This window comes from Staurois parvus, unplaced genomic scaffold (assembly GCF_062004578.1).
Source record: "Staurois parvus isolate SC_StPar_1 unplaced genomic scaffold, SC_StPar_1.0 ptg000114l, whole genome shotgun sequence".
Classification (NCBI taxonomy): domain Eukaryota; kingdom Metazoa; phylum Chordata; class Amphibia; order Anura; family Ranidae; genus Staurois; species Staurois parvus.
Window position 1 is genome coordinate 1,816,136 of NW_028317910.1, and position 144,179 is coordinate 1,960,314.

The 144,179-nt window shown below is 40.9% G+C and overlaps 1 protein-coding gene and 2 long non-coding RNA genes across 3 annotated transcripts; 2 read left to right on the plus strand and 1 right to left on the minus strand.

The window, feature by feature from the left end:
* Window positions 1–20,830: 20,830 nt before the first annotated feature.
* SYT10 (synaptotagmin 10) lies at window positions 20,831–120,744 on the minus strand. The gene is made up of 7 exons (XM_089671703.1): window positions 119,359–120,744; window positions 90,421–90,778; window positions 72,540–73,104; window positions 32,482–32,602; window positions 27,473–27,644; window positions 24,657–24,786; window positions 20,831–22,938 (listed from the first exon to the last, which is right to left on the minus strand). The coding sequence occupies exons 1-7, from the start codon at window positions 119,498–119,500 to the stop codon at window positions 22,867–22,869; spliced, it is 1,560 nt and encodes a 519-aa protein (XP_089527829.1). The 5' UTR covers window positions 119,501–120,744; the 3' UTR covers window positions 20,831–22,866.
* Window positions 120,745–124,761: 4,017 nt separating this feature from the next.
* On the plus strand, window positions 124,762–139,150 carry LOC149467359 (uncharacterized). Its single transcript, XR_016311933.1, has 3 exons — window positions 124,762–125,546; window positions 126,775–126,845; window positions 136,630–139,150. It is a non-coding gene; the product is annotated as an uncharacterized LOC149467359 (long non-coding RNA).
* A 59-nt stretch (window positions 139,151–139,209) lies between these two features.
* Window positions 139,210–141,809, plus strand: LOC149467360 (uncharacterized). Its single transcript, XR_016311934.1, has 2 exons — window positions 139,210–140,450; window positions 141,609–141,809. It is a non-coding gene; the product is annotated as an uncharacterized LOC149467360 (long non-coding RNA).
* The last annotated feature ends 2,370 nt before the right edge of the window (window positions 141,810–144,179 follow it).

Below are 144,179 nucleotides of genomic sequence, written 5' to 3' on the forward strand. Positions count from 1 at the left end.
TCATCTTATTTTCAACTTTCGGTGTAATGTGCCATCTTATCTAACACTTATAATTTACTTCAACCTCTCGCATACTAATATTTTCGTGGGTTAATCTATATATTTTTTTCTGCATCTCTTCATCTATTTCCATCTCCAAATCTCTTTCCCATTTTTCTATATACCTCGGTTTAGTGCTATTATCTATATCGCATCAATGGTATTTAACCCCAGTTCGTCTATCCAAATTGTATTCTACCTGCTCTTCGCAGTGCTGGAGGCACTGTGGAGAGATAGGTTCTCTTTTCCACATAATTTGGTCTTGTAAATCAATTACATCATTTTAGAATAGTGTATTTTAAGTGATCTCTGAAATAACAGGTAATATAGTGAGACCAGAACCAGCATCAGCCTTATTTCATATAAGTCTGGACGAGTTCCCTCCTGGGCCACCTGGGACAGAACGGCTGAGGAGTGCTGGGGAAGGGCTGGGGAAGGGCTGAGCAGGAGAGCCAGGACTGGAGGAGAAAAAAAACACATGGGATTGCATGTGGTGTGAACTGGCCCAAAGGCAGGACTATTTTCGACAACTAACCAGACGCTGACCTTTTGTGTTCCCAGTGCATTATGGGAGGATGAGAAATCTGTTACGTTGCCATCTCTTAGATATCTGTGCTCACGAAGCTCTTCTCTGCAGCCTAGGAGTATCCTTGTTCTTACCCTCTGGGGGAGATCTCTGAATTTTTAGACACACTACTCCAGGAGAGATCTCCATATCTGCAGTGGATACCTACAAATCCAGGGAGCATTACCAGGCACCTTAAAGGGGAACTCTGAAGGATGAGGATCACCTGTAAATATTCCTTAAAAGGATCCTGTCTGATGACCCACCACCCTTTAGAGGGAAGACATCATAGTTCCTGACCCCTCACCGTGCTGATGACATCTGGAATAATTATATAAGACACATTTAAAATGCGCATCCAGTGAGTTTGCATTACTTTCATTATTGCACCTATACCGGATCCAGAATTACCAGAGCACAAGAGTCACTTTTACTTATTTTATCTTATTTTTATTCGGACTATTTATATCATTAATTATAATTATCATAAATTGATTCCCTGTTATTGTCATTTTTAGCGCTGCACCTTTCAATATATTATTTATGATTCAAGGTGATATTGGTTACCTGTTTGTGCATTGCAGCTTTTATATACATTTATTTCTAGTTTTAAGGCGCTCGCATTTCTTGTTTACATATTCTTTGTGACATCTAGTGTTTACTCAACTCCTGAGATAAAGATTATAGCTTCTTTTCAGCCCCCGCACAATACTTACAGCAGGCTAGACTACAATTTCATCTTCCCTAATCTACTCAACTGTTCCCCTCAGCAAAATTGGACCTCATTCTCCTGTTTGACCATGGCCTAGTCTATATTTTGGTTGATATTCTTGATAGGCCTCACTGCTTTGGCTTGTGGCGCTTAAACGATAAACTCTTGAATGGTCTTACTTGCTTCAAGGACATCACACAGTTGATCACACTTTCGTGACAACACACTCACGGGACAATATGTCCCTGCCTTTCAATGAGAAGCTTTGAAATGTGTCTTGAGAGGAGTCTTCATATCTCACAGTTCCTATCTCAAGCAAGAGTCCACTAAGGTAATGGTTTCCTTACATCACCTCCTTTCTACTTTGGAAACAGAACGCAAGAACTCTGGCTCCAAAGAAACTCTCCTTTGTCTCTCCAACACAAGGACACAATTATGAACTCCAAGACCACTTGACGCCTACTCTATTTAAAGTTTTCATTTTTCAAAACTGTTTCCCTGAATTATACATTCCCTTCTCAAACACTCAAGACTCAGATCACTCTCATCCCTAAACCTGGTAGACTCCTGCCAACTGTGGGAGCTATCGGCTAATTTCGCTAATCGACATTCTAACATTTTTGCCAAACTGATAGAAACCGCCAACAACCAACACATTCCCAACACCTCCCTCTATGTCTTTTAATCATTGACACAGAGAAGCCATTTGACAGGGTCACTTGGCCATTTCTAGAAGTCTCTCTGTATCAGATTGGTCTCGGTGATACCCTAGTGCATAAGATAAAAGCCCTTTACTGGGCAGCCAGAATATGACTAAACAGCATTTTATCAGAAACCTTCCCTATACATAACGGAACCCTACAGAGTTCGCCCCTTTCTACTCTGCTATATGTTCTTGTCACGGAACACTTGGCTGTGGCTCTCAGAGCCAATGATTTCATCAAGGGTGTCCAGGTGGATGATAGCTCACACAAGCAATCTTCTCCTGTTAATCACACAACCCTCTATCAGCTTACCCAATGTCATGTTAGAATTTGAGTGTTTCAGCAATCTTAACTTTAACATTAATGCCTTCAAATCTGAAATACTAAATATTACCTCCACTCCATTGTTAAGGACTCAACAGCAATAGGAGTTTCCCTTTAAGATCAAAAGCGATTTCATAGCTTACCCTGGGGCATGTATTCCCTCTGATTTTTCAGCTCTTTATCATCCTAATTATCACAGAATTTTCACGGACATATTTAAGATTTGACGTGCTGGAAATCTAAAAATATTTCATGGGCGATTCTTGACTTATGCTCTACTATGGGGACCTAACTATCACTGTCTGAAATTGGCTGTTCTCACAAAACCTAAATCAGTGAAGGCCTAGGCCTTCCAACTTTTACCTTCATCATAAAGTGACTTTATTGAACAGAGTGTCTGACTGGTTTCATCATGGGTCACCTAAGCAGGTGGTCCAACATGAACAGGATCTCTCTCTATTAGATCTTCTGGTTCTCCTCTGGATACCCCCTTCTCATTGACCCCCTCATTTCTCCCTTCCCTTTTTGATTCAGCCTCTCCTTTATTTTTGGGACATATTTGTATTACCACATGGGATGTCTCATAGGCCAGGCCCTTTGACACCTATTTTTGATAATCTTCTTTGGACCTGGAATACAAATCATCGCAATAGCAAATATGTCCTGAAAAGACTGGCCTCAACTGTGTCATTTCAATTTTGACTATATGGAGTAAGTAATAATGCTACTCTAGGTAGTAAAGGCTATTTGCTAATAAATAAATCTGGATCTATGTAAAAAAAACTTTACAATGCCTTAGAAAGTATTATAAAATGTATAAAGGATCTCTAAAACTACACATCTTTACAGAGAAATAAAACATTGGATCTATGAACCCCCCCCCCCAAAAAAATAATACAGTATAATGGATGGTACATGTGTAGATAACGCATGTATGTTAGTGTACTACAATGGATTGATGCATGAGAGTTACACATATAAGTGAATAAGAAGTTTACAAGTAAATAAGGCAACTCTATGTAGTAAAGGCAAATTGCTAATAAACACATGTGAATCCATGTAAAAAAGTAAGAATCCCTCAGAGAGTTGTATAAAATGTATAAAGGATCTCCCATACCACGCATCTTTACTGGGAGTTAAAACATTGGATCTATAAACCCCCTCCCCCAAAAAGAGATATATTATATAAGGGGGGGTACATGCGTAGATAATGCATGGATGTTAGTGCACTCCAATGGACTGGGGCATGAAATCTAAAAATACAAGTAAAGTGAAGTTAAATACAAATAAATCTACAAGTAAATAAGGCCATTCTAATTAGTAAAGGCTAACTGTTAATAAACAAATGTGAATCTATGTAAAGAAAATAGAATGCCTCAGAGAGTAGTGTAAAATGTATAATGGATCTTCCAAACCACCCATGTTTGCAGGGAAATAAGACACTGGATTATAGAACTCATCCCCCAAAAAGAAAAGTAACTGGGGGGTACGTGCGCAGTTAGCGCATGTATATGAGTATACTAAATGAACCATACATGGATTGAGGCCTAAGAGCTACATATTTAAATAAAATAAAATTCAAATAATCCGTGAGATATAATGTCTTCATAGTAAAGCTCCACTGGGTCTCTTTTTGTGAAATGCTTTTCACTCTATTCACTTCTTTCCAGTGGGTCTAACACACTCAACAACCCAAACTTGTAGTAAACTTGCACCCTTATTATGCATTTTCCTGTAATGTAATGAAATAGTATGGGTTTTATAACCTATTTCAATATTATGTATGTGTGTTTCTAAATCCATTTACCAAGAGGCATTTCCATGTGACCTATATTTTGTAGCCCACATGGGCACTGTAGGACATTTACAACATAAGTGATATCACATGTGATAAAATCCTGAATGTTATGTTTTACTTGTCTGTGTAGATGAAAATACTTTCCTTCTTCTACAGTTAGATTTACCAGTCTGGCATCCTTTACAGCTACCTCAAGAAAAGAACCTCTTTTGATCCAAAAAGGTATAAACCCTTTTGGCTGGTCCAGAATATTCTTAACTACCCTACTCCCAAGACTGGGAACCTCTGTATAAATAAACTTTGGCACCCTTGGTAGAAGTGGATCTAAAACCTGGTTATTAAGAAGGATAGACCAATACATTCTATATACAATGCTCAGCATAAATGAGTACACCCCAACAGATTTGTCAGAAAACCTTTACTTTCCTTTCAGAATCAACATTTTCTTTGAGACACTATACTACAAAACACTCCCACAAATACGGGCCATTGATTGCAAACAAGATTTGTTAATTTGCACACACAAACAAGTATTTTTCCTAATAAATTCATTCAAGACCATGTTCCAAAAATGAATACACCCCAATGAAAGTCTTAGGAGCAAAGCTAAATGTAATCCTAATTAACAAGAATTAAACTACAGGTTAATTTACTTATTCAATAAACAGGTGTACAGCAGACAGTTGATTATAAAAGGATGTTACTTAACAAAGGAAAACTCCCTCCCATTTCATGCTGTCAGCAATGGCACCACATGGAAGAGAAATGTCACAATTCCTGAGAAAGAAATAATTTCTTTACACAAGTGAGGTGAAGGCTACATGAAGATCAGCAAAGCTATACTTGTCAGTCAGAATACTGTAGCAAACGTGATACAAACATTTAACAAAGTTGGAACTGCAACCATCTCACAAAGATGTCCAGACCGTCAACAGAAGTTAACAGCTCGACAGGTGCATCTTCTGATGAGAAGGGTTGTTCACAGTAGTTAACTAAAGAAGTAGAAAGCCAACTAGGGTGATTATTTCCCATGACACAATATGGTGTACACTGCAGAGGAATGGCATGTATGGGTGTCGTCCACGAAGGAAGCCTCTTCTAAAGCCCATGCACAAAAAAGTCTGCCTAGAATTTGCCAGGGCCCATGCTGAAAAAGAAGAAGACTACTGGGGCTCTGTACTCTGGAGTGATAAGACCAAGATAAATGTTTTTGGAACTGATGGCTTCAAAACTGTATGGTGTCACAAAAGGTGAGGAGTACAAAGAAAAATGCATGGTGCCTACAGTGAAACATGGTGGTGGCAGTGTCCTTCTGTAGGGCTGCATGAGTGCTGCTGATGTCGAGTAGCTGCATTTCATTGATAGTATCATAAATTCACAGATGTACTGCTCTATATTGAAAGAGAAGATGCTACCATCACTCCGTGCCCTTGGTCCTTTTCCAATATGACAATGATCCAAAACACACTTCTAAGGCCACTGTTGCATTTCCAAAGAGGAACAGGGTGAAAGTGATTCAGTGGCCAAGTATTTCTCCTGACCTGAACCCAATGGAACACCTATGGGGAATTCTGAAGAGACAGTTGGACATCACTCTCCATCCAGCATCCAGGCCCTAAAAGAGGTTGTTCTTGAAGAATGAAAAAAGATAGATGTTGCAATATGTCACCAACTTGTTCATTCCATGCCTAGAAGATTTGGTGTTGTCCTTACAAATCATGGAGGTCATATAAAATACTAGATGTATTAGTATTGTTTGTGGAGTGTATTAATTTTTGGATCAATTAATTTGAGTAAAACTGAAGATTTTGTAATCTAAGTTATATTATTAACCTTACTTTCATGCAATGAAAACAAATGTTCTATAAAACTCAGTTTTGTCAAAATTTGGAAATTGTTCTTGTTCACTGAGATATTGATTAAAATCTTACTTTTCAAAAGGGGTGTACTCATTTATGCTGAGCGCTGTATATTTTCCACTACCTTATACTGTGTGTTAAAACCAGTGATCACACTACACTGATGTAGATCATTGTTATTTTCCATCTTCACCTCTATATGCAATTAAATGTTCTCTTGGGATTTGTAAGACATCCTTATCTATCTTATCTAGCTTTTGGGAGAATAACCTTTTTGTATAAACCTTTCTTTTAACACACTGTCCTGATAAAAAAAAAAATCTTCATCTTTGGTACAATTGCAATATACTTATATCATTTGCCATTTTAGGGATGTTCTTCAGTCAAATCGGATGATGGCCACAATTCAGAAATGGTTTACTATCCCTATCTGTCTCCTTGAAATAGACCACCATATTCAAATCATTACCCTGATTTTACCATCAAGAAGTTAACTGTTTCTTGGCTGTAAGAATTAGTAAGCTTAATGTTCTTATTGTTCTGATTTAATTTCTCTAGAAGGGAACATAGAGTTTCTTCACACAAAAAAGTCTGGATGGCTGCACTCTCAGACAATAATCCAAAGAATAACCTTGATTGTGTAACTACATTTTTGAAAAAGCACTTTTAAAGTGTGAAATGCGTTAACCATCTTCTCTCCCCTGTCTGCACATTTGTCGTGCTTTTAATGTATTTACACAATAAAGTCGATTCTTTGGATTATTGTCTGGGAGTAAAACTATCCAGGCTTTTTTACAGTTACGACTGGGCTTGAACCCGACACAATACAGCTGTGCCGCGTCACCTTAGAGCAGTATAATCATAGATTTTCCTCTGCTCCCTTCCAGATAATAATGCCATCAATAAATTGTTTGAAAAACACCAATTCTGGCCTTCTGTTTTGAAATACTTGGGGACCTTTATACATGCATGTGCAGATTCTAGCCCTCTTCCAATCTGTAGATACTGAGACAGATTAATGTACTAATTTCCGCAAAGAAAATGGATGTGTCTGCTGAAATTAAAAAATTAGCTTCAATTTTGTAATAAATGATAATACATTTGTAATAAAACAGAATGATTGCACAGAATGCCCTAGAGATTAAGGGTTTTTTTTATTTTGTTTTTATGTTGTTATTTTTTTTTAAAGAGGAGCAGTACTTTCATTTTTCAAAGTCCTGGGTAAACAAAATAATAATAACATAATGTCAATAATGAGCATCTTGCAGTATTCCTTCTCTTGCAAAACTGCTACTACTAACATTAAATATGTAGTACAGGTTCACGTTAAGTATGCATATTCAGTGCATTAAAGGGCATTTTACTATAAAAAGGCAGGACTAAGTCATCAGTTCGGAGTACCTTTATACTTTATTTAAAATACATATGAAACAAATTTAAATTAGAATTAAATATTTCATTTTTTATTTTAGAAAAATTATCACAAACTGTACACTCCATGACAAATAATTTTGAGGTTTGGCTGTTACAGTACTCATTTGTAATGACAAACATTTTTGTACACTTTCCAGAGCAGACATATTTTTATTTTTTTAAATACTGAAATGCAATATACTGTATATTTTTTTCAGGCCAGTGCAAGTACATAAAATAAAAACATGAACCATTTATAGTACAATAAATATATATATATATCCTTCATAGCTCAAAATTCACAAACATTTGTGTCAGCGCATACAAAAAGCCAGATACACAATTTTCAAAAATGTTTTTATTCAAATAGTACAGAAGCTGGAGATACTGACTTTAACAATAGGCAAGTATCAAATCACAAACTCCATTAAAAATTCACATTATTCTGGACACAAGGAAAATTATACAAAACGCTCAAGTATTTTGTTCAATTTGCCAACAACATTTAGCACAGACAATCAACAGCCCGCTTGTGTTTTTTTTTTTTTTTGTTTTTGTTTTTGCTTTTGTTTTTTGTGGCTTTCCCTAAGGATGTCTTCAATACATAAGATTTGAATGCTACAAATTCCACTGCCCACATATCATTAGGGAAAAATTGTCCTTACTGTTTTCTTGCCAAAATATAGGTATTGCAGCAGTGTAACCTGGCAAGTCTAATTGAACTTATAGAAGGCCTTTAAAAACCTCAAGCAAAACTTAAATATACAAACACTGCATCAAGCCCACATAGATCTTGAGGTCTAAAATAACTATTTTTTTCCTTTCAAGTGGTTTTACATAGCTTGCATAAATTAGTGATAAATTGTTTTGCATAATTCAACAAAAAATATGTTTTTTTTGGATTGCATATTGTTCAAGGCAGCTTTCATAACATGTTTTAAACCCTGAAAAGAAACTTGAAACATTTTTATTTTTAATTGCTGACCTGAATTACCTTAACATATCCTATTGCAAGCTAGATTAAAAATTCACAGTATTTTTCAACGTGGAGTTTCTAAAGTTTTATTTAATGTAAATATTAGTTTAAAACATTTTTTAGTCCATGTACAAAAATGGTTTTAAAATAAAACATATACACAGATCTAGTTCTTGATTTTGCATGTTTAGGAAAAAATATATTCTGTGCTATTTCCACAGTCTATCTCACTGCAGTTTTTTATATTTATTTGTTTTTTTATTATTATTTATTCTACTGAAGAAAATAAGAGATTTTATGCCTTCAAAAGGGCAATGTATTACAAGGCATTTGTCTACAAATGTTTGTTATATATTATCATTTCCGTAATAATTCTGTAACAACAGCATATATAATTGAAAAAAATATATAAATGAATAAAAGAACTGGCCAGATTACATGGCTGCATGCACCTAAAAGTCTTTTTCCTTGCCTTTTCCATATTACTGTTGTTAATATAGATCTCACCATTTACCTATGTACACCAACAAATATATACAATCTCATCGGTACACTAATTAGTTAGGAAAAAAAATGTAACACTACATTTGGAAGAAAAGGAAATACCTTAAAAAATAATTTGACTTCCTAAATTCTAAATATTGGAGATATGTTTTGCTGGATATGGAATTGAAAAAAATGTAAAGTTCTACTGTTGTCATGGGTGGACAACAGGGCTACATCATGTGGCACCCCTGAAAGGGAAATTGAGGCACTGAAAAAGGATACCTGTTGCCAACACACAAGGGTGGTGTCCATTTTGTTTTTTGAGACAATATTCATGAAGCTGTGGTCTACAAATATTCATAGGAACAACAGGCCTCTAGACCACCAAATCAGGAGGTAAACCCTGCTCCTTGGCAGATGTTCCAACTGAAAGGTTAAATTCATTTTGGTCTACAAAATGTCTACCTTTACTGTATGAAGTCAACAGATACACTTTAATAAACACAATAATTCCCCATTACCGCATGGCCACGTCAAGCCTCAAGGCATTTTTTTTAGTTAATGAAAACATTCAAGTTTTGTGCATTCTTTTAAAGGTATTTTATATACGTACAGTATATATAAAATAAAATGCAGGTTTACCCCAGTGAATAAAAATAGATACAGTGAATTAGCAAGCCAAAGCTTTATGAATATTTATAATATTTATAAAAAATAGGAGCAAATAATACACTAAGAAAATTTCAGCTGTTTAAGCTAGGAAGCATAAAATGTTTTGTACTGATTTTTCAATTATTATTTTTTTTTTTTACTTAACTACATCATTTGTCAAGTGTAGATTAGAAAATTAAAGCTTATGGTAAATAAAGGCTTTAGCAGTCACCTCTATCTGCTCTGTCTGCTCTATATGGGTAAACTGGCTAAATTCTGATTGATTGGGTGATATACATCTTTTTTAAAATTTTCATTAACATGAACCTGGAGTGAACTCCAGCAAGGAATTTTGACAGAACAAACATAGAGGTAGGAAATCCTTGGCTCTCCACTAGCAGAGGGAAGGTGATCCACAATTGAAAAACAAAAGGCATGTTTGGAATTCTCATTTTGACAAGATTGGCCAGTAGAGGGTGCCACTGACAGGCAGAAATTGTAATGAGAGCAGGGAGTGGCAGCACCAGAGCACCAGAGCTTACCATGACCTTCACGTCAAATAAGAATTTCTAGATGCTCTAAACACATGGTAGGTCACTTCAAAATTTTCCTTCACGTTAGCCTTCATTTGGCTAGATAATCTGCCAATCCCCACAACACATTATGTGTAGATGGGCTAGCACAAAGATGATTCATACCAGATTGGGTGGATCTGCAGATTGCTGATCTACCAAGCAAACCAATCAGCTCAATTGAAGTAATAAGTTGATACTTTTTACCCTTTACCAATCACTTTCATTTTAGGAGAGTCTTATCTTTCCATAGCCTGTCCTACAAGTGTGCTCTGCCATCATGAACTAGTTACTTTCATCTTTAATGTGTCCTTATTTGAGATACTATGTCAAGATGTTTCAGTTATAAGGCCATGTGGCAAGCCATTTCTATATCTTAGGAGAACTCCTATTAGTCCGTTCACTCACTGGGAACTGGACTGATGTTTCAAATGCCTTCAACACCAGTGGATCTATAAATAATTTGAAAAAATGGATCATGGTGTTCAGTTGTGGTGGATCTCAAGTAGAGTGTAGCTGGATAAGGTTTTTGTGATCCAAATCTAAATAGTATTTGCTCATAATGGTATACAAACACTAATCAAAAAATATGTAAGCATTTGCAACTATTGAGCTGTTAATGGCTGTATAAAAGCATGCAAGCTAATCCTGCACTGTAAAGGGTGTACTGAAATTAAAAACTAGCTTCCATTCTTACAATACTGGTTTGATGTTGTCCTACAGATCCTTCTTGATTTTATTCATTGTACTTTTATTAAACTGTCACTTTGAATAATAATCAAGGCATATCAGGTTGCTTATGATTTGCTTAACCCAATTATGCGCCTGATCCTTAAGACGCTATGTCAACTGCTAAATGTAGCGAGTTAATTAAAGATCCTTGGCATGTTGACTTCATAGTAATTATTCTGTATTATTGCATTTTATTTATTGAATGGGGAAATACATCCCAAAGTAATAAAAAGTTATACATCACGCAGACCAACAAAGTTTCAGCTTACAATTTGGGACATCTTAAAACATCCGTGTAAGTGAATCCATGATCACTCAGATAAAACAATATTTCTAAAAGTTATGTCTAGGTAAGAGGTGTGTTAATGGCATTACATTGAAAACATAACGGGAGATTCCTTTTTCAGTCAAAAAGTTACAGTTTACGGCTTCTTTTTGCCAATGGTGGGATCCCTTGGCTTGGACTTTTTTTTTACAGTGAGCTTTTGGGGGTTCATTTGTATGTATGCAGGCAGATGGAGTAGGCATTAAACATTAAATAAAAGTTGCCAGTTTCACCAGGTCTAGGCCTTCTTATTTATTCTATCCTATAACACCCACTTTCCCACTGCATGCCAACCTAATATGCTCACTAACCTCAAAAGGACAAACTGGAGGAGCTTCAGAGGTGTCCATATGCAAATCTAGCAGGACTCACTGGGCAGGTTTGGGCAGCTATAAATAGCAATGCAAATGAAGAATGTCAAAAAAACTTTTTTCTTGAGGCATACTACCACAGTCTGACTCTCCAGGCAGTTGGAGTAGTGAGTAAACTACCCTTAACCTTTAAATTCCATTTTTTGAAGTGCTGTCTATCTGTCATTTTTTTCCAGATGAAAAATAATATTTCTCAAGACAATTCCTTGCCTGGGAATGGGGCAACCTCTTCTATGGAGTCACACACTTGGCAAACCATCTAGAGTAGAAAAACATTCTATTTTATTGCATGGATCAGCTTGTGTCAGGGTGGATGACATTAGCTTTGTAATAATAAAACCCCAATCATGAAACAGAGGAGTGCAACCTGCAAAATAAAAGGAACCAAATGTAGGTATAAATAAAACAGCAAATTAAAAGAGAAATTTTAGTAAAAAGCAGGTGATTTTAGTGAAATATGACCAATTTTGCAAAATGTATGGGCATCAAAAAGACTGTTGGTTTTTAAGGGTACAGTACACTTTAAATAGCATCTGAGTTTATGGAAGATGCCTTCAGCTATTCAGGGTCTGTTCTTGTAGCAGACAACTGCCCCTCATTATTTATTTATTTTTACAAAAATCACAATTAGGTACATAAAAATAAAAAAAACCCATGAACACAAGGAACACTGCAATAAAATAAACTTAAATCCTCCACCCCAACCAAAGAAAAAAAAAGAAAGAAAACACCACACCTTCTAAATGAAGAAAATTTTCACCTAATCTCTTTGCTCATCTCTAGTAAACTGGCAATACACTACTGTATTAGAATTTCATCGGACATTTTTAGTATTAAGGATGTACATTCGATTTTCTAATTGTCAGTGAAACTTTCTCAAACAAATACAATTCTTATAGTAAGTGTGATTTTTATTCAGGAAAGTCCATATGTTCCAAAATCAAATGTTAAACGCAAACAAAATGTTGAAGTGCTTTTCGGACACCATGGGGTTTATTTACTAAAGCTGGAGAGTGCAAAATCAGACTCACTTCTACATAGAAACCAATCAGCTTCCAGGTTTCATTGCCAAAGCTTCATTGAACAAGCTGAGGTTAGAAGCTGATTGGTTTCTATGCAGAAGGGAGTCTGATTTTGCACTCTCCAGCTTTAGTAAATAAACCCCCATTTGTCAAGTCACAAAATGTACTGGGAATTTTCGTACATTCATTTGAAAATCTACTAGTGTATGGCCAGCTTTTTGAAAGGTTTCATCTTTTTTTATGGAGATTTCTTTTGAGTAATAAAACTGTTGTTATTTAAAGGGGTGATCCACATATGTCAAACAAAAAATACATATTCTATTCTGAGTAATTTTACCCATCAAAGTGCACTCATTTTAAAGACATTTGTAAAAGTAGGTTGAGCAAGAAACATACTGAAATTTATTAGCTTAAAAGCAGTTACAACAATGAGCTCACAAGTCTAATTTTACATAAAAGCCACTAACATCAATATTCACAAATGCAAAGGTGTCCATAAGAGCACGTTATTTGGGAGGTCTGGCATTGTGTTCATGTTTGCAGAGCACCTAAATGTATCTGATTGTAATTACCCTCCCAGGCTACATAAAGGCTGAAAGATAGGAAAAATATATTTTTTGAAAATATTGAACTTCTTTTCAGGTTTGAAACAACTAAAGTGTTTTTTTTAAATGCAAACACTCCAAAAAAGCCTAAAGTTAAAAACAGTGCATGCATACAAGCATGTTTGTAAAACTAGGTTTCTTGTGGCTTTTCTAGGAGGTTTCAGAGTTGTGTAGACTGAATGCAAGACCTGGAATTTTCTATGACATCTTGGCTTCAGCTGAAACAGCTGAACAACTCTGAGGCCATAGATTTAAGAAAGTTAATATAGATTTGCAAGTATGCACGTATGCACAATTTTAAAATTGCAATTTCAGAGGTTTTGCATTTAAAAAATACATTAGTTCTACTTTAATAAACTCCTAAACTGTTTGTTTTATTGAATGTTTAGTTATTTTCAAGGTTCAACGGCTCATTGAGTTAATCCATATTTTAATTATAGAACCTAGGTTCTTCTCTAGCATCTGTCATTAAGTTTGTCTGCTTCGCAAACATCTTTTAAAACATATAAAAAATTTGTTAAAAAATTGTAGCAAAAGATCTTAGGCTAAAAGTACATTTCAATATGCCTAAAACACCTAACACAAACATCCACAGATACTGAAGGGAAAATTAAAAATTGGAATTGTGCTTGCTTTGTCAATAAAATTGCCTTGCAGTAATTAAACATCATATTTCATTTTATGTCAAACTATTGAAAGGAAAACTTGTATTGGTAAATTCCATTTTTTTCATGGAATTAATAACAGTCTCAAGATATTGCTACTAGAATGTATTGTGGTGTTTAAAGCAGTCCACGATACAAATGCTGTACAAGGTTACATTCACATAAAGTGTCGTGGGCAGGAACACAGAAGTGCTGAATCCTCTTCATATTTTATTATCTAATATCATGTTCAGGTTTTATTATAGTTTTTTTCTTTGCTGGATAAAAATAAATCTTTATCAAATAGATATCGTTACACAACCATTACAGATTTCAATAATTTGGCACTAGGTATAGGAACAGTAAAAAATGCACTTACGTTTGTGGAGGATTCAAGTAATTAATGGCTTTTTCATATTTGCCAAAATTTATAGGACAAAAAAAGGCCTTGCCCTGGCCTGCATAAACCCTACCCTCAAGTACTCTAACTCAACCTAGAAACCGTAACCTCATCCACATGGTAAACAGCCTAACACATACATGACCTTTTTAACAAGCAAGGATTCCTTGTAACTTTCAAACATTAGAAACATAGCTGATTGCCACCAAACTGGTATTATAGCAAATGTGTTGATGAACAATTGGTCATAATGACTATAAATTCAATATCACTACTGGATGTAGGCTGTTATAAGAATCGAGGAATCAGTATTTAAGTAAAATTTGTAGAACATGAATAAAAACAACTGAAGCTGAATCTGATTGCCCATTCTGGGTCCACCAGGATTAAAATCTTAAAATGAATTAATCCTCAAAATTAAGATTGGATGTATGGATGGTTACAACTGGTAGGCCTTTTTTTATAGCCAAAGTAAGGTTGATATGTATAATGATAAAGAATATAGAATAAAACTTTTGTGACAAAAATAAAAAAAAACAAAAAACAGTTAAGTCAGCAGTCTTAATTGGAAGCCTGAACAAAAAGAACTGCGCCAAAGAGGAAGAGGGACACAAATGAAATATTTTCCACTGTTGTATGCAACAAAACATTCTTGACATAAGTTTAGATATTCAGTACATGCCCTTTGCTTATTCTGTCCAGAAAATTCTGAACTAACCTGGAAATCATGAGGATTAAAAAGGTCACTAGGTAAGTTTTCTTTGAAAAAAATCACTAGGCAAAGAGCAATGTGTCTACAGAAAATGTTATCAAGAAATAGGTGGAAATCTAATGTGGCTGCAGCTTCGTAAATCCAAGTTACGCTCACAATGGACAGCAAAAGAAAGAAAAAAGGATAGAGTTAATATTTGTAAACTTGCTTGACCTGCCTAGGTATATTAAATGAATTAATGTTCACATCATTTAAATAAAGTTATACAATTACTTACATTGATAGTTTAAAAGAAACATTCATTGATCCAGGTCAGATGGACCAATTCTTAAAGAAAATTGGCAGCTCTTGCTGAGAAACATAAAAAAAAAAGGCTTTACAGATAACCTAATCTGTAAGTAACTTTCTTTTTAAAGATCTATCATTACTTTGGTATTTTTACTTTGAGAAATAATTAATCTTTATATTTCTTTGCTAAAAGCATCAAAGCTCAACTCTGGGCTATTTTTTAAACTGGGTTATAAAATGGTAGAATGAAGCTCAGAGGCTGCAACACTCATCATCTGTGGAGCTGTACCCCACAATACTTCTTCATCATTAGATGTCCTCAGCCTTCTAGAATGAATGATGTCCAGCTTCATTCAATCCTAATGAAAGAGGGCATCCTGTGATTGCAAGGCATCATAGTCCTGCCCCTTAGGGAGTGTCATCACTACTGGTGCAATGAAGCAGAGGGTGGCGCTGGCACTTTCAGCATCGTTGAGGACAACTCACTGCCCCTACGTCTTATGTGACCAGCCTAAAGACTTCAGGAAAAGTATTTCAAAAAGCATAACGTACATACTGGGAACTCTAAGGGAAAAAATATGCTGATAACAGCTTCTAGGAGCTTAAAAAAACACTAGTGTGCATGGAGAACTCCAAGCAGATATAAAAGACATAAGCGAATGTAGTTCTTGGTATCAGCCTCTTGCAATCCCCGTTACAATAAAGCACAGAATAAGAGAGGCTGATGCAGCACAAGGAGCTAATCAGGTATGTTGCATTTCTTGTAGGCTAACAAACAGCATGCTGATAGCAGGAGAGGGCAGAGGCAGAGCGACAGAGAGTTTAGCTCATCACTGGCTGAGGGAAGGACAAGACCTACATTAGCTGTATTTTTTTAACATATGGAATGCAGGTATATTTCTCTGCCAGGCAGGGCTGTGCTGTGTAGCAGAGCTATGTAAATCTCAGGACCAGGGGCGGACTGACCATTCGAGGACTCGGGCACTGCCCGAGGGCCCGGGGTCAGTAGGGAAATGCCCCGGGTACCTTTTTTATAGGCTTTTTTGAGTGTGGGCAAGGACACAGGGGCCTCATGATCCCCTATTGCCCGGGGGCCCCATGAGTTGTCAGTCTGCCCCTGCTCAGGACTGAATGAATTTTTTTTAACAGGTCAAAAATCCCCCATATCTGTTTATTTAACCATCTGGAATTCAGTTTTAAGTTAAAATTTTTTTGTTTTTTCAAAAAGGAATATTAATTTTGGATGTATTCCCAAAATACATTTTAACAATTATTTTTTTATATTTTACTGTTATCTTTGTCTTCATATTTGTACAGATTTTTAATAAATGGAATGAACTATGGTTCACTTATTACCTATTCACTTTTGCATATTATAGTACATTCCAGAGATGATACACTTGAACATAGGTTGGCTTGTTGGGATGAAGGTACGGGTGAGCACCATCGTCTATTGGCAGTGGGTAGTGCCCAATGCTCACCTGGGAGCTCACCTTTGGTAGCACAGGCCTTTAATGTACTAATGTGTGTACTGCACCAGTGTGACAAACTGTGCCGAGACTGAGAGGTCCGTGTCATAGCAACAGACTGTCCTTGTACTAATTGGCTCTTTCAACAACATTATAATAGACGCTAGCTCTAATGTACTGTCTTGAAAGTGCCATTAAAATGGAAGGTCAGCAGCTCCAAAAATAGCACTCGGTGAACCCCCTGGGCCCCAGACACCTTTCTATTTAAGATGCAGCACAAACAACCTAATGCACTACAAAAACGGGGACCGATGAATTTGCCACTGTTAAGGAAGCAAAGCTATGTGTTGTAGGAAAAGGAATTCAATTAAATGAATTAAGAAAAAGAAAAGACACTTGTCCATGTGTAGTGCGTATTAGTAAGGCACTCTGAAAGCCGGTGTTAGTAGAATTCGACCTGCTTATAATTCCCTGTTAGGATATCTAATAGAACAAAATGAAATGTAATGCAGCATACACTTAAATGTGGTGGCCAAGTTAGTTTGCTTTCTGCACCTACAGAAAAATACTTGTTGATCCTGTAAGATACCATGGGTTTGTTCTCTAGACATAACTGAAGTCTCAAACAATGTTACCAGTCTTTAGGAAAGCACGGGGTGACAACACTGTTCCTTTATAGTGAATTGAGCGAGTGTTGCCACTCTAAGGCAGGAAGCCTGAAAAAATATATTATATTTTTGCCTCTGGGTTTAGATATGCTTTAACTCGACTTGCAAAAAAATTTTGTAGTGTTTATTACAAAATTGGTATGTCATAGAACCTCACATCCACACAAAGAGCAGTGTAAAAGGTAGGACCTGCTGTGATTGCAAGTCTATCTGTGGAATGATAAGCTTTATTGAACAAATTACCGAATGGTAACAATGATGACTGGCATTGGTCAGGATTAGGCACCAATGAATGGAGGAAAAATTACAGTTAAGAAATGAGAGAACAAAGTAAGTTTAGTAGGTCAAGCTGGTTTTTGTTTTCTAGAGTGAGTGTCACAGGGGTTACCAACGCGTTTCAGGGGCTCATTAGTCTATCTTCTTCAGGGCTAAAGGATTTAAAACACACACACACACACACACACACACACACACACACACACATATATATATATATATATATATATATATATACACACATACGCACATATATATATAGTGGGAGAGCTAGAGACCCCCCAGGATGTGTTGGCTACTCCTGTAACTCTCACTTACAAGTTAACCGAACCTATTACACTTGGTTAATGTGCTAACTTCTTGACCTTTATTTTTTTTAATCACTACTACAGTGGCTTACACTGGCTTTACAGAGAACTGCCCGCATTACATACCTCAATCAAAACACAAAAAATGCTGTACAATAGACCCTAAAAAACTATGTATAGTCCAAAACCCACAAGTCCAATCTTTAAATCAACTTCTTCTTGTGTTCAAAAATTCCTCCATTAATGTACCTCAAACAGAAAAAAATATTCACATAGTGCATTATCCTTTTAAATGTATCCAAATAATAGTGACTTTATTAAAGTGAATACCCAATCACATAAATCAGTGAAAAAAGTGAACAAAATGAAAAAAATGAGAAAACTGTGAAGCCAAAAAAATTGAAGTGAAAAGCCACGTGAATGTGAATCACTCTTCAGTGCTTTCATCCAACCAGCACTGTGACACTTCTAAATAAAAGAATGCATACCCTTACCAATATTCAAAAAAAAGAGAAGCTTTTTTCATATATCTTTTCCCCAAGGGGAGGTGGGAGACAGTCCTCCTATTGATCTTTACTCCATATAGCCTTCATATCACCACCAAGATTCATCAGCCTTGAAGCTCGATATATCCAAAATATAAGCATACAGGAAACACAAATAGCATAATACCGCCAGAACCAATCTTAAAAGGTAACTTTAATTAAGGTGCTCACATTTTGACAATATAAAAACCGCTTTAAAAGTATTAAATGTTTAGCAGCAAACCAGGAAGTGTCCAAAGGAAAATCAGACGATCCACCCTCATCAAAAATGGCCGCCGGTCAACTTCCGGTTCTCGTGTGCGCGTTGACGTCAACTCCCCTCCAACGCGCACACGAGAACCGGAAGTTGACCGGCGGCCATTTTTGATGAGGGTGGATCGTCTGATTTTCCTTTGGACACTTCCTGGTTTGCTGCTAAACATTTAATACTTTTAAAGCGGTTTTTATATTGTCAAAATGTGAGCACCTTAATTAAAGTTACCTTTTAAGATTGGTTCTGGCGGTATTATGCTATTTGTGTTTCCTGTATGCTTATATTTTGGATATATCGAGCTTCAAGGCTGATGAATCTTGGTGGTGATATGAAGGCTATATGGAGTAAAGATCAATAGGAGGACTGTCTCCCACCTCCCCTTGGGGAAAAGATATATGAAAAAAGCTTCTCTTATTTTTGAATATTGGTAAGGCCATTAACCATGCGCATGTCAGCCATTTTCTGCATGCACCAGGTTACTCCTGCACTCAACAAAACAATGAAAATTAAAATGAAATGAATGAAATCTTACTACACATTTTTTTTCTGAATGTAATAAGCCAGTGAAACTGATTGTGACCTGTAACAATCACTGTGTGTACATATGAAAAAACTAAAATGAAAATTTGAAATCAACTTGTTTGTTGTTTGGAATGAATATCAAGGGATGGAGGGTGCTGCATATTGCTAGCACTACCACTCTGGCCAAGTAAATTAAGGCTGGCCATACATGGCTCAAGTTTTCTTGTTTAGTCCCATGGGCCGAATGATAAAAGTCAATCATGTCCCCTATTCATGCTAATAGTGTGGATGGAGGACTCTCTACAGCTGGCTATTGTATTCAGACAGTGGTAGCAACAGCGGCTGCTTGAATACCCAAACAGTGACTGCATCTGATGGGATGCAGTCACTGTTCAGCTGACATTTTTTTTCGAGTTTTCTTGAGGCAGGTGATACTTGCACAGCGACAAGCTAAAGCTATTGGCAGCTTGAAGTTCAGTTGATTCCTGCTGAATTTGAGCTAGCTTTATAGCCTGTCATCGCATAGTAGGTGCCATAAGGTGATTGTTCTTATCTTTCCTCAACTACTGTGTTGCTGTTAAGTGCTGAAAGCTTTCTCAGGATTTCGAAAACTAGCCCGCCCCTTTGGGCAGCTTTGTTCATGCATAGGCCTATAAATCAGAGTGAAACCTTTGCCGCAAGCTTATTAGGAAGAAGAAATTTCCAAACTGCTATTTTCCTTGGTCGGCGCCTCTGAAGGGAACTCATAAGCATTGGAACTATATAATACCATGATAAGGGATCAAATGCTGTTTAGCATGTGAAAGTCTTCCACCAACATGAAAAGCAGTTGGCGAAAAAAAGAGACTTTGTCATCCTGTTCTAACTTTACAAGTAACAAACAAATCCACCGATTTTCTAGGGGAGGTATAGCTTATTTTCATTTTTCGTTTTTGTGCTTTCAACAAGCATCAAGCTGCCAGGAAAACAACACCAAAAACTCACAAAAAGACAAAATGAGATGGACATTTAAAGGTCAGTCTTCCCAGAACACAAATGGCAGGGTGAATATTTAATTGACTTCTTATATGGGGGCCTCAGCAATTACACCTCTGCACAGCAGTACCCTTTATTGGGGAGGAGGGAGGGTGTCTCATGTTCCCTGTGTTTTTTGTTATTCTTACTTTAAATTGTGGAGGATGCTATAGAAAAGGATGATTTTTTTTGGCAGCATAAAGAATGAAACTGCTATACATGTGGAAAGAGTGAAAAAACTCTAACGGGAGATTTGGCATGTGCAGTCCCAGAACCATGAATGCAACCACTGGAAAAGTCAATCCAAGAGAGTCTACATACAACCAAAAGTTTTGAGTTGCACCTACCATTTAACATACCAGCTTACACAGTTAAAGGGCAACTGTAAAGAAAAATAAAATAAAAATAAAATTTACAAGGGAATGGTAAAATATTATAATCACATACAGAAGGCAAATTGGAAACTGAAATGGGTAGCAGATAATGGAAAGTGGTGAAATGGGGAAGCATTTTGCTTTATGCATGTGTATTTCTTTCTGTATTAAATAAACCAGTTCTTGTTTTGGAATGAAATAATCTGATTTACAAAAACTGTAACCAACTGGAGCATTGGCCCAGGTGACCATATTAAATTAACTGTGTCCTTTAAACATTGTAACCTGGTTGGTTGATGTAGTCAATTTTTCCAATTTTCCTCCAATTTTCTGTGCTTTGGATTTTGTTAAATTGATTTTATATTTTTTTTCCTGATATCCCAAGTTGCATAATATATATATTAATCAGTATCAGACACTTTTTTGGCTTTTTTAGCATTTATACCTATTTTTTGTAAAGAGGAACTCCAAGCATTCAGTCGTAAATACAGTTAGTATACATATCTGATTAGATGATTTGCATTAACTACATCTAATCTATAGAACAGCAAGGTTGGGAAGTCACATGTGCCAGTCAAACTGTATTGAAATGCAATAAGTCAATGTCCTGAATTTAACACTGGTATCTGATTGGGTGGAAAAGAGTTAAGTAGTTACTGCTTCAGCTTGGGGATGTTTGCTGCAATGTCCAATCATTAGACACGTGCATTTCATTTCAATTCATTTTTCGGATGAAATGTAATTTTTGGAGATCCGGATATATGCAAAACTCCAAATGAACATAATAATGAATGTCAACGAATTTGAAAAAAACTTATGAAATTAAAGAATGCATTTGTTATATTCGGATTATATCACATGATGTGATAATAGTTTGGGCACATGGGGAAATTAATTTAATTTTTGAATTTGCTCAATAATTTGGATAAGGAATTGATCCGAATTTCATTCCATTCATTAATTAGGATGCACATGATGCCAGTCAATATTGTCCAAGCAGCTCATGTCATTTCTCTTGGTGGGTTGGACTAGCGTCCAAAACTATAGAATACTTCCAATTTGAATCCGTCCGATTTGATAATATATCGAGTATATAGCAATCTTCCAGATGAATTACAAAATTTTTCAAATCTATCCGGACCAACAAAGGTACGAAACTAATTCTGAAAATGAATCAGTTCAAAAAAACGAATATAAAAAAACACAATTCTTCAATGAATGACTGCATCCAAAATGAAATGAAATGAAAATTTACAGCGTGCACATGTCTACCAATCATTAGGCTCAGTGACCAATCTATGTTGCTTAACTGCAGTAGACAAAAATGAAGTCACCAACCTGGCTGTGCTGTGCCTGGATCACAAGACTGGCTGAACAGAAAGACACTGTTTTGGTGGGTTAATCCATTCACCTAAATGCGCTTAACCTCTTTATTTAGCTGTTTGCCTGGAATTCAGCTTTAATAATATACATCAAATAATCAATGCAGAATGACTTCTAAACAACATTGTAGTCCTCTTCCCTTGATGTAAATACGAAGATTTTTTTTATCAGCTGTAAATAAAATATTTCTACAGCTGGAAAACTACTTTTAAGTAACCAAAATACAGACATTCTATAGGGAGTTGTTAAATAAGAACACCAAATAAATACTTCTCTACACCCAGCCCTTGTATATTGAAACACCAAATGGAAATGTACAAAAAATATGTAAATAGCAATATAAATATGTAAATGTTTTGATTTGTAAGATCACTCTTTTTTTTAGGCATAATTACTCTGCATACGTATTTAATAACTTTTTTTGTGTGTGTAACTCATTCACTGCTGTTTAACTGCTGGTTCGAAGTAAGCCCCGTGAGATTTGGGTAGAGGTGTATAAGGGGTCAAGTAGGGCAGGGCCAGATACCCACAATGCACTGCTTCATTGTCAGGTGTCCCTTTCCCCTGCCCTGTTGGGTGGCACCTGCGTTTTATAAGATTACATAGAAATGTTACTCCTGAGTGCGTCTGTGTTATATATCACGCGTCTGGGTTAACCCCTCATGAAGAGTAGGGTAGGCATTTTGTGTGAGCCTCAGACTCATCTTCTGCTTGTGCATCTAGGAAGCTGCGTAACCCAAGTGAGCGTTGTCACACCATTTTCTGATTGGCTGCTGTACAGACTGTGATAAGGACACTCACGTCATAGGTAAGCATTTGCCGCATTTACAGGTGAAAAGATCCACGTCGGCAATGTTTAAGGTGTTAGAGGAGGCTTCGGTGAAGAGCAAGAACCTTGACTATCAAAACTGGTAGCCCGACCCGGAAGCTGCATTTCAGAAGAGAAAAATAAACAAATATATCACACATTTCAACTGTTACTTTAACAAACAAAATATATTGTTTCCAACCTATTAATGATATTAGCTTGCATGCAATATTATATTTTTTATTAAACATAGATTTTAGGGGGACCTACCTATGACCCATTATAAGCAAACCCTTTCTCCATAATATATTGGGATAATGAAAGGGAGAATTTGGTTGGTTGAACCAGGCAATAGGGAAAGTGTAGGACTAGATTTGATCCTGACTTTCAAATGACAGTCAACAGATTCCAATGGGTAAATCTGAATCTGAACTGGAGTGTTATTTTGGTGGTTCGGATTTCCATAATGATCTCCAAGAAAGAGACCAGAGGCCACTCCAAAGACTGTTTTTGCCTTATATGTTTTCCTGCCTTCATTTGAGTACCCTGAAGGTGATTATCAGTACTCTTTTTTCTTAGTATCCCTTGTAGAATTTTTTAAAAAAGGAGCGAAAGTACAGTAGAATATTTTGCCTGGTTCACAAACTGGTTCTGTCAAACCACAACTTTTCACCTCAGTATGAGACAGATTCACAGGAACATACTCACAAACTAATTAAGCAAGGACAAAGATGGCATTATAGACACCAACCACAGCACTAGAAGCCCCAGTGAAGGAAGATTTCTTTTGAAGCTCCCAAAATACATTAGTTATTGGTATTGAATAACAAATCTTTTTTTTTTTTACCACACCTGGTCATAGTCCTGTTGTGCTTCCATTTCTTCTATATCCAAAATATTCACTCAAGGTTCCCCAGTGGTTGGTGGGTATCTGTGGCCTTAGGAACAACTTAACGACTATACCTACTTCATAAGACTGGCCTCCAATCCACCATTACATCTGTAAGCTAAACCACTTCAGATTCAGCACAACTCTTATCCCACAATAGAAAATATATGAAAGGGGTAGGAACCTTTCTGGATACAATTAATTGGTTCAATGAGCAAGTTAATCTAAATGTCATTGATGGAGTCCAGAACGGAATTTTACCACACTCTATTGATAAACTGGAAGTTGACCAATTGGTGTTAAGTTTTGCCTTCTTAATGATCAATACTGATCCAAGGCCTACCTGTGTCATTTTTTTGAGACATTGAAACTTCAATATAATGGATTGAATTTGGCATTCAAAGAATGCTTAAATGTTAGGAGAGCCGATTTCGTATTTAATAAACGCTCATAAAAGGAGCAGACATGCGTTACTATGTTGTGTTTTTTTTTTTTTTTTTTTTTTTTTTTTTTTTTTAAGTCCGCAAACGTGCAACTATAACGAAAAACCCGTAAGTGTTCACAAAAAATGTGCAAGTGCAAAACACCACACGAAAAAGTGCACTTAGGGGTGTGTTTGTCCTACCCCCGAAAGGGTTGGACCGTTCACCCGATCCCCCGGGACACGAAGCTCCTGACAGGGACAAGGTTCCCATTTGGTCCTCCTGGCCAAAAGGCCTGGTGGACCACCGTTCCTTATGCCCAGCCGAAGCCGGACATCCAGTACTAGGCAAGGGGGTTCTCCCGAAGAGAAAACCCCCTAGGGATCAGGGGAGGAAGGAACCGTATGGCCACACATCCTCCCCCTAGAGTTACTATGTTGTGTTAGCTCATCTCTAAAAATGGTGCACTTTTTGGGTGACAATGCTGCTGTTTCTGTCTTTGCCTTAGTGAGTTGAGAGGGATTTACCTCGGTTAGGGCATGCCAATGTGTGATCGGTTTTCTGGGATAAGCCAACATCTCATTCCAGTGGTCCCTGCCAAGTCCCTCAGCATCAATGCCAGTTCTGCACACTCCAATCACCTCGTTGTGGCCCACCCTGTGAAAAGAAGATCATTTACTTTAGCTTCCACATAAATATCTGGCAAGCAGAAGGAAATTGCAAAAGATTATTCAGGAAAAATTAGATTAAAATTAATGTTTAATCTGCTTATATTTGTCTTCTTCCTCTTGTAATCACTAGATGCCCATGCTGCTCTAAGCAATGCAGGTAGATCATGGCTGGTGGCCTGAAAACACAACAGCACCCTGCCTCGGTACTCCTCTCAAGAGCCCTCACCCCTGATGGGAGCTGAGTGTTGGCTTTTGGGAGGAGTTATTCATGAGAATGCCTTGATGGGTGGATGTCAGTTTGGAGAAGTGGGCATTCCTATGCAGGCTTCATTTGCATGTAGACCATCCTAGATAATACCCAATCGGTGAAAGGGGCAGGCCAGGGGCAGCCATGCTGGAGGGGGGCTAGATGATGATGGACACCCTCCAGATAGGAGATGAGGCAGGCTCTATCTGACTTACCAATTCTTAGACGTGGTAGCTGCATTAGTTTTCGTTTTTAAGGCTAAGAACATTTTCAGGAAGTACAGGAAATACCTGTTAATGTTTCAATAAATACAGTGTCCTTGTCACTTGAACTGAAGTAACAAATAATGTTATCTTTCTTCCAAGCTATCTTCTGTAAGACAGCAAGTTCACAAGCTGAAAATATAGGAAAAAAGTCTGGCAAAAAGAAAGCAAATGCCGCCACCACATCTAAATAATTCCAAGCTGTCATATATTACATTTTTGTCTTTGAGTTTACATACACTTTAATCAAATGTTTTGGTGGCATTTCCTTTTTGTTCAGGAATCTGTGCCCATTGCAGCAAGCAGTGGCTTCTGCATTGCTGCTTACAGTCTGCAGTCGGTGATTAAAAGACCTGACACTTTCATACACTACTCTGTAGGTTGAGATGTTTAGTGGGTTTTGTAGAATTTAGCATTCCCAGCATCTCTCTTTAAAACGCAGCTGCTAATGTCCATTGGAGCTTGTGTTGCGAATACTGTAAAGCAATCAGTTATTCATTTCAGCAGATATAACGTGAGTTATTGTAAAGCTGTACCCAATTAATGCAACTAAAGTATTTAGATACTCCAAAAAAACAGCAAAAGGACTATAAGGCTACACGAACACTGGAACTGTCGTAGACGTTAACTCTACTGGCAAAAGAACGCGGCGAAACCGCATGTAAACACAGTATCACATTTAGCCGCTTTTAGCACTTGGACGTTTATTCATTTCATAGGCCAGAGTACTTGTCATTGAATCATTAAAATGAATAAACCACCAAGCGCTAAATGCATTTACGCGCATCTTTGCCACTTTTGACGTATTTTCGCCAAACTTTTCCTCTCCTGAATGTGATTCATTCACGATAGGGACATTTAACTGCCTCTAAACTCTGCTGCTGCTAAACTCTGATAAAACCTTATGTGTGAATGGACACATAGGCTTTTACTGAGCTGAGTTCAGGGGCTTTGGCAAAAAAACACCAAAAGCTCCTATACTCATGTTTAGGTGCAGCAGTGTATGTGAAGTGTAAAGCAGGCTGTCATTCGCCTTTGTATCTTTAAGATTTGTGGAGAAATACATTTTCACAATTCAATTTTTTTGAGGGCCAGTTCACACTGTTATTTGCACAGGAACAGTCTGCACATTCCTGTGCGTTTCACATGGAGTTCAGTGCATTGCACCTCACCAAAAGTAGTTTTGGAAACTCACTGCAATTGGATCGCATGGTACTTGTGTACCATGCAATCAGATGCAGGCATACGCACCTGCACTTGGAGTGTCATTAAGTTAACATTGACACCCACTGCAGATCGCAACCCTGGAGCTATCAGTGCTAATCCCTTGTGAAAATAAAGTTATTGGCTGTATCATTGATTCTGTGACTTTAGTACTTTCTGAGTCACCTTTCCTAGATTAAATATGCAGATCAGGAAAGTTGAACATCTTTACCTGTCAGTGAATCAAGGTATTTAGCAAGAGGATCAATATGACAGTCAGTCATAACATTCAGTGCCAGGACAATTTCATCTAGCGCCCACGATGAAGATGCCAAACAGCACCCCCCCAAGGGTCCAAGGGGCAGATGCCAGACAGCGATCCTCCCCCCCAAAATTTATGAGCATTATATGCCAGCAATAATCCCCCCCAAAAAAATTCAAGCACTACAGGGGGAGTATAGAGGGCTATAGGATTGCAGCCTTGTGGCTCCATACTAGAGATGCCACTGGCTGTCAAACTGTCACTGTGAGGTGTTTGTTTACCCACCCCCTACCAACATTCTTTGCTGGAAGGGGGGGGGAGGGTAAACAACGCTTGCACAGTGGCTATCCTGATCCAGGGAAGCTGTGGTGGCAGGAGGAGTAGCTGGCAGAGAAAGAGAGCACAATCTGTCCGTTCTGTTCTCCCAGCTCTCTCCTCCTCTCCAGATCTTCCTTGTCTCCTCAGAGCTACGCTGACAGGAGTAGTAAAGCTGCCATCACTACTCCTGTCAGCTTGTAGGTAGGAACTCCCCATGTTGTGGCTCCGCACCTCGATACCACTGCCCCCAGGGCAGCCGCCCACCCCTTGTCCCAGCCCTGATAATATTTATCAGAAGGAGTTTAGCAAGGGTAGTTACTGTATCAGTCTCAGGACAGTTTCCTATTCAAAGGTCAAACTCAGAGGCCAAGACACTAACCTGTCATAATCCATGACGGCAATAGAGAGGCTGACCTGGTCCATGTTTTCGGGAGGGATGTCAAAGATGATGGCCTCATTGTAGATGGGGTTTAATGTGTTCTTTTTTGTGGTGGTTTTCCGTTTTTTTAGTCTCCGTCCTTCGCACATTAGAGAAACTTTCACATAGGGGTCTAAGAGATAAAAATGTTATCTGTGATGTGTCTGATATACAATCTCCAAACATGAAACAGCAAACACATTGGTCAAGTTTTGCTTTAATTTTACAAAAGTTTTAAACTCCAGGCAAACAGCTAACTACACAAATTAAATATATAGGAATCTGTCTTATCTGCCAAAGAATTTATTCTGCTACCCATCTAGTTCTGAGATTTACACAGTTCTACCTCACAGCACAGCCCTGTCTGGCAGGGGAGGGGACCTCATTTTTTTTTCCTGAAGTTTTACTTCCACTTACTGTGGTTGGACAGTAAAAGAAGAAGAAGTACACTGATAGGCGCATCTCTCTGTTACTCTGATCTCTTCTCCCGAAAAGCATGATCCTTGCACTGCAGCACATTTGATTGGCTCATTTTGCTGCTTCCCCCACTCCCAGTATAAGTCCTGCTATACAGTGATTGCAGGAGGCTGACACCAAGTAACCTTTAGATACCTACACTGCTTGCATTAAACTTTATTGACATATTAATGAAAACATGGCAGCATTATTTTTTGTCTTTTATATCTATTCAACTTTAAGCCTGGGCTCATGCTGATGTGGTGCACAATTTAAAGCAGTTTCTGTGCAAATTCCACACCACATCACAATTGCACCCCGTTCATGCGAACCACTGCGGGCGTGTAAGTTAGCAACACCCCAAAATCAGTTCACAAAATCTGGTGCGATGTGCAGAATCAGATCGCATGGGTGTGAGTACCCATATGATCCAATTCTAGTGTGGTCCAAAAAATGGGCCCTGCACCTTTTTGGTGTGGATGCGGTACGATTTGAGCCATACAGAATGTATGGCTCAAATCGCACCGCACACAATTCACATGTGATTTGCACAGGAATGCGGTGCGGTCAGGGGCGGACTGACAACTCATGGGGCCCCCGGGAAATAGGAGATCATGGGGCCCCTGTGTCTTGCCCAAACTCGAAAAAGCCTATGAAAAAGGTACCAGGGGCATCTCATGGGGCCCCCTACTGACCCCGGGCCCTCGGGCAGTGCCCGAGTTTCCAAATGGTCAGTCCGCCCCTGGGTGCGGTTCCTGTGCGACTCACATATGATATGTTGCACTGCACAAGTGTGAATCCAGGCTAAAGCAGACTTGGAGACTGCCATGAAACAGATTGGTTAACTGCAGCAAAAAAAGTTAGGTCACTGGGTTGGCTTCATCTCAGGACTCGCTGGACAGGTTTATTTACCTACCTTTGGTAGGTAAATAAACTCATAGAAACATAATTCATCTCTATATTTAGCTGTTTTTTCTGGAGGTTAATTTTGAAATCAATTCAAAGACAACATTTTCAGTTTTATTACTTTTGTGCAGATTTTGAGACTTGTGACTGAGCAAGTCTAAAAGTACCATCACTTTTTTTTCTCCTTTTTTTTCTCTGTTAGGTCAGAATTGAAGGGGAGAGAGTGTTTAATTTGAGAATTCCATGTTAAATTACCCAGCGGTGCAAGCCGTCATCCTTGCTGATAGAAAGTCTCCAGGTTCTCCGGTCCTGAATCCTCTGTAATTACCTGTATCATTGATTACGTAAATTGTTCCTGCTCGCACGGACCTTTTCAGAATGATTTAAGTCATTTTTCTCCATGCAGTAGAGACGGTAATTGGATGCAGTGGCATTATGTAATCAGAAATCTATTGTCAATCTTGTCTTGGGCCGAGCAGCCGATGATAAGTTTTCCATCTCTTATTATCTTTTGGGTCCTTTTGCTTTTCGCTAACATTTGCTTGCCATTAGAAAAGGTTTTTCAAGGTTTTTTTTTTTTAATTTTGCTTGTGAAGTTTAAAGAGAACCAGTTACATGACAAAAGAACTGCTCAGGTAGGCTCTGATGTACACAGCCATTCCATGACATATTTACCCATACAAGTTTTTGACTAGTGAAGCTATACCTGTCTACTGAATGGGAATAAATATATGCTGCTCCTAGCCTCACCCAAACTCACTCCTAACCCCACCTACCCTACACAAATACTACAATATTACATGCAGTAAGGCAAATACATAGAGTAAAATGTGCTAAAAATCGCTAAATGTTTATATTTTTAACTTATTATTTTATTACTAATTTAATTTATTTTGTAATTTTATTTCTTTCTTACTTTTTGAATTGCCCATTACAACCTACCAGTTGTTGGTTAAGTGTTTACTTCCAGCATACAGATTCCCATTGAAGGCACACCCTCGGCAATTTGTAAAGAAATTATTCTGTTTCAATATTTTTTATTAGATTTTAACAAGAGAAATATGAAAGTCTAAATCATGCATGTGATCAACTACATAGAAGCGAGAGATAGACACTTAGTACAGACTAAACAATAACAATTCAGTCAAATATTTACAGTATCAAAACAGAAGAAATCTGGGACATTGGGATGGTAATAATGAATGGAATATGGAGAAAAACCAGGTCCCATAATTCTCTTGCGGACACCAAAGGGGAGGTTCTGCACCTGCAGCCAACCCGGTAAGGTGGTGGCTGCGTGAGCATAGTCAAGAAAAGCTAGACAGAGGAAAAAAAAGTAAAGAAGGAAGAATAAGAAAGAGAGTGGAAGAAGGAAGGGGGCTGAGGAAGTAACTTGGACATGGAGGCCCCGGAGAAGACAGTCAGACAAGGCCTAGGCATGATGGGAACTCATGAGATCCAAGGTTCCCACACCTTAAGAAATTTAGCATGGGAGTCAGTCAGGATACTGAACATTTGTTCGTAAAGCATCATAGCAGTCAGTCTTGTTTTAACCTCTTGAAAGGCCACTACCTGAGTCTTCCAGGCTTGCACTACAGTCTGTTTAGCTGAAATAAAAATGTATATGGCCAATTTCTGTTTTGAGACGTAGAGCCCGGGAATAGGGTAGTGTAAAAGGGCCAATTTTGTGTCCAGCAGATGAAAGACGGTCTGGAGTAGGCCATAAACTCTAGACCAAAACCCTACTAGCCTGGGGCAGGACCACCAAATATGTAGAACATCCCCTCGCTGTCCACAGTTACAGAAGCATCGGTCACTACTTCCGGGGTAGGCATGGGCAATTTGAGCAGGGAACCAGTACCATCTGAGTAGAACCTTATATGCTGCCTCAAGTGTGTATGTATTGAAGGAGCATTTGGCAACTCTCTTCCATGCCTTATTCCAATCCTCTAAGTCTAAGGAGGACTGGAGGTCCCATTCCCATTGGGACATGTAAAAGAGGGGTGTTGAGGATTGGCGTCCATTAAGCGATGCATAGATGGCCCAGATGAGACCTGGGGCATGCTGGCATGCATGTTTCAAAAAAGGTCTTGCTATATGATTAGGTATATGTGCAACGCAGGACATCAATCCAATGTTTTAGCTGTAGGTAGCAGAAGTGCTCTCTAGCTGGAGCTTCATGTGTTTCCCTGATGGCCTCCCAGGATGGGAAGGAGCAAGAGGAAAGAACATTCTGTACCCACAGAAAACCCTGGGAAAGCCACCAAGAGAATGCATGAGGTTCCTCCAGACCCGGGGGAAGAGAGGCTTGTGGGAGATTGGAAGTAACAGTAGAAAGGGGAACATCAGGTTGCCTGAGTAGCGGACCGAGTCCCAAATCTGCAGGCTGTGTATCATCAAGGGCCTCAAAGACAAGGGGCGTAATGTATGAGGGAGCCAAAGCAAGGCATGCAGAGAGGTCGGGTCACAGTTGGGAAGTTCAAGCAAAACCCAAAGAGGGACATTCGAGACCACATGAAGCATGGCTAGAGAGGAGATCTGTTCTGCCGCATAAACACTAGAAATAATAGGGACACCCAGGCCCCCTTGTGGTCTATGAGCATAAAGAGTCAATCTCGGAACTCGGAAGTGTTTTTTTTTTTGAGAATCAGAGAATCCAGGTTTGCAATGTGCAGAGAAAAAAATGGGTAAACAAAATTGGTAATGTGAGGAAATAGTAAAGAGCCCTAGGTAAAATCGTCATTTTCACTGAGGAAATCCACCCAAGAAGGTAAAGAAACTATTCAAACCTCTGATCATTACCCTAATGAGATTCCTGCTTAAATTTGCTATTTTATTTTAAAGCACCAGTCCACTTGAAACAGATATTTAGGTTTTTTTGGTAAATACTAGTGTTGAATATCCTGACAGTTTTTTCCCCATACCCGCTGTGCCCATTATGAATAGTTCCGACTCTCTCTGCTTGAATATTTTTTATTTTAAATGGTGAAGAATGTAATAGGAATAGCTGGAGCACACAACAGTGGGTGGAGACACCAAAAACTTCCAAGTGGAGGATAGGAGAGTCTGGAATAATGGCAGGGAGATCTTACTGTTTGCATATAAGGTCCCAGGACTAAGAACACCAGGCTACACCTGTTACTAAAATAGTATCTCTCAGTAGGATTATATCTGCTCTATATGGAAAATACCACCTAGTCCTATAAGGACAAAAAGCGTTATTAGCCACACAATTAGTTTGGCTAATACAGGAGGTGAGCGGACACCTATTATTTCACACTGAGAGTGTATCACGGCACAGTATTTCACATCGCTAAAATTGCAAGCACAGAGTGGACTATTATATTATTTTTGATATGCACTTTACACAGTTTTGCATTGTTTGAAGCACCTTTTCAGCACAGTTTGCTTATTGAGTTTTTATCAATTTTGTATTTAATATTTTGTATATTATATGGTGATATGGTTTAGTTATTCAGATGCACATTGTAGAGCGCGACATATATGATTATATCTCTCAGTAGATTGACTTTTTAACATGATCATTTTTGTTTCTTGTAGGGAATTCTAGAGCAAAGCATTATATGCACTTCATATTACCAACATACCAGATGAGCCTGTGATATCCATTGCCTTCAGATTCCGGCACTTGATAACGGTGAGTGTCATTCTGCCAGCTGTAGGTAAGTAGCAAAGTGAGTACATGATCTCCCCAAGATCTACGCTTTCCTGAAAAATAAAACAAAAACACATATAGATATATAAATATGTGAACAGAAAAATATTTTTTTCCAACTCTTGCAGGTTTACTTCTGCTGCAAGTTGTCTCATGAAACTAATACATAATTATCTCTTCATTACCATCTCAATACCGCAATTGAGAGACTCTCTTACTGTCTCACTGTTGCATGCTTGGCTGACTAAATTTGCTTGTCACCTTTACACACTGCTTGTCTGCAGGATCAAAAGATTTTTCACTTTTTCACTTATTGAACAGTTATAACACATCACGTTTTCTTTTTTAGTATATTTAACAGACCAAGACAGACCAAATAAGAGATGTTATATGTCTGGGTTACATTCCCTTTAAGAGAGTGAGAGTAATTGCACTGAGCATCCAAGAGCTCCAGCTTGTGAAAAAAACTACAGATCTTTATAGTTAATACAATATCCAAAAAATACAAGAATGTAAAAATATGAAAAAAGTGGGTTAAAAATGCTAAATCAATAACAAAAAATGTTTGCTAAGTCTATATCCTTCTTTCTATTTGTAAATTAAAGATTTCCAGCAAAAAAATAATAGGTAACTATAAAGTAAAACAAAAAATCCACATTTTGCTGCAATATTTGCTTCCAACGTAGAAATATTCCCCACAGTAATTTTTTCTGCCACTAGATGTCTACAGTCTGATGGGCAGAATTTATCAATCCACTTATTTTGAGCCCAGATCATCTTGGACCCCCCCACCAGCCTGTGACTGGATAGTGAAATGAGAAGCAGCACAGAGATGAGTTAATTTCTCTATCACTCTGCTCTCTCCACCCATATAGCAGAAAAATATATTCTTGCATGTTGAAATGCGTTTTTTATATATTACAAAATATATGAAAAATATTTAGAAAATATATATTTTTTAAATATATTCTTCAGATTTTTTTAACAAAAAAAGTAATTTTAACATATATTTTTACATATATTTCTAAATGCATTCCAAAAATGTAGATTTGTATTTTTAAAGAAATACAGTATATTTGAAATCTATTTTTTAAAATAGTTTTCATATATTCTGTAATAAAAATGCATTTCATTTCAACATGCAGTATATATATATATATATATATACAGTAATACCTCGGTTTAAGAATTTAATTCGTTCTGCAGGACTTTTCTTATAGCGAAAAATTCTTTAACCGAAATGCCGTTTCCCATAGGAATGCATTGAAAACCAATTAATCTGTTCTGGAGATCAGAAAAAAGTAAACACTAATAAATACGGCATGAGTTATTTTATCAAGTCATGTGGCATTTTAGTAGTGACAACCATGTGTTAATATTTCAGCTGTCAGCGGGGTTCCCCACTGACACCTGAATGTAAAAGAATTTCCGGCAATTAAAAAAATAATTTAAAAAACTGCGTGGGGTCCCCCTTCCCATCCATACAAAGCCCTTCGTGTCTGGTATGAGTTTTGAGGGGAACTCCAACGCCAAAATTTAAAACAAAATAGCATGGAGGTCCTCCCCAAAATCCATACCAGACCCTTTTCAGAGCATGCAGCCTGGCAGGTCAGGAAAGGGGGGTTGAGCAAACAATGTTTCTTTTTAGTTTCTTAAAAGAAACAACATTTCCATTAACTTTGGGGAAAGTTACAGCTAATTCTGTAAGCTATAGTGAAGAAAAAAAAAGAGGCAGCAATTGCATTTAAAAATCAGCACTGACATACACTTTGTATTGCGAAAAAAATTCATACAAAATTTTTTAACCGAGGCATTATTTTCAGTAGATTTTTTCTTAAACCGAGGTATTACTGTATATATATATATAATATATATATATATATATATATATTTTTTTTTCAATATATTGAATATGGCCAAAATTGTAGTACCGTATTTTTCGCTCCATAAGACGCACCTGACCATAAGACGCACCTAGGTTTTAGAGGTGAAAAACAAGAAAAAAAAAATATTCTGAACCAATGGACTGCAGACACAGTACAGGGGATGACCAGAGACTGCGGACACAGTACAGGAGATGACCAGAGACTGCGGACACAGTACAGGAGATGACCAGAGACTGCGGACAGTACAGGAGATGACCAGAGACTGCGGACAGTACAGGAGATGACCAGAGACCGCGGACACAGTGCAGGAGATGACCAGAGACTGCGGACACAGTGCAGGAGATGACCAGAGACTGCGGACACAGTGCAGGAGATGACCATAGACTGCGGACACAGTGCAGGAGATGACCAGAGACTGCAGACAGTGCAGGGAATGACCAGAGACTGCAGACAGTGCAGGGAATGACCAGAGACTGCAGACAGTGAAGGGGATGACCAGAGACTGCAGACAGTGACGGGGATGACCAGAGACTGCAGACAGTGAAGGGGATGACCAGAGACTGCAGACAGTGAAGGGGATGACCAGAGACTGCAGACAGTGAAGGGAATGACCAGAGACTGCAGACAGTGCAGGGAATGACCAGAGACTGCAGACAGTGCAGGGAATGACCAGAGACTGTAGACAGTGCAGGAAATGACCAGAGACTGCGGGGAGTGCAGGGAATGACCAGAGACTGCTGACAGTGCAGGGAATGACCAGAGACTGCAGACAGTGAAGGGAATGACCAGAGACTGCAGACAGTGCAGGGAATGACCAGAGACTGCAGACAGTGCAGGGAATGACCAGAAACTGCAGACAGTGCAGGGAATGACCAGAGACTGCAGACAGTGCAGGGAATGACCAGAGACTGCAGACAGTGCAGGGAATGACCAGAGACTGCAGACAGTGCAAGGAATGACCAGAGACTGCAGACAGTGCAAGGAATGACCAGAGACTGCGGGGAGTGCAGGGAATGACCAGAGACTGCTGACCTTTGGGGAGGGAGGGGGAGCGGGTACCTGAATTTGACAGGTACCCGCTCCCACTTCCGCGGAGTTGTCCTTCCCTCTTCTTCCCGGGCCGGCTTCTGTGACAGCCGGGTGCCCACTGCGCATGTGCGAGAAGCGCTGCGCTTTGTGAATGGCCCGGCGCCTTCTGGGACCTTTCATGTGTCCCAGAAGCCACCAGATCATTCACAATACGCAGCACATGCGCAGTGGGCACCCGGCTGTCACAGAAGCCAGCGCGGGAAGACTGTGCAGCGCTGGAGCGAGGAACAGGTAAGGCCTTGCAGGAGACAACAGATGAGCGGCCGGCCCGGTATTCTGACATGGTGGCCGCAAAAATACCGCTTTATATTCGCTCCATAAGACGCACTGACATTTTCCCCCCTTTTTGGGGGGGAAAAAAGTGCGTCTTATGGAGCGAAAAATACGGTATTTCAAATATATGTCAATATATTTGAGAATAATATTTAAAAAATATATATCAAATATATTTTTCTTAGATGTGAGCAGCAATCAGGATGAGTCTTGTCAGCACATGAACTAATTGGCTACTAGTACTGCTCCTCCCTTCCCTCATTCTAAAGCCCAGTACACAATATAAGAAAATCGGAGGAACGATTATCTGGTGTTTCTTGATGATTGACAGCAGGTCGAAACTGAGGATGGTAATAATTGTATGTAAATTCTCGAACAACAAAGGCTTTTTTTGTTGTTGTTTATTGTTTCTGATCATCTGCAGTTTTTTGTATCTGATTTTTCTCTTACGAAAAATCTTCAAAAACTACACATTAAACAAAAATCATTTTCACATATGAGAACAATTTTGGAGTTTGTCCCTTCGGAAATTTTCATTGGAAAGTCTGAATAGGGTGTTGAAAGTTGTGTATGTACTATACGAAAATGGAACGATTGTTTCTAGTATGGAATGTTTTTTGATTTTCTCATAGTGTGTACCCCACTTAAGCTCTTCTGTACAGAGACTGCAAGAGGCTGATAACAGGTCAAATTCGGTTACTTCCAATACATACACTGCTTGCATTTCAAATAAATGTAATAATGTTCTAATGATCACAGGTTTGTATTTTTCTGTGTCTTTTATATCATCCTGGAGTTCAGCTTTAAAGCGTAATAAAGCGATAGTAAACCTTATCATTTAAAAAAAAAAGACTTTTCCCCTGCAAAGCAATGTCATAATGTGCTAGTATGCATTGCATACCTTAAAACGAAGCCCTCCAGTGGCACGCTGTCACCACTGACAGGGCTTCTATCTTCCCTTGGTCCTTCTTCTGGGTTCGTGGGGTCCGGCGGCTTGAATGGCTGAGCTGCGATGATGTCATTCCTGCACATGTGCGCAGGAGTCATTATTTACGGCACACAGCTCTGAAGGGATGGCACGGGCATGCTGTTCCTTCAGAGTGCATGCACTGGTGCTGCTACACATTATAGGCTGTAGGTACAAGTAAAAAAACAAACTTTACTACCACCGTAGCCTCCCTGGCGGTATTCCTGAGTGTAGCTCGGGGTAAAGTTTCAGTACCACAAGCGGTAACCCCGAGCTACACTCGGGCTTACCATGTGGCACTGCTCCACGATCCCTCGATCACTTACCTTGTTCTGCGCTCCCACGATGTCCCTCCTGCAGTGTCCCCGGTAATGTAATCCGGCGGATGCCGGCATCTATCTTCTGGGTTCCGTCCCCTGCGAGCGTCGGGATGTACGGGGGACAGAACAGCGGGAAATTTGAAAATGACAAAAAGTGACATTCACTAAAATCACTAAAATCACATAGTAAAACATTACTGTACCAAACCATTTCACATACATTTTGTCCCTAGTGCTTTGTCCTGTGCCCTGCCTGCATTTTTACTGTTCTTTCTGCCTGGAAATTGAGAAATGTCCATGGCATCCAAAAAGTGTCCCTTTAGGTCAAAATCGGTTTTAGACCAGCTAGAGAACAGCGATAGTAAATCAGAACCACTTGCAGAATTGAGTGATAATGATTCGTGGGGAAATTCGTCATCAGACACTGAAAACGATTTTGCGACTTTGCTCAGTGATGTGCGAACTTGGCACTCTATTTCAAATTTCAGTGTTTTTGGTTTGATTATTTTATTGAATTAAATGTATGATTATATTATTATTTTTTATGATCATTTATTAAATTATAATTTATGATTTCGTGTTTCAAGTTTTATCATACCCGGGATGTTTACTAGACTCTTGATCGGACAGATTTCAGTGAGTTATTCCTAAAAATTACATGCCTACAATATAAAAAATACATATTTCCATGCAAAAAAATGTACCGCCTTGAGCACAGAAATATGGACATAATCAGATCGCTAGGGAGGTTAAACCCCAACTCTAAAAATGTTATATATTGCAGCTTACCAATCCTTAGACGTGGTGGCTGCATCAGTTTTTTTTTTCTTTATTTTTTTTCTCCCTCTGTTTTTACCTGGTGATCTGGCCAGTAATATACGTCAGGTGTTAGTGAGACACAAATCTGGGTGAAGGAGCACAGGAGGCACAGCAGACAGCAGCATTGTGAGTGTGGAGGGAGGGTAGTGTTAAATGTATTAGCAGATTTAATTACACTAACAACTTAAACTCCAGCTTACACTTTATAATCAGCTACAGCAAACAGCTTTGTCCCTTTTGGGATAAACGTTTTGCATGAATAAATAAAAGCTGATCATTGTAAGCACCCCTGGCAGCAATAGATGGTTTGTTTCGTAAGTGTAAACTGATAGATCTTGTGCTTTTGAAAAAAAACAGACTTTCTGGCTGAATCACCGGATGAAAATATAAGAAAGAAAGCCTAAATAGAAAACGTATGTAATCATCACATCTAAGAATCAGTAAGCTGCAATATGATAAATGTTTGCTTTTGGGTTTAATAATTCTGCATTTTGATTAGCACTCTTATTCTGCAGATATCAACCATCCAATCAACTGGCAGCAGCAATCATGGAAACAAATTATCAGGAAATACCCTCTGTTACCCCTTGCAGGGCTGGTAATTTGACTCTAATGCAAACACAGCCATTGTACTGAGGATCGGCCATAATCTGCACACGGTAAATCGCACATTTATAGAAACAGCTGATGAAAGTCATGAGTATTTCAATGTGGAATTTGCTGAATGGCAGCAGAATAGCAATATTTCTCAGTGCTGTCCCTGAAAACACCCATGCCCCTGAATATCACTTAGCCCTAATGCTGCCTAAAGCTAAACTCCAGCAATGAGTTCTATGAGCAGGGGGCCCCATGAGTTGTCAGTCCGCCCCTGTCTATGAGCATACTTAAATTGGTTTAGTTCAGCATGATGTACACTAAGTATGCATACCTCATACCCAATAGGCTCCTGTGGAAGCTGGCAGCCATTGGATCCGCTCCACTCCTCTCATGAAATCTTGCTCTCTAGCTCCCTTGTCCTCTCCTCCCACGTTCACCTCTAGGACTTCTCCAGTGCCTCTCCCATCTTCTGGAACTCCCTACCCCAGTATGTCCAATCAGCCTCCATTCTGTCTGCCTTTAAGTGATCTTTGAAAACTCACTTATTCAGGGAAGCCTACCCCATCTCCACCTAAGAACTGTACTTGAGCCACCTCCATCAGATCATCCCCTGCAGCTATCATCTTTTGTATCACCTCCCCCTTCCTTTAGATTGTAAGCTCCATGAGCAGGGCCCTCCGATTCCTTCTGTACTGAAATGTAATGCAATTTTACTGTTTCCCTTAATATTGTAAAGCACTGCGCAAACTGTTGGTGTTATATAAATACTGTATAATAATAATAATAATAATTGGACTCGTTATTGATTCCACAGTTATAGCTAAACTCTTCTGGGTCCCACTTGGGTTCTGTGCAATGTATGCAGGGTGTCTTCCCCCCCTGCACAATGACCATGGGAGGAGGAGCTCAATTGACACAGCCACCATTCATATAACGCCTTGTTTTTTTCAGGAATAAAACACATACTCTGACTGGATGAGGTGGAGATTGTGACATCACTTCCCCTCCTCTCCACCTCATCCAATCAGAGAACACCTTGTAAATATAGGGCAGTTTAAGAATGGTGGCAGTTCCAAGCAAGCAACCTCCTAAGTTCTGTGAGCAGAGGTCACTCGCACAGAACCTGGGAAGGACATGGAATGACATTACGCACTGTGTATTATAAACAATTGCCTTTTAACTTTTTTTTTCACTATTTTCACTTTTTTCATCCTTTGTTGTATTTCTGGTCTGTTGGTCCCCTGAAGTTTCTTTGCAGCCATCTCCTGTCTACATCCATTCCACCAATAGCTGCATGGCATTTCTCAGGGTCAGTTTCCTGACGGGACTATTAGGCAGGCTGTATTTGCGTGCAGACCACCCTAGTTAACACCCACATGTGATCCTGAGTCTCCATTATTGAAAGAAATGAATTCCCATACAAGCGGTGGGCCAGGGACCATCAGGCTGAGGAGGAAAGAGCTAGATGATGCTGGATGTCCTCCAGCCATGCAATAAGGTGGGCTCTACTTGACTTGCTGCAGTCTCTAAAGCACATTGTGAGAAGCTCACAATCAGAGTGAAATCAGAGTAAGCAATCTCAATACAGGAGAGGAGCCTGTACAACTGTGCAAGACTAAAGGGAAGGCTGGAGTTAAAATTAGATCCAACCAATTAACCTACCCTGAAAATGTAAACCTAACCCTGAATTTTCCTGTAAAGGGGCTGCAGCACTGAACAGAAAAAGGTTCAAACAAATATTTCCTAAAAATTGTCCTTTTTTATGATAGTGCTTTAGCAAACTAACTGTCATTAAAGTGGTTGTTAACCTCAGACATGAAATATGAACAAATGATATCCCTCTATAGTGTGTACTTGTCTCAATTAAGTGTCATTTCTGTCTGCTGCTTTGTTCCTCTGCTATCAGCATGTGTCACATCTCAAAAGTTTTCCTGACACCAAGAGAAAAATGGTGACAGAGAAGGGAGCTCCTGCAGATCGGCGACCTCAGCTCTGTTCCTGTGTGCTGTGTGGAGGAGGGGTGTGTCCCTTCCCTCCAATCAGCTCACAGAGCTCTCCTCACTGAGCTCTGCAGAGTGTAAATTCAGCTCTCTGCCCCCTTTTTGTATGACAGCTAAGACAGGCTTTATAAATTCTGGACTTTGAATGGCTGTAGAGGACAGAACACTGCAGATAGAGAGGTAGAATTTATGTAGGAGGATTTGTATCATCTCTGTGTATCACCTGAGGCCATTTCACTGGGTTTACAACCACTTTAAGTAAACCCAGCCATGCAAGACATGGACCAAAATTCATCTGGATCGGCAAGGACTGGATGAATTTAGATCCATGTATGGGCAGGGCGGTTGCAAAGAAGTCTGTCTACCGATCAACATCTGTACCCTGTCAAGTTTTCCCCAGTCGATCAGTGCCACCGGCTATAGCCTGCAATGCTGATTAGAGTATTCTGACAGTGGGGAAGTCTCCTCGCTGTCAGAATAGAATAGCTCGGTGGGGAGGATTCCATTCAATGTAGATGGGGGAATAGCTCGGCATTCCATGTGGATGGGGGAATAGCTCGGCATTCCATGTGGATGGGGGAATAGCTCGGCATTCCATGTGGATGGGGGAATCGAATCGTTTTTTTTCATTCGACCCGCTAGCTGAATGAAAAAAACTAGCTCATCTATGGGCTGCCTTAGATTTTACATGCACAGTACATCAACCTAATCCTCTAACTGCTAACCTTACACTTAATATTGAACCCTAACACCAATCAGCACTTACCTTATTGGCACTATAAACCAAGGCACCAATAGGCAGTCCCAAGCAATATTTATCTCTTTTTATTAAAGAAAAAAATGGGGGTGTTAGCATGTTGGGGATTCACCTCTTTAAGGATGCAATGAGAAGGCTCAGAAAAATGTTTTGCATATGTTCCCGATTTTCTCATTTCGCCACTGGCGAGTTAATGAAAATTTAGAGCCATGTAATATTCAGAAGGGAATTGTCTTGCAGCAAGTGACATAATGCTCGGCAATTGTCGCTGCTTACTGTCAAAGCTGTCATTTGTGGCTTGTGTAACACTAATTAAAGTTATTTAAAAATAAAATGACACTTCCAAAAATGGACATCCCCTAGGCTGCGGCACCACGTTTTCATTTACTTTCAGAGCATCTTTTTTATTTTTACTTTTCAAGTATATGAGTGCCATCATTCATTTCGTCTGTACTTTGAAAGTAGAAGATTATTAGAATGGGAACAGATTCCATTATGCAGCTCATTCTGTTTTCAAAAAGTGCCAAAGCCCTCGTATTGTAATGCATTTTTTTTGTTGCTTTAACACAGCTATAATCAGTGTCAGTAGATTTTTCAGCGGTTTCGTCGAATAGACTGAAAACTGACAAAGACCCCAAATTCAAAGTTAATAGTGCCAGAATTGAGGTGAACTGTACACGCTGCTTTCCCACCAATAAATGACAGATTCCCAGCTGTAGTAAAGTTAAATTGCTTCAGCCAGGAAACAGACATTTAGTGGTGGTAGTGCAACATGAACAGATTGCCGGGTGACAGGTCATTGCGCCAGACATGGAAAACCTCAAAAGATGGCTTGACTGATGCATACATCTCTGGATGCCATGATTGATGCTGGATTTACTTCTGGTGATCTGGCCTGTAGCACACCTCCTGTATTAGAGTGACACAACTCTGGATGAAGGAACACAGGGGGCACATTTGGACAGCAGTATTGTCAGTCTGGGGGGAGGGGATTGTTAGATGGACTTGCAGTTTAGATATACTAAAAAAAATTGCATCCAGCTATTACTTTATAAGCAGTTACCGCACAGTTTTTTCCATTTGGGATAAAAGGTTTACACAGCTAAATAAAACCTGATTGTTCTAAGCACCCCTGTCAGAGGTAAATGGTTTGTCTTATCCCTGTAACTGATACATTTGCAAGAGAGCTTGTTCTTTTGAAAAACAGACTTCCTGGCTGTATCACCAGATGAAAATAGAAAGAAGAAAGCCTAAAAATAAAACTAATGCAGTCAACACATCTAATTGCAAGAACTGCAATATAATAAATGTTTACTTTTGGGTGTAATATTGCTTTAATAAACTTTATTTTAAAAGCTGGTAAGGTCTGTATGAGTTTGTGTTTTATGTAATTAAAGGATTTTTAATTTGGTGTTTTCTTTTTTTTACTTTTAACTCTTTGCAGGAAAGGATAAGGAATACTAATGTGCCCCTGTACTCATTACACTGAGAAGGGGTGGTTAATATAAAGGGGGTTTCGGGATTCCACCACAAGTGCTGTCTCATTTTTTTAAGTTATCCCACTTCATGGGGCACATGGAGTTGTGGAAGAGGCCATTGTCCTTCAACATTGGGACAAGGGCAGTGGTGTATTTAGGTTTTGTGCTGCCCTAGGCAACACAAAAATTGGACACCCCTCACCCGAGAGAGCCTTCCACTAACAATCATCCCCTCCTCCCGGCAACTCTGGCCATTCCCAGGAACAACAGCTGGGCTCTGCATACACCATCAAGCAGCCCACAGCCTCTCTTGGATCTCAACTGGTCCCCATGCTGCTTATGTTCCTTCTTCCAGAGGGCAGTGCTGTCCACCGACAAAATGAAGCCCTATGAAAATGCCTTGTGGTAAATACACCCCCGGACAAGGGTACTTTAAAAGGTGGGGGAAGCTTAGCTGCCACCTTGCAAGGTAACAGGGGTGGACTGACCATTTGGAAACTCAGGCACTGCCCGAGGGCCCGGGGTTAGTGGGGGGCCTCATGAGATGCCCCTGGTACCTTTTTCATAGGCTTTTTTGAGTTTGGGCAAGGACACAGGGGCTCCAAGATCCTCTATTGCCCGGGGGCCCCATGAGTTTTCAGTCCGCCCCTGCAAGGTACCCCACAGTAATGCTGAAAGGCACAGTATAGTACTCAGAAGGGGGGCCGCTAGCTGCCTGGATAAAGGTCTGAGTGGAAAATGAAAGGGAAGCCTTCTTTATCATTTTGTTGACAACAGATTGCCAAATTATAAATCAGCCCTGTATTGATTTAAATGAGTAGTAAACTAGTAATGATATAAATAGAACCAAGCTGACCTTAAGTAGCTGTGCGCTTATTTATATGCACATAATTACGGCTATGAGCACGTATATATGCAAGCTGTGCAGCTTTTAGCACATTTTTCTCCCCCCAAATTCACTGTGCATGAACATCGCAGGTGTTTGGTTGTTCAGATGTTCAGACCCAAATCTGTAAAGTTCAGAACAAATTTAGTCTTTTCCTGGAGACAAACAATCCTAGTTATAAAGAACTATTAGCTGAATTATTTACACACCAGCTACCCCTTTTTGTTATCTGGAACCAACTCCAACCAGTTCTGCGCCATGCAGTCACCTCTGTCCAGCATCTTCAGATGTTCTGTTGGGGAAGTCACTCCTGGCCAGCATATCAATCCATGACTGCTCTGTGGCAGGTCATTTCAAAGATGAAATCCGTTCTGTTTGTCTGTACTCAGGCAGCTGGACTTGCAAAGGGAAAGTAGAAGGCAGGTCTCTAAGCAGTCTAATCAGCAATGCGCTGTGGTCAAGTTACCTTCCCACCATGGGCACGAAAATGTTACAGGACAGAGATGGAGGTTTGTGGCTCGTGTATTGCAGGTGGCAGCAGCACATGGGTATAGGTAGAATAGAAAATGCCTTTAAAGTGTTACTAAACCCACAACAGTAAAATCAGTCTGTATATGCAGTAAACATGCTCTGTATACTCACTGTGGAACCTAAGGGGTTAATCCTTTGCTTTGTGTAAAAACGCTGTTTGACCCTGACTTCTCTGATCCTCTAGGGAATGTAATGGGGTAATGAAGTCATCGGTTTGCTTGTTTTTTTCCTTCTTCTGTTATGAGGGCACCCCACACTATCACACTTAAGGGCTTCCCACATCAACATGGGGTTCTGAAGGGACTCAGGGAGTTACAGAAGAGATTCATTAAAGTGTTACTAAACCCACAACAGTAAAATCAGTCTGTATATGCAGTAAAGCATGCTTGTTGTACTCACTGTTGAACCTAAGGGGTTAATCCTCTGCTTTGTGTAAAAACGCTGTTTGATCTTGACTTCTCTGATCCTCTAGGCCAGTGGTCGGCAAGCCGCGGCTCGCGAGCCACATGCGGCTCTTTACACACTTTCATGCGGCTCTTCTGTGTGCCGGGCGCCCGCTCCCCTCCCTCCTCTCGGGCGGCCGCCCCAAAAGTCAGGACTCTGCAGCTAGCCCAGCAATGGGCAAACTACGGCCCGGCGGACCTTTTAATCCGGCCCGCGGAGCGTGGCAAACATTAGCTGTCAGGATGTAGGCGGGGCAGCGTGACGAACTCCTCTTCTCTCACAGTCCGCCCTGAAGACCGGAACGGCGCGGAGCAAAGGTAAGTGAATTGACACAATATGGGGAATGAAGTACTATAGGGGGGATGAATTACTATAGGGGGGATGAATTACTATAGGGGGGATGAATTACTATATGGGGGATGAATTACTATGGGGGATTAATTACTATGGGGGATGAATTACTATATGGGGGATGAATTACTATGGGGGATGAATTACTATATGGGGGATTAATTACTATGGGGGATGAATTACTATATGGGGGATGAATTACTATGGGGGATGAATTACTATATGGGGGATGAATTACTATATGGGGGATGAATTACTATGGGGGATGAATTACTATGGGGGATGAATTACTATATAGGGGATGAATTACTATATGGGGGATGAATTACTATGGGGGATGAATTACTATATGGGGGATGAATTACTATGGGGGATGAATTACTATGGGGGATGAATTACTATATGGGGGATGAATTACTATGTTGGATGAATTACTATATGGGGGATGAATTACTATGGGGGATGAATTACTATGGGGGATGAATTACTATATTGGGGATGTATTTTCAGTTTTAAAAATGTGGCTCTCAAAATAAATTTCAATCGTGGTTTTGGCGAGATTTGGCTCAGTTGAAAAAAAAGGTTGCCCACCACTGCTCTAGGGAATGTAATGGAGTAATGAGGTCATCGGTTTGCTTGTTTTTTTCCTTCTTCTGTTATGAACCTAAATCTAAATTCTAAATCTAAACCTAAATCTAAATGAGGGCACCCCACACTACACACTTAAGGGCTTTCCACATCAACATGGGGTTCTGAAGGGACTCAGGGAGTTACAGAAGAGATTCATTAAAGTGTTACTAAACCCACAACAGTAAAATCAGTCTGTATATGCAGGAAAGCATGCTTGTTCTACTCACTGTGGAACCTAAGGGGTTAATCCTCTACATTGTGTAAAAACACTGATCCTGACTTCTCTGTTCCTCCCCTTCTTCCAGTGTCCCCCTCTTATCCCCTGATAAGACATACTGTGTAGAGTTCCTCTGCACATGCTCAGTTTGATGTGTATTGCTAGAGAGGTTTTTTTTTTTTCTAGAAAGGCGCCAGTAGGAAGAGATACACACAGAGGGCGATTGCCGTGATATGGTGGATTGTAGGAACCATACATGGAAGATTTTGTGACTGACACATAGGAGTTATTGGATTCTAAAAAAGTCCATTGATATTATAAAATTAATGTCCGATTTTGGACTTTGCCTACACCTCCCCTTTTACAGGATTCATTACATATGGATGACATCTGCATGTGGATATATCCGTTATCTGCTTCTTGTGTCAGGTTTCATTTGATTGCAGACAGTTATTGTATTTTACAGTGCACAGTAATACATGCATTTGGTTTCACTGTGCGTTTGTATCACCATTTTCTGTTTTATACTAGTTGCACTCTATATATGTTTGCCACATTTATTTATTGTATTTATATGGTCACTTATTAGTCGTTTTATGTCACATGGCCCTTTGATGCACATTGTGTTATGACTCTTTAGTTGCATGGTCACAATTTTTGGCCTCACTGTGCGTTGTTATTGTCATTCTTCTGTGATAAGTGGTTTATCCACTTTTAATATTTAAGCACTTCATTTTGTATTTTTCACATTTTGCTCCACTTTCTCATCAGTTATATTCATGTTATTTCATTTATGTTGTGATGGACTCATATGTCCCACTATTACTGTGATTTAGTTAATATTTTATTTTTCCTTGATCATTTCCGTGCATTTTGCCCACAGTCACAGTTTATTGTCTGTTACACCTTTTGGTCCTCATTTTTGACCTTTGTTATTTCACCTTTCCCTTCACTCCCATATTCCTTCCATATACTGATTATGTTATGGTGTATTATCTATTGTCTTCTCATCTCATTATTTGTTTGGAATGTCTGTGGCATTATTGTGATTAGCGCGACATCAATTTTCTGTTTGTTGTTTTTTGCTAGTGGTATAGCCAGGTGTGTGCTGCTGTGCCAATAGTCCCATCTTTTCTAGTAGCGGCGCAAAAACGTTTTTTACATAATATTATTCATATACTTACCACATCTGTCTTTAATAAATACTACTCTGAGAGTGATGTGCTCTCTCTTTGTTTTTTGCTTCTTTTCCATGCTCACTGGAGATATTAGAGAGACTTCCCCTGCTGGATATCCCACAGACTATCTATAGCAGCCTTTCCCAACCTTTTCAAGCCAGAGGAACTTTTGAAATAACTTTCTGGTCTCAGGGAACCACTACTAATAATTAGTTTATCTGTAACGCATGATACATTAGTGTGGCGGTCAGTAGGAAGAATGTTCCTTACGCTTGTGGTCATTGGGATGAATTACCCCCTTACAGATAGCTAAAAAGATCAATGGTGTCAGTGGGAACTTATCTGAGAAACAGAACCCCTAGCAACCCCTGAAGGAACCCCAGGATTCCATGGAACCCTAGTTGAGAAACCCTGATCTATACATATGCAGTGAGTGAAAATGAAAAAAATTCTGCTTTCTGGTATCTGCTGGAAAAAGAAGACTTATGGGCGATAGGTAAAACATAATTTCTTTTTTCTTGAGTTAGAGCTTGCCCCCAAATCTCATTCCCACTTAAACAGAAGTCCAGGGACAAAGGTTGCAGGTGGGGAAATAAGGAGACTGTATAAGATTGATAGAGCACGACATATGGGGTTGGGGTCCAGGTAATATTTTTTTAAGGTTGGTAGTGTAGTCTTGGCCAAGGTTCATGGCCTGATGGTGGACAAAAAGTGCCGAAGTGGCATGGCCTACCAGGGCTTTAAAAGTGGGTGTATTCCTCAATTATTCAATAACTGATAAAAACAAAGGTTTTACTCTTTACTCTACATTCCAGGAGCAAGAGTCGGGAACCCTATAGCTGATATCATAGCTAAGGGGTGAGGAGAAGACCTAGGCCTTATTTACACAGAAGTACTACAATGTATGGATGTCAAACTGGGTTATATGGTTATATGGTTTTCAATGTCATAGTTCACATCAGTGCTTGCAGTTCCAGTGAAAAAAAAGAACAAGCTGCATTTTTTCTGCACCGAACTGTACTGTAACGCAGTAAAACGCATGAAAAACGCACCAGAATGCACCAAAAACGCACTGGAACATACATGTCCATAATGGAATTGAAGAAAAAGAGAGGAGAAAAAATGAACTGGAATGCATAAAAAACACACTGGAATGCGTCAAAAAATGCATAAAAAAAGCACCGGAACACGCTAAAAATATGTAAAAAATGTGCATGCAAAAATGCATCCAGAACACATCTAGACTGCGTTTCTATAGTGTGAACTGGCTCTTAGGACTTGTTTACACCATTTTTGGTGCACAACGCATGCATTTTCCTGCACAGCAAAAAAAACGCAATGCCCTTTGCAGATGTGTGCCGGTACCATGAATACTTAATTGCACCTCCACACTTCTAGTAAATACAGATGCCTTTACTGCCACCAAAATGCATGCTACCACACTACTGTATGGTTAGGTGCAACACATTTTTAAAATAATATGCCTGCAGTATTTTTGCATGTTCCCACACATTAGGCAGTCCATTGAAATTAATGGGCTGAGGGAAAAAATTGTCAAAAAAGCCACATTCGCACAGGTCCTCTGGCCTGTACAGTATGAATGAGGGGGTTGTTCATGTGGCTGGAGCCACCTGTTACACTATGGGGGACACAGCAGCTGTATGAACACAGGTTTTAATCTGACAGGTGTGCAGGAGTGGGGAAGTGTTCCTGAATGCTCACTGTCTGTGCTCAGGGCTGTACACCTGCACTCATATGCTTGTCAAATTAGGACCTGCAGCATTTCCATAGTGTAACATAGGTTGCCTGCAAACAGCTCCAAGCGGCTCCAGCCACATAAACAAACCACTGATTCACACTCTACAGGCCACAGCACCTAGGTGAATGAGCCCCAAGACCTCAATTACACACACAGCTTTATTTATGAACAGTACAGTTTTGTCATTTAGATTTAACAGGACTTTTGTTGGGATTTTGTCCATTAATAAAGTTTTTAGTGTATTTTTACCATAAATATAATTTTGATATTTTCTCTCTGGCGATGGGGGGCCCTGTCAGGTAGGCTGTATGGGGCCCCATGATATCTAACAGTGGCCCTGACTGGCAGCACATGTTACAGCCTGTTTGTACAAACTATGCAATCTCCTTTACACTGGTAATACACTATACAATATCATTGTACAGTTTCTGTACAATCTCCTGTAGAATTGTACAGACCAAAGCCACATATTATAAGGACAAACCTAAATGATCCATTTAATTTCTATCAAATCAGGAAGGCTCTTGCACTACATAGTTGAGGGTAGATCTAAAGGAGATTGTCCAGTCAAATTGTATAGTGTATAGTGTATAGTGACATCAAACTATTTACATATCCTTAACCGCTTAAGGACTGCCCTATAGCAGATATACTGCTACAGGGTGGCAGCTGTGCACAGAATCACACACACACACATATATATATATATATATACAGGATTTTGCATTTCCGGATAGGGGGCACGCGCTAGCCGTGCATGTGCCCTACCCACGCCACTGATGCCAGTCACTGGGTCCCGGCCAGTAATTACCCGCTGGCACCTGGTGATTATCGAGCATCTCTGACGGGGAGGAAGATTGTTTTGTTTACAATCTTTCTTCCTGTCAGCTCGAGCGCACTGCTTGGGATGGCTGTGCACAGCCATCCTAATCAATGTTCTTACAGTGAAGCACACACACCCTGCCCCCTAGAAAAACACTCCCAGCACACAGTTAACCCTTTGCTTGCATCTCACATTACCCCTTCCTTCCCAATGCCTTTAGTACAGTGTCAGTGCTTTTTTTTTTAGCACTGATCACTGTATTGGTGTCACTGGGGATGTCAGTGACACCAAGTTAGTTCCCCCCCAGTGTCAGAATGTCCGCTGCAGTCCCACAGTCCCGCTAAAGGTCGCTGGTCGGCGCATTACTAATAGAAAAAAAAACATTATCTATACCGCCATTTGTAAACGCTATACCTTTCACATAAATCAATTAATTTACACGTATTGGGATTTTTTTTAGCAAAGACATGTAGCAGAATACATTTTGGCTTAAATTTATAACGAAATATAATTTTTTAATTTTTTTACTGGATATGTTTAATAGCAAAAAATCCAAAATATTGTTTTTTCTCAAAATTGTCAGTCTTTTCTTGCTTATAGCGCAAAAAAATAAAAAATCACAGGCAATCAAATACCGCTGAAAGAAAGCTCTATTTGTGGGAAGAAAAGGATGTGAATTTCATTTGGGAGCAGCATTACATGACCACGCAATTGTCAGTTAAAGTAACGCAACTCAAAAAATGGCCTGGTCAGGAAGGGGGGTAAATCCTCAGGAGGGCAAGTGGTTAACAAACAGTAAAATGGCTTTTAAACAAGCCATCGCTGACCTCCTTAGCTGCTTGTGCTATGCAGTAGTTAATTCTCAAAGCTCCTCAAAGATCACAACAAAGATTTTAAAGTTGGGTTTCTAATGTCTTAAGCTCCGTTCACACCTATGCAGATGCGCTGGTGTGCATTTTGATGCATCATGTTAAGGACAGCCCATTAATTTAATTGGTCTGCCCGAATTGCAACAATCTCACAAAAAGAAGTCTGGGCACTTGTTTTTAAATTGCATCAGGCTACAACATATGGTGAAAAGTGACCATGTTTTGTGGTACAATGCGGTTGGCTGGTGTGTTTCCGGTGCCAATAAGAATCACGTTTTCATGTTCTGTAGGAACAAGTTTGATATTGCAGATGTTCCCAAATCTCATAGGAACACCTGCTAATTGTTTACATTAGAGGATTGCCAGCCTGCCAAGATTCTTCTCTCATAGAAAAAAGATGTAGTTTCAGCACCTCTATTGTAAAATGTAATATTTCTCCACAACGTCCATAGATACAGAGGTGTCTGAGGACTTGTTTTAAAGTGCTATTACTACTTGCCAAGGAAAAGCATATACATCTGTAAATACTTTAGTGTGTATCGTCTGGGTACAGATTAACTGTAGCTGAGAAAATTCAGGTCTCCCGGTTTGTTGGGAGTCCAGCATTAAGATTTCTCTGGTTCTTGTATGTGGTCTGATGAGTGGCAAGATGCGCTGTTACAAAACATTGCACTGTTTACTTTTTCAACTTTATTAAAATGTCACAAAATGACATTTCCTTCAACTCCATCCTCTTAATTCTGCATGTTTGTGCAGTGCACCTTAATACAGCATTATGAGGTGAACATGGCACATAGAAACAGATGTTTGTATGTGCCCTTGCATTAGGCCTGCATTGACCACTGCAGACCAAGGAAGCTCAACGCAACTGGTGGGAACAAGTCCTTATAGTACAGAATTAAATTTGACTTGTTGTCTGTGCTGACTGATTACAGTCGTGTCGAGGAGCGATCATGTGTGCAAATAACTCTCCTGGTTCCATTGACGACTCCCAGAGGAGAGACCGGTGCTCACATAGAAAATCTGTTGACTGAATCAGGACAATTGGTTTTATGAGAATGAACTTTGCAAGCAGCGCAAGACGAGTTTGATGAAAGCTAACGATGGTGACATTTCGGAATTCGTCCCCAGGGACTATAAAACATAATTAACATTATGCAAGTCTTCCGCAACTCGGTCCTCCACAGATTCTTTGCGACGCAGTGAATGGAGGCTAATTGCTTACATTTTATCAAGTGTTTTACTAGTCAGGATAATTGTTTGCTGTTTGTACTGTATCCTGCTTACTGTTCTTATATTTGTTGATGCAGCAAGTAAATAGGTCATAATGTGGCTAAATAATGTTTCACATGTTCCAGACCAAAGAGCAGTGATGATGTAGATGCGCAATATTCTGACGCAATCAAGGAATAAGTTAGAGATTGGGTATATAATCTGGCCTTGTCTCTTCATGATGTACCTATAGCCAAAACTTTTGCAGTCTTGGATAAAGTAGGTTTTTACTTTTTGCTATCTTTGTTCCACTGGGGTGGTGGCCCTTTCTTTCCTGTTCAGGAGACAAAATGGGGAGTGATAGAAAATCTTTACAAGTAACTCCCCTTTTAGATAAGTGTCCTCATTGGAAGACACCCTCACCTCTTGTTCTGGTGACAACTGTAAAATGTTGGATTTGCAGTCACTTTTTTTTCCATGACAATGGCCATCAGAGCAAAGAGAGAGGCTAACCCTACCTAGTGGGAACATGTGTTACCAGGGGCGGACTGACCATTTGGAAACTCGGGCACTGCCTGAGGGCTCGGGGTCAGTAGGGGGCCCCATGAGATGCCCCTGGTACCTTTTTCATAGGCTTTTTTGAGTTTGGGCAAGGACACAGGGGCCCCATGATCCCCTATTGCCCGGGGGCCCCATGAGTTGTCAGTACGCCCCTGTGTGTTACAGTACAGTATATATATTTATATATATTTAAAAAAGAATAGATATGGTGACTTTTACTCAGGGCAACACCTGGGGATGACAAAAAATCTACACCAGTGGTCTCCAAACTACGGCCCAAGAGCCAGATGTGACCCTTTGCTTGCTTTTGTCTGGCTCTTGGGGCATTATTTCATCCTCTGATACCAACAGTGGGACATAGTTCCCCCCACTGACACCAATGATGGGGCACAATTTCTCCCAATGACACCAACAATGGGGCCAAATGACCCCACGATGGGGCACAATTCCTCTCACTGACACCAACAATAGGGCACAATTCCTCCCACTGACACCAAAGTTGGCGCATTGTTTTTTCCCCACTGACATCGGGACCTTTTTTACTCCCAATAACCACACTCCGGCTCCCCCTAAAGTTTGAAGGACAGGAAACTGGCCCTTTGTCTAGAATGTTTGGAGACCCCTGATCTACATTACAGGAGAAACCAGTTTCCTGCAATTGCTTGAGTAGCCTGGAGCCTAGTTTGTTATGGAAATCACAAACTATAACCCAAGCTAAGTAACTTTTTACTGTACCCCTATCATGTACCCACCATTGTCAATGCTCATTTGCTAGAAAGTCTCGGTCTCTCGGTCTGTCCACCACTTCAAGTAGGACTGAAGTACATCACTGCTTCCTAGAGAAAGAACTACAGGATGGATGTGCCAAGACCAGCGGCTTGGGGAATAGGAGCCATAGCAGCCACCAGTCGTACAAACAGGAAACCAAAGAGAATTTAGGCTACTTTCACACTGATCCACCGCAAAAAGACAGCAAAAACACATAGGTGTTTTTGCTGTGCTTTTGCAGTGCTTTGTGAACTTTTTTAAAGGACATGTGACTTAAAAACTGCACCAAAACTGCTTCTCAGAGGTGTTTTAGAGACGCTTTTTCAGGAGTTTTTCATTCACTTTTCAGGCGTTTTCCATTGATTTCAATGGGAAGAGGTGTTTTTGGGATGTTTTTTAACTCACCAAACATGCCCCAAAGATGCTGCAAGCAGGAGTTTTTACACCAAGCACGCCTCAGTGTGAAAACATACATAGATATACATTCACATACAGAGGAAAGCATTTTTCATAAGCTTTTCAGGTGCTTTTTTTTAACGCAAAAACAGATCAAAAACAGATCAAAAAGTGTGAAAGTAGCCAACAGTTTGATTTGAAAATGAATAGGCTATTTCAGAACAACTACTGAGTGAACCAGAAGATGGATGACATATTCAGCGAAAGTAGGAAATCTGCAACAAGGACATGTAAAGAAGTTTTTGCCCGGAGTTCTGCTTTTAGTAATGACAAAAGAGGCCCATTGTAGAAAAATAAAAAATGCTCTGCTCCATAAGGGGTATACAGGTCTGGGAGTTGAAGTGGTTAAACTGGGGTTCAGTCTCTGTAAAATCAAAGGCATAACATTTGTTTGGCGCATTTAGGAAAAACAACAAGTGGCGGAACTTTCAGCAACAGCTGCCAACTTCGTGCCTGGAAGAACATTCATAATTTCCTAATCAGCTTGAAAATAGAAAAGTCTGGGCATATTTTATCAGCAAACATTGAGGAGTGCGTTTCTCACAGAAACATATGGTCGCCTTCTAATTCAATCTGAGCGCATTTGTATGTAAATCATATTATCTCCTTGCGGAATTTCCCTGACGTTCTCTGGTGGATTGATGCTGAATTACATGCCATGCTCAGATAAATCAACATTTCTTATCCAATTTCATATCTTTTCCAATCCTTCTATTGCCCAGTGGAGGTTGTTTTTCTTAGGCCGGTTCCTGGGGGAGGTATGCTTTTCACTTAAAGAGAACCAGTCATGGAAGAAACTATATACTGTATATAATTTTCAATCAATATGATAATGCAGGCGCTCTTATGAATAATATATATATATATATATATATATATATATATATATACACTGTATATTCCTTTTTAGCTTTTTAAACTAAGTCTTAAAGTTGAACACGCATCAGAAATTGTTTTAGATATGTATAAAGGTGCTTCCATTAACACTGGATTCAGGTGTTCCAATCCCCTCCATGGCCACAGGTGTATAGAATCAAGCCCCTAGCCATGCAGACTGCTTCTACAAACATTTGTAAAAGAATGGGTCGCTCTCAGGTGCTCCATGTATTCAAGCGTGGTACCCTGATAGGTTGCCCCCTGTGCAATAAGTGAATCCGTGAAATTTCCTTGCTACTAAATATTCCACGGTCAACTGTTAGTGGTATTATAACAAAATGGAAGCAACTGGGAACAACAGCAACCCAGCCACAAAGTGGTAGGCCATGTCACATGACAGAGCAGGGTCAGCGCATGCTGAAGCACACAGTGCACAGAAGTCACCAACTGTTTGCAGAGTCAGTAGTTACAAACCTCCAAACTTGGGGTGACCATCAGATTAGCCCAACAACAGTGCGTAGAGAGCTTAATGGAATGGGTTTTCATGGCCGAGCAGCTGCATCCAAGCCTTACATCACCAAGTGTAATGCAAAGGGTCGGATGCACGTCGCCACTGGACTCCAGAGCAGTAGAGACGTTTTCTCTGGACTGACAAATCACGCATCTCTGTCTAGCAATCTGATGGACGTGTCTGGGTTTGGCGGTTGCCAGGAGAACAAAACTTGGTTGACTGCATTGTGCCAAGAGTAAATTTTGGAGGGGGGATTATGGTGTGGTGTTTTTTTTCAGGGGTTGGGCTTGGCCCCTTAGTTCCAGTGAAGGGAACTCTTAAGGCATCTGCATACCAAGACATTTTGGACAATTTCATGCTCCCAACTTTGTGGGAACAGTTTGGGGATGGCCCTTTCCTGTTCCAACATTACTGCACACCAGTGCAAAAAACAAGGTCCGAAAAGACATGGAGGTGGGGGAACTTGACTGGCCTGCACAGAGTCCTGACCTCAACCCGACAGAACACCTTTGGGATGAATTAGAGTGGAGACTGCGAGCCAGGCCTTCTCATCCAAAATCAGTGCCAGACCTCACTAATGTGCTTCTGGAGAATGGTCAAACATTCCCATAGACACACTCCTAAACCTCGAGGACAGCCTTCCCAGAAGAGATGAAGCTGTTATAGCTGCAAAGTGTGGGCCAACTCAATATTGAACCCTACGGACTAAGACTAGACCATTAAAGTTCATGTGTGTGTCAAGACAGGAGTCCCATTACTTTTGGCAATATAGTGTATTTAAAGACCCAGTCTTCTTTACTCTTGGAAAAGTCCCCTATCCCTTTAATGTCAGGTTCATAGTGCTATCCCTCCGGCCACCGATCCTGTACATTCCTCACTGTTGCTCTTTATACAGTATTGGGCAGACCTGGAAGTCTCAGATTCCTGACCTGAACCATTCACTGTAAATACATAGGTTGACATGCTTGCAGTCTTGCCCACATGTCCTCTACACATCCTGTTCCGAAAACTAATTTCCAGGTCATGATGGGATTTGTAGTCTCAGTGAGCGGTGTTGCTTCTGAGATTCCTCCTCCCAGGGCCCCGGGATTGATGAATCTTCCATATGAAGTGATGATGTCACAAGATTCAAAGAAGTGAGTTTTTACAAATGTGTGAAATAAAAAAAAAATGATTTGCTGTATTACCCCCCAGTCACATCAAAGCCGATTTTGAAATCATGCGACTTACAGTGACCTGCTGATTTCATTGTGATTTGCAAGACATCTGACACAGCAGTCTATGCAAATCACAGCAAAAGTAGTACATGTACTACTTTAGAAATCGGTGTGGCTCCGACCAACTTGGAACAGCACCAATATGACTGCTCTAATAGCGGACAATAGGGTGCGACTTAGCATGCGATTTGCAAGTCGCCTGGCATGCAAGTCGCATGCCAAGTCACACCCAATGTGACCGGGGACTAAATCAAAATCAACCATTTTAGAGATTTAAAGTAGGCAAAAATAGTTTTTTAACATTGGATAGAGTAAGCGAGGGTAATAACTCCTGGCCGCTTATCTTTTGCCATCTGTGTCCCATTGGGGAGATTTCGGAGAATCCAACAAATTATGGAAATTCCTTGGGGGACCCCAGGTCACCAGAACTAGAGTCCTCATTGGAAGATTTTCGCTTTAATACTTTTCCAGGGACAACTCAAAATTTGGGATTTTCTTTACTTTCGCTTCCAATGATAATGGTAAACAGGAGAAATAGAGAGGGTGAATCTCCCTACTGGGGACACAGACAGCAATAAAAACTTGACAGTTGTTCTAATCCATCTCCTTTAGTTATACTTTAAGGTTCAGAGTTCAGCTTTAAAGTGGAAGTAAAGGCTAATACTAGTGATGGGCTTCATGTTCGTCATCACAGTATTAAGAACTGTCATCGTGACGCAGCTGTCAGACCTGGCAGAGAGCAAGCGTCGAGAGCAGAGCAGGTTTTTTTTTCTTTGTTTGGGTCAGCGGTGGCAGCGGGCATCGTGATTGACGTCAGATCTACTTCAGGGAACATTTTTTTTATTTTTGCTTTAATTAAATGACTTGTCAAAGACTGTCTCCTGTCATTTTTACACTACACTTTTTTTTGTGAATGGGTAGTGGTACCATGTACCATATATTCATTCACATAGGGGGCTTCCAGATTCCGATAAGCCCCCCCACCCGCAGACCCCCACAACCACCGGCCAGGGTTGTGGGGTAGAGGTCCTTGTCCCCATCAACATGGGGACAATGTGCTTTGGGGGGGAGCCCCCCTTGCCCAAAAGCACCCACCCATGTCGAGGGCATGTGGCCTGGAATAGTACAGGGGGGGTGCTTGCCCATCCCCTTCCCTGACCTGCCGGGCTGCATGCTCAGATAAGGGTCTGGTATGGATTTTGGGGGGGACCCCCACGCCTTTTTGTTTTTACATTTTGGTGTGGGGGTTCCTCTCAAAGTCCATACCAGACCCGAAGGGCTTGGTATGGATGGGAGGGGGGACCCCCCTCAATTTTGAAAGAAAACATTTAATTGTCAGGTAATGCCAACGATTCTTTTGACATCCAGCTGTCAGCGGGGAACCCCGCTGACAGCTGAAACATTAAAGAATTTTTAACTACTATATTCAATACTGCATGACTTAATAATATAATTCATGCAGTATTTTAGTAGCTGAGTGGTATCTTACCACATACTCAGATGCAGCAAGATACCGCTCAGTATATTGTTCCTGTTCGAAGTTTGCGGTCCATCTTTCGGTAGGTTTGAATATTCGACCGTGAATCGAACAGGGGGATGTTCGGCGCATCACTACCTAATACCAACTATTTTTAAAAATCTTCCCTCCCCCCTCCTCCTACCTATCCTGTATGCCCTGTATAAAAATTAAATCTATGTACTTACCTTTTTTAATCCAATCTGGTCTGGTCACATGATTCAGCCTATAAGCTAAAATTTAGATTTGAGTCTAAACCACTGTGTTCAGATTGCTTTTCAGAGGCATTTGACAGGCAGTGAGGAGGCAATGTGATGCCTCCTCTCAGCCTGTTTTAACTCCACAAGTGCTGCACCAATGCACTGCAACCACATGCAGTGCATGCGGTTGCAGGGTGCATGCAGCACTTCCCCATTCACTAGGCTAGGTCATGTCCGGTGGGCTTGCTTGCCTAAAAATTCACAGAACTGATATTTTTTGCCATGGATGCTAAGCATTGTAACCGCGGCATGTGAACACCCCTATTCATTCCCTTTGCAGCAGGCAGGATGGTAACATCATGGTCTCTTTCCCATCCAATCAGAAAATGCGTTGTATTCAATGAAGACAATACCAGGCATGCTGTGAGTGGTGACAGTGCTGAGTGAGCTCCCTCCTGTGGTTACTATGCAGAAAGATAGCCGCTCAGCACAGGGTGCGTAGACAGCGTGGGTCAGTGTAGTGGAGGATCACACCTAAACTTCAGCTTTAATCCCTACACATCATATATTTTCTGAAACCAGGGACCCTGTGGAAAAGTTAATGGTGAATATTGGATGTAGATCAATTGCTCTCACTCAGACATGCACAGCGATACGTAACATGTGACACGCAAGTGCAATAGCTTTTTTTCATATGTAGACGCTCTCAATGCATTTGTGTGTTTATATATGTGTGTGCATGTAAGTGGGGGATCTTTAATTTTTTTTTTGTGTGTGTGTTTTCCTGTTTTTTTTACTTATTACTTTAGTGTTCACTTATATCCTTAAGTGTATATAGTCAAAATGTAAAATGATATATTCATTTCCACATTGTATTTCAATCCTATCCTATATACAGTATGTATCCTACTCCTGTTAATCTTTGTGAAGATCCTCACACATTTACTGTGACACGTATTAACTATGCCCCCGTGTAGGCACTGCTGTGTCACACATTTCACAGATCCTGCTTTCTGAACTACAGAGGTGCTGAGAGGAGGAGTTTCAGGAGGCGGAGTCAGTAGAGTAATGACAGCTTTCAGGCAGCAAGGTAACATGGGATATGTAGTCCTTAGAAATTGAAAGTAAAGGGAGGAGAAGCTGCAAAACATACAGGGAATCCAGGAAGTTGTGGAAAGAAATGGCCAGCAGGCAGGCAGCACTTAGATTTTTTTAAGTGAGCTTATATTGGATTGTCAATAATATCTATTGTTTGTATTGTTATTACAATAATGATGTTATCACATGAAAGTCTATGCTGTGACCACAGAACTCTTTTGATCACTAGCGCCAAATTGTCCGCCACATTATCACAGTCCCACTATAAATTGCTGATTACCACCATTACTAGTATAACGTCAAAGCTGCGGAAATTCCAGTATATACTGTATACCATAGTTTGTAGACGCTATAATTTTCATACCAATCAATCAATATACACGTATTAGGATTTTTTTTTTTTTACCAAAGACATGTAGCACATTACATTTCAGCCTAAACGTATGAAGACATTTTTTTTAGGTTTTTTTTGTAGGATATGTTTTATAACAGAAAGTAGAAAATACTTTTTTTTTTCAAAATTTTCAGTATTTTTTCAGTTATATTCCAAAAAAATAAAGTGGTGATCAAATACCACCAACAGAAATCTCTATTTGTGTGAAAAAAATGATAGAATTTTCATTTGGATACGGTGTTGCATGACCGATCATAAGTTACAATATTGCAGTCAGATCACTGGTGAAGAGGAGACTGAGGAAATGATTCCTCATGCCTGCAGCAGACTGATGACATCGTCTCAGCCTTGGCACAGTCACCAGACTGGAGTACAAAGATAGATATTTAATCATAAAAGTTGAACAAATTGAAGGAAAATATAGATATTGGGATGTAAATATATTAATTTATTGTGACAGTGAAATGTATTCAAGGAGATTCGTTGAAATGTTACCAAAAAGTTCACTTTAAAGTGGAAATGCACTGCATCTGAGCACCACAAACCAATAATGCTATTTAATTCATTGTTAATATTCAAAGCTAACCCACCCATCCATCCATGTCCCTATGCTTTATTTTGCTGAGAAATAATTTTGAAAAATTTCCCTAGCATTGCTGGCAGTGGCCATTTTGAATAAGGGCAGATGATTCATGTAACATTTACTTCCTGGAATCCATCTGCCCTTAGCTCAGGCATTGGCTGAGCTGAGGATCCTCCCTCCCCTCCTGAAGACTCCTGGGATGTATGACATCATTTGCCTAGCAGGAAACCAGGAAGTAACTGAAGAAATGTAAATAAAATTTTCAAAACAAGTAAATATATACTTTCCTATCTATTTACTAGATAGGAAAGTCATACCATACACATGACAGGCACATGCAATAGAGTATCCCTCCCAGCGAAGAGAGCTTCAAACACAGGACTGTTTTTTCTGCCACGCTCCCATGCTAACCACATACATGGATGCAGGCCATAGGCCACTTTCTTCAGCTTATCCTCCTGGTCACAGTTCTTTAACCCCTTCATACCCAGAGCACATCCATGCATGGGCCTATGTTTTACTCATGGTCCACACAAGAGCTCCCAAAGTCAGTCTGAACACTCAGGTGCCAAGAAACATGGGGGACCAAGTCACCTGGTGTGTGTTACCTGAGGTGGGTTGTCTCTCACTGCCAGGAGGGTGATTTTGTTCCTCCTTAACCACTTCCCGTCTGGCCCATGTACATAAACGGCCGGACGGGAGCAGTGGTGGAGCAGATGGCTGTTTATAAACGGCCTCCGCATTCACTGCCTGTGCGCGCTCCCTAGGAGCGTGCGGCACCACAATCCGGTACACCGATCGCTGGACGGGATCTCTGTGTGAGGTCCCGATTCATGTGATCCCTGATTGGCCAATCAGTGATCACAGGAACAGTAGTAAACAAGATGTCACTTCCTGACATCATTGCTTACTACTAGTGAAATCTGTGAATGATCACAGAGGTCACATGGTACAGGGCTATTCACAACAGCCTTGTACCATGTGACAAGCTGTGACCAATCACCGCTCGCAGAGTATTTGTCAATGGCTGCAAGAATGCAGCCAGAGAGAAGGAGAAATGATTGTTTTTACAGCCTTTATGGGTGTAAAAGCAATCAGTGTAAAAAAAAGAAAAAAAAAATCTTCATCACCCCCCACAAGTAGTACAGTGTCACTATGGTGACACTGTACTGCTAGGGTGATGGTATGTTAAAAAAAAAAACAAAAACAGAAAAATACATAAATAATAATATAAATTTTTTTTTATAAAAATGTAAAAACATTCTTGGAAAAATTATCATTTTTGGTTATAAACTAATTTGGGTTATTTTTTTTTTACTAAAAAGATAGATGAATACATTTTGGACAAGATTTGTGAAGAAAGATTATTTATTTGCTAAATTTTATAAGAAAAACACTTTTTTTTTCAAAATGTTTGGATTTTTTCATTTATATACCAAAAAAATAAAAATCCCAGTGGTGAATAAATACCACCAAAATAAAATTTTATCTGTCTCAAACAAATGCTAAAAAATTAATATGGGTACAGTGTTGCATGACCGCACAATTGTCATTTAAAGTGTGATAGCACTGAAAGCTGAAAATTGGCCTGGACAGGAAGGGGGTAAAATTGTCCGGACTTGAAGTGGTTAAATGACTTCAATTCTCCACCTTCAGAAATGCAGTACTTCACTTCACAGAGACCAGGAATTCATTTGGTTTAACTTTACTGAAACTTGTAAAAAGTAGGTTATAAACATTGAATGTGTGATAAACTTTCAATATACAACCCCAATTCCAAAAAGTTGGGACACTGTGTAAAATCTACAGGTCATTTTGAAACTGATGCAGCAACAGGTCTCAAAAAAGTTGGGACAGGACCGTGTTTACCATGGTGTAGCATCCTCTCTGCTTTTACCAACATTCTGTAAATGTCTGAGAAATGAGGAAATCAGTTGCTGGAGTATTTGGAGAGGAATGTTGTCCCATTCTTTTCTCATATAGGAATCTAACTGCTCAACAGTCCTGGGCAGGGGCAGACTGACCATTTGGAAACTCGGGCACTGCCCGAGGGCCCGGGGTCAGTAGGGGGCCCCATGAGATGCCCCTGGTACCTTTTTCATAGGCGTTTTTGAGTTTGGGCAAGGACACAGGGGCCCCATGATCCCCTATTGCCCGGGGACCCCATGAGTTGTCAGTCTGCCCCTAGTCCTGGGTTTCCTTTGTCGTATTTTTCATTTCAAGATGTGCCAAATATTTTCAATTGGTAAAAGGTCTGGACTGCAGGTAAGCCAGTTAAGCACCAAGACTCTTCTATTATGAAGCTATGCTGTTGGAATAGATGCTGTTTTTATGTTGATTTTACAGTGTCCCAACTTTTTGGGAATTGGGGTTGTAAAAAACTAGAACAGTCCAGACATTGGTTATAAAAGAGGCAACGCTTTCTGTGGCATAATTTAGTCCTTGAGTGGTTCTTTAAATTAAAGGTTTACAGTTCCAGGAGGGGTGCTGTGGTATACTGCGTGTTCGGGGCATGCTAAGTCCCAATAAGCCATAGGACTCCACTGCCATAGGACTCCATAGGACACAAGCCATAGGACTCCACTGTGCTGTGGTATACTGCATGTTCGGGGCATGCTAAGTCCCAATAAGCCATAGGACTCCACTGCCATAGGACTCCATAGGACACAAGCCATAGGACTCCACTGTGCTGTGGTATACTGCATGTTCGGGGCATGCTAAGTCCCAGTAAGCCATAGGACTCCACTGCCATAGGACTCTGTAGGACTCAAGCCATAGGACTCCACTGTGCTGTGGTATACTGCGTGTTCGGGGCATGCTAAGTCCCAATAAGCCATAGGACTCCACTGGTCCCTTCTCTGGCATCCCCCAAGTTGCAGGGGCGTCATCGGGCAGTCAGGAATGAACTCTCCTCACGCTGCCAACATTTTCTAAACGGCCCCAGGGAGACGCCTCCCAAACCTTTTATATGTTCCTACCCAGAGAAAGCAACTCATAACACGGAGTGTCCTAACAATTAAAGGTGAACACAGTTCCACCTGCCTACAGACAAAAATTTTAATTCACTAGAAATGTTAAATCTATCCCACTCTATGCTAAACAAAAATAAACCGGATGGGATTAGGCTTTAATGTTTTATCACAAACTTACTTTTTCATCATTAAACATTTATGCCACTTTCAGGATCTGTATCATTTACTGCAAGCATCTCTGGCCTGGGACTTGTGAGATTAATTAGTGACAGCTTCGTATGGGTTTGAACCTAATTACCAGTGCCCTGAGATTCCTGTGAAATGCAGGAAGTAATTATGATATGGTTACCATAGATAGAAAAGGTGTCAAAGGTAGACATGTATTATTCTTTTGAATTTTCCTAACTGTTAATTGTATTATAGGAGTGCAGCTTTGGAAAAATAGTGGGAATGCATTGTTCTAGATCCATTGTTTCTCCCTGGAGGATGTATATTATGCTTCAGCTGTTATGAAAATGGGTAATATATTTTTTTTTAAAAGGCACTGATTCCGTCTTTGTTATCTTGCTTTCCGAGAGTGATGGCAGATTATTGCCTTTTCTGCACTGCTGCATTAATATATGGGGGAGGAGTGGCAAATACAAGTTTGCACCTGTTCAAATCCAACTAATGATACAATAAACCTACCCAAGTTGAAGCAATTAACTATTCCATTGTCACAAAGGCACATCATGCCCCCACTTCCCTATCATGCTCGTTTTATTGTATATCCAGTAAATCTGTTCATTTACATGCTGGGATTAGAAGAGTTTTTGCTGTAATTCTGTGCCGCTTGGGAGTAATCCATGTAGGTCCTATATACCCCAATGCTATGGTCATGTCTCTGCCTCCCTCTCCTGGTGATTCACATAATGAAGCCTGGGGTTGTATTTTTTGTGAATGGTCTGGAGGAGTAGGAGACACAACCACAGCAGGGTCTATGTATGGGTCTAAAACTCCACTGTCTTTAATTGCTTTAGAACCTTCAGGCCGCTTCACATAGTGGGAGTACGCTTTCCTGCAATTTTTTTTTTGAGCGATTCACATGCATTTCTGCGTGTTACACATAGGGCAACTCATTCACTTGAATGGGTTGCCCTATGCACATTTGTTGCTGCAAAACAGCTGAAGGACCAAATTTTGGCCCTGAGCCAGGCGCCTTCCTTCACACGCTTTTTGAATGATTCTCACAAGTTTTGTTGCATGACAAATATGGGGTGAATGGCACCCAAAGTGCCACGATTTTAGCTTAATTTGGAATTGCGGGCAGGATTCCAAATCACTAAATGTGAACAGGGCCATACATCTGACACACTTGCAGATGTGTCTCATCTATGGACATTGACTCAGTGGTTTCTTCTGCCTAGCTCAACTACAATACTTTGGCTTGCAGTCATATAGGGGCCATAAAGCAGAACTAGCAGTGTGAGGGGTTGAATGCTGAAGATGCTGACAGAGGCTGCAGCACTGAAAGACAGTAGAGTTTGAACTCACCATGTGCCAGAGAGGTGTTTTTGGGATTTTTTTCTATTAATGTGAAAAGTCAACAAGAAACGGAAGCTTTGAAACATGTTACTGCCCACTCTACGGAGTGACGTCTCCTTGGTGTCATCACTTCCGGTGCAACTCCATCTTGCGTTCCACACTGGTTCCAGCGGTGTTAGGCCGCTCGTCACTGCTTCCCTCCTGGACTTGGAGTACAGCAGGCCACGAAACAACAGCCGGATCACCCTGGGGAACCTCCTCAGATGTTGTTAATGCCCATTCTATTTGCTCAATAGTGAGTTCCCAATTTGCTATATTTTCATAAATGGAATTGTCCCATACTGCACTTAGTCTGGAGCCCCTCTGTGTTTTCTTAACACGTTATATAAACATCCAATACATGCAGAAGTGTCAGACTGTAGTTATGCAAGAAAGTGAAGATCCAGGGAATGGCCGAATTGGGTGACAACTCTGTCACCCAAAAAGACCAAACATTTTGAAAAAAAATGCGTTTTTCTTTGTTTCTGTTTTAACCTTTTGCAAATAAATAGTCTTTCTATATAAATTTAGACCAAAATCTATTCTGCTACATGTGTTTGGTGAAAATAACCCAAATCAGTGTTTTTTATTTAGTTGGTATGAAAGTTATAGAGTCCACAAACTATGGTATATATCTAAAAATTGATAAACCTTGATGTACTGATGGCTGATCTAATTTCTTGAGGTCCAAAAATGCCAGGACAATATAGATACCCTCAAAATGACTGCTTTTCAGAAAGTAGATAGTCTGAGGTATTTAGTAAGAGGCATGGCAAATTTTTTGAAGTTGTTTTTTTTGTCATAATTTTCTGGTAAATGAAGAAATGAAAAAAACATTTTAACAAATTTTTTTTTTAACCGTTTCAATACCGTGCAATTTTACACCTTCCTGCCCAGGCCAGTTTTCAGGTTTCAGCGCTCTCACACTTTGAATGACAATTACGCGGTCATACAACATTGTACCCAAACTAAAATTTGATCATTTTCTTCACACAACTAGAGCTTTCTTTTGCTGGTATTTAATCACCGCTGGGGTTTTTATTTTTTGCTAAATTAACAAAAAAAGACCAAAAATTTTGAAAAAAAACACATTTTTCTTTGTTTCTGTTATAAAAGTTTACAAATAAATAATTGTTCTTCATAAATTTAGGCCGAGATGTATTCTGCTACATGTCTTTGGTGAAAATAACCCAAATTAGGATGTATTTTTTAGTTTGTAGGACAGTTATAGAGTTCACAAACTATGGTATAGATCTGAATATTGATCAATCCTGAAGTACTGACAGCCAATCTAATATCTTGAGGTCCAAGAATGTCAGAACAGTACATATATCCCCTAAATGACCCCTTTTTGCAGAGTAGACAGTCCGACGTACTTCATAAGAGGCATGGCGAGTTTTTTGAAGTTGTATTTTTTGTCATAATTTTTCGGAAAATTAAAAAATTAAAAAAATTATTTTCACTATTTATTTTTTTTACATACTGTCACCAGTGCAGTACAGCGTCATCATATAACTGGCATGGCGGTGAACAGCGACACTGACTGGTGACAGTATGAAAAAAAAATATATATTTTTTTTTATTTTTTTTAATTTTTTTATTATATTTAATTTTTTATTACATTTTTTTTTATTTTTTTAAGATTTTTTTTCATATTTTACTATGACCAAAATAGTACAATGTTACCATGGTAACACTGTACTACTTTGGGGAAGTGATCAGTATTTTTTTTTTTTTTTTTTTTTTACACAATTTGCTTATAGCAAAGAATTACTTTGCTATAAGCAAGCATTTACCTGAATGAAATCGATTCATTCAGCTTTTTTTTTTTTTTTTGTGCTTAGCTGTGATTTGGTCACAGCTAATCACATGACATGTGCATGTGATTAGCTGTGACCATTCACAGCTAGGCACTAGTATACAATGGATGGCATCATGAATGAAGCCATCCATTGTATACAACTGTCATGTGACCTGCTGTGATTGGTCACAGCAGGTCACATGGTACCTGCAACGGGAGCCGGTACTCGGATCTGTCATCGGCCGTGTCCGAGGTGCACGAGCGGTGACAGATCGCACTGCTGCGTCGCTCTGCAACCGCGCAAACCGCGCATGTGCGGGAGCACGCCAAATGGCGTGCACCCGGAAAGCTGCAGCGCTTTTCAAGCCGCCAAACGGCCATTGGCCGGGCGGCTAATGGTTAAACATACTGTCACCAATACAGTACAGCATCATTGTATAACTGGTGCGGCGGTGATCAGGGACACTGACTGGCAATAGAATATATAATAAAATAATTTTTACATCTTTTTAAAGAATGTAAAAAATTTTTATTACATTTTTTATGATTTTTTTTTCTACTCCTGTGACAAGAGCAATATAATGCTACCATAGTAACATTGTACTACTCTGGGCAAGTGCAAGTGATCAGGATTTTTCTTCTCTTTTTTTGTACACATTATGATTGCTTATACAAATGAATTTCATTGTTATAAGCTATCATTTTTAGTGAATGAAACTGATTCATTCAATAGTTTTGTTGTGATCAGCTGTGATTGGTCATAGCTGATCACATGCTGCAGATGGGCTGTGATTGGTCCAGTCTGTACATGTGACCACTGTGACCAATCACAGCTTGCAGAACAGTTGAAAGCAATGAATGGCATGAAAGGAAGACATTTATTGTTTACAATTGTCATGTGATCTGCTGTGATTGGTCACAGCAGATCACATGACACTGGCAGTGGGCTGGTGTAGTGATCTGTCATTGGCCGTGTCCTGTAGATAGATCATGGGGGGACGTCATATGAGGATAAAAGAGTTCCCGCTTGGCTGTCATTGTACAATAGGCCAGGCTGGAAGGAGTTAAAGTAAACATCCCTTGTGACAGCAATAGTCAGTGAAAGGTACTCTTTATGGAGAGATCTGGACCCCAGATTTGACCCCAGATGTCTCCTCTGCCCTTAAAAGCATCTGATCACACCAAGATCAGTGTGATCAGATGCTTTCCCAATTTAAAAATATTGCTGTTTACATCTGGGAAAACCAAAAGTGACAAAGTACTAGTCGCTTCCGGTTTCCTATACCATAGAGCTCCGGTCCTTGATAAGCTCCCTGGTAAGCCAGCAGAACTGCCGGCTTCAGTTCCAGGTTCTCTGATGGGACGGAGAGCCTGGAGAGGTACCACCTGGAATAAGAAATTCAGCAGCTAATTAGCTGCTAGGATTGCTTTTACAGAAAAGCCGATTACACTGTTCAACAGGTAAAAAGTTTTGGGCATAAAATTAGCTAATCTTACATAATTTTGGGGTGCTGAAAACGAAAATGACCCTAAAAAATGTTGATTGGCTCTAGTTTCCATGATATATTTACCCATCTAATGACGTAAGCCATTCAAAATTATGATGCAACTTCAGCTGCATATTGCGCAATTGATACTGGTGACCAATAGAAAATTGCATGTATACTGAGATGATGCAATATTAGCCTTTAATTGCATCACTTCACTGCATAAAAGCTGCAGTATCTGTAGCTGATTGTAGTTCGACAGCGTCTTTACATTTCGTTTTATGCTTATATAGGCTACTCAGTAATGCCTCGAACTTGTGTGAATAAAGCAGATAATTTCTGCTATATCTGCGGTGAAATAACTTTTATCTCACAAAAAAGGAGGATAACAGGAATGATTAAGAAAGCCTACAACTTGTATTTTGGCTGCAAGATAGGAGACCAGGACAAGAGCTGGGCACCACATATATGCTGCAATTCTTGTGGGACGGCACTGGAGCAATGGTTGAATGGAAAAAAGGCATCTATGCCTTTCGCTGTGCCAATGATTTGGAGAGAGCCAACAGATCATGTTAGTAATTGTTACTTTTGTATGGTGCCTCCAATTGTAAAAGGGCTAAATAAGAAGAAAAAGTTATCTGTGCACTATCCAAATATTCCATCGGCAATACGTCCAGTTCCTCATGGAGAGGGGCTACCAATTCCTAAAGCACCAGAATCCTTCATGGTTGAGTCAAGTGAGGAAGAACCTGAAGCGTGTAGTCACGTGCAGTTGTAAGAGATAGCCCTTTCCTCGAATACAAGAGAAAAGCTAAGAGAAGCAAAACTGACACAAACTGAAGACAAAACTAGTGAGAATCCTAAGTATTAAAATGATTCAACTTGGCTTATGGCTATAATTTTTCTTGGTAATCCTATGCAATATATTATGCCATTTAGGCTTTGTTATGTAGTCAATATCACTTGCTTTATATTTGTGGAAAGACATCTATCTATATAATTATTGTGCATTATGTAGTCATTACGCCTATAGTAGAAAACTTTCCGTTTACAGAAAAACTAGAGCCAATTGACAAATTTCATTGTTATATTTGAACTCAGAATGTGAAATTCATTAAGAAATGGATCCTTTTGTTTCCAAAACTGGCAAAAAATAAAAATTTGTTGAACAGTGTTACCTGCATTAAGAAAAAAAAAAACAATGCCAGAATGATCCCTGTAGCCACAGGCATCATCCCGGGCATAACCACTTGAAGTATCGACATAAAAGTACATATTGCGATCTAGCAACTGTTAAAATTGTTACATAATTTTTGACATGATTAATCCAAGCTGACTCTTAGCAACCTGCTAAGGAAAAGGAACAAATACACACAGAAGATTTAAAGCAGGGGTGTTCAACCTGTGGCCCATGGGCCGCATGTGGCCCATGACTGCTGTGTATGCGGCCCAACACAAAATTATTAACTTATTTTAAAAAAATTTTTTATTTTTTTAAATGCAATAGAACTTAGCGAACCTAAGTGTTCATTGAATAAGTGCTGTCTTTAGCATGTCTTTACACGTTTACCTGCCAGTCCCCCACTGTTTTTCCACTGTCTGTATTGGTTTTATCCTGGCTCAAAAAAGTGGATTGTTTGAAATGCAGCCGATTGGACTTCCTTTGTTCTCAGAGGTGTTCAGTAGTCCTGTCTTTGGGTGACAATGCTACTCCTCTAGAGAGACAGTACAGTAAATGAGCATTGCCATCCTAAGATAGGAAGTGTATTACTGACATGAACACCCAGGGGAAAATACATTTTAAAAAGCCCGAATAAAAAAAACTAGTGAAACCACCTCATTGAAAGAGTGGTAAGTTGCAATACATTAAATTTTAGATTTTGAGTTTAGAAATGCTTTAAAGTAAACCTTTCACAATCCACAGCAAATCCAACTGAATGTACAATGGAAAAAAGGTCTACAGTAGCTATTGCTTATAGTCAATGAAAACCACATGCCAAAACAATCCAAAGATATAGAGGTGAAGGCAGCTGAAGTTTTATGAAGTTCTCCAGTTTTCTGATAATGGTAGAGCTTGGCCCACTCCCTACAGAACCTTTGTTGGTCCTTTAACATGAAATTCCTTATGGCATTGAACTCAAACAGATGTTAATCACAAGCTGTTGGAGTGTCCAAGAGCAATATCTTAGATTATGGATAGTCTGAATTACAATACACTCTACAATTCACTACATTGGTATATACAATATAACATGTTACAATAACTACATAGAATTTATGTAATCTCACAAAATTCTCTTTTCAAATAATTGCAAAGCAGTAGGTGCAATAGATAGGCCTGTGAATGCTCTGACTTATCGAGGTCATGGTAAAGCTAATAATAATCACTAGAAATTATTGAATTTCTGAAATTAACATTTCGGCTGAACTTTATCAAAATTCACAGACCTCTGACATTCAGAATTGTTAAACCAAAAGTCCAACTTAATCTGAGTATTACAGGGAAGCAAATAAAGCAAAATTATGCAGAATGGTTTGGGAAGCTTGAGACACTTCTTTCACAAAGTCTACCAAGGGTACTAATATATGAGAATGGGTGGCACAGGCACTTACAGTCAAGCTAAGGGTGATAAATTAACAGTAGAAACAGTTAAAAGGCAAAAGCAGTCTTTGGAGCAGCCTTTTGTCGTTTTATCTCAGATACTTTTAGGGGTTCTGAATTGCCAAAAAACACTGAAATCCAGGTTTGGGACATCCAAATTCACAATTGTATGATATATTCTACTAACCACTTCCATAACCGGCCAATTTCTCTACTACATGTTAAAATATTTTTTTTTTGCTAGAAAATTACTCATAACCCCCAAAGGTTATATATATTTTTAGCAAAGACCCTAGAGAATAAAATGGCGGTTGTTGCAATTTTTTATCTCACACAGTATTTGTGCAGCAATTTTTCAAATGCAATTTTTTTGGAAAAAAAAACCTTCAATGAATTTTAATGCAAAAAAAAACACAATATATATCCCAATTTTTGATAAAACATAAAAAATGGTGGTATGCCAAATAAATAGATACCAAACATATCACGCTTTAAAATTGCGCACACTGTGGAATGGCACCAAACTACAGTACTTAAAGATCTCCGTAGGCAACACTTTAAACATTTTTACAGATTACCAGTTTGTAGTTACAAAGGAGGCCTAGCCCTAAAATCATTACCTTCTCTATAACGATCGTGGCAATACCTCACATGTGTGGTTCGAACACTGTTTACAGTGACCTACGTATGCATTCACTTTTAAGTGGGGGCACTACAAAATTTGTTTTCATTCTTTTCTTTTTTTTTACACTTGCCCTTAAATTTTTTTTGATCACTTGGAATGTAAACATCACTTTTAATAGGAATAGGACATGACAGGTCCTTTTTATGGAGACCCCACATCTCTCCTCTATGCTGGAAAGCATGAGATTAAAAAAAAAAGCATCGATCTCTTAAAAAAAAAAAATCATCATCATCGATTTAAAAAAAATGGCAGTGTTTACATCCGCCGGAACGGTTCTCTGGTTCCCTGATCACACAGGAGAGCACGGAGAGGCGCCATTGGGCAGTAAGATTGGGGGGGGGGGTAGCGTCCCTCCTGCTGGCTGTAAAAGAAATCCAGTGGCTAATGAGCTGCTAGGATGGTTTTAAATTGCAGAGAATTGAAAAAAAAAAAAGATATATGAATGATGCCTGTAGTTGCAGGCATCATTCATATATCTCCACTGAAACCCGAGCACGTCATATGACACCCTATGGGCGGGAAGTGGTTAATCATATTCAACAGGACTTATTCTGTAATGCTTAAGATGTTTCACTGCCAATACAAGTGGCTTCCTCAGTTCAAGTTAGTGCTAGGAATATACTCCAGGATTTAAAGGCACAGGGGCACCTCAGTCACCTTAAAGGAGAAATACAGCCAAAGCTCTTTTGGCTGTACTTCTCCTGTGGATCACAGGTGTACAGTTCGTTGAGCACTCCTGCAACCAGTTTTTCTTTAAAGTCAGAATCCACCCCAGAGTCTGGAGCAACACTAGATGCAGCCTTTCAGCGAGGCGCTGAGAGCCTGAGCCAGTTGCTCCCTCCCCCTCCAAAGCCCAGCACTCCAGTGAGCTTGGGGGGGCAGAGCAGAGAACAGTGACTGACAGTCCCACTCTTTGCTCAGGGCGGTTGTGAGAACTCAGCGATCATCGGTCATGTTCTCACCCTTAGAGCCGGTAGGGGAGAGAGGCAGCATCGGAGAGAGGCTGCATCCACCTAGTATAAATGGGGAAAAAACACAAACCAAAACTTTTCTTTTAATCCAATCATTGTAGTATTATACATTGACAGATGTTGACTGTCCAAAAATGTATGATACCATTGCAATTGTATTTAAGTTGAACTTAGGTCAGCACCCCCCCACAATAACCCCACCCTCTTTCTAGCTAATTGCCCTAGTTATTTAAAATAATCTAAAGGCCTAAAGGGTACATTTTTGTGATGTGGACATCTCCAATTGGGTCCATCGTTGATGTTCTTACAAGGTCCTGAAGACACTGATAGTAGCGCTAGAAAGGTTAAGGTAAAGATTTTTTTTTTTAAATAGTAAAAGAGAATGAGATGTAAGTGAGTGGGAGGGAGTGGGAGGGCTATCGATTTTGCTTGAAGAAGGTCTTTAAAACGACTGAGTGACCTGTGTGGCTATAAATGCTGGGGTATGCCCTTGATATTAGAACTGATGAATATACTTTGATGAGTGGGGAAATCTCATCTCTTCATCAGAATAAGCTCAGTTAAATGTAACTAACTAGTACTGGCTACAGACACTAGATACATCAGTACAACTATGATAAGGATCTAGAGATGTTGTACTTACAGTTGTGGCACAATAGATGTCTTTCCACACTGTGTCTTCTCTGGAGAGGTCTGACACTTCAAATAAATTATCCAAGATGACCTCCCCAATCATGTCATGTCTAGAGAATCGGTCAAAATCATAAACGCTGAAATGCAGTTTCCTGTTGCTCAGCTGGTCATAGGCCACGGGAAACTGGAAAGTCTCATCAAAGATGGGGTTTAGTGTTTTCCTGTGAACCCTCGTCTGAAACTTCTTCTTCCTGTCTGGGAGAAGATAGATTTTCACGTAGGGGTCTGAGGTACCACACAAGTCCTTGGCTGGCAATTCCAAGGCTTTCACGATTTTCACAAGAAGAAGTTCATTCTCATAGTCATACTGTAAGGTGAAGTTGAGTTTGCCGCATGTTTTAGCATCCTCCTTCTTGTTGTCGTCTGAGTCAAAAGATTTTTGTTTGTAGAGTTCCGGTTTGATTCGGCCAATGCTGGTGGTGGTCTCACCTCTTTGTAATGGTTCCACTCCCATACTGAAGTCCACACTGGATACCTGCATCTGTCGTGGCAAGTGTCTCCGGAAGGAATTGTGTCTGAAGGAGGAACAAACAAGTGGGATGGAAGAAATTTGCTTGTGTTAGAAATTTGTTATGTACTCATAAATCGGTATTTAACCTAAAATCAAAAATGTAATATACTGCAGCTTATCAATCATTAGATATGGCAGCTACATTAGTTTTTTTTTGTAAGCTGGTGATCTGGCCAGTAACGCATCTCCTGTATTCGAATGCCCCCACTCTGGTTGAGCACAGAGGACACCTTTGGACAGCAGCATTGTCAGTCTAATGGGAGGAAAGTGTTAGATGCACTTGCAGGTTTGGATTCAATAACAAGTTAAAGCCAAGCTCCAGCTAACACTTTATAAGCAGTTACAGCAAATTTTTTTTTTTGGGGGGGGATAAATGCTTTATATAAATAAATAAAAGCTTATCATTGTAAGCACCCTTGTCAGTGTAAATGATTTGTCTCATCCCTGTAACTATGACATTTGCAAGAGAGTTTGTTCTTTTGAAAAACAACAGCTTAAAAACCAATCTAATGCAACCACTGGTAAGCTGCAATATAATAGATGTTTGCTTTTAAGTTTTATAGCACTTGACAATTTCCACCCAATGTTAAAGTTTTGATATAATGTGTTTACTTGCACAGCTGTTGTGAATCCCTACCGGCATTCCTAAATCCTTCTAATTGCTAGGGTAACTACAGAGATACATTTTCTTAAAGGATTTTTAATGTATGAAAAAAAATGGGGAGCTGTGAGAAATGGATACCTTTTTCTCCCACTTCTGACAAATCATGCTCAGAAAGAGTGGCATGCTCAGAAAGAGGTGTAGTCAAACATGTGTCCTAATTTTTTAAAGGTTCATACATATGTGGCTGACATTGAAGAACTGGAAGATTGTATCTTCAATGCAATCCTGTTAAAGTCTTTTCACAGAAAAAATTTTGTTCTGGGCTTACGTTTGATATGCAGTGCCTTGCAAGAGTATTCATACCCCTTGAAATTTTCCACATTTTGTCATGTTACAACCAAAAACATAAATGTATTTTATTGGGATTTTATGTGATAGACCAACACAAAGTGGCACATAATTGTGAAGTGGAAGGAAAATGATAAATGGTTTTCAAAACGTTTTAACAACCCATATTTGAAAAGTGTGGCGTGCATTTGTATTCAGCCCCCTTTACTCTGATACCCCTAACTAAAATTTAGTGGAACCAATTGCCTTCAGAAGTCACCTCATTAGTAAACAGAGTCCACCTGTTTGTAATTTAATCTCAGTATAAATACAGCTGTTCTGTGAAGCCCTCAGAGGTTTGTTAGAGAACATTAGTGAACAAACAGCATCATGAAGGCCAAGGAGCCCACCAGACAGGTCAGAGATAAAATGTGGAGAAGTTTACATCTCATGGAGTACTGTTCAATCCATCATCCAATAATGGAAAGAGTATGGCACAACTGAAAACTTTCCAAGACATGGTCGTCCACCTAAACTGACAGGCCCAGCAAGGAGAGCATTAATCAGAGAAGCAGCGAAGAGGCCCATGGTAACTCTGAAGGAGCTGCAGAGATCCACAGCTCACATGGGAGAATCTGTCCACAGGACAACAATTAGTTGTGCACTCCACAAACCTGGCCTTTATGGAAGAGTGGCAAGAAAAAAGCTGTTGTTGAAAGAAAGCCATAAGAAGTCCCATTTGCGGTTTATGAGAAGCCATGTGGAGGGCACAGCAAATATGTGGAAGAAGGTGCTCTGATCAGAAGAGATCAAAATCGAACTTCTTTGGCCTAAAAGCAAAATGCTATGTGTGGCAGAAAACTAACACTGCACATCACCCTGAACACACCATCCCCACCGTGAAACTCGGTGGTGGCAGCATCATGTTGTGGGGATGATTTTCTTCAGCAGGGACAGGGAAGCTGGTCAGAGTTGATGGGAAGATGGATGGAGCCAAATACAGGGCAATCTTAAAAGAAAACCTGTTAGAGTCTGCAAAAGACTGGAGACTGGGGGAGGAGGTTCACCTTCCAGCAGGACAATGAACCTAAACATACAGCCAGAGCTACAATGGAATGGTTTAGATCAGTGGTCGGCAAGCCGCGGCTCGCGAGCCACATGCGGCTCTTTACCCACTCTAATGCGGCTCTTCTGTGTGCCGGGCGCCTGCTCCCCTCCCTCCTCTCGGTCGGCCGCTCCCCTGCCTCCTCTCGGTTGGCAGCCCCAAAAGTCCGCGCGGACCTTTTAATCCGGCCCGCGGATGTGGCTGTCAGGATGTGTGTAGGCGGGGCAGCGTGCCGAACGTGAGGGGAGGGGAGCTAGGCTCCTCTCACAGTCCGCCCTGAAGACCCGAACGGCGCGGGAAGACAGCGAGAGGAACGCAAAAGGTAAGTGAATTGACACGGGGGACTTGGCTTACTAGAAGGGGGGGGGGGATAGTACTGTGGGGGATGAAATACTATATGAGGGATGAATTACTTTATGAGGGATGAATTACTATATGGGGGGATGAAATACTATATGAGGGATGAAATACTATATGAGGGATGAAATACTATATGAGGGATGAATTACTATATGAGGGATGAAATACTATATGGGGGGATGAAATACTATATGAGGGATGAATTACTTTATGAGGGATGAATTACTTTATGAGGGATGAATTACTATATGGGGGATGAAATACTATATGGGGGGATGAAATACTATATGGGGGGATGAAATACTATATGGGGGGATGAAATACTATATGAGGGATGAATTACTATATGGGGGATGAATTACTATATGAGGGATGAAATACTATATGAGGGATGAATTACTATATGGGGGGATGAAATACTATATGAGGGATGAAATACTATATGAGGGATGAATTACTATATGAGGGATGAAATACTATATTGGGGGATGAATTACTATATGAGGGATGAAATACTATATGAGGGATGAAATACTATATGAGGGATGAAATACTATATGGGGGGATGAAATACTATATGAGGGATGAAATACTATATGAGGGATGAATTACTATATGAGGGATGAAATACTATATGAGGGATGAAATACTATATGGGGGGATGAAATACTATATGAGGGATGAAATACTATATGAGGGATGAATTACTATATGAGGGATGAAATACTATATGGGGGGATGAAATACTATATGGGGGGATGAAATACTATATGAGGGATGAAATACTATATGGGGGATGAAATACTATATGGGGGATGAATTACTATATGGGGGATGAAATACTATATGAGGGATGAAATACTATACGAGGGATGAAATACTATACGGGGGATGAAATACTATACGAGGGATGAAATACTATACGGGGGATGAATTGCTATGGGGGATGAATTACTATATGGGGGATGAATTACTATGGGGGATGAATTACTATATGGGGGATGAATTACTATATGGGGGATGAATTACTATGGGGGATGAATTACTATATGGAGGATGAATTACTATGGGGGATGAATTACTATATGGGGGATGAATTACTATGGGGGATGAATTACTATGGGGGATGAATTACGATGGGGGATGAATTACTATATGGGGGATGAATTACTATGGGGGATGAATTACTATATGGGGGATGAATTACTATGGGGGATGAATTACTATATGGGAGATGTATTTTCAGTTTTAAAAATGTGGCTCTCAAAATAAATTTCAATCATGGTTTTGGCGAGATTTGGCTCAGTTGAAAAAAAAGGTTGCCCACCACTGGTTTAGATCAAAGCATATTTGTGTTAGAATGCCCCAAAGTCCAGACCTAAATCTATTTGAGAATCTGTGGCAAGACTTGAAAATGACTGTTCACGGACACTCTCCATCCAATCTGACAGAGCTTGAGCTATTTTGCAAAGAAAAATGGTCAAAAAATATCACTCCCTAGATGTGCAAAGCTGGTAGAAACATCCCCAAAAAGACTTGCAGCTGTAATTGCAGAGAAAGGTGGTTCTACAAAGTATTGACTCAGAGGGGGCTGAATACAAATGTGCGCCACACTTTTCTGATATTTATTTGTAAAAAAATTTTGAAAACCATTTATCAATCTCCTTCCACTTCACAATTATGTGCCACTTTGCGTTGATCTATCACATAAAATCTCAATAGAGTACATTTACGTTTTTGGTTGTAACATGACAAAATGTGGAAAATTTCAAGGGGTATGAATACTTTTTCAAGGCACTGTAGACCCTAGCAGAATAACATTTAGTTTGCCAAAATACTGTGCATTATAAACAACTGCCATTTCTTTTATAAAATTCTTGTTTCCACATATTTTTCATCCACTGTTGACCATGCCAATGTATATTGAAACATCCACCTGTACTCTCCATCATGTGCCAGAGTGACAACTCAGGAGTACAGTTGTGAAACAAGAACAGAATGTTGTCACCCTTTAACAGGAAATGCCTGAACAGGGACCTTCATGGTAGGATCACCAGGTATTATTTAGGGAAAATTGCAGATTTAAAGATACTAAAAATTTTAAATACATTAATGTGTTAAATACATTAATGTATTTAAGAGAAAACTGCAAATTTAAAGACACTAAACTACTTGGGTGCATGGCTAGTTTTGTGTTCCACTGATCATCTGTCACTGACTGCACCAGACAAAACAAAAGTTAAAGATGATTAATTAAAGATACAACAGAGCTCTCATTGTTCATCTCATTTTCATGTTTACCTCCCATGAACCGCATCCCGCTCCTCCAACGAACACGCCACCCTTTGTTTCATGACAGCCAGTTAAAATCATTCAGAAAAGGGAATGCATAAAGCCTGTTATATATGAAATAGTTTTCCAATGCTTATATAGAGGTTGACATGACACTTCTCCCAGATTCAATTAATTTTGTTCTTTTGTCTGCCAAATTTGCATACAGAAATTGTCTGTGTGTTGCATAAATTACCTCACATTGTTATCACACTGTCTGAACTCTTAGCGTTCCAGAGTAATTACTTTTCATAAACGTTTTGTGTCTGTCAGCAGCTTGCCAGAACCTTCTACCCTACCACCCCCCTAGCCTTGTAGATATGGAGACCAGTAAATAAGGCACTAGGACATCAGCAGTGAAAGTGTACACTATTATATGACATTACACAACTCACAGGTGGGTACCAATGAGAAGAGTAATGATGAGCAGTGGGATCTATGGTGTGCTATCCTGTGATCAATTGCATTTTGGTGCCTCAAATGTTAGACCTGTTTCTGGGTATATATGACCCACTGATTCCAAAAATTGCACCATGTTTCCCTATCAGCTCTAGTTTTTGAAATACAGCATAAATGCCATATACCACTCTTCACTCTAGTTGCCTGTCAAAAGTCACAATATTTTAAAGTAGTGTTTTATTTAACCCCCTTTTAGTATGAAAGAAACACATAAAAAGTAGCCATAACCTCTATGGTGCTTGATCTGCAAAAATGAAACAATATGAGTGGCAATATACAACACACCTCCTATATGATCATAACTATTTTAAAAAACTTACACTTTAGAATCCAATATTTCTAATGTAAAATTACAATTGGAAGAATGTAAACATTCTCACTATATCCACCAACTTGTACCTGTACAAACTAGAAAACAGAAGAACAAGTTGATCAGCAAGATCGTTTCAAAAACTGACAAAAAATTAGGGTACATAAATTCTAACATACATAAAAAACTACAGCTGATACAGTCTAGCAAATGCAATTTTCTTAATCAGTACCCCAAATAACACCAAGAACAGGTCTAAAAGTACAGGACCAAGAAAAAAGATTTTGTTTTGTTGGGCTGTGTTACCTTAGGATGGTAAAACTGTGATCATTCCAGCTCTGCTAAGAAACTTAAACACCATATGAATGATATTTATCAAACAGAATAAACTTTCAGCTAAAAAACGTCTGTTTCAATTGTCTTATGTCTATCCTTATGCTGGACAGACACCAGGCAACTATGGAAACTTTTCATCAGCTTTCAACAATGGTAGTCTTCCCCTCTTTTTAAATAATATACTGGTGTTTAGTTAATGGTTGACAAGTATTTGGTTGGATCAATATAAACCAACCAGTGACAAAAGCAGGTACCAAGGAGCAAAGGAGGGATGAGTGGAGTGATTTGGTGGAATTTGTGAAAATACCAGTTTTACTTTCACTTTAATGCCTAATTGACTTTGTTATGCAGACTGATGACATGGTGATACATGCATGATACACAAAGCTAATCCCAACACTAACCTTAATGCTAATCTTAATGCTAACCCCAATCTAAACCCTAATTTTAACCATAACCTAAACTCTAAAGCTAACCCTAATGCCTACCTAAACACTAATCCTAATCTAAACTCGATTGCTAACATTAACCATCATCCAAGCCATAATACTAACCCTGATGCTTACCCCGATGCTAACCCTAATCTAAACACTAATGCTAATCCTAATGATAAACCTACAACTAAACAGTAACCCTAAAAATGATCTAAACCATTATACTAACCCTATTGCTTACCCTAATGCTAAACCTAGTCTAAACCCTAAAGCTAACCCTAAACCTAGTGCTTTCCCTAATGATACCTTAATGCTTTTGCTAAAAAACCTAATGCTCATGCCAATGCTAACACTAATGCATTTGTAATGCTAACACTAATGCTTTAGTAGAGTGTAGATCCTTGAACTTTCCTTGAAAGTCTTGGGGGGGCACGTGGCCTTATGATCAGGTTCTCTCACTCCCAGGGAGTCCCGCCTGGTACTTAGGTGGACCTTGGCTTGGCAGTTCCCCTGAAGAATGAGGTATGCTTGGTTTCTGCTGGGTGGACAGTGACTACCCGAGTGCCCTTTAGGAGTCTTGTGCCCCAGGGGATCAGGGCCAGGGTAACTTTCTCTTTGGAGGAGGATCATGTGTACACTTTTTTGTGGTTCAATTTCATTTTGCACAGCTGTCAGGAATGGACTTGCCAATGGTGGTGGGACTCACCTGCCTTGTGGGCTGCAGTACCAGGGCTGCCCAGCGGGTGCTCTCAGCAACCAGAAGCTCACTCCAGCAGTCAGCCATCACCTGAGGCTGATTGCAGGAGGTGTATTTAAGGAATGGCCAGACCTGCAGTCAGTGCCTTGGTGTATGTTTCCCATGAGCCCCTGTACCTGCATCCTGTCTGCTTCCTGCCTGATTCCTGATTCTGCTTGATCCTGACCCTGAATGAACTCCGTCTGTCCTGACCTCGGCTATTCCTGTCCACTCTCCAGCCTGCTCCTTTGGTACCTTGTCTGCCTGATTGTTCCTGACCCGGCCCGCCCGACCATTCCACCTGGCCAGCCCTGGCTGCTCTTATCTGTGTACATTCCGTTATCAGTTGGAGGTTTGGCTTTGTTATATTGTGCGTTATATTTGTGTATAACCCTTAATAAATTATATTACACCATACTTGAGCCTGCGTTTCCCTGTGTCAGTTCACGCATCTCTGGTCTTACCGGGAGCCCTGACAACAGCTTAAAAAAAAAACATAATGCTTTCCCTAACACCAACCCTAATCTAAACCGGTTATTGTTATTGCTAAGTATATGAAGGCTTCTGCTGTAAGCTAATTTAGTGTTCCTTCTTCATTTGCTTGACTCTGTGGTGCCTACCCACCATGAAAACCTTTCATTATCTACAGGTCTAAAAAGGTCATACGCGGGATAGACTTTGTTTTGTAGAGAAGAGAAGAAGCGACTCTAAGTGCAGTATAGGTAACTTTAATGGGTAACAAATGTAGAACAACTCACATATAGCATGTTTAAAGCAGGCTCAAAAGGATAGGAGAACAGCTGTGTCCATGCTTTGGCAGCCACGTCTGCACTCAGAAGACCGTGGATGTAGGAAAAAAGACAGCTGGCGTGTGGAGTCTCCTAAAGATGGCATCTGGAATACACATTGAGGCACGATGTCAAGCTTGATAAGGGAGCGCGCTTCTGCCCTTAGAGGTCTAGCGCATGCTCAGAAACGCGTTGCTATGCATTCTGGTCCATATACTGTACGTCATCACACTGATGCTGACATCGCGCCTCAATGTGTGTTCCAGACACCATCTTTAGGAGTCTCCACACACCAGCCAGCTTTTTTCCTACATTCACAGTATTCTGAGTACAGACGCGGCTGACAAAGCATGGATACAGCCGTTCTCCCATCCTTTTGACCCTGCTTTAAACATGCTATATGTGAGTTGTTCTACATTTGTTACCCTTTAAAGTTACCTATACTGCACTTAGAGGCACTTCTTCTCTTCTCTATTTTACACAGAGTTCTGCTACTACCAATATATGAGGCTTGCCCTAGTACTATATGGACTTTTGTAGTTCTACATTGGATTTTATGGACACTATCATTATTTTTAATAGCAGGGTGGTAGCACTTTGCGCTGATTGTTCTCTATTTGAGTTTCTTGCTTGTTAGACTTTGTTTTGCTCTAGTCTAAATACTAGCCCTAACCCTATGTTTACTAATGAAGCAATATGATGATCAGTGGCTTTGTTCTGGTTATAAGTGTTTTAGTGCTAGTGATCAATGGCTTTTTTTAATCAACGCAGTCCTTCATCACCATGTCAGTGCTGATAAACAAAGCCATGTCAGTGATTGGCAGCTGCCACCACGTTTCATTGCTGGGAGACCTTGAAATCCACCTAACAAAAAATGTTTATTAAAACTTGTTGTTAAATAAAATAATGATAAACATTTTAAAACATGTTATAATTAAAAATAAATTCAAAGAATCTTTTATAACCCTAATATTAAAAAGTAGCTTAATGATCAAAAAAAATAGTTTCTGCTTTAGCAAAATGGGTAATTTCACAGCAAATTCAATTTCACTGATTTAATTTTGCTCATTCCTAGTTGCGTGTCACTGAAATTTGATGTAGCAGCAACATCTTTCTTCGCAGACAATGTAAAGTCCACCAAAAACACCTGCTGTAGCAGCTGTAGATGCTGTAGCAGCAGCATCTTTTTGTAATGTAAAATCCACCAAAAACACCTTCAAATTCCCCATTTTTCTCATTTCTGAAATACAGCTTATTGAAACAAGACCGTCCAGTTAAAACTGATGAATCAGCCTAAATTAAATAGAGTAAACTACTTCAAATACAGTTGCAAGAAAAAGTATGTGAACCCCTTGGAATTTCGTGGAGTTTTGCATGAATTGGGCATAAAATGTGCTCTGAACGTCATCTAAGTCACAACAATAGAAGAACACAGTCTGCTAAACATAATACTACACAAACATTAGATGTTGCCATGTTTTAATTGCACATAACATGTAAACATTCACAGTGCAGGGAGGAAAAAGTATGTGAGGCCCTAGCTTAATGACTTCTCCCAGAGCTAATTGGAGCCAGGAGTGAGCCAACCTTGACTCCAATCAGTGTGATGATATTGGATGTGTTGCTGACAGCTGTCCTGCCCTTAAAAAACACACACCTGTTTTGGGTTTACTGGTTTCAAGAAGCACTGTCTGATGTGAACCATGCCTCGCAGAAAAGAGCTCTCAGAAGACCTACGATCAAGAATTGTTGACTTGCATGAAGCTGGAAAGGGTTACAAAAGTATCTCCAAAAGCCTTGATGTTCATGTGTCCACGGTAAGACAAACTGTCTACAAATGGAGAAAGTTTAGCACTGTTGCTACTCTCCCTAGGCGTGGTCGTCCTGTAAAAATGACTGCAAGAGCACAGCGCAGAATGCTGCATGAGGTAAAGATGAATCCCAGAGTGTCAGCTAAAGACCTACAGAAATCTCTGGCACATGCTAACATTTTTGTTGACACATCTACAATAAGGAAAACATTAAACAAGAATGGAGTACATGGGAGGACACCATGGAGGAAGCCATTGCTGTCTAAAAAGAATATTGCAGCACGTTTGTAGTTTGCAAAAGAGCACCTGGATGTTCCACAGCACTACTGGCAAAATATACTGTGGACAGATGAAACCGAGATTGAGTTGTTTGGGAAGAACACACAACACTATGTGTGGAGAAAAAGCACACCAACATCAAAACCTCATCCCCACTGTAAAACATGGCGGAGGGAGCATCATGGTTTGGGGCTGCTTTGCCGCCTCAGGGCCTGGACGGATTGTTGTCATTGATGGGAAAATGAATTCCAGAGTTTATCAAGACATTTTGCAGGAAAACGTACGACCATCTGTCCGCCAACTGAAGCTCCGCAGAGGATGGGTGATGCAACAGGACAATGACCCAAAGTATACAAGTAATTCAACAAAACAATGGCTGCAACAGCACAGAATACGCCTTCTGGAGTGGCCCAGTCAGAGTCCTGACCTCAACCTGATTGAAATGCTGTGGCATGACCTTAAGAGAGCGATTCACACCAGACATCCCAAGAATATTGCTACACTGAAACAGTTTTGTGAAGAGGAGTGGTCCAAAATTACTCCAGATCGTTGTGCAGGTCTGATCTGCAACTACAGGAAACGTTTGGTTGAGGTTATTGCTGCAAAGGAGGGTCAACCAGTTATTAAGTCCAAAGGTTCACATACTTTTTCCTCCCTGCACTGTGAATGTTTACATGTTATGTGCAATTAAACCATGGCAACATCTAATGTTTGTGTAGTATTATGTTCAGCAGACTGTGTTCTTCTATTGCTGTGACTTAGATGACATTCAGAGCACATTTTATGCCCAATTCATGCAAAACTCCATGAAATCCCAAGGGGTTCACATACTTTTTCTTGCAACTGTAGACCCTCAAAATGGCTCTCTAAATTAAAAAAAAAGTAAGTTTTTATTATCTCAAGCAAATTTCACCTAAGTAGTTTATTGAGCAAAACTGATAGTTTCTGCTTTAGCAAAATTGGTAATTTCACAGCAAAATCAATTTCACTGATATAATTTTGCTCGGTCCCAGTTGTTTGTTACTGAAATTTGATGTAGCAGCAGCATCTTTCTGCTCCGACAACATAAAATAAAAGGCACCTAAAGCACTTACCTAAGACTTTATGGTAAAACATTAAGGTAATTACAGCCTTTTTCTAAATGCATAAACATAATTATATGCAGATCATGGGGGCAGCACTGCAATAAGTGCTTTTGTCCATGGTTGAAATCCATCTTTAAATATATCCATAGAAAAAGGCTCTTAGGAAAACATCACCCAGTACAAGCTATGAATTGTTCAGTTAAGAGATTGTAAATCATTTCTTGCTAAACATTCCAAAGCACAACAACCCAAAAAGCCACTTAAAACTGACTAATGCTGCAGAAAATGACATGTTTTGACTTTTCCTAAAAATGAATCACAGTGAAGAATGGCTTCAGAATACAAGTTTTTTGGTACAAAGATCCCATAGCATGACCCTTCCTAGCCTCCCTCCACAAAACTTCATGTCAGTGTCACCATTGGGGCTGTATAAAAATAATATTATTCAGGCTAAAAGTTAACTTAAGGAATTTAAATTAATGTTTAAAATACTAAAACACCTCTTGGGATAGGAAGGCATCCCCACATGCTTGCATGTTATTATTGAGCACCCTAATTGTCCTGAAGGACAAGGACATGGCGCCTTTCTTATGCAGTATTCTCACGTTAGGCCTGGACTGGGGCTATGGTTTCACAGGAAGTGAGCTGAATAAATCAGCTGTATATTATTAGACCAGTTCAGTCCAGGATTTCTCACTATGGGAATATACCTCACTATAGGAATATACCCATAACATATAATATAGCCACCCACTGGTTTTCAGGCATTCCCTGCTATATCGTGAACACAAATACAATTACTGAATACATATATGTTTTCATTTCTAACCATAGCAGCCTGTGAGTCATCGTAGACCTTCTAGTCAAAGTCCTCTTTGCAGTTCTCTTTAGGTCAGCATGCGGCTAATGCCCTTATAATATATTGACATTTTTCTGTGCTTACGCCGATGGCATTAATGATGGGAATCAAGAGATTGGTAAGTGTACTATTTTTTTTTTATTCATGTTCACAGAACACAAAAGAGATACATTATGTCCCAATTAAATCAAACAGATGCTGCAGCACAACTAGTTCAGAACAAGTCATTCTGTTTTGTAAATAGCATGGCATCAGAATGAATACAAAGCCAAAAAGGTGATTCAAAAATAGGATTTGGGAATTGCATTCTAATATGGGTGGCTAAGTAGCATGACCCTTGTTGAATTTTTTGCATCTTCAGGTTTAAAATATTTGTAATAAATTGGATATAATTCTTGCATGTAAATATAAAAATATAAAAATAATCCCCCTGCGCTCCACTGGTAAGAACAAACACAACCCCAAATATATGCAAGCTGCTACCACCTATTCCCAATACCACAGGATGTATGACATAAAAAAAACAATATTGGTAAAGCGCTTCACATGAAAAACTAAATAAGTAGGTGCAATGATATAAAAATACATATAAAGTGACCACACTGTATTGAAAGGTATATATAACTAGTGCTAAATAGTCCCCCAAAAAAATATATAAGTGTCAAGTGCTGAAAGTGCAAAACAGGTCATGTGTTTGCTGACTAGATCGTGCCAAAATACAGTATATGCACAGTAAACATAATACACAATAACGTTGCACACGCTAACTGAAAGTGGAAAGTGCTCAGTATGGGTATGAATATTGGTTAAAAGTAAAATCCACAATAAAATACAAAACAGGTCATGCGTTTGCTGATTAGATTGTGCCAAAATACAATATATGCACAGTAAACATAATACACAATAGCATTGCACACTCTAACTGAAAGTGACAGGTGCTCAGTATGAGTATGAATATTGGTTAAAAGTAAAATCCACAATAAAGTGCAATAACAAAGTGCTTGACATTTCATGTGCAAACAAACACCGCGATGTTAGTGCTTCAATTCTTCACTCCAAACATGATGCGTGTTAGCATGCCACACGTGTATATGATAATCCAAAAGTGGCTAAAGTGCCTCCTCACCTTAACCATGCGACCCCTAAGGGCCACAATGCTTTAGGTAATATTGCTCCACCAGACTGGGGATCTCTGTAATAATACTCCTGTAGTACCACTCGATCTCCTCTGCCAGGTCACTTATGCCCTCAGATGGTAATACTCCCGGGATAATCACAAGGCCATAGAGAGGTAGACAAAGAGAGCCTCCATAGTGAAATGCCGTTTATTCCATATAGCAGATGAAAACAAGCCAAAAGAGAACACTCACAGTATAGCAGATACAGCTGGTCTCTCATGTGCTGTGGATGTACTGCAAGGTGCTGGGTGTTCAAAGATGGCATCTGCCGAATGTGCGTAACCGGAAGTACGTCACCACGCTCTACGCGTTACTCCACGATATCACGTGGCTTCATCAGGACCTGTTTTGCACTTTATTGTGGATTTTACTTTTAACCAATATTCATACCCATACTGAGCACTTTCCACTTTCAGTTAGCGTGTGCAATGTTATTGTGTATTATGTTTACTGTGCATATATTGTATTTTGGCACAATCTAGTCAGCAAACGCATGACCTGTTCAGCACTTGGCACTTATATATTTTTTTGGGGGACTATTTAGCACTAGTTATATATACCTTTCATTTTTTTTGCTAAAATGGATTATGAAAGTGGTTTTTATGTATAATTTATAACAGTGGTCACCAAACTGCGGCCCGGGGGCCAGGTGTGGCCCTTTGCTTGCCTTCATCTGGCCCTCGGGGCACTTTTCCACCCACTGATACAAGACACTATTCCTTTCCTCCCACCAACAATGGGAAACAATTACTGCTACTGACATCAACAATGAGGCACTATTTTTCCCATTGACATCAACTATGGGGCACTATTCCTCCCATAGACACCAATGAATGGGGCACTATTCCCCCCACTGACACCAATGATTGGGCACTATTCCTGCCACCGACACCAGCAATGGGGTACTATTTCCCCTCAATGACACCAACAATAGGACACTATTTCTTAAACTGACACTAGTGATGGGGCACTATTCGTCCTACTGATACAACTGGACACTATTCCTCCCGCTGACACCAACAATTGGATACTATTCCTCCCACTTACACCAATGAAGGGGCGCTATTCCTCCCCCTAATATCAAAGATGCATTGTTTACTCCCACTGATGCCTGGACAATTTCTACTCTCAATGGCCACACTCCGGCCCCCCAAAAGTCTGATGAACAGTAAACTGGCCCTATGTTTAGAAAATTTGGAGACCCCTGATTTATAGCATGATTTATATATTTTGGTTATAAGTTTCTAGAATTAGGTTAATGTCTTTTTTTTTTTTTTAAAGCATCGGGCAAACCCAGTTGATTGGGCACTCTTTAATCCGAACAAGGACTATATTTATGACAGCTTTAAAATAAAGAGTAACTCCTCTGTAACGTGGACTGTTGCAAATAGCTTAGTGTTTACTGTGAAGCTTTGTAGAATGTGGCTTATTTACTGAACAAATTATATTAATATTAATAGTAATTCTTCTTATTATTAATTTTGTTATTACAATAAAAAAAATGCTAGAAACATTGCACTGTAAAGCAAACAGTACAGCTAAGCCTGTGTGAAGGTTTCAGTTGTAAAGATTACTGTCAAAGGTAGAGTTTCCAAGTAGGGCAGTTTTGCCTACTTTTATTATAATACAACCGGATTACTCTCACACAGGGGCAGGGGTGGACTGACCATTTGAAAACTCAGGCACTGCCCGAGGGCCCGGGGTCAGTAGGGGGCCCCATGAGATGCCCCTGGTACCTTTCATAGGCTTTTTTGGGTGTGGTTTGAGTGTGGGCGAGGACACAGGGGCCCCATGATCCCCTATTGCCCGGGGGCCCCATGAGTTGTCAGTCCGCCCATGCACAGGGGTTATTCAGCATTACTCACCCAGCCTCCTGGTTTCCTGTATAAGCACAGCTACTCTAGTCATCAGGCTTAAGCCGGCCATTCATGAATCAAAATTCAGCCAGTTCAATAGGGACCTGATGAATTTCTCTCCGTGTATGGGCTTGCTGGTTCTACACATGTTGATCGACTTGAGTACAACCATCCTGTCAGGTTTTTCCTGAATAATCAGTGCCGCAGGCTATAGCCACTGCTCATTGTATCCATGTATTCTGATGGTGGGGAAGGGTCCCAGCCGGCAGAATACAATAACACAGTGGGAATGTGTGCATGGGGGAATTGGCTTATTTTCTTTTTCTTCAACCCACTGGTTGAGACTGGGTTCACACTAATGCGGTGTGGGACACCGCATGTAATTCGCACAGGAATCACACTGTGTTCCTGTGTAAATTACATGTAATGTCTGTATGGCTCAAATTGCATCGCATTTGCACCATAAAGGTGCAGGACCCTTTTTTTTACCCATACCTGGATTACATGGGTGTTCTCACCCATGCAATGTGATTGCTGGCAAACACACTGCATTTTGCAATTTGTTTCGGGGTGTAATTAATTTAACATTGACACATGCACTACATCGCATGAACGCCATGCAATTGCAATGCGGTGTGGAAAATGCACAGGATTCACAACATTAGTGTGTACTCGGTCTCAAGGAAAAAAATGAAGGTGTGGCCTCTCTTGGGGCCACTATCTAATCCTTCACAGACAATCTTCTTTGTGCACATACCCACACTGATGCTCCCAACAGCTGTCCCAGCTGCATTGGCCCAGCCCTGGGCCACAGGCATTCCCAGATTAAAAGAGCTTGCGTATAGCTGCACAATCAGGGAGTGCTGATTGACAACAAATGTGGACCTAGGATTAGAAGATTCATCCCACCCAACACTCTATGAAGCCTGAAGGCTCCAGGACGTAAGACAAGAACTTGCTGAGCCCTGAGAAAACCTACAAGCTTTTTTTCTGTCTACAAGACGCCTATCCTGAAGCCCATCAGCCTGCATGGGTACAATCCCTGGTTTTGTCGCAAAAACAGCCCATTTTGCTGCCAAAACATCCCTAACCCATCGTGGCATAGATGACACTAGACCTCTGAAGGTATGCTGTGGTATCTGGCCGTCAGAAGCAGATCCTTTATGTCCTGTAAGTTGCAAGGTGGGGACTCCATGGATCAGACTTGTTTTTTTAGCACATCTCACAGATGCTTGATTAGATTGAGATCTGAAGGGCATGGAGGCCAAGACAACACCTCAAACTCACTGTTGTGATTCTCAAATCATTCTTGAGCCATACCGTTTCCATGAAGGGGTGTACTTAGTCACCAACAATGTTTAGATATGTGGTACATGCCAAGTAACATCCACAAGAATGGCAGGATCCAAGGTTTCCCAGGAGAACATTGCCAAAAGCATCACACTGCCTCCGCTGGCTTGCCTTTTTCCCTTACTGAATCTTGGTGCTATCTCTTCCCCAGGCAAGCACACACACCCAACCATGCATATAATGTAAAAGAAACCATTATTCATCAGGTCAGGCTACTGTCTTTCATTGCTCCATGATCCAGTCCTGATCCTCACATTCCCATTATAGGCAGTTTTGGCTGTAGACATAGGTCAGCATGGAAAACCTGACTGGTCTGCAGCTCTGCAACCCTATACACAACAATCTGAGATGCAAATGTTTTCTGCCTTCAACACATCAACTATATGGACAACATGTTTACTAGCTGCCAAATATATCCTACAACTTTCAGTTGCCATTGTAAAAAGATCATCTAAGTTGTTCACTTAACTCTCAGTGGTCATAAAGTTATGGCTGATCGGTGTATATTTAAATACTGTGTATATACACTCACTGGCCACTTTATTAGGTACACCTATTTAATTGCTTGGTAACACAAATTGCTAAACAGCCAATCACATGGCAGCAACTCAAAGCATTTAGGCATCTAAAAGGGGATTTAAGTGACTTTGAAAGTGGCATGGTTGTTGGTGCCAGGTGGGCTGGTCTGAGTATTTAAAAAATTGCTGATCTACTGGGATTTTCATGCACAACTATCTCTAGGGTTTACAGAGAATGGTCCGAAAAAGAGAAAATATCCAGTGAGCAGCAGTTGTGTGGACGAAAATGCCTTGTTGATGTCAAAGGAGAGTCGGCAGACTGGTTCGAGATAATAGAAAGGCACGCTATCATGTTATTATGGACCAAAATCTCTGAGGAATGTTTCCAACACTTTGTTGAATCTATGCCACAAAGAATTAGGGCAAAAAGGAGTCCAACCCAGTACTAGCAAGGTAATAAAGCAGCTGTTGAGTGCATGTACTGTATATATACACACATATATATATTTTGTTATTTCAAGTTACACTTTTCCCTGTAAAGAATTGTATGGTATGTCACTGTTGCATAAATACACAAAATAATACATTTCATACCTTGAAGAGGATGTTGGCTCAGTGATTTGACGTTGCATTCGTGCATGTTTCATCAAATGTTCTTTCAAGGCATTTTGGACCTCAGCAGGAATATCAGGTGAAGTGTGACTGATTTTCATTGCCCCCTCTTGCATCTTCACCGAATGCTTGCCATTCTGCTTAATTTCCTTCTTCTCATTAGTTTCCACCATCTCTGGTGGGGCGCTGGGGATACAGGGAGGAGCAACCTGTGCGGTGCAAGTGAGCGGTTTACTACGCCAACAGGGCCAGCACAGCTTCCAGAAGACGAAGAGAGAGACCACCAAGAGTGCCAACCCACAGAAACTGACCACCACGGCAAGGAGGCTGACAGATATATCTGTAAAAAGAGAAATATATTTTTTAAAATGCTTCTGCCCCCTTGAAAAAGTCCCTGCATTTGGTTCTACAGTTATGAAAAGTCTTTTTCTTGTGACACTTTGCCACTTTCTTGCACATGGAGGGTTGGGTCTCTGAGTGACCAATTTATTCTTTCTGGTTCTCCTTGTTTATAGGGTGCATTTTTTAAGGGTGTATTTAGGGTAGTTGTTTTTTAAATTTTGTTTTAGTTTTTTTTTGCCCTTTTGAGTATTCAGTCTCAATTTGTATACTGTTGCTTTAACTATTTTAATTCTACATACAGCATATGTAAACCCTCACCTTGTAAAATAACCCATTCAGCTTAAAAAAGAAACGAACGCAAAACATTTGTGCATACATATAAAAAAAGTAATAAATACCTTTTTCTCCTTTTGTGTAAGTGATCACATACCCTTTGTTCTGAATTGCATAAGGATCTTATAGAGCTGGGGAGGAGAAGCAGCAGCACACTGATCTTCTCAGGGAATGGTCTGGGAAAAGTCTGACTATTAGATTAGCTCCCAGCACAGGCAAAACACTACAAAAAGAACAAACCGGGGGGCACAAGCACATTACCAATGATTTATTTAAAAAAATTTAAAATAATGACAAATGGGTGCTCACAAAGGTACAACATATGAGAGCATTAAAAACCACAAGACGCTATACAATGCAGGATAAGTATACTCCAACAACACCCCGCTATGCTGGCTATGCGTTTCGGAGGTGCACCCACTTCTTCAGAGATAAGCATTTATCATTATTTGTTTAATAAATAATTGGTAATGCACTAGGTCAGGGGTGGGCAAACTTTTTGACTTGAGGACCGCAATGGGTTCATATATTGGACCCGGGGGCCGGACCAAGAGTAGATGAATGATGTGTATGTGTCATCCATAGTAAGTATAGTAATATTCCCCCATAGTAAGCATAGTAATTAATCCCCCATATAGTAATTCATTCCCCATAGTAATTCATCCCCCATAGTAATTCATCCCCCATAGTAATTCATCCCGCATAGTAATTAATCCCCCATATAGTAATTAATCCCCCATAGTAATTCATCCCCCATATAGTAATTCATCCCCCATAGTAATTCATCCCCCATATAGTAATTCATCCCCCCTATAGTAATTCATCCCCCATAGTAATTCATCCCCCATATAGTAATTCATCCCCCATATAGTAATTCATCCCCCATAGTAATTCATCCCCCATAGTAATTCATCCCCCATATAGTAATTCATCCCCCCTATAGTAATTCATTCCCCATATTAATTCATCCCCCATATTAAGTCCCCAAGTCCCCCCTGTGTCAATTCACTTACCTTTGCTCCGCGCGTTCCTCTCGCCGTGTTCCCGCGCTGTTCCGGTGTAGCATGAAAATCTGTCTCCTATGAGGATCTGTCCCCCTCGACGTATCTGCGCATGTGCCAGTTTCAGGCATTAGCAGCCGATCGGCGATCTCCGGCACATGCGCAGATACGTCGAGGGGGACAGATCCTCATAGGAGACAGATTTTCATGCTACACCGGTCTTCAGGGCGGACTGTGAGAGGAGCCTGGCGGGACCCTAGCTCCGCGGGCCAGATTAAAAGGTCCGCCGGGCCGTATACGGCCCGCGGGCCGTAGTTTGCCCATTGCTGCACTAGGTGCTTGCGCCCCACTGTTTGTTCTTTTTGTAGGTATGCAATAGATTCCCCTGTTTGAGGAGGGCTGCATCCACCAAGAAATCTGGGCATTTATGGACCTGTTGTTTCATAAGTCATACCCAACTGTGGAGGACCTCTGAGCGCTGGAGTCATTATTTTTCTTTGTGTTGACAGGCAGAAAACTGACCACAATATGCTCTCCTGCCTAGTGTGGTCAGTTTTTCATAATAAAGCTGGCAGGAGGGATTGGCAGGAACACCAGGGATTTCAAACAAAGAAAGTTACACAAAGGTAACAGGATACATTTTTATACAAGTACATAGTGCAGCAGGCACATACCAGAAATATGAATTTTCGGGTTGACATATTTGTTAATTTTGACTGTCTGTTCTTTTCTTTTTGTGACAAAAAATTATAATAATGAGGTCAATGAGGGACTTTTTTGGCACAATAACAGGTCCAATATAGTAAAAGAAATATACAGGTGAAAAATTAGAATATCGTGCAAAAGTTCATTTATTTCAGTAATGCAACTTAAAAGATGAAACTAATATATGAGATAGACTCATTACATGCAAAGCAAGATAGTTCAAGCTGTGATTTGTCATAATTGTGATGATTATGGCTTACAGCTCATGAAAACCACAAATCCACAATCTCAGAAAATTAGAATATTACATGCAATCAATAAAACCAGGATTGTACATAGAACAATATCGGACCTCTGAAAGTATAAGCATGCATACGTACGCAGTACTTGGTTTGGGCCCCTTTTGAAGCAATTACTGCCTCAATGAGGCGTGGCATGGAAGCTATCAGCCTGTGGCACTGCTGAGGTGTTATGGAAGACCAGGATGCTTCAATAGCGGCCATCAGCTCTTCTGCATTGTTCGGTCTCATGTCTCTCATCTTTCTCTTGGCAATGCCTCATAGATTCTCTATGGGGTTCAGGTCAGGCGAGTTTGCTGGCCAATCAAGCACAGTAATCCCACGGTCATTGAATCAGGTTTTGGTGCTTTTGGCAGAGTGGGCAGGTGCCAAGTCTTGCTGGAAAATGAAGTCAGCATCCCCATAAAGCTCGTCTGTAGAAGGAAGCATGAAGTGCTCCAAAATCTCCTGGTAGACGGCTGCGTTGACCCTGGACTTAATGAAGCACAGTGTACCAACACCAGCAGATGCCATGGCTCCCCAAATCAACACAGACTGTGGAAACTTCACACTGGACATCAAACATCTTGCAGTGTGTGCCTCTCCATTCTTCCTCCATACTCTGGGTCCTTGATTTCCAAATGAGATGCAAAGGTTGCTCTCATCAGAAAAGAGGACTTTGGACCACTGAGCAGGAGTTCAGGAGTGGTTGTTCAGGAGTGGTTTGACAAGAGGAATACGACATTTGAAGCCCATGTCCAGGATCCGTCTGTGTGTTGTGGCTCTTGATACACTGACTCCAGCCTCAGTCCACTCATTGTGAAAGTCCCCAACACTTTTGAATGGCCTTGTCAGGGAACAAGAAGATCTCCGCAGCGCATGAATCTGCGCATGTGCAGGATCCCGACAAGGCATACAGGCAGGCGGGCACTAGGACCCAGGCGCGCCTGTCGCCAATGACGGCACCGGGCAGGCACTAGGACCCAGGCGCAACTGTCGGCACTGGGCGGGCTATTTAAAGAGCACCTCGGTGCTAATTCAGTGCTGACTGGTCTTCAGCTTCCCCCCTGTGTCCTGCCTGTTTCTATACGTGTTCCTTGTTGCTGACCCGGCTTGTTCCTGACTCTGAGTACTCTCCTGTCCCTGGTTCCTGACTTTGGCTCTGATCCTGACTTTGGCTTCTCCCTCTGATTCGGTACCACGCTGCCCGACTGTTATGACCCTGGCTGTCCTGCAACTCCGCTCCAATCCTGTCTCCTGGCTGCATACCTGGCTCTGCCGTGCATCTGGCAATCCACCGAATCTGCCTGGGCTATCGCTGCAGTACCCTAAGCAACTTATACCCTGCCTACCAAGGCCATCATCCGCAAGAGCCACAAGCAAACCACTGGCGCTCTTGTCCCCCTGGTCCCTAGACTACCTTTGTTCCAACGTCAGCGGGGTCAGGGCTAGTGACACAAGTGAGGCCAACCTCGTCAATTCAGTCTCCCATCAGGTTTCCTTCCTTATAGAGGGTGTCAATGATGGTTTTCTGCACAACTGTCAGGTCAGCAGTCTTTCCCATGATTGTGATTCCTACTGAACCAGACTGAGAGACCATTTCAAGGCTCAGGAACCCTTTGCAGGTGTTATGGCTTAATTAGCTGATTAGAGTGGGACACTTTGAGCCGAGAATATTGCACCTTTTCACAATATTCTAATTTTCTGAGATTGTGGATTTGGGGTTTTCATGAGCTGTAAGCCATAATCATCACACTTATGACAAATCACGGCTTAAACTATCTTGCTTTGCATGTAATGAGTCTATCTCATATATTAATTTCACCTTTTAGGTTGCATTACTGAAATAAATGAACTTTTGGACAATATTCTAATTTTTCGAGCTTCACCTGTATATGGCTCTTAGGAACCATTTAAAGCAAACCTATCACAACACAGGGTCACTTTGTCCAGAAGATCACCTGTAAAAGATATATAAAAATATCAGTATAAAGAGATATAACTATACTTATCTTACAGGTATCCTGTGTATTGAAATACTGCTGCTTCTCCGTTCCCCAGATACTGCAAATAATCTACACCAATGTTTCTCAACCTTTTTCAGTCAAGGCACCCTTTTAAATTATGCACAATCTCAAGGCACCCCTTTCCAAAATGTAAAAAACCTAAACTAATAGTTTTACAAAATGCTGCAACATCCACACACGTATGACACCCAACATTAGAAATGAAATATTCTTCCAAAGAAAATATACCTTTGCACACTGGTACTGCTTAGCATTCCAGCATTTTTCTTTTCTCTCCCTCACTCAACTAATGTGACGTGCTGATGGAGAGGAACAGGTGAAGGTCAAACAAGGATTCTGTGCAAGCATCCAACATCCTCCTTATCAACTGATGACATCATTAGATGTTAGGACGTTGATGGCTGGAAGGCTGTAATGGTGCACACCAGGTGAAAACCTGTGGTTTTGTGCAACTAAAAGGTAGGTTTCATCCATCCATTATCTTGTATACAATTTATGGACAATTATTAGGCATTTTGTCAAGGCACCCCTGAAGAAACCTAAAGGCACCCCAGGGTGCCTGGGCACCCTGGTTGTAAAAGGCTGATCTACACTGTATACTCTGGTGTGTAATATACCTGTTCCCCTGCTAGCTACTGTGGTTCCTCCTGCTGGATCATTTGGCACCATAGGATTTCACAGAAATGTCACCAAATTGTACTGGAGTAAGTATAAGCAGCTGGTGTTGCAGGCATATAAAGGGACAGTTTCCTTTATTCTGGGGTGGGGGCAAGTTCACTTCACAATTTAAAAAAAAAACTGAATAAAGGCCAGATTCAAACTTCCGCATTGCAGTAAAGTGTTTGTTACTAACGGCACAACCACAAAGTCCATGGTAGTTGTAACAGAACCGACCCAGACTGCGCTTGAGTACTTTCGTAAGAATACCACTTCGGACAGAACACTGAAAACAGACACCACAGCCGACCATACAAGACTAGAATACGCCAGTCTTGAAGTAAACCAGGAGGTAGTCTAGTTTATTTGAACACAGATACAAGATATATACACTCAAGGGACAATCCCCCCTCCCTGCATAATGACACAGGGCGGGGAAATCTACATTTAGTAACAAGAGACACAAAGGTATTCAAACTTCACAGCAGCAGACAGTCCCATCAGGAGGGAGGGCTGCTGGAGACACCCCCCCCCACTAAGCTAATACACATAAACACTTACAGGCCATAATAGTTTGCTCCAAAGCCAGACAAACAATCGAACAATGGGATGCAGCCACATGACATTAAACAATCAACAACCCCCACCCATCTCCTAAACATGTCTACACAGTCTGAGACAAAGCCTACACAATAATAGGACAGATCACCCTGCACCCCTAACAGGCACAGGGTGATTTAAACATAAGAGGGATATGGGGAGCTGAGACAGGGGTCTCCCCACCTCTCCAAAGTGAGCTGGGTTCCATGGGCCCCCCACCCAAAGTGACTCCCATCACAGTAGTGTGTTGCCATGTGTTGCGTTACAAAAGGTCATGTGCAAATTCAAGCATGTTAGGATGCATTGGCTGCCTTAATACAACGTATTTTAGCGCACAACATAGCGCATGTTGACATGTGTATTCATACAATGCAAAGAAGTAAAGGGGCTTTCAAGGTTATTAACAGAAAGAAGACAAATTATCAAAATAATAATACAATCAGATTATGAAACAATTGTACTAAACATGCTGGGGCACCAAAACACTAGTAGCAGAGATATATTTTATGCATAGTGCTATATTCTAAGTATTTCTTGTGACATTTTTATATATTAGCATAATTGGGTAGCATCCATTATTGTCCTGCAGTGGATAGATGTATGCCCCACCTGCTTTGTATAAGCAGAAATATAGGACCAGCTTGTGTTACACATGATGACTTTCTCACAGCCATCATTATGAAAGTCATTCTCAGCTTTAACCAATTCCATCTTCTAATTATTGCCTCTTTTCCCTTCAGTTTATTTTGCTGACCTTTTCTGCTGTCATCAAATGGTCTAATTAGGCAATGCATTGCTTCCTGTGGAATACATCAAATTTTTATGTATGGAAGAATTGCTCAGAAACCAGAAATATGAAATAAGAAAAGCAAGATGTGTACAAACATCTACAATGAGGGTACAAGACTTACTACCGAGAATAGAAAAATATGAATGAAACATGTTTTCGTTCTCATTCTGCTGCTTCTGCCACTGAGACACCTAGGTCCTTCCTAATGCCTCTTTTAAAGAGAACTAGTCATGAACGAGCTTTGTAAGAATTGGAATATGCATCTTTACTTATGCTGGTTTATTGAATGGGACGTTTCTCTAATTTCAAAAGTTTGCATGAACACTGCTGAAAATCCTTGATTGAAAGTCTGGAACTCAGAAAAGGAAAGGGGCGGAAAAGGGACAGTGAGACTGGGAGGAAAGCACTAGATGATTTTGGATGTCCTCGAGCCAGGAAATACAGTGGGCTCTGTCTGATTTGCTGCAGTTTCTAATTCGCATTGTGAGAGCCTACAGTGTGCAGTGAAATCAGAGCAAAGTATTTCAGAGGAGGAGCCTGTACAACTGTCAAGACTGAAGGGAAGGACAGAATTCAGATTTAAAGTGGAAGATATTCCTAAAGTGGTTATAAAGGTTCTGATTTTGTTTTCTTTAAAATAACAAACATGTCATACTTACTTGCTCTGTGCAATGGTTTTGCACAGAGCCACCCCGATCCGCCCCGATCTTCCTCTTCTTGGGTCCCCCGCTGGCACTACTGACCCCAGCTAAGTCTCTGGAGCAGGGGCGGACTGACAACTAATGAGGCTCCCGGGCAATAAGGGATCATGGGGCCCCTGTGTCCTCACCCATACTCAAACCACACCCAAAAAAGCCTATGAAAGGTACCAGGGGCTTCTCATGGGGCCCCCTACTGACCCCAGGCCCTCGGGCATTGCCCGAATTCCCAAATGGTCAGTCCGCCCCTGCTCTGGAGGAAATCCTGCGTGCTCGCTCCTGAGCTGCCTCTGTTTGTCTATGAGACACACAGAGCATGGCTCAGTCCTTCCCCCCACTCCCTCCTCACTGGCTGGGATTGACAGCAGTGGAAGCCAACGGCTCCTGCTGCTGTGTCTCAGCCAATAAGGAGAGAGAGATCCAAGAGAGCCTTGGCTCTTGTGCACATCACTGGATCGGGATCAGGCTAATTGGGGGAAAGGGGGGGCTTAACACATAGAATGCATGAACGTAACAAAAACTTCAGTCTTTACAACCACTTTAAAAATGCTTCCACTGCCTTTTCAGCATAGCCTCCATAAAGAAAAAAAATATAATCTGCTCTGCTGTGGTCAAGTGATCCAGCAGCTCTGGCCCCCCTGTGTCAGGGAACAGCTGCTGCAGGGGAGATGAGAGAATGCCAACATTGTAGGGGCAATGGGAGATGGCAGATGACATCACAGCTCCAGGAATTCAGAGCTATTTTCAAGCGCTCCCTTATAGACATACAGCTCAGGAGCGTGCAGACACTGTGTGCCTCCATAGCAAGCAGCATGCTATGGGGACACACAAAGAAGAAGAGGAGCCAGGAGCACCATCGTGTTACTTTAGTAACACTTTAGGGTTTCTTTCTTTTGACCATGACTCTTATAATTAAGAGTCTGAGCCTAGATGTCCCCTGATGTCTCAAAGTTTCTGCTCTGTGAATTGCACAAGCCATCAGCACATATCTGTTGCTGCAATGACTACAAGTTAATCCTGTTCCTGGGGAGGAAGATTAGACCTGTTTCACCTTGGACCCATTTCATAGTGCAATGCCCAGGGCCTGAACAATGTATATGCAGATGCCAGCATTACTATGTTGTGAGTGTGTTCATGCTTATGCATATAACTACTTAAAAATGCCTAATGCATAGCAGTTTTGGAGATTGCCCTTTAGAGTTGGATTTGGAGCTTTTGCAACAATATATATATTTATGCTGACAGTTTCTACTCTCAGCTATATGCTGCTCATTTTAATTTTGTATCTTATCCACAGCTTCATCCCATCCACAATTTCACATCTTGCAGACGTATCCCTTTAAGGTATGGAATGTATTTATCAAGCCTCCAGTTATACAATCCTGGAAACCAGCTGTTCATAGTCTTGGTTGGTTTCCTAGAAACACATAAAGCAGCTGATCCTCTGCACATTCCGAGGCAATTGTCAACAGTGAGGGCATTTATTATAGAATGTCTTGGCTTCCATCCTTCTTTTATCATAATATCCATCTTGGAACCACAAATGGGTCATGTAATGCTGAAAAATGACCTGATCTGTGAGCTGAAGACCCCCAATGGCCATGAAAATGTGCAACACCGCCTTCTACCAAGTTGAAACCTAAAATGTTACTGTCTGTTACTTTGCCAGGCTTTGATGAACTATAGTGTAAGCTTTCCATTGACAAATAGCCCATGTGTGAGCATAATTGGAAATATATCCTTTCCTGGAAAAAATGAATAATAATTTGATGAAACAAAAAAATGACTTAATCTATAAAGGACTTAGCCTTACTTCATTCCTTGCTTGGTAGAAAGGTCACTGTTTTTCAGCTGAGAAAACCAAGGGATTTCCTGTTAAATTTTCCCAATGGATTTTTTCATTCACTGATCTAATTTTGTTCTCTTATGAGGGTGAATCTATCTGACAAGTGGATAGGGGGAGGCTGAAGAGCATGACTGCAAAGAGGAGGTTGACTGTATATATATATATATATATATATATATATATATATTTTTTTTTTAAAGAAAATATATTATTATATAAAAATATAAAAAGTATATATATATATATTAATAAAAAAAAAAAAATATATATATATATATATATATATATATATGGTTGGTATAAGGAGAAATTGTTTTCTCAAATTCCTAATAAGCCCGGTTCTGGGGCCTGAAACTTGGAAGCTTTGTAGAGTTTGGGTGGGATAAATCCTGCATTCATAGGTCCCCAGCTAACCTGTTGATAGACCTCATTATTAGTCTTGGTTGTGCACAGGTCTTTGTGTATGAGAGATAACTCATGGTCAAGGCTAGCTCTCTTTCTGTTTTTGGAGTCTGTTGCTGGATGTGCTAACAGAATACATATGCATATGCTGTTTTTCGTGTTAGGGGAACCCATTAGAAGGCACCCTGTTAGATACAAACTGACCTGAGTTATGTTAGTTGTTTGTACAACCATATATTTCATTTGTTTGTATGCTATGAACTTGCTATGCAAAGCCCTCCTGCACTGAAACTGTGATTGTTTACTGCCTTGCTGAATTATAAAAAAATTTCTTGATTTGGACATTACCATAACTGAGCTGTTTCGGACCTCAGGCTTTATCTGTACTGGCAAGGATTTTGTGCACACCTGACAATAAGTGAATGTAGTGCATTATGGGGCGTATTTAATAAAGTAATCAAAAAAGATTTGTTGATCATTTGCTGATTTGCAAAAGTTGAATGCCCCTCAAAAGATTGTGTAAAACTCATTTGTTGCCAGCGGCGCCTTGCATTCCCCCAACATAATCCTGCTCTTTGGCTACATAATCTATCTGTCCGTCCATCTATCTATCTATCTATCTATCTATCTACATTTTTGTTAGCATATGCCCATAATAATTTTTTTTAAATATTGTTGGGAGGGGATTCTGTAAAACAGCATTAAATAAATGTTGTATTTCTTTTCTTTTGACAGTGCAACATTCAGTATATTAATCCTTTAACATTTTTTTCTGAAAAGGTACATTTCAATAACCATCTAGCAAAGCCATTTACTCTTTCTCTCTCTCTCTCTCTCTCTCTCTCTCTCTCTCTCTCTGTATCTCACTCCCTCTATCTTTCTCTTGCCCCCTCTCTCCATCTCTCACCTGTTGCCTGGGGAACTTGAAGTAATTCACATTTTCACCAAATGCTTGTCATAACAGAATTATCGCCAGTTCCTCGAACTTCAAAACTGGTTTATTTAAAGGTCTGCTCATTAACAATCGATCTTGCTGTCACGACAGCCCAGGCTCTATACTGGGAGCAGGGATATACACTTAATAAAACCTTATTAGGTCTCTTTATCTTCTGAAAATGCCAAAGAAAAAAAATTACTGTCTCAAACTCTATAAATATAATTTAACCAGTAAGATAATAATATTAGTTATAAATGTCTATCTTTCTTCTTTCATAAAAAACAGGTCCACTGAAAAGTGGCATTCAGTTTTGGGTGGAGCTGGGCCTACTGACACTTGCACTGGCTTCCTATATCTCTCTGGCATGCCTGCTGTGACATTTTACCGGTAGAGTTTAGGTGGGAATATAGAAATCTGGCTGCACTAAATGTTCTGAAATTCAAGACAGCAGCTGATAATTGCCTTCTTTCCACCTGTAATAGTGTGTATATTCTTCATTTTCTCAGTTATATTAATTTTTTTTCTCAATGTTTGTATTCACTCAATTTGTTGTGCCTTTAATTTTTTCCACTTTTCAGATTTTATTAGCTGCCATTGATAAATTGTAGATGTGGGTGCCCCTGGGTGTACCAAAGAAAATGACCATAATGCCATATAAAAGCTCTGATTTTTCCATATCTCTTGTGTTCATTATCTCCAGCAACATATAAATAAAATAAGTGTGGATATACAGGTACAGTTCAATAAATTAGAATATCATCAAAAAGTTAACTTATTTCAGTAATTAAATTCAAAAAGTGAAACATATATACTGTATTATATAGATTCATTACACACAGAGTGATATATTTCAAGCATTTCTTTATTTTAATTTTGATGATTTTGGCTTACAGCTAGCCAGAAGTCCCAATACCTGGTTTAATAATCATGGTATCACTGTACTTGATTGGCCAGCAAACTTGCCTGACCTAAACCCCATTGAGAATCTTCAGGACATTGTCAAGAGGAAGATGAGAGACACCAGACCCAACAATGCAGATGAGCTGAAGGCCGCTATCAAAGCAACCAGGGCTTCCATAACACCTCTCATTGATGCAGTAATTCATGCAAAAGGAGGCCCAACCAAGTGCACACTATACTGTACATGGACATACTTTTCAGTAAGCCAACATTTATGTATTAAAATTATTTTTTTAATTGCTCTTTTTTAATATTCTACTGTTCTAGGATACTGAATTTTTGGTTTTCACAAGTTGTAAGCCATAATCATCAAAATTAAAAGAAAGAGATGCTTGAAATATACCACTCTGTGTGTAATGAATCTATATAATATATGTGTTTCACTTTTTGAACTGAATTACTGAAATAAATTATCTTTTTGATGATATTCTAAGTTATTGAGATGCACCTGTATATCCATGTTCAGCGAGGTCACCTCATCTGGTTAAAGTAGATGTACACATTTATTTTACTAAGGGCACTGTATAGCATAAGCAGTTTTTATTTTATTTATTACAGGTCCTAATATAGCACCATCAATTTACACAGTGCTTTTCATATATTGCACATTCACAGCAGTCCCTGACCTTTAAGGAGCTTACAATCCAAAGTCCCTAACTCACATTCATACATACACATACTAGGCCCAATTTAGACAGGAGCCAATTAATCTACCAGCATGTCTTGGGAGTGTAGGAAGAAACCAGAGTACCCGGAAGAAACCCATGCAGGCACAGGGAGAACATACAAACTCTGAGCAGGTAGTGTCATAATTGGAATACAAACCAACAAGTGGAAGTGTTACCCACTTAACCACTGTGAATTTTTTTTTTTTTATATTGTTTTCACTTTTTTCATCCTTCTCCCCATCTCAGTACTGCTGACCTTCTCCTATTCCATCCACTTCCTGTGGATGGTTGGATGGTTGCACATATGACACATTAGTACCTGGGCCACATTTAGATATTTTTCCCCTAAGCCAGCTACCTTCTTCCACTCCCCCATCCAACAGTGTACTAAACCAAACTAATTTACTAAGACTTACAATATTATACCTTCAGTAAGATCATAACCATACTTACAGGAATTGAACCAAATCATACTTAGTGCAATCACAGACAGTAGTTTAGATGTCCACATAGCAGAGACAACATAGCAGTTGTGTAACAATACAAGCAGAACCTAAGCAGAAACACAATCCATGTTGTGCCGACATAAACAGAAACATGAAACAATAACCAGAAACATGTCCACAGACATCCAATCAGCACTGTGTAGCAAGGTGTTTGGACCTCTTTGTATTCCTTGGTGGAATTCTGCTGCAATGCCCCTAGATGTCTCCACATGTCCACAATGTATCTGTGCACGACAGCTTTCCCCAAATTTATTAACATGGAGGAACTTTTGAAATAACTTTCTGGGCTCAGGAAACCCCTGCTAATAATTATTATATCTACAGCTCACGGCACATTAGTGTAATGGTCAATAGGAAGAATGCTCCTTAAATTGCAGTCTTTAGGAAGAATCAACTCTTACTGATAGCTTAACAGATCATTGGCGTTATTGGTTATTTATCTGTGGCTGAAATTGCTTATTACTCAAGGAGCCCATCATAACCTCTGGATGGGACCTAATTGACAAAGACTGGTGTAAAAACTTTTCCATAGTCCAACACAGGACTATTGTGTACTCTGCTATGTGCTCCAGATGCCAACTTAGTTTTGCATTTGATCACCAAGCTCTGACAAGATAATTTTTACAAAAGAGTTTATTAGCAGAATTAGAAAAAAAATGTACATCCAAAATGCAGCGGAACATTTTGTCAACTAAAGTAGATTGGGATAAGCAAATATTATAAACATGAATAGGCACAATGGTAAAGATTGCAGCTTTCAAACCTCATAATAAATGTAGCACCCTCCTCAACTCTGCACATGCTCAGTTTGGTATGTATTGCTAGAGAGGTTTTTTTTTTCTTTGGAGAGTGCATGTGATCAGCACTGACCAGACAGAGGTTAGGGGTGCTGCATCCTCCTTGAGCAGAATGAAAACTCCTACAAGCTTTAACCAGTGCTCTGCTGAAGTCACAAGACCGCTCTAACTGCTGATGAGAAAGGTATTTAGCAGTTTATATTTACTAAAATAATTTCACTTCCATGTTCTGTGTACTGTGGGAGACCAGACATAGTAAATGTAGGGTCCTGGGTTTAATACCACTTTAATTCTGGCTTGCTGTATCCATTGGAGCTGCGTTCTTGTTATAAGACAAATTTAGTTTGGCTCAGTGTGGCTGTTTGTGATTTTTTAGATCTGTTCTGTGTTTCACGGGCTGCAGGTTTGGTTACTCCTCCTGCAATCTAGATTCTGGGTGGTTCTGGAACAAAAATGTGGAGTAAGGCAATGAGTAGCATGAATATTTATACTGTCTTAACCAATACCTGTGTAAAGATGCACAGATGGTTGCTGGGGAAGGGTATAAAAAGTTTGAGACCTGAAACAGATTTGTCTTGTCCCTCTGGAGGAGATCACAGCCTAAAGGGGGGCTGATTAACCTCTAGGCATACCTGCCATGTGCATGGTGTTCATTGCTGTCCCAGCTGGGAAAGCTGGGGGGCCAGGTTTTGCTGGAAATTGTTGAAACTGGCAGAGAGGTCCTGTTGTCTGTGGATTTGGTCTGGAATCACAAGGAGAGAGTGTCTGGAAGGCATTGGATGGAGGCAGCCAATCATCTGAAAACATCTGTAAGTACAGACAGTTGTGAGAGATCCTAGAGACTGTGTGCTGTTGCCACCCCTCTGGTGTTAGAGAGTCAGCGGTGTATAATGGGGACATAGTGTTCAATGTCCTTAAGAGCTTAGTCTATTTAATTCATAGTAATAGGACATTGCTTTGAGTGTCCAGAGTGGAAGATTAATCTCCTCAAGTTGCTGCTACAACACTTAGTCCATCCCTTTAAAGATTTGGAGTATCTCACTCAATTCTTAATCCCTATCCAAGTTACCCAAAAATAACACACCAAAAAGAGAATACCCCTGGACTGTTCATTGAACCAAAGAGTGACTGTGATCGTGTGCCTGGCTGCAGGGCAATTACTGGGAAAAGAACCTAGGGCATTCTTCTAGCGGCTCCCTTAGGGGGTATAAAAAAAGAACGTAATCAGGATATACGGCTTACCGAGCAAGAGAGATTCATAAAACTAGCTCATGTAGTGCTCATCCCAGAAAGGGCACTGTTTTGCCCCAGGTTCTTTTTCCAAACCAGTGCAGCGACAGGCAGGCACACAGTAACAGTCACTCTTCAAGCTCAATTAACAGTCTAGTGGTATCTCTTTGATGCTTTATTGAAGGTTGAGCTTGGATGGGGTGCAGAGGAGCTGTGGGAAACTCCAGTAGCCCAATGTAGTAACACAAGAACCTTATCACTTTATCAAAGCCTCCTAATACGGTCCCCCTAGCAGCAACTAAGGGATTGCGCAACACTGAGACAACATTGGAAATGTCAAAATTCAAGCAAGCTTTGGCACTGAAGCACAAGGGATAGTAGCAGCACACATTCACTAGGATCCTACACATAAGTCTGTACTCACAATGTTCCTGGATACTTGGATGCCTCCTGCCAGACATTTCTCCTGTGAACTTTCCAGTCAAGATCCTCAGTGGAATTCCTTAATCAGTTTCAGCAAGTTTCAAAAGAAGAAATCCCCCAGCTCTAGCATAGTTGGGACCTTGATGAGCACATGTAGAACCAGGGCTGGACTACCCAGAAGGGCAGCAGCCTTTCAGGCTGGGAAATTTTCCTGGACAAAAAGAGGGCTGCCCCAAGTCCCTGACTATTTCTGTACTCCTCAGCCTGGGCACCCCCCCCCCCAGGGATTGACTAAGACCACATAAACATTCATACTGTGGATTTTCCTCTTCCAGCTCACTAAATTCCAGAACTCTCCAGAAAGCAGGGGGAAGCAGTCAAACCTGCAGCCAGTGAAACCTAGAACAGCCCAAAGCAATCACAAACTACTCCACTGAATACAAGGGAGCCAAAAAAACCCTAAATTTACCTAACCTATCTATAAGCCTACCTAGAAGGGTGCTACACTTGTAAACTGTGACAGTGATGCACAGGGTAAGAGTATATTAAAAGTTTCAGTGGCCAAGAAAATATTATCTACAGAATTAGGAAACAGTAAGAAGGTGGAGTAATAAGAAAAAAAAGGAGAGGTAGGAAGGGGAGGGAATGCTGTTGCAAGATTTCATTGGCTATTTTGTCATGAACATGGTATACAAATACCAAGTACTATGTTTCAGTAGGTGAGTCCCTGATGGGAAAGTGAAGAGGACAGCCACCATCATGTAAAGCTGAGGGTTTGATTCTGACTAGATGCAGCCATTTTTCGGCCAACTATTTTCCACCTGGCTCCCAATCAGAGGTGAGAAGGGGGCTGGCAGGGCTCCCCACTAAATGAATTTAATCAGTTTATTAAGAATTTATAATTGTATGGCCAGCTTAACTCTTTCCCATCCTATGGTTGGCATACCGCATTAAAGCCCCCTCTGCATTGGTTAAAACCCTTAGGTCATTTGATGATAAAGTTTATATCTGAATGAAACACATGGAACTCATTCTTTATTTTATTTTCTGTGGTATAAGGTGGAAGTTCTCTTTTGGTTATAGAGTCGTAAGCTTGTTTCAATATACACCATCCCCTACGTAACATATTAATACTCTGAAGGGAGGAAGTTTTGAGAGGTAATTGTATTTAGCGGAAAATCCCAGGGCTGAGAGCAACTTATTGACAATGAAAACTGCCTGTTAGAGTAACAAGTTCTGTTTCCATAGCAGCCACAAAAACATGAATGCATTTCTCCATATCAATCATGTACATTGTATGCTAATTTCACGGAATGGATAAAACTCTAATAAATCTCTTCATCACCAATCTGCAGGGCCAGCTAACAAAGCAATGCATCAAAGGCAAACAGTGATTTTGACAAATCCTTCTGAAATAATTGTGTAATACTGCTTTGGCTTTATTTTTAAGTTTAAATCTGCTTGATACTTTTCAACGGCATCAAAACAAATTATGTACAATTTCTTACTGGTGTATTTTCTATAGAAAACAGCCTCAAACTGAGTAGAAAAGCCTGTCCCCTGTCAGCAAACTGCAGAAAAGACCTTTGTTTTATGTGGAAGCAGTGGTCTACCTGCAGAGTTCCAACATGCCCCTTGCTGAATCAGAACTAGAGCTCTCCTATTAGCAAGGAGCATGAGATTTGCTGATTGCAGAGCTATAGGTATGACTCAACAGGAGGTGTTGCAGAGAGAAATTTCCAGTATCTGTCCATCTCTCTCCTACATTGTCACTGTATCACACAGGTTTCCAGTGATAGTTTAACCACACAAGAGGGGTCCCCTGTTTTCACCATTAGTAAACCAACTGGAGCAGGGGCAGACTGACCATTTGGAAACTCAGGCACTGCCCGAGGGCCCGGGGTCAGTAGGGGGCCCCATGAGATGCCCCTGGTACCTTTTTCATAGGCTTTTTTGAGTTTGGGCAAGGACACAGGGGCCCCATGATCCCCTATTGCCCGGGGGCCCCATGAGTTGTCAGTCCGCCCCTGAACTGGAGTGCAAGTAGACAAGAATTGGCTGTACAGAGGCTGTAGGAGAAATCAGCAGCCTTGGGATGTAACAAAGGATGAAAAAATTGTTAAAACAGTTGGGGAAGTTCAATAAATCGCTACTAACACTTTTCTGGCGCTATGGACTTTAAAAATGATTTGCGGAGGGATAAAAAAAAACGTGACGCCCGTTTCGGTAACTTTACTAATACAGGTGGCAGATTCAGGTAGTTCTTAACTCAACTGTAACTTTGCCTCCAGTTCATAGATATCAAAACTGGAGGTAATTAAAATGGAACTTAACCCTCCTGTCCTAACAAAGCTGCCATATTAGCCTCTATTGGATCTGCAGTTGCCATGCTGCTGCACATGTGATCAGTTGACACCAGCCATTTGATGGCTTGACAGACTGGTTGAAAGTACACACAACTGTGACATTTATCATTCACAGCATGCCTGGAATGTAACTGTTGTGGGAAATGGTAAATCAATGGATTTTGTTCCACTTTAGTACCAACTGTAAATTGGTATACAGAGACAGGCAGAATGCCTGTCCCTGTACACAGTGTGCGAGAGTGGCATATTTGCTGCTGCTACTCCCTCCACTCCTGACCTTTTACGTTGTGAAGGATGCTGCTTCACAGCCAACAGCCTCCTAGCAAACAGTGATGTGGCAGTGAGTGAAATTTTATGGGAAAGCTAAGACACTAGCTCCCCATCAGTTCTGCACCCTCCTTGTGATTGGGGGACAAGCTTCAAGTAGCCCTAGCTTCAAACCTCCTCAGCTACTACACTATGTGGCAGCTGTCCATATGGACATTCTGGCTTCAGTGCATCTTCACACACTCTACATGCCCCAGATTCATGTACCTGTCTACACCAGTTACATGAATTTGTCACCCATACCAATATTTGTCATATGGAGGTCATATAGAGGCTCATCAGAATTCTAAAGAATGTCATTGAAATTCTTTGTGATATTTTACTTTCAAAAATTTCAGTTGTTTAAATGTACTCTGAGCAGACTAAATGTCATTCACATCTACTTTAACCACCTTAATACCAGCATGTTACACCCTCTTCCTTTCCAGGGCATTTTTCAGTTATCAATGCTGTGATAGTGTGACTTGCAGCTATTCAGTGCAATTCTATGATCGTTTGACTGATAGTTACTAGGCTCAGTGCTGTGATAGTTTGACTGACAGATACTCAATAGGATGTTTACAGCTTGTCACCCGCCCACAGTACATTTACACAGCACAGTCAGGCTAGGCGACATACCGGTACATTGCGCCCTTTCTTCCCGGTTTGAGGCACGCATGTGCATACCCCCTGCTGGCCTGTGCTGTAACTGGATGCAGCACGTGTTTGTCAGCAGGTTTCAGCCAATAATTTTATCTGAAACCTGTTGATCAGCTTTGGCCAATCACAGCACAGAGTTCTGTGTTTACAAACATACATAACTCTGTACACAGACAGCGATCTGGCTCCTTCTCCCTGAAATCAAATCTGACTTCAATTAGAAAAAGCAGCCAGATCTCTCAATAAAAGCAGCATATATTACACTTGTTAGGTGCACAATTAACCCCAGCCAGTGTTATTAGTACAGTGTACAGTATTATCATTGGTCACTGTATTAGTGTCACTAATGATGTCAGTGTTAGCTAGTGTCCCTCCCAGCTAGTGTCTGTTAGTACCAGATTGCCCTCCACACTCTCACAGTCACACTATAAGTTGCTGATAACAAGTATAGCATCTATAGCTGCATAAATTTCAGTACAGTGTAGCATAGTTTGTAGATCATATAACGTTCCCACAAACCAACAAATATACACTTATTAGGATTTTTTTTTACCAAAGACGTAGCAGAATACATTTTGGCCTACATTTATAAAGAAATGTGATTTTATTGGAAATGTTTTATAACAGAACATAGAAAACATTGTTTTTCTTTTTCAAAATGTTGGTCTTATTATTTGATATAAGATACAATTTTAAAAAACCCAGTGGTGATCAAATACCAAGAGAAAGCTCTATATGTGTTAAAAAAAGGATGTACATTTCAACTGGATACAGTGTTGCATGACCGAGCAATTGCCAATTTCAATTGGATACAGTGTTGCATGTTTGAACAATTGGCAGTTGAAGGAGCACAGTGCTGAATAGAAAAAAATGCTCTGGTCATGAAGGGGGTAAAACCATGCTGAGGTCAAGTGGTTAAAGGTCCACTCAGAACAACAACTCCCCCTACTGACAATTTTGTTAAAATGGACAATAGTTAGGTAGATAAAGAACCATTAAAAATCATAAAAATACCTATTAATCCTTTTTAATCATTCTGACAGTAAAGTACAGTATGTTTTTTTTTTTGCTTTGTGCATTTAGACAGTTTTAGCAGTGTTCTATTAAACCACTAGAGCCATATACATTATCCAATTCCCCTATATTCTCCCTACTATTGCCATACAGAATTCAGAGTCACTTTGTTCAGATACTAATGATCCTGCTAGTATTTTTTTTTGTATTGGGAAAGTAAACCTGCAGGAAGCCCATACAGGAAATACTGTACAGACAATTGATACAAACTCCATGCAGGAATTGAAATTTGCACCCAAGGCAGATGAGGGGTGTTTATCACTTTAGCCACAGCAATGCCACACTTTGCATGTCACTGTTGAGTTTTGTGCGCTGTTATTAAGTAAAACCAGCATGTTTCACATGCAAGGATTAACTACCATATGAATTTAAATCAATCCTATTTAGAACACCTCTCTGTGTAATCCCTTCTACCCAGCCAAGATAATCAAATACAACATAATTTGAATTTCAAATGATTGTAGAACTATTGCTGTAGAGATGCAAAAACCTCCCATGTAATCAGTTTAGCAGTTATTGATAGAATACATTAAAGTTACAATATGGCATGATTTGATACAGTATATTCTGATGTTCTCTGTTAAAGTGTACCTGTTTTGTCAAAATAGCAGTTACTATGTAGAGTAGTAATCTTACCACCTGGGAGCTCCAATGGCCAGAATGTTCTGAAACACAACAACAACTGACCATCAACTGTTGCCATAAGGCACTGTACACCTATGAGGCAGTTTTTTTCTATAGATGGATTGGCCACTTTTTTGTTCTATCTTTATACAGTCATTTCATATATGCTTATTTAACATTGTGAAATTATTCCAAGGCTAGGTTTTGCTTCTTTTTTTTTCCCAACTTGTTGCTGAGCAAATTAAAACGGAAAATGCATCAAAAACGCTTGAAAAACGTGTCAAAAACATGTGAAAAAATACACTACATGCTTTTCTGCAGTGTCACCATTGAAATCTATAGAACCAAAAATGCAACGTTTTGTGTTTAACCACTTGCCCTCCTGAGGATTTACCCCCCTTCCTGACCAGGCCATTTTTTGCGCTACGACCAGGGCGGACTGACCATTTGGAAACTCGGGCACTGTCCGAGGGCCCGGGGTAAGTAGGGGGTCCCATGAGATGCCCCTGTTACCTTTTTCATAGGCTTTTTTAAGTTTGGGCAAGGACACAGGGGCCCCATGATCCCCTATTGCCGGGGGCCCCATGAGTTGTCAGTCCGCCCCTGGCTACGACGCTGCATTTCTTTAACTGACAATTGCGCGGTCATGCAACACTTCACATGAAATTTACATCCTTTTTCCCCATAAATTGAGCTTTCTTTCAGTGGTATTTGATCGACTGTGCATTTTTTATATTTTGTGCTATAAAAAAAAGACAGACAATTTTGAGAAAAAAACTATATTTTTGACATTTTGCTATTTAACATGTCCAGTAAAAAAATTTAAAAAATCAAATTTTGTCATAAATTTAGGCCAAAATGTATTCTGCTACATGTCTTTGCTAAAAAAAATCCCAATACATATAAATTAATTGGTTTATGTGAAAGTTTTAGCGTTTACAACTGGCGATATAGATACTGGAATTTTTTTAATTATTTTTACTAGTAATGGTGGTGATCAGCAACTTATAGCATGACTGCGGAGGACATTCTGACACTGGGAGGAACTGACTTTGTGTCACTGACACAATACAGTGATCAGTGCTAATAAAAAGCATTGACACTGTACTAATGACACTGGGCAGGAAGGAGTTAACATCTGGGGTGATCAAAGGGTTAACCGTGTGCTGGGAGTGTTTTCCATAGGGAGCCGTGTCAGTGTGCTTCACTGTAAGCACACTGCTTTCGTTGGCTGTGCTGTGCACAGCCATCCAAAGCAGTGTGCCCGAGCTCACAGGGAGGAGAACTGTTAGTAAACAAAACAGTTCTTCCCCTCGTTAAAGATTGTTGGAAATCACTGGGCGAGTAATCACACGCGCACACCCCCTACCCGGAGATGCACCCGTGCCACCCTGTAGTGGTATTTCTGCTATAGGGTGGACAAGAAGTGATTAAAAAAGTCCCTGATCCTTTCCAAAAAACACATCGGGTGAAAACGCAGAGATGTGAATCAGTCCCATAGAAAATCATGTTAAATGGACTGCTGTGCATTTCTGCAAAACACAACGGAAAATGCATAGGTGTGAACCTAGACTAAAACTGATTCAGACCAGTGAAACAGGAGAGTTAGGTGGAACATGGAGTACTGAGAGGTGCTGCTGTGTAGCATGGGAGGGGGGATTGGAGAAGGGGGGGGGTCTACCTCCTGGTTGGAGGCTAGAAGTTGAAGGAAGAAAGAGGAGAGCTGAAAGAGAGCTCCGCTGTCCTGCAATCTGCCAGGAAGGACAGCCTGCATAGCTTGGAGAGGAACCAGCCCAGCTAGAAGGCCTGAAAGTAGTTCTATCCACAGCTGCAGGACAAGGACAGCATGAGCACTGCTACAACCCCAGGGCCTATAAGGGAGATGTCTGCTGGATACAAGTTCTTGGCAAGTCTTCAGGGGACAGTTCATTGCCTACCCAATCTTTTGTCCTGGATTCAGATACTGTAACCAGGTGGGCTGGTATTTTGTTCACTTAGGGGCTTAGAGCTCCTACAAGTTGGGACTTTGCTAAAAATGATTTCAAGGGGACTCAGAGCTTACTTTGCTAAACACTGTCATAGTTCTGGCTGGAACACAGTTAAGTTCCTGCCATTTCTGCAGTAGTCATGAGAAGGAAATTGTCCTCAACTGGTATTCTGCAATCAGGTTGGGCATCCCATAACCTCTTTACCCTATAAAAGTTATATTTCCTAATAAAACTTCAAAATCAAGCCCATGGCCTGTTTCCTGTGCCTGGATACAAGTGGATAATGCATGTTGCCTGGCTGTGCAGGAAACAAAGAGGGACCCAAAGCCAGCTGCTCTCAAGGGTGTAGTGCTACATATGGAAACAAGAATGATGTAAGGGCTGGGGGAGGAAGGCAGAACATACAGCAGAACATACAGCAGAACATGCAGAGTCCGAAAACACCCAAAAGTGAGTTGATGCTGAATATGCATCAGTCACCATAAAGCTTTAGCATAGTGAAATGAGGAGTCTCCTTACCAAAAATAAAATCAAACTTGCAAAGATGATTAGCACTTCCAGGATGAAAGTAAATGCAAGTCTTTCTTTAACCTTTAAAAACGGGGTATATTTTGACTCATTGGTGGGTTGAAAGGCCATGACTGTAATATGCATTTTTTTGCACCAAAATACATTGCTTTTAATGGACTCACTATAGCCGTGCATCGAGCTCTTACCTTGGAAGTGCTGATCATCTCTGCAAGTCAGATAGATGGTTCACGCTATGGTGCATGTGGATTGTGCCCACCAGATATGTAACAAGAGGAAGCTCATGAGTAAGTAGGAGTAAGATGAGTAAGCTTAGGGTCAGCTGATCAAACTCTTTCTTGTACGTAACTAAGTATTATACCTCTTCTTTTGTAGGGATCATTATTTATTTTTTTGCAACCATAGTGTCAATTCTAAGTAGATACTGTGGGGGAATTTACTAAAACTAGTGTACTCAAAATCTGGTACAGCTGTGCATGGTATCCAATCAGCTTCTAGCTTCAGCTTGTTCAATTAAGCTTTGACAATAAGGCTGGCCATACATTATACAATTTTCTTGAGATTTTTGGTTTAGATACCAAAAACCATATAATAGGAGGTCAAACCTAACAACACTTTGAGTTATATCCAATAAGGCAGGCTCTTGCACTACATAGTTGAAGGTCAATCTAAAGGAAATTGGACAGAAAATTGTATAGTGTATGGCCAGCATAAGGCTGGCCATACATTATACAATTTTCTTGAGAATTTTGCTTTAGATTTACCAAAAACCATATAATATGAGGTCAAACCTGAACAGCACTTTCAATTGTATCCAATAAGGCAGGCCTTTGCACTACATAATTGAAGGTAAATCTAAAGGAAATCGGGCAGAAATTGAACAGAAAATTGTATAATGTATGGCCAGTCTAAGGCCTCATGCACACAGGACCTTTTAAAAATGCTCCTTCTCTTGGCAGCAGTGTTTTGGCAGAAAAAGCTCCTGATGCTTGTAAAAGTGTCTAATGCTTTTACAAGCATTTAGACACATTTACAGGTGTCAAGCGCTTGGGCCTAGGGCAGAACAAAAACAACATACACCACTGACTGGCAGTGGGGTTTTTTAACAGCTCCTAAAAGCCCCTGCCACTAAAAGTTTCTAAACTTCTATGTGTGCATGGACACATAAGATAATATGGAATGGCGTTTGGAAGCTGTATAAAAATGCCTGATGCCCCTAAAAGTGGCTGCAAAATGCCCTGTGTGCATGAGGCCTTAAACCTGGAAGCTGATTGGTTTCTGTGCAGAGCTGCACCAGATTTTGCACGCTCCAGCTTTAGTAAGTAATCCCATGTATATCAAAAAGTTACCATTTTCTGTTTTCAGGATCAGAAAAGGTAAAAACAGTTTATTATTTAAAGCACATGGTGATTGGTTTTGATACACAATGCTGTAACAAAATTAAGGATTTCAGTTAGAGATTACATCTACTTTACCATGAACAATATATGACAGTCCTAGGCTGAAAACCAAGACCTTAAAGCAAAAAGGAAGTCTTTTCCTTCTCTAACCTGTACTAGGAGAAGAGAGCCTGGAGTATGAATGGATACTGGCAGACTCCTACACAGCCTCTGCTCCAGTGAAAGAACAAGGTACATTCCATTGTTACATTGACTCTCTCTCTGCCTTCCATTCATAAAACAGGCTTTGGTGACTGCAAACCTCTATAGTGCCGGAGGAGTGGACAAGAAGGTCACTTGTGATCAGTCCTGGCAATGTACACTGCACAGCAAAGACTGCAGAAAAGATGACTCAGTCTACAAAGCAACAAGTGTTCTCATGAAACAGAAAATCTGTAAACACAACATAATTACATAGGAGAAGCATTCATCCAGTGCCGCGTGCTATAATCCAAAGGCCCCCAATATTTGTCTTATACAGGGCTTCCTGACCATGAAAACAGGGCAGTAAGTGTTCAGTTTGATGTATTGCAGTGGCAAGTAATACATATTAAATCTGGTCCCAAAGGAATAATATGACCTGCAATTTTGAGACCCCACATGCTGTAGATGTTGTCCTACGGCTGACATTCAATGGCCTTTAGCATCCATATGTTTTTCATCTCCCTATAGCAGGCAACACATTTAACATGACATTCTTATGATGGGGCTACTGTCAGTGTAATATTCTTGCAGAAGCACATTATAGGAGCAGAAAGTGGAGGTATGATAGGAAGCAAAGCAGAGTTACATTACCAAGGATTCATATTGGCATTATAATAGCACACAATGGGGTGATGGGTATATTCAGGGGGTACGGAGTAATTAATATTTATGTGATAGGTGCACTCTATTCGGACAGTATAGGTAGTAGAATATTGGGTTTGCAAAGAATGTAATTTTTGGGTGAAGGTGAATTCAGTGAGAACAAGCAGAAAAATATGGGGGTGTTTAGTACGTTCAGAAAGTACAAGCTGTGTAATATTGTGATGATGAGTCTTTCCATCGGGAACAATCGGTGTAATATTGGTGTGATTTGTACAGTCCAGTGATTAGCATTAATGTAATATTGGGGTGATTTGTACGGTCCAGTGATTAGCATTAATGTAATATTGGGGTGATTTGTACAGTCCAGTGATTAGCATGAATGTAATATTGGGGTGATTTGTACAGTCCAGTGATTAGCATGAATGTAATATTGGGGTGATTTGTACGGTCCAGTGATTAGCATGAATGTAATCTTGGGGTGATTTGTACGGTCCAGTGATTAGCATTAATGTAATATTGGGGTGATTTGTACAGTCCAGTGATTAGCATTAATGTAATATTGGGGTGATTTGTACAGTCCAGTGATTAGCATTAATGTAATATTGGGGTGATTTGTACAGTCCAGTGATTAGCATTAATGTAATATTGGGGTGATTTGTACGGTCCAGTGATTAGCATTAATGTAATATTGGGGTGATTTGTACGGTCCAGTGATTAGCATTAATGTAACATTGGGGTGATTTGTACGGTCCAGTGATTAGCATTAATTTAATATTGGGGTGATTTGTACAGTCCAGTGATTAGCATTAATGTAATATTGGGGTGATTTGTACAGCCCAGTGATTAGCATTAATGTAATATTGGGGTGATTTGTACAGCCCAGTGATTAGCATTAATGTAATATTGGGGTGATTTGTACGGTCCAGTGATTAGCATTAATGTAATATTGGGGTGATTTGTACGGTCCAGTGATTAGCATTAATGTAATATTGGGGTGATTTGTACGGTCCAGTGATTAGCATTAATGTAATATTGGGGTGATTTGTACGGTCCAGTGATTAGCATTAATGTAATATTGGGGTGATGTGTACGGTCCAGTGATTAGCATTAATGTAATATTGGGGTGATTTGTACAGTCCAGTGATTAGCATTAATGTAATATTGGGGTGATTTGTACAGTCCAGTGATTAGCATGAATGTAATATTGGGGTGATTTGTACTTCTTTAAATACAAAGCAGTAGATTATTGGAATAATTTGCAGTGTAACATTAAGGGGTATATTTATAAAGCAGTGGACGTGACATTCAGTGATCATTCACTGCAGGTGAATCAAGCACATTGATTTAGGACATATGCAGCAGGAAGCTTCACCTGCAGTGAATGTTAGGTGAATGTCACATATATTGCTTTATAAATTTGACCCTAAGTGACATGTTTTGGGATACAGAGAAGTGTTATATTGTGGCTGTGTATACTTTTGGGGGGTACGCAGTAGCATAATGCTGGGGGTGTTACATATATACATACATAGGTACACAGTAGTGTAAAACCGTGGTGATGGGTATTCTAGGGGTAAAACGCTCTGCTCCATCAGCAAAGCAAAGCACGCTCAGCCCTTGACATATCAGGTGAAATAATTTCCTTTCAGGAGATTCCTCGGATGTGGAAGGGGAGAAAGTTGAACTGTCTTGACGCCCACACAGTCTGCAGCTTTATTAATCCAGATCGCAGACTCCTCCAGTCTCTGTTGACTGAGGATGACAGGGACCACACAGCATCCAGCAAAGACACCCAGGATGGAGGAACTGGGAGCTTGGAGAGAAGAGGGAACCAAGGGATGGATGAAGATAGATCAAGAAGGTGGTATTGGGGAAGGGGGAGGGGTGTTGGGATCAGTCTGGTTAGGTGGAAGGGTTAATTAAGAAATGGGGAGTATGCATCCTAGGATACAATAGAAAATCTAAGACTGCCTACTAATGGACATCTCTACCATTCCTTTAGGCAAGAAATAGTTCCCTTCCCTCTATAGAAAAGGGAATGATCAGTTGCGGAGGATTTTCACCATGTTGGGAAACCTACCACCTCCTCTACCCCCAAGCTAAACATGTATTGGGTGTTCTTAGGGACAGATTCATAAAAACTGGTACAAAAATAAAATTAAAACTAAAGATGGCTGTTATTCAAAGCAGCCAATCAGAATTATTTTTTAATTTTTCCGTAAAATTAAATGTAAAACCTAAATGACTGCTATTGGCAGCAACTCCACTTTTTCCAGTTTTTGTCAATCAGTTTCCCAGCAATGCTAGAATCACTTTGCTTCTGGAAAGAGAGCTTTCCTTGAAAACAAGAAAAACAGAATGATCTCAGTCTTTCCATTTGTGAGAAGAGAGTGTTTTAAATGTTGATTTTGGCTTGGTGGAGAGGTTGGAGGTGGAGAGGTAAGTGGGTGGGGTTGAACAAAAAGGCTTCTCCCTATCCCCACTAAAGTATGGGGGTTAGGGGATAGGGTATATGTAGGTTTTGGAGAAAGAAAGTTACCATAGTGTCCATGGATTGTCTAGGAATTTTGATATTGGTGATCCAGTGGTATGAGTTACATTCTTGGTGTGCAACTGGCAGCTAATACGCATACATTGGGGTAAAATAAGATCTGTGATAGAGGACACTGGGATAAAATAACGTAGGGATACAAAATTAAAGGGAACAACAGGTGGAATAAACTTGGAGCCAGATTTTAAAGTTTAAGAGATTCTGCTATCAGGAAGTAGTATTGCTGTTATCTTGGGGGGGTCAGAAAATTGGTGATAAGGTTTTGGGGTGTGATGGCCATCACACAACAAGGCATCGAGTTTAGAGTTTTCAGAGACTAGTATTAAATAATGTAGGGGGTACCAGAATTTTGGGGTTAAAGTTTGTGGAGTCAGATACTAGTAGTGTTAGAGAAGAGATTCGAAAAAGGTAAATATTAATCTAAAGGCAACATCTAACTCTCAACCTGAGAATAAACTAAATGTTCCAGCATTCCCTGGCTACAAGGCATGCAGGGAATTATAATCCTACAACTGGAGAAACAAGGGTGGTGGCTGGGTGGGGATGTGGAAACTGGATTCCATTTCTGGGTACACTGGGGTCTCCCTTGGGCTTAGCAGTGGGGTCCAGTTTGGGTACACAATGAAGGGCAGGGGTCTTTCCCAGGCTTGGCAGTAGGTTCAGTGTGGGGTGTACAGTGAAGGACATGAGTCTCTCTCAGGTTTTAGGTAAGTGTTGGGTACACAGTGAAGAGCAGGTGTCTTCCCGGGGCTCAGCAGTGAGGTCAGTGTGGGGTTTAGAGTGAAGGACATGAGTCTCCCTCAGGTTTTAGGTGAGTGTTGGGTACACAGTGAGGAGCAGATACCTTCCCCGGGCTCAGCAGTGAGGTCAGTGTGGGGTTTAGAGTGAAGGACATGAGTCTCCCTCAGGTTTTAGGTGAGTGTTGGGTACACAGTGAGGAGCAGGTGTCTTCCCCGGGCTCAGCAGTAAGGTCAGTGTGGGTTTTAGAGTGAAGGACATGAGTCTCCCTCAGGTTTTAGGTGAGTGTTGGGTACACAGTGAAGAGCAGGTGTCTTCCCCGGGCTCAGCAGTGAGGTCAGTGATGGGTTTAGAGTGAAGGACATGAGTCTCCCTCAGGTTTTATATAAGTGTTGGGTACACAGTGAGGAGCAGGTGTCTCCCCCAGGCTCAGCAGTCAGGTCAATGTTGGGTACACAATGAAGGGATTGGGTCTCCCTCAGGTTTGGGGTGTTGGGCACACAGTGAAGGAGAGATTTTTCCCTTAGTTTTGGGTACACAGTAAAGGGCAGAGGGTTCCCCAAATTAGCAGTGGGGTGAGTGTTGAGTGCACAGTGAAGAACAAGGATCTACCCCAGGTTTAACAGTTGGGTCACCTACCTGTGCTGCCTGCTCCATGGTTGGTGGAGGGGAAGATTCCAGTGCACTTATCCCATTCCACCTGGCCTCCCAGGCATAGCTCCGACACGATCTGCAGCGCTTTCTGGCACAAGCTCACACCGTCCTCTTTATGGAAACTCATCTCCAAAGTGCCTGGCACCCCGGGGCTCTATGTCATGGTCATCCACCGTCCCGGACACGAGTGGAAACCCACCGGCAGCATGCGGGATGCAGCCTGGAGAGGGTAGCCGAAGGGCACTGGGTCTTCTTCCAGGAGAAACTGTTGCTTTCAGCCGACACAGAATAAAATGCGGAGACTGGCACACAGACTGTCACAGATGGCACTGGATGCCGGGAGGGAGCCTCGCAAGAATAGCACTGCCCGCAGGGGAGAGGGGCACAGCTGGCACTGCCTGGAAAAAGGGCTCAGAGTCTGGGAGACAGGTGCCAGCAGCTTGCAGAAGATCACAGGTGGGCACTGTGGGTCAGACTGGTGCACAGAACCGGTACTGGCTCCGAGAGTGGATGACAATCCGGCAGATCGGTGTCCAGAGTCTGGGCTGAGTAGAATCAGAAGAATGGACCTCCTGGCTGCTCCTGGATGTCAGAGTGGATCGCAGAGAGAAACGAGACCTGTTGCTGAAGTATAAACCCAACTGCTTGTGGCTGCAGGAGCGGCTCAGGGGAGGCGATGGCTGCAGAAGTAAGTCTTAGCTGCTGAGACTGGGGCTCAGGACCTGTTGCAGCAGCAGAGAGAAACAAGCTGACAGTGACCGCAGATGTAGATCAGGCTTGGTTCCGACTGCGGGAGTAGGTCACAGTTTGTTCTGTCCGTAGAAGTGGGTCAGAGCTAGAGCTTACTGCAGAATTGGGTCAGACTTGGTTCTGGCTGCAGGAGTGGGTCAGTGCTGGTTCTGGACTTAGGACTGGATAAGGACTGGCTTGGAAATTGATGCGAGCTGCTGCTAGCTTTGGAGCTTTGATGAAAAACACAGACTGGCACTCTGAGCCTTGAAAGTGATTTGGGTCAGAACTGGGCAACCCCACATCAGAGAATCTGAACTGGAACTCACACAGGCAGCAGAGATGAATGTCAGACTTCAGAAGCAGAGCAGAATGGAGAGACTGGAGCTTGCAGCCCATGTAACTGGCTCCAGGAGGGGATCAGAGCCTTCGGTTGTTTGCAGAGGGTATTAAGGAGGGTGCAAGTGGCAGGAGAGTATCAGAGATGGTACAGGCTCAATGAGGGCATCAGGGTTGGTGCAAGTTGCATGAGGGTATCAGGAATGGTACATGCTCCAGGAGGGTATCAGGGACGGCACAGGCTGCAGGACGGTATCAGGGACAAGAGTATCAGGGATGGTACAGGTTGCAGGAGGGTATCAGGGACGGCACAGGCTCCAGGAGGGTATCCGGGACCAGGGTATCAGGGATGGCACAGGCTGCAGGAGGGTATCAGGGATGGCACAGGCTGCAGGAGGGTATCAGGGATGGCACAGGCTGCATGAGGGTATCAGGGATGGCACAGGCTGCAGGAGGGTATCAGGGATGGCACAGGCTGCAGGAGGGTATCAGGGATGGCACAGACTGCAGGAGGGTATCAGGGATGGCACAGGCTGCAGGAGGGTTTCAGGGATGGCACAGGCTGCAGGAGGTTATCAGGGACGGTACAGGCTCCAGGAGAGTATCCAGGATTAGGGTATCAGGGATGGCACAGGCTGCAGGAGGGTATCAGGGATGGCACAGGCTGCAGGAGGGTATCAGGGACGGCACAGGCTGCAGGAGGGTATCAGGGATGGCACAGGCTGCAGGAGGGTATCAGGGACGGCACAGGCTGCAGGAGGGTATCAGGGACGGCACAGGCTCCTGGAGGGTATCAGGGATGGCACAGGCTGCAGGAGGGTATCAGGGACGGCACAGGCTGCAGGAGGGTATCAGGGACGGCACAGGCTGCAGGAGGGTATCAGGGACGGCACAGGCTGCAGGAGGGTATCAGGGACGGCACAGGCTCCTGGAGGGTATCAGGGATGGCACAGGCTGCAGGAGGGTATCAGGGATGGCACAGGCTGCAGGAGGGTATCAGGGATGGCACAGGCTCCAGGAGGGTATCAGGGATGGCACAGGCTCCAGGATGGTATCAGGGATGGCATAGGCTCCAGGATGGTATCAGGGACTGCACAGGTTGCAGGATGGTATCAGGGATGGCACAGGCTGCATGAGGGTATCAAGGACGGCACAGGCTCCAGGAGGGTCTCAGAGACTGCACGGGCTCCTGGATGGTATCAGGGACTGCACAGGCTCCAGGAGTGTATCAGGGATGGCACAGGCTGCAGGATAGGATCAGGGACGGAGAGAGCCTGTTGCACACATCCTCTGGAAGTGGCTGTAGAAGTATGATGGGGATGCAGAGAGGACCGGTACTCACATCCTCGGAGACTCACAGTCGGTACTTAGCAACGCTTTATGTAGCAGGCAGAGAGGCTCCCGGCAGCGCCGGCACACTGCACAGCTGGCCAATGGCAGGCAAGGAGAGAGGCAGGGAGGGAGCCACATGCTATATAGCTATACATTGGGGTGACTCAGTCGGGGGGGTCAGGTCATGGAGGAAGGGGTGTCTCTCTCTATAGGATCTTATATAACATGAAGAGCTGATGTGATCATAAGTAAAGGTCTATACTGGTGATACATACACAGAGTAATTATACCTATAGGATCTTATATAATGGAAGCTGATGCCAGGAGGAGGTTGTGTTATCTATAGGACTCCACATAAGAAGAGATAACTAAATTTTTATTATAAATGGTGATTAAAGGGTGTGCAGTGCTGTAGAATTTCATACAGAAAGCTGTAACTGTATGGGTTCATATAGGGGGATGCTTGAAACAAATGAATATATTCAGGTTTTCTTAAAAGTTGTCCATAATTCAAGAGCCAGCTGGTAAGTGCATGTGGGTTCTGGAGGCTCTAAATTCCTGCTCTGGACACAATATTTATTTTTTAATGTGGGTAAAACCTTTAGTATTTTAAAACAACAACCTAAATAGCTAGTTAGAAGCTGGATGTATAAGTAATGTTAGGAGCACACTGGAGTTGGTTTACTAAAGGCAAAAAGACTGTGCACTTTGCAAGTGCAGTTGCTCCAGAGCTTAGTAAATGAGGGGAATCTCTGCTCACTTCCACCATCTAATCATGTGAAAGTAAAAATGCATTTTTCTTACATTTTCCTTGCATGTGATTACTCTTTGCAAATTTACTAAGTTCTGGAGCAACTGTGCTTGCAGAGTGCACAATCTGTTTGCCTTTTGTAAATAAACTCCACTGTATTGTATAGGAGGGACTTTGTGTGGATTTCTGGCTTTTTATATACCTTGGATATTCCAACAGCAAGACTTCCAGCCCATCCTGATTGTTGCTGCACACCTTAGGGCTCTGGATGTTCTTACTCACGTTTCTGTTTTCCAGCTTCTCTTGTTGCGGTCTCCATAATATAACTTAGAACTACAGCAGGGAAAGTTGGAACCCTTCATAATGCGCAGACCTGGGAACTCAGCACAGGAGCGAAACCCTCATAATGGGCACAGCAAGTGTGAAGACCCCAAATCTCAAAGCAGGGATGGTGAGAACCCCTCATAATGGGTACAGTAGGTGTGCAGACCCAGTAGGTAAGCACAGAGATTTTACTAATAGAATCCCTGAGGGATAGAAATGTCAGCACAAACAATAAACAAAACAGAAATATCAGTTTTGGGTGGTTTGAACCTTTAAGAGGTGTTTGGTGTTGTATCTACAGCATGAAATATATTACTATAAACCAGACCACAATGGAGTGGTATTACGGCCTGATATTAAATGAGCATTTTTTTCCCAGGGGTAACAAAATAGAACAAGAAGGTGACTGTGGTATATATGTTTAATATTACACATTGGGGTTTATTTACTAAAACTGGAGAGTGCAAAATCAGGCTCATTTCTGCACAGAAACCAATCAGCTTCCAGGTTTTATTGCTAAAGCTTAAAGTGTTACTAAACCCAGGATCCTGCATTCACTATATCTGGTCTCCCAAATTACATGCAACATGGGAATGCAATTATTTTAGTAAATACAAACTGCTAAATACCTTTTCTCATCAGCAGTATATATCAGTCTTGTGACTTCAGCAGAGCACTGGTTAAAGCTTGTAGGAGGAGTTTTCATTCTGCTCTAGAAGGATGCAGAACCCCTGACCTCTGTCTGGACAGTGCTGATTGGCCCTGTGCTGATCACATGCACTCTCCCAAGGGGAAAAAAAACCTCTTTAGCAATACACATTAAACTGAGCATGTGCAGAAGGGCTGCAGGTTCAGTCTGTCTTATCAGCGTGGACATTTGAACAAGAGGAGGGACAGAGAAGACAGGATCAAACAGCCTTTTTACACAATACGGAGGATTAACCCCTTAGGTTCCACAGTGAGTATAAAAAGTATGCTTTACTACAGATACAGACTGATTTTACTGTTGTGGGTTTAGTAACACTTTAATTGAACAAGCTGAGATTAAAAGCTGTGTCTATTCAGAAGTGAGTCTGATTTTGCACTCTCCAACTTTAGTAAATAAAAGAAACATAAAAGAGAGTGAAGCAAAGAAAAATGTTGGAGGGGGGGGGGAGATATGTGTGTGTGTATTGTTATCATTATTATACAGGATTTATATAGCACCAACAGTTTGCTCAGCGCGTTACAATATAACGGGAGACAATACAGCAACAATACAGTTCAATACAAGAGGGTTAGGAGGGCCAATCTAAGAGTGTATTTACAAATACAGTACATATTTTTATAGAGAGAGGAGAGAGAGAGAGGAGGGAAGAGGGGTTGGGGCGAGAAAGAGAGAGAGGGAAAGGGTGTACAAAGGAGCAGAAAGAACGGGAGGGAGAGCAAGAGAGATAAAATACAGAAAGAGAAAAAAAAAATAGAGAGAATGAAAGACATGGAAGAAGATAGAGAGTGCAGGGGAAGAAAGGTAGTTAGAGCAGAACAAATGAATAAAATGAATATACAATTAAAATATAAAAAAACAAAGCCACCTTCTGCTGCAATATTCACCTTCTAGTGAGAAATTTCCCCTGCAGTGATTTTATTCTGCCACTAGATATCTCATAACCAGCATCATACAACCCACATCCAGATGCCCTGGACCTGCCCCCAGCCTGTGACTGCACAGTGAAGTAGAAGCAGCACAGTAATGAGCTCATCTCTTTTCTCTCCTCCTTTCAGCATGTGTCAAGCCAGCACAGTGTTGCCAACTGTCAGTATTTTTACTGGCAGCAAGTTAAAAAATGGGCACTTTTCTCCTGCCAGTAAATGCCAGTGAGAGGAAAAGGTTGCCAAGTACAAATTTGACGGTGAGGCCAGCTCGGAAATGCACATGCGCAGTTCCAGTCTGGATCCAGCCGAGACCATCCGAGTGCCTTCTACAGTGTGTTTGGGCAGTGCTGGTGGGTCTGGCAGAGGCAGTGCCTGAGCTTGTCATGTGATGTCATGGAGCAGATCAGCCAGAGCCTCATGTGCGGGTCTGCAGGAAGGGAGTGAGGCATGCCAGGAGAGGAACTGTCAGAGGTGTTTGGACTGGAGTGGAATGAAGGAACCACCTGGGGTGGAGAGAGACTGTCACTGTGAATAACGAGGGGATGGGTCATGTCAGTGAAGTGTCATCATCATCATCATCTGTGCTGCTGCACACTGCTGTTAGTGTCACTGTGAGAGTCGATTTCATGTGTATGTGCCTGCCCATTCTAATTCCTATCACTGAGATACTAACTTACTATATTGATAATAAAATAAATATATATAATAATATAATAAATATATTTTGCCTTACTATCTACCTTAAATCACATTGGTAGTTGCATATTGTTCTTGTTTGTAGCCTAAATCCTAAAATTTGCACTTATTTCCCGGTAGTAGAGAGGGCCCAGCGTGGAAGTTTTGGTTTACCTGCTGTTTAATTGCTGTCAGCGAGAAAGTAGGAAGAACGGATCCAAGCATGCAGAGGAAGGTGGAGTGGTACCCGCGAAGGAGGTAAGGGTGGATGAGGCTCCCTGCTGGTTGATGCAGCTGCCACCACCACTGTAAATCCTACTGGAGATGTTCTCTTGCCTGTACAGGATGAGACACAGCTAACCTTCCTGTCCCTGGTGCTGAAGGACCGGTGAGATTTGGGGAGATTGTCTATGTGATGGGGGATGGGGGTATCTGGATGTATGATCAGAGTGGAAGGATCTGATGGGGTATCTGGTGGACTGTGATCAGAGTGGAGGTATCTGGAGGTGTGATCAGAGTGGAGGGATGGGGGTGTGTGTCTGGGGATGTGATGAAAGTAGAGAGGTGTGATCAAAGTGGAGGAATCTGAAGGGGGGGGGGGGAATCTGGGGGTGTGATTAGAGTGGAGGAATCTGAAGGGGGAGGGTATGTGGGGGGTGTGATCAAAGTAAGGGGTTTGATCAGGCTGGGGGGGTGATCATAATGGGGGTATCTTTGGGGGTGTGGTCAAAGTGGGGGGTATCTGGGGATGTGATCAGGGTGGGGGACCATGGGTTAGAGGGCGCAAATTACTTGCCCCAGGCACTGATAACCCATGCTACGACACTTCTGCAGACCAACATTATCAAGGTTGCAGAGAGCATGTGTCAACAGATAGATCCCTTTAAAAAGAAAGCCACACTTTGGTGTAATTAGGATAGTTTATTGGAGTTCTCAAGGCTTCTTTGAAGTTAATATAAATATTACAGACATCGGGATATGGGCACAAAAATAGATGTCACAAGGATACAGACCTAAAGCCATCAGATGGCCATGAGGCATATGGGTGCACAAAATAATAGATGTGAAAGTTTACAACATGTCAGTCAGTTAGACTAGCAGGCACTTTTGCAAGCCAGTGGAGACATAATGCAAAATAATGCAAAACATCAAAATCAGATCACGAAAGTCAGGACCAAGAAGACAGAAGAACACACCATGATATCATAACTAGAGTGACACCAAGGACATATTTGGATATGATTAGAGACAACCATATTATATTACTAAATATATCTTTATGTCATGTTATCATGTTTTCGGTAGATTATGCTGTGGCAAATGTTTTCTCTGTAATATGAATTGTGAGTGTCAAGCTGTGCATACAATATAGTATTGATTTTTGTCAAACCATGCTTGCTTATTCTATAACTGTGCTGTAGGTTGCATATTCTATGCTATATATGTTGTTGTAGGCTGTGAAATGCAGCAAATATTCCTTTTTTCGGTAGTAGTCCCTGAATTAGAATTTTGTTGTATCTGGACATTTTTTGTGTATAGCTTAAGAGTTTCATATAACAGGAATGGTTATATAAGGACACTTTCAAAAAACATCTTCATTTTGTTTTCTATAACAGGGTATGCTGCTGTGAGCATTACACTTACATCTTATAATGTGAAAGGCAGATGTAGCGATGCTGATGGACAGGTGAGGAGGCTATACGAGGACACTTTCAGAAAACATCTTTATTTTGTTTTCTGTAACACGGTATGCTATTACGGCATTGGAGAACACTCACATGAGATGAGTCTGTGGAAGGGGTGTGTAGAGATGGACAGATAAGGAGGATAAATTGGTCAGATGCAGGATGATGTTGATGTAGCAGAGGGTGTGCTAAGGTAACGGCCTGTACATTGGAGGATCAGTTGGGAATAAGTGAAGAAATACTGGGGAGATGGAGGATGGGGCAATGAGGCTATACTGGAAACGATGGGGGGAGGTGCCAGTACTAAAGAGGATAGGGGAAGGAAGTCTGTATTAGAGTGAATGGAGGGAGGAGTTGTACTAGAAGGACCAAGGGGAGGAGCCTGTGTGGGTAAAGATAGGGGAGGAGCCTGTACTGGAAAGGATGTAGAAGCCTGTACAGGTAAAGATGGGGGAGGAGCCTGTACTGAATAGGATGCTGAAGGAGCCTGTATGGGTTAAAGTTGGGGGGAGGAGCCTGTACTGAAAAAAATGGTGTAGGAGCCTGTACGGGTAACGATGGGGGGAGGAGCCTGTTACTGGAAAGGATGGTGTAAAATCCTGTACTGGTAAAGATGGGAGGAGGAGTCTGTACTGGAAAGAATGGTATAGGAGCCTGTACTGGTAAAGTTTGGAGAGGAGCCTGTACTGGAAAGGATTGTGTATAAGCCTGTATGGATAAAGATGGGGGGAGGAGCTTGTACTGGAAAGAATGGTGTAGGAGCCTGTACTGGTAAAGATGGGAGAGGAGCCTGTACTGGAAAGGATGGTGTAGGAGCCTGTACGGGTAAAGATGGGGGGAGGAGGCTGTACTGGAAAGGATGGTGTAGGAGCCTGTAGTGGTAAAGATGGGAGAGGAGCCTGTACTGGAAAGGATGGTGTAGGAGCCTGTACGGGTAAAGATGGGGGGAGGAGGCTGTACTGGAAAGGATGGTGTAGGAGCCTGTACGGGCAAAGATGGGAGAGGAGCCTGTACTGGAAAGGATGGTGTAGGAGCCTGTACGGGTAAAGATGGGGGGAGGAGCCTGTTACTGGAAAGGGTGGTGTAGGAGCCTGTACTGGTAAAGATGGGGGGAGGAGTCTGTACTGGAAAGGATAGTATAGGAGCCTGTACTGGTAAAGATGGGGGGAGGAGCCTGTACTGGAAAGGATAGTGTAGGAGCCTGTATGGGTAAAGATGGGGGGAGGAGCCTGTACTGGAAAGGATGGTGTAGGAGCCTGTATGGGTAAAGATGGGGGGAGGAGTCTGTACTGGAAAGGATGGTGTATAAGTCTGTATGGATAAAGATGGGGGGAGGAGCCTGTACTGGAAAGGATAGTGTAGGAGCCTCTACGGGTAAAGATGGGGGGAGGAGCCTGTACTGGAAAGGATGTTGTAGAAGCCTGTATGAGTAAAGATGGGGGGAGGAGCTTGTACTGGAAAGGATGGTGTAGGAGCCTGTATGGGTAAAGATGGGGGGGAGGAGCCTGTACTGGAAAGAATGGTGTAGGAGCCTGTACGGGTAAAGATGGGGGGGAGGAGCCTGTACTGGAAAGAATGGTGTAGGAGTCTGTACAGGTAAATATGGGGGGGGGGGAGCCTGTACTGGAGAGACTGGGGTAGGAATCTGTAATGTACTGTAGAGGGTGAGGTTGAATCTGTAGTGAAGACAATGAAAGATGGGGGAGCCTGTAATGTAAGTACAGGGGGCAGAGCCTGTACTAAAATGTTTGGGTAAAGGATACTATAATGGAGAGGATGAGGGAAAGAGCCTGTACTGGAGAGGATGAGAGAGAAGTCTGTACTGGAGAAGATTGGGGGAGGAGTCTGCACTGGAGAACATTAGGGGAGGAGCCAGTGGTAGTAATAGAGGATATTGGAGAGAGTGAATGGAAGGTCTGGGGAAAATAAGGGGAGGGGCCTGTATTGGAGATGATGAGGGGAGGAGTCTCTACTAGAAAGAATAGGGGAAAGAGTCTAGACTTGAGGGGGTGGGGAGTAGACTAAACTGGAGAGGGTGGAAGGCGATTGTATGGGAAAGTATACGGTGAGGCACTTATACTGGAAAAGATAGGAAAACAGGCTGTACTGGAGTGGATAGAAGGAGGAGCCTGTATCTGGTAGAATGGGTGGCACCGAGATCGAGAGAAAATAGGGGGAGAAGAGTATTTAGATTAGTTGAAGAAGGGAATGAAAGTTGGCTCCCTAGAGGGCAGGTTAGAATTCACAAGCCAGTAATTTTCAACACTTCGGTTCCTAAGGCATTAACCACTTTATACCTTTATACCTGAAACCAAAAGTTACTGAAAACCTGACTTCCCTCTCTCTCCCTGAAATCATTAGCATTACTATAAGAGAATGCAAAACATGTCCTGTTATTCACCAGCCATTTTTGTCTTTCCTAGACACAAACATCTTGCTGCTAATATCACTCTGTATATTATATTCTTCTGGCCCAAAGGCATACAACACAGAAAGCTACCACACTTCTTATGTAATGCCTAGCTCTTGGTCCCTAAGCCAAACTTGTGCTCCTTTCATCAACATGGCTGCCGTCACCCACCACAGTCACCCACCACAGTCACCCACTTCCTCCTCTGGCTGGGCTGGCCGCTACACATTATAATGTGTCCCAATCCAGAAGGTTAAATGCGTGGTGCACATATGTACCTAACCACAGGGGTTAACCTGGTACAAATGTTCTACAACAGTTTAAGGCTGTTCCACCCGAACGGTTGAATAGCTTCAAAGTGGTTTTAAAGCCAAGACAATTTTTACCTTAATGCATTCTTTGCATTAAGGTCAATAAGTCTCATGAGTTGTATTATTCCTTCACTTCCCTAAATACTTACCTGAGTTCTGTCTCGATCCAGCGCTAAATCCATCTACAGTGGCGCTGGTCTGTGTTCCTCTCCTCACAGGACACAAAGACTGTCAGTCAAATCCTGTTAGGAGGTAGCAGAGACGAGGACACGCCATGTGTCTCTATGGACACACACAAGCTGCTTGCTATGGGGGTACACACAGAAGAGTAGCACAGAGAGTGCCGGTGGGGGACCAAAGAAGAAGAAGGTTCAAGGCCTTTCTGTGCAATACCATTGCACAGAGCAGGTAAGTATAACATGTTTATTATTTTAATTAAAAATATAGCTTACAACTGCTTTAACTCCCAAAGACACTGTTCTTCTGATACACCATAGTTACACTTGTTCTTGACTTAAACATGTTTTCCAAGTAAATTACACCGAGCATTTCTTCAATTAAGTTCAATAAAGCTCTTTTACCAGCAAACTTGAGGTTCACATGTGCATCTTACATCATTCTTCACGTACATGTGCATTACATATAACTACATACAAATTGGCTTTGCAATCTGGCTGAGATAGTTTAACTGTGCTGCTGAACTAGTACAAAGTACCTAGCAGTTTTACAGTTGTGAAAAAACATAGTGCAGCCCATACCTGAGAAGAAGAATGTCCTTATCAACAAAGGCCATGAAACTTGGTTTCCCGGGACAAGAGGAAGAATTCCGGGAATTACATTAATACACTTGGTCCTCAATGACTCTTCCCATGTTGGACACCCCCCAATCCCTGAGTTAGTTCTCTGCAGCTATACAGTATATATCCCAGAACACAGGATATGACACACCTGCAGAGGAAAATGTCATACACGACCCCTGCAGCAAACTGCCAGAATATTTAAAGCCATATAATAATACAGTAATTAACACAAGCAAAATACAACAAAATAGTGACATGCAGTAGACAGTAGCAGGGGTTAGTACTTCTTTTAGTATGGTCCCTCCTTTGGGTGGAGCCAGTGAGTAAAGTACTGTACCCCTTTATAATTAGTGTGGGAGATGTCTCAAGCAAAGAATTGATGGGACAATAAACAAACAGAAGGTGTCGCCATCTAAGTGTATCAATTTGATTAAAAACAAGTAAAGGAAAGTGTTCAAATACAATACACTCACAAAGATGAGAGTAAATGGGCAAATCGTCAGTCCTGATTCACTGGCAAACCTTGATGGACAGCGGGAGGATGGATGGATGAGATGTAGCCTTAAAACAGCTCTGCAGGATAGGTGGAATAGAGCTGGACTCTGTCAGAATGCAGATTAAGTTCGTATGTCTTTCTCCAGCAGAAAATATAGCCGCACTGGAATGCAAGCCAGCACTGGGACCAGAATCGGAAGTGATGTCGGGACATATTGTCCTCATAGCATGACCACCCATCATGCTTTGATGTCAATATGTCCCGATGTCACTTCCAATTCCATGGGAGAACTCACTAGTGGAGGACTTTCATAGAGGAGTGTGGGAGAGTTGGCCACACATCCAATGTTCAAGTATTGCAACTGATGTTGAACTGTGTACTGAATATGAAACTATGGAGCTGGAAAATACAGTCTCAAGGTTCGAAATATACTGATTCTACAGTAAAATTGTTAAAAGGATGCACATGAGGACATTTCTCTATTATCGGTGGTGGGCTTCAGGCAGGGATAATGTGAATATCTAGGATGGCAGAGTCTCTCCCTACAGAGGTGAGTGCATACTCTAATCCATCTCTGAGCCTGAAGGAGATGGGAGGAACCCTAGGCTGGTTTGACGGGAGCTGGTAGCAAATGAGGGAGGCTTACAAGCCTGTTCTATAGAGGATAAAGGGAGCCTGTACTGGAGGGGATGGCGAATGAACTTGTACTGTAGAGGATGTGGGAAGTGCCTGTATTGGAAATGATGGGGAAAGAGCTTGTATTGAAGAAGATGGGAGAGGAGATTGTACTGGAGAGGATGGAGGAAAGGATCTGTACTTAAGAGGATATGGGGAGGAGCCTTACTGGAAAGTAGTGGGGGGAGCCTGTACTGGAGAAGATGGGGAAAGAGAATGTACTGAAGAAGATGGAAGATGAGCTTGTATTGGAAAGGACGGGGGGGAGCCTGTTCTGGGTAGTATGAGGAAAGGAGACTATACTCAAGAAGTTAGGGGAAGAACCTGTACTGGTGAAAATGGAGGAGGAGGTTGTACTAGAGAGAATGGGAGAAAGACCCTGTACTGGAGAAGATAGGGGGAGGGACCATTACAGGCTTGGCGGGAGCTGGTAGCAAATGGGGGAGGCTTACAAGCCTGTTCTGTAAAGGATGGAGAGAGCCTGTACCAGAAGGGATGTAGTAGGAACCTGTACTGTAGAGAATGTGGGAGGTGCCTGTATTGGAAAGGATGAGGAAAGGATGAGGAAAGAGCCTGTGCTGAAGAAGATGAGAAGGAGCTTGTACTGGAGAGGATGGAGGAAAGGGTCTGTACTTAAGAGGATGTAGGAAGGAGCCTTACTGGAAATGACTGGGGGAGCCTGTACGGGAGAGGATGGGGAAAGAGGATGTACTGAAGAAGATTGAAGAGGAGCTTGTATTGGAAAAAATGGGAGGAGCCTGTTCTGGAGAGTATGGGGAAAGGAGACTATACTGGAGAGTATTGGGGAAGGACCTGTACTGGAGAAAATGGAGGAGGAGCTTGTACTAGAGAGGATGGGGGAAAGACCCTGTACTGGAGAAGATAGGGAGAGGGACCATTACTGGCTTGGCGGGAGCTGGTAGCAAATGAGGGAGGCTTACAAGCCTGTTCTATAGAGGAGCGAATGGAGGAAAAACATATACTGTAGAGAATGTGGGAGGTGCCTGTATTGGAAAAGATGAGGAAAGAGCGTGTACTGAAGAAGATGAGGGAGGAGCTTGAACTGGAGAGGATGGAGTAAAGGGTCTGTACTTAAGAGGATTTGGGGAGGAGCCTTACTAGAAAGGATGGGGGGAGCCTGTTCCAGAGAGTATGGGGAAAGGAGACTATATTGGAGAGTATAGCGGAAGGACCTTTATTGGAGAAAATGGAGGACAAGCTTGTACTAGAAAGGATGAGGGAAAGATCCTGTACTAGAAAAGATAGGGGGAGGGACCATTATTGGAGAGAATTGGGGAGCTTGGCTCTGAGGAAGAGGCAAGTCCTCGAAACGCGTCAGCCTTTTGGATGTCTAAACTCCCTATTGCGGACTGTTACTCAGCGCGGTGTTGATCCAGCTGTTCTTTTATGATGTGCCTTGACTATATTGTCGTTTGTGAGTACAACACCTACTTTATTCTTTATTAAACATTTTTTATGGTAATGCACTAGGCCTGTGCCTCTTTGTTCTTTCCCCATTCAGTATGGAGGAAAGAGACTGCACTGAAATGGATAAGGGGAGGGCACTGTTGTGGGACATATAGGGAAAAAGAGCCTATACTGGGGAGGATTATGAAAAAGGATGTGCTGGGGGAGGAGCCTTTTCTGGAGAGAATAGGGGACAGAGGCTATACAGTAGAGAATGAAGGTTCTGGGGGAGCTTGCACTAAAGATGATGGGGGGGACTGTAATGGAGAGGATAGAGGAAGCCTTTACTGGAGAGGATGGGAAAAGGAACCTGTACTGGAATGGAGGGGATGAGAAGCCTGTAATAGTGAGGATGAGGGAGAAGCCTAAACTTGAGATGACGAGGGAGGAGCCTCAACTAAAGATGATGGGGGGGAAGCATGTACTGGAGAGAATTATGGGAGAATCTTGTACTGGAGAGGATGGAAGGGAACCTGTAATGAAAAGATTGGGGGGGGGGGAGCCTGTACTGGAGACTATAGGAAAAAGGGCCTGTACTGCTGAGGATATGTGGGGATGAGAGACTGTCTGGAGAAAATGAGGTGAGAAGCTTGTATTAGGGGGTTAGGGTGGAGCCCCTACTATAGAGGATTGGAGGAAGAGCCTCTGCTAGAAAGAATGGGGAAAGGGGTCTATACTGAAAAGGATGACGGAAGTCTGTACTGGAGAGGATTGGGGGGCTGTACTGGATAGGTTGAGGGATAAGCCTGTATTGGAAAGTATGTGGAAGGACCATATATTGCAGAAGCTGAGGGAAAAGCATGTGCTGAAGAATATGGGGAGGGGTCTGTACTGAAGATGATGGGGGGGCTGTACTTGAGAGGATGGGGGAAAGAGCCCAGACTTGAGTGGATGAGGGTGGAGCCTGTAATGGGGTATATGGGGGAGAGACCTGTACATGAGAGCATGTTGGGAGGAGGCTGTTCCTAAAAGGATGGGGGAAGGAGCCTCTACTGAAAATGATGGGAGTAGAAGATTTTTTTGGAAAGGATCAGGTGAAAAGTCTGCATTGGAGAGGATGGGGGGAGGCTGACCTGTAGTGGAAAGTATGGAGGGGAAGGAGATCATGCTTGAAGAATGAGGGAAGAGCCTGTATTGGAGAGGATGGGGGAAAAACCTATACTATAGAGGATGAGGAGGAACCTGTACTGAAGAGTACAGAGGAAAGAGCCTGTACTGGAGTGGAATGGGGGGATGAAGTCTGTACTGGAAATGATAGAGAAATTAACCTGTACTGGAAAGGATGGGAGGAGGAACCAGTTCTATAAAGTAGGGGGGGAGCCTGTAATCGCAAGGAGAGGGAGTGGCCTGCATTGACGAGGAATGGGGTAAGAGCATTTACAGAAGTGTATGGAGGAAAGGGCCTGTCCTATTGAGGATGTGGAGAGGAGCCCTGGAAAGGATGGGGGAAGGAGTCACTACTGGAGAGGATGGGGAAAGAGCCTGGACTGGAGAGGATGAGGGGAGGAGCCTGTACTGGGGAGGATCTGGGAAGAATCCTGTATTGGAGAAGATGGGGAAATAGTCTGTCCTGGAGAGGATATGGGAAGGAGCTCTGGAAAGAATGGGAGACAAACCTGTTACTCGAGAGAATATGGAAGAACCTTTACCGGAGTGGATGGGAAAAGAGTCAGTACTGGATAGGATTGGAAAGAGTCTGTACTGAGGAGGATGGAGAAAATAGTCAGTACTGAGAAGAATGGAGGAAAGATCCTGTACTGGAAAGGACATAGTGATAAGAAGGGGGGAAAGAGCCATTACTAGAGGGAATAGGGAAGTAGCCTGTACTGGAGGGGATAGGGCAGGGGTAGGCAACCTGCGGCTCTCCAGCTGTTGCAGGACTACAAGTTCCATCATGCCTTTGCAAGTCATAGCTGTAACTGTCAGTTTTGTAATGTTGCAATGCCTCATGGGAAATGTAGTTCCACAACAGCCGCAGGTTGCCTACCCCTGGGATAGGGAAATAGTCTGTACTGAGGAGGATAGGGAAAAGATCATGTACTGAAGAGGATGGGGGAGGAGCCTGTACCACAGTGGGAGGAGAAAGAGACTGTACTGGAGAGGATGGGGGAGGAGTCTATTCTGGAGAGGATGGAAGAAGGAGCCTGTACTGGAGAGGGTGTTGGGAAGAAGAGTTTAGAGAAACAGTATGGATTCTTTCAACATTATGACTGTGCATGACTGTATTAAAATGCTCCTGTGTTGTACTGTTTCCTTTTTCTTTATTTTTGTTCATATCTGCTACTTTCTGGAAATAAGCTTTTTATTTGATTGTGATTTCCATAATATTATTTCCTTACCATTTTTTTATGCATAGACAATTTTTTCTCTGATAGTATTATGGTATAAGCACCACCATCAATATGCAAATATTACAGAAAATAACTTTTTAATGCAGAATCAGCAATTGAGCTGCATGCAAAATCTTAAAACAGTGGGAATGCGGAGCAAATAAAACACAAGTGATTGTCAGTAACTCCAGGCAGTGTACATTACCTCTATCTGATAAGAGTGAGAAAGAGGGAACAATAGAGCTAATAAAGCAAATACAGCAACAGGAGGAGTATAAATAACAGAATTTAAAAAGCAACTCCAGAAAAACACAGTATATTAAACATTTTAGTGGGCTCATTTTTTTAAATGCTTGAATTATAAAATACATATTTTTGCAATATTGGAAACCTGGAAGATTTCCCCTTTATTTGTGTTCTAGTGACAACTGAAGATTTTTCTTTTTTTTTTCTTTTTACTCTTGGTGATAATGGTAAAAAAAAGACAAATAGAGAGGGTGAATCTCCCTAAAAGGGGCACAGACAGCAATAAAAACCTGACCAGTGTTCTATCCCTTTTCACTCCAAAATTATATGTACAGGTGAAACTCAAAAAATTAGAATATCGTCCAAAAGTTCATTTATTTCAGTAATGCAATTTAAAAGGTGAAACTAATATATGAGATAAACTCATTACATGCAAAGCAAGATAGTTCAAGCCGTGATTTGTCATAATTGTGATGATTATGGCTTACAACTCATGAAAACCCCAAATCCACAATCTCAGAAAATTAGAATATTACATGCAATCAATAAAACAAGGACTGTACATAGAACAATATCGGACCTCTGAAAAGTATAAGCATGCATATGTACTCAGTTCTTGGTTTGGGCCTCTTTTGCACCAATTACTGCCTCAATGCGGCTTGGCATGGAAACTATCAGCCTGTGGCACTGCTGAGGTGTCATGGAAGACCAGGATGCTTCAATAGCGGCCTTCAGCTCTTCTGCATTGTTCGGTCTCATGTCTCTCATCTTTCTCTTGAAATAAATGAACTTTTGGACGATATTCAAATTTTTCGAGTTTCACCTGTATATACATATATAATTATCCAAAATTAAAAAGTTTCTGACACTCCCCTCAGACGACGTGCAGGTGCACGAAACGCGTAAGGAGGAGACAGTAACGCCGTTGACGCCACCCTGCCAAAGCAACGAGGAGCTCTGGCAGCCATCTTTTTAGTTTGGACGGTTAGTCTATTTGGTTTTTATATGCCCTGCTGTTTACCTGGATTTGTGCAATAAATTGTTTTTCCAGACTACTACACTATGGGCATCCTTTTACTCTGACTCCTTTGAGGAGCTTTTGATCCACAGCTGTCCTGACAGAGAAGGAGCCTCCATTAACCATAGAGGACTGTACCCACCTTTAGGGAGCTCTGGAAGACCTGGATACTGGTGAATCCACGCTTCAGAGTCCGCCTGTCCACAGAGGAAAGGCCTCGGATTCCTGTTGTCATACCAGAGTGACCTTTGGCGACATCATAAATAAAACACATGCGCATTTTCATGCGCCTTCTGGTGAGTGCGCATTGCTTATTATTTCTATATATGCACTTTCACCGAGTCCAAGAAAGCGTATGGTTAATGAGCACTTCAATCACTTTATGAACTTTTATCAGCGATTGACATCTGATTACTACCTTGTGTTCGTTTAACTTTTTTAGCGACGCACATCATTTTGTTTTGTCAAAGCTACTCATTGACAAAAGCTGACTCAAAGCCTTAAATTCTAAATTGGGTGAGCGTCCATGCGGTATATAACTAAAGAATAAAACCAAAAGAAAAACAACAATATGAATTTCAACACCCTTACATGTTCTTAAGCCAGGGTTCACATTGATGTGGAGCAGCACACTGTATGTGATTTGCACAGGAACCACACCGCATTCCTGCGCAAATCACATGCAATTTCTGCGTGGTGCAATTTGAGCCATACATTTTATATGGCTCAAATCGCACCACATCCGCACCAAAAAAGTGCAGGACCCTTTTTTTGTCCACACCAGAATCGGATTGCATGGGTGTTCACACCAATGTGATCTGATTCTGCACATCGCACCGCATTTTTCTAACTGATTTTGGGGTGTCATTAAGTTAAAATACACACCCGCAGTGGTTCATATAAACGGGGTGTGATTATGATGCGGTGTGGAAATTGCACAGAAACCAATGCAAATTCTGCACAGTATCAGTGTGAACCCAGGCTTAAATTAGAATATATAAGAACATACAGAAAAAGCCTCCAATGGGATGGGACTTTAAAGGCACCAATAAGTTAAAAGTTCAAATTCATCTTTATTAAATACCATCTTAAAACCATCAAATATAAAAAGAATTATGTAGAAAAAAGCTGTTTCTAATTGTGTCACCATCACATGGATAATTACATAATTTTTGCAACAATTTACTCTTTGGTTATATCATCCTCGTGTCAATCATTTGCAGAAACCAACGCGTTTCAGAGTCAATTAACTTCTTCCTCAGGGAAACAGAAAAATGGCAACATATACAGTTGATGGATCAAAGCAACACAATCTGCAGTCACAGCATATAAACAGTGTAAGTGGTCTTCATATCCAAAATATGCCTCTCAGGATCAACACACCCAGGGCCCCCCTGGCAAAACACTGGGGCCTCCAAGATGGTTCATAATCTTATGAGCCCATTGGAAGTGTTATTTATTTTTATTTATTTATTTATTAAGGAATGCATTTGATTCAATGTAGAATTGTAGACAGTGAAATTAAAATTCTAATCAACACAGCAAATATTGTCTAAATACAAGGCACATGCATTGGTGTGCTTCGTGTAGTTCCTCCAGATCTGTACAGTAATCTAGTATGAAACATTGCCTCTGTGCAAGAGTTTCCTGTAATAAAGACCGGTCACTGCTCTCCTTGTGTAGGGTGACTAGTCTTGTTTCCGCCCCCTCCTGTAAGTCTGCAGGCAGACTTTAGTGGGTGGGGCTTTCTGAATCCCTCCCACAGCTCTGCTGTCTGCACAAACTATGTATGACACAGTGATGATGTCACTGCAACTCTTACAAGGCAATAACAGGGTTTGCAAATAAGTTTGGCGCATGCAAAGTGGATTTTTTTTCTTTGTGGCTATTGAGATATATGTATATTTAATAAATGTTTGCCTGGAGGTCTACTTAAGGCTCCGTTCACACCAATGCATTTTTAGTGCTTTTTGCAGAAACGCACTACAGTTCATTTAACATGTTCACATCTGTGCCTTTTTGAGCTGCTGTGTTTTTGGAAGAGGTCAGGGACTTTTTAAAAGCAAAAAGCATAATTTTTGCTACAACAGAGAAGCTGCTGAAATGCATGGTAGGGCGTTTTTACTACTTTTTGGTGCGTTTTGTGTTTTGCATTTTGCATTTTTATTCTGCCCAGCAACAAAAAAAATTCCAGTAAAAAAAAAAAGCTGAACAAAGTGCAACACGCATCAAAAAACGCATACAAAACGCATAAAAAAACACAGGTAGAAAACAAGGAATTGCGAAAAGCACTGCAAAATGGACAAAAAGCAAACTGCATAGGTGTAAACAGAGCCATAGGTGTGAACAGAGACTTACACCTATGCAGTTTGCTCTGTCTTGCAGTGCTTTTCGCAGTTCGATTTGCGTTTTTTTTACTCGCATTTTTTATGTGCTTTTTACGTGTTTTTTACCGTGTTTTGAGCAGGTTTTTTTTTTGCTAAAGGGAATTTTTTTGTTGCTGGGCAGAATAAAAATGCAAAATGCAAAAGTCCCTGACCCTTTCCAAAGAGGAAGCAGCTCAAAAAAAGCATAGATGTGAACATGTTCCATAGGAAACCATGTTAAATGGACTGTAGTGCGTTTCAGCAAAAAGCACTAAAAAACGCATTGGTGTGAACGGATCCCAAAGGTGTGTTTTGGTGGTTATAAGAGTGCAATGAGTATTCAACTTTGGTTCCAAAAATTTACCCCTCCCCCCTTCCCCATTAGTCCCATTATTTTACCATTTGTTTTTTTACAGCAAAGTAAAAGCTGAAAAAAAGGTTAAGGGATAGTTCCCGGTGCAGCACCCTCCTAATTAAGGTATAGGATGATAGGTAAATGTAGTTAAGTTCCTTGGTAGCCAGTAGAGCAGCTGTTGATTACTTTAGTCTGCTCCATGTTTCACAGGCTGCTGCTCTGATTATTTCCCCCTGCATTCTAAAAAGTTCTAGAATCACAGTGGAAGAAGACAGAAGAGCAAACTGAATATTTATGGGACTCATCCAATCCCTGAGGAGGTGTCCAGTAAGTGGCTGTAGAGCCCATAAATAGTCTGTGGCCTGGGACAGAGGTATGTGGGTCCTGGACTCAGTTCTGCAGGAGTCCTCAGCCTAAGGGACTCTGCCCCTAAGGGCACTCTACTGGAGTGTTGCTTGAGGGTCATGAAGGTCCCAGCTGTATCATAGCTGGGGGGGGGGGGGGGGCTATTTTCAAGTCTTTTCTGGGATTTTGGTCTGGAGAACTTGCTGAAGCTCTGAAGCTGAAGAATACCTGGTGAAAATTGGAGGAGGGCATCCAGCTGTCCTGTGGTATTGTGAGTTTAAAGAATATGTAAACCCAACATTTTTTATTCCTGATATGTGCCTACTGTACCATGTACTTCTATGATGAAGTTTCCTGTTCTCTTTGTATTGCTTTCTTTGTGTGAAATCCCTGGTGTTCCTGCCAGCCTCCTTGCTTCCCTATTAAAAACTGACCACACTAAACAGCAGAACACATCATGGTAAGTTCTCTAGCTATGCTGAAAACTCAGTCCACTCTTCTATGTTCAGAGTTGTCCTAACATGCCCCCCTGGAAGACCAGTGTCCTGCTGTTTCTCCTCCCCTAGGTGCCATGCAGCCGAGAATAGAGGGTATGTGATCATTTATAAAAGAGAAAAAAAAGGTATATCATTTTTTTTGTATGTATACACAAGTGTTTTGCCTTTCATTTCTATTTTAAGCTGAATGGTTTGCTGTACAAGATGAGGGTTTACAATCACTTTAACTATTCCTCAGTGAGTAGTACCTGCTGGACATCGGAAGGAGGCAGCCAATGATCCTGTGGCATTGTGAGTACTGACCTAGAATCGTGGTGGTGTGTGTGTTTCTCTGTTCTTCAAAAGGGCACTAGTCATTATTTAACCAGTGGTGATTTTCTTGGGAACTATCTCATCTACGGGTTCTGCTTGTGCCTCAGTGGAAAGAGAAGTGCCCTCAGCTAGTTCTGCATTTTTTTCCTGGTTATCCCCTGCCTCCTTCACCCCATCCAAGGTAAATCTCCCAAGACTGTTATTGAGCCAGAGAGAAAGAGGAATTCTGTATGCCTGGCTGTGTTTGCACTAAATTCGGGGAAAGGAATCAGCTATCACCAGCTCCTTCCTCTGGGATGATCAAATACACAAAAGGGGAAAATACAATAACATAGAAAATAAATGAAATAATAAAATAATGAAAATACCCCAACTATAGCCCTGTGAACTGGGGTGCATTGGAGGCCATTTACAAAATCTGGGATGCTTTAGTGCAAAACAGGTTAATGCACAACATAACATGCCTGCATGACCGTACCTCATAGTGAGATCCCAGCCAAATTTCAGCTCAAATCTGCTCATTTTTTTTTTAATCTAAAGGATAATATTTCTCACTGCACCTGCTGCAAAGGCATGGTCATGGTTTGAAAGCCCTCTTCCCCAGTTATGAACTGGTTAAAGACTTCTCCTCAAAGCACCAGCTATATTGTAGATGCAAATTATATATACAGTATATTTCCATGTAACATTTTTCTGAATTACGCTCCATGTCTCACTCTTGTCACTCTAATACACTCTTAAGTTGTAACAAAATAGGTTTACCATAAATTATTCATTTCCCTCTTCTCACTGCATGCAATGTTACTTAATTTATATAAATATATGTGACGGAAAACACACTCCAAATAAGTGTATATTACAGGCATTACATAAATATTTGAGTAGTTTGCAATCGATCATGCGATGAAGCTGCTGGTATGTCATATTGCCATTAGAATTTTTTTGTTGGATTTCATTTGCGTGGTAATTCATTTAACTATTTCATTATATTGCTGTTACAAATGGTGACAGAAAAATGAAATCTCTGACAATTTGTTATAGGGAGTAATACAATCATATGCAACAAAGACATTATTCCTCTGCCATATTTAGAAATGAGCGAAGCACTTTCTTGAATTGACTTTTTTTTGCTGCCAGATCCTTCTGAAGCAGTCATGATTGGATGACGAAACGTGTCGTGGGCGTGACATGATGACGTCACCGCACAAACAGGAACTGGAAGTTTGCCATCTTGGAGAGGCTTCTGAAGGCAATATATTGTATACTGGATGTAGTACACACAGTTTATGTGTGATTTTGTTTAACACTTTATTTTAATAAACTGTTATGGCGAGCCGATATATTGTGCAATAAGGTTCTTTTTGTTCCTTTGAGCAAGTATATGGAGTCATGGTGGTTCTTGTGAGGATAAGAAACGGATAAAAGCTGCATGGAGACAGAGCCCTTTTAAAGGGCATGGCGCATATTGACCTAGTATAACAGGTCAGAACCTGAGATAAGCAGCCCATTTGGAAGGTGGAAATAGCACTTCTTGTGGTGGTGATTTGTTTAAATATCTGCACTGGTGGATGTTTTTCATTCATATGGATGTAATTTAAAGTGTTACTAAACCCAGGATTCTGCATTCACTATATCTGGTCTCCCACAGTACACACAACATGGAAATTCAATTATTTTAGTAAATATAAACTGCTAAATACCTGTTCTCATCAGCAGTTAGAACAGTCTTGTGACTTCTATCAGTGTCCAGCATAGCACTGGTTAAAGATTGTAGGAGGCATTTTCTTTCTGCCCTAGGAGGATGTGAAACCCTTGACTCTCTGTCTAGACAGTGCTAATTGGCCCTGTGCTGATCACATGCAGTCTCCCAAGAAAGAAAAAAAAAACCTCTCTAGCAACACACCAAACTGAGCATGTGCATGTGACTACGGATTCACTCTATATCAGGCTGTCATTTCAACAAGAGGAGAGGCAAAGGGGAAGGGATCAAACAGCCTTTTTATACAATGCAGAGGATTAACCCCTTTGGTTCCACAGTGAGTATAACAAGCATGCTTTACTGCATATACAGACTGATTTTACTGTTGTGGGTTTAGTAACACTTTAAGGTGGAAGAAGAAAATAGTGGACTTTTTACATACATACAGTTATTTATATTTTCACTGTAGATTGTTTTTTCAGTATTCTTTTGTTATCTGCACAGATGTGGATATTTTGCACAATTGTAGATGTTTAAGATTTGGCACTTTATATGTAATGATGATATATTAATACATAATTGTGAAGTGGAAGGAAAGTAATAAATGGTTTTCAAAACTGTTTAAAAATAATTATCTGAAAAGTGTGGCGTGCATTTGTATTCAGCCCCACGGAGTCAATACTTTGTAGAACCACCTTTCGCTGCAATTACAGCTGCAAGTCTTTTTGGGGATGTCTCTACCAGCTTTGCACATCTAGAGAGTGAAACCTTTTCCCATTGTTTGCAAAATAGCTCAAGCTCTGTCAGATTGGATGGAGAGTGTCTGTGAACAGCAATTTTCAAGTCTTGCCACAGATTCTCAATTGGATTTAGGTATGGAGTTTGACTAGGTATTCTAACACATGAATATGCTTTGATCTATACCATTCCATTGTAGCTCTGGCTGTATGTTTAGGATTGTTGTCCTGCTGGAAGGTGAACCTCTGCCCCAGCCTCAAGTGTTTTGCAGACTCTAACAGGTTTTCTTCTACAATTGTCCTGTATTTGGCTCCATCCATCTTCCCATCAACTCTGACCAGCTTCCTTGTCCCTGTTGAAGAAAAGCATCCCCACAACATGCTGCCACCACCATGTTTCACAGTAGAGATGGTGTGTTCAGGGTGATGTGCAGTGTTAGCTTTCCGTCATACATAACAGTTTTGCTTTTAGGCAATTTCAATTCAAAAGTTCAGTTTTGGTCTCATCTGACCAGAGCACTTTCTTCCACGTTTTCTGTGTCCCACCCATGGTTTCTCCCAAACTGAAAATGGGACTTCTTATGGTGGCAGAAGCTCCTTTCAGCTATGTTGGACTAGTTCTTGTGCCAAGAATGCCCCTCTCTTGCCTCACTCATTTAGTCACTAAGAGTAAAAAAAGAAAGTGGAAAATAGTAAGAAAAATAAAATCTAAGTAAAAGTGCATAAAGATTAAGGGGTTAATTTATTAAAGGCAAATAGACTGTGCACTTTGCAAAGTGCACTTGCACTCCCCAAGGGCAGTAGCTTCAAAGCTTAGTAAAGTAGGTAAAGCTTCACTTTCCAAAAAATACCCAACCGCATGCAAGGAAAATAAAAAACAGCATTTATGCTTGCACGTGATTGGGTGATGGAAGTTAGCAGGGCTCCCCTCATTTACTAAGCTCTGGAGCAACTGCATTTGAAAAGTGCACAGTCTTTAGTAACTCAACCTTATGGAGATATTTCAATGAATTCTCACAATTTTCAATTCAAATTTTAATCAAAAAGACCAGGACCAAATGCAGAGTCATAAAGTATGGACTGATATGTTCCTAAAAGAATTCAAAGTTTTGATGATACATCAAACTGGCCAGTGGTAGGACAGCTTTGCATTAGAAGGAACAAGGACAGCAGTTAGCAAACGACTGACAAAGTTCCTTCCACTTGTCAAAGCAGGTCTTTTAAATGTGTTCATTCACATAAAGTAACAGGTGGCCTCATCCCCACAAACCA

What these genes read in the sequence shown, in the direction of transcription:
- SYT10 (XM_089671703.1), bottom strand. Translation starts at nt 119,500, where the DNA reads ATGAGTTTCCATAAAGAGGACGGTGTGAGCTTGTGCCAGAAAGCGCTG. An exon ending in ACATCTATTGTGCCACAACT is followed by an intron (nt 32,603 to 72,539) that starts GTAAGTACAACA and finishes TTTATTTTTCAG; the next exon opens with GAAAGCGTAGATCTTGGGGA. An exon ending in GGATATCACAGGCTCATCTG is followed by an intron (nt 27,645 to 32,481) that starts GTATGTTGGTAA and finishes TTTATCTCTTAG; the next exon opens with ACCCCTATGTGAAAGTTTCT.